Source organism: Diceros bicornis, chromosome 4 (genome assembly GCF_020826845.1).
Source record: "Diceros bicornis minor isolate mBicDic1 chromosome 4, mDicBic1.mat.cur, whole genome shotgun sequence".
NCBI lineage: Eukaryota > Metazoa > Chordata > Mammalia > Perissodactyla > Rhinocerotidae > Diceros > Diceros bicornis.
Window position 1 is genome coordinate 55,834,070 of NC_080743.1, and position 132,627 is coordinate 55,966,696.

Genomic DNA, 132,627 nt, shown 5'->3' on the forward strand with positions numbered 1-132,627 from the left:
GCTTCTCCAGCCATGCTGAGGCTGTGTCCCACATACAGCAACTAGAAGTATGTGCAACTATGACATACAACTATCTACTGGGGCTGTGGGGAAAAAAAAGGAGGAGCATTGGCAATAGATGTTAGCTCAGAGCCGGTCTTCCTCAGCAAAAAGAGGAGGATTAGCATGGATGTTAGCTCAGGGCTGATCTTCCTCACAGGAAAAAAAAAAAAAGAGAGAAGTTTCAGTTCATTTTTCTCATGTTTAATAAACCCTTACTTAGGAAAGAATTGGTTCTGGAATTTTCCAGAAAACTCAGCCAAGCCAACCCTAAATTTGTTTTGTTTTTTCTGGAGAGGATGAAATGACCAAAATTATCATGTGTCTACTGAATGAAAAGCACCAACCTGGGAACCTTAAGGGTATGAAGGAAGGAGAGGAAGTTCAGTGAGGGTGGTAAGGAGGGCTGGGCACTGGCCTGGCTTATCTTCTTCGGAATTTGAATCAGGAATAATCACATTTCAGATCATCACAATAGCCCACAGATTCTAGATGACCTGTCCAAGGGCCTTTTCAAATATATAAAGGACCTTGATTCCTTGAGAAGACAGTTCCCATTAGTAGATTATAATCGGGCAAAAGACCTACAACACCCACCGAACAAGGGCTTAAGGATATGAGCTTTATATAGAAAGATAACCCTGCTTACTCACTAGGAATAGAGCTAGAGCTTCAGTTTGATTTTGTCCTCCTCCCCCAGGACCATGGAGGGGTGATGGTTGGGATTAAGCTGCCCACTGCCTTACTCATCCAGCCTTATTTCTGGACCTCTGCTACCTCGCCAGTTGTTTCCAAAACACACTATGTCCTTCTTCACCTCTCTGCTTTGCATCTGCTGTTCCTTCTGCCTGGAATCTTTCCCCTGCCTTATCCTTCTAGCAAGCTTTTACTCATCCTTCAAAACTCCATTCAAATGACACTGTTTGGTGAAGTCTTCCCTGACTCCCCAGAGAATCTCCAGACAGTTAATAGTCCCTCATCAGTGCTCCCATCTCAGCTGGTACAAAACTTATCACACTGTGCCGTAATTGTTTTCATGTCTGCCTGTCCCCCTAGACCTGAGAATTCCTAAAGGGCAGGGGCTGATGATTTATCTCTGTGTCCCCAGCCCTGGCCCTGTGCCGGGCACATTGTGGGTACTCAGTCAATGCTGGCTGAGCAGAAACGGATTCTCTTTTCTGTAACCAGCAGGGTGTTTTGCAAGGTGGCTGATCAGGATCACTGAACAAAAAAAAAATCATCCTGGAGGGAGCCCTGGGTACTTGCCTGGTATCAGGAGCTAAATGCAGATAACTGCTTGCAAACATTCAATGCTTGTGCATTGGAGGGCACACATCATTCAAAACTTGATGGAGGCCATTTGCCCAAAATCTATTTTAATTACAGAAGAAGATTACAGGTAAGGAGAAACTTTCTGATAGTGTGATTGAGCTCTGGGCAGTGAATTTAAGGGAGCAGTGGGCACTCCATGTTGAAGAGCTTCATAATCTATGATATTTTTTGGAAAAGACTGGAGTGAGCAGGTTAAATATGAATAGAGACCTGTGATTTCAAGCTTATGTAATAGGATTGCTCAGCTCTGGGCAATGAACATGGGGTGGGGCTTTGGCAGCTTCAGGTGGAAGGACCTGGGCCTCCGTGAATGGGTGTTGGCATTGGATGCATAGCTGCCACTTCTCGGCACAGCTCCTCACAGTTTTGCCTCATTTGCAAACATTTGAGGGATCAGTAAATATTAGTACATAAGTACATATGTGTTGTCAGTAAATAGAGCTGCCAACACCCGCTGGTGCTCTGTGCTTGTGCTTCTCTCTGGCTCCGAGTCTTCTTCTCTGCCTCCTTTTCCCAAGGTTCTTGGCATGGATGTGGGGAAAGTCAGCTGTATGGAAAGAGGACTAGGAGACAAAGGAAGAAAGGTGCAGGTAACCTTCAAGGAGAAAGTGAGTGGGTATCATAGTTGCTTCCATTCTGTGCAGGGGAGTCCCCTGCAGGGCATTTTCTGGGGATGGAAATTCTTGATCTGCACTTCAGTCAAAACAACCAGGAGTATGAGGAAAGTGGGGGGCGGGGATGGCACATGACTGGGACAGAAGTGATAGCTGAGGTTGGGAAATGATTATCACCCACAAATTAAAATAGGGAAAAATTCAACATTATGGTTATTCGAGAGAACCATGAATTTATGTTGTACATTTTTCAAGTTTAGCACAGTTCCTTTGCTCTATATTTTAAATAGCTTCACTGTTTTATTAAAAAAATTTTTATTGTGATAAAATATACATAACATAAAACTTACCATTTTAACCATTTTTAAGTGGCATTAAGTACATTCACATTGTTGTGCAACCATCACCACCATCTACCTCCAGAACTTCTTCCCTCTCCTCTGAAACTCTGTACCCATTAGACAATAACTCCCCGTTTCCTCCTCCCCTAAGCCCCTGGCAACTACCATTCTACTTTCTATATGAATTTGACTACTCTAGAAACCTCATATAAGAGGTTTGTCCTTTTGTGCCTGGCTGATTTCAGTTAGCATAATGTCTTCAAGGTTCACCCATGTTGTAGCATGTGCCTCACTGTTTTTTAATTAAACTATTTTCATAAACATGTCCTGTAAAATCTTATTTCTTGAAGTATCTCCATGTATAGATGAAGTAGGTGTCATCATCTCTAGTTTATAGTTGTTGAAACCAAGTTGAAGAGAAGATAAGTGCATCAGATACAATTGGCTACCTTATCCAAATCTATCCTTCCCTGTACTCCCTCCCTCTCATCCTTCTTCCTTTTGGCAGAACCTCAATTTTGTTCTCATATTCACTGGCAAGCTATGCACACAGGGAAGGGGCTACTTTTAGCTCCATGACTAAGTCTTGATTAATTTGAATTGATTATGGTAATTTCAGTTCCTTTCCCAAATGATTGGTTTAGAGGATTAGCAGGTGATACATGGCCCATGAAACATGAAAGAAAGCTGACACAAGGCTTCTAGAAAGGGTTTCTTTGGTTTTACAACTAGACACAAGGAGAAACTTCCTATTTATTTTCTGCTTCTCAATGTGGTGGCCACCTGTGTGGGTGATGCTTGGAGCTCAGCCGCTGTCTTGTCACCATGGGAGGAGTTTATCAAATGACCCAGATGATACACTGAAAATGGCAGGGAGAGAGATGGAGGAATCTGGGTCCTTTATGATGTGACTGAGCTGCTGAATTAACCAACTCTGGAACTCCCCACTTTTAGTCTTGCTATTTATGTGGGATCATAAATTTCCTTATTGTTTAAACCACTTTTGAATTTCCTGTACTTGCAGCCAAAATCATACTAAATGACATATTAAGGATTAAAGCTAAACAGGAACCAATGCAGAGGACCCAAGGCTCACACCTTTTTCTGTTGGATGATGCTAATGACCCAGCATTGACCTCTTTGCTATGAGATCTCCCAACCTATTGTATTATTTCTGAACTATTGGCTCTGGAAAGTAATTTCTATGGAAAAGGACCCTTGGAAAATTGAGTTTGATATCGAGAAATAAAAGGAAGGGCACTGGAGAAAACGAAGAGAGACACAGGTAACAGAGGGACAACTGCCTAGAGAGTTGCAATGGGAAGGATGGTGAAAAATGATATTTGGGAATGACATTTTGAAACATGACAGTCAGTTGTGGTGAGAGGGAATGACAAAAAAAGCCAGCCAGTGTGGCTATAAGAGCCGGGGAGCTTTTCTCTCCGATGGGAAACCCAGCAAATCTCAGAGAGGTGGTGTGTGACAAAGTGGAAGACAGGGGCATGATATGAAGATGCCCAGGTAAAGGGCTTTGAAACACCACAACTACTGAATGCTGAAAGAGAACTAACATAATTATAATTACACACTAAGCTGACACCAATGCTCACTTAAGTTAAACCTGTGATGGATGGTACTAGCTATTTTTTATAGTTTACCCAGCAAGCTTTGTTTTAGGCATGTGAACTGGGCATGAGATCTTGGTTTGGACAATCATAGTTCTTCATTCTTCAGGCAACTTTAATTGATCCAGGTAGTGGGCACATGACTCAAGGAAGGGCCAATTGAAGTCCCTCCTTGGGAAATATATACAAATGCTGAGAAAAGTACAATGTTTTTTGCTAATAGACAAATGCAGAGATGGGCAGAAATGAAAGGCAGATGAAAAAGAGCTAGATGGCCCTGAGTTCTCTCTGTCAGACTCTCTATCCCAGGGTGGAAGATTATGTTTTCCAGAGATGGCCACCACAACATATCCCAAACCACATACTCTCATTACAATGCAAAATTGATACTCCTTCCATCGAGTGATGGTGTCTATGTCCCCTCTCCTTGCACCTGGGCAGACCTTTGTGACCACTTAGGCCAAAACAGTATGGGGGAAATGATGCTATGTGACTTCCGATGCTGAGTCAAAAATGCCATGCACTACTGCTTTATTCTCTTAGGACATTTGATTTTGGAGCCCAGGCACCATGTTTGAAGAAGCCAAGTAGCCACATGAAGAGGCCATGTGTAGGGGTCAGGCCAACAGCCCCAGCTGAGGTCCCGGTAGACAGTCAGCCTCAACTGCCAGAAGTGAGACGTTTCCAGATGACCCCAGCCATCAAGTCACCCTTAGCCTTTGAGTTTTCCCATCTGAGGCCCCAGGCATCATGGAGCAGAGACAAGTCATTCCTAGGTGTCCTATCTGAATTCCTGACCCATAGAGTCCATAAGCATAATAAAATGATAGTTTTATGCCACTAAGTTTTGAGATGATTTGTTATGCAGCTACAGTTAACTGGAATACCCAACGTCCTTCTTAGCCACATGAACCAAAACAGTCTCTTTTTTGCTTAAGCTAGTTTGAGTTGAGTTTCCGTCACTTGCAACTAAAGGAATCTTGACTCATAAACCCTCTAGTTTCTAGGTATTATCCACGCCTGTAAATCAGTTACTCAATTTACCAAAAAAGTAATTTTTCATGTGGTTTTCGTGGAAAAAGTGCATAAAGGTAGCAAAGAGGAAAGAAGAGTCAGAATTAGGGCAAAGACCTAAAAAAAGGGCCTTGTTGTTGTTTTCCTCAGCCCATGAATCCACGGATAATGGCATGCCTTATTGCCTCAGTTAAGTCATTTAATTTTTCTTCCTAGGGTTGAGTTCTGGCCACTGATCTGTTGAGTGACCTGTGACAGGTCATTGTATCTTGCTGAGTCTATTTCTTTTTTTGGAGGGTGGTACTGGAGGGAGCTATTTCTTTATCAGCAAAATGAGGGAGTGGGGCCAGATGTGATATTTATTGGTATATTAATAGTAGCTATATACTAAGCATTATGTTAGGTGTTTTCTACATATTACTCATTTGATCCCCACCACATCCCTATGCGGCAGATGTTATTAGCCACTTGATGGTCCTTTCCTGGACTAACATTCTATCCACACTTGTTCAGCTCCCTCTCTTGTGCCTCTCACACTCATACACTCTGAGGGTACGACAAGTCATGTGTGACAATTTCCTTGTTTTCAGGAAGCTTATGTTCAGATCAGAAAGGTAAAGCTAAACTAGATATTAAATTGTTATGGTCTAAACTGAGTCGCATTGATTGTAAATGCAATAGGAGTTAATGTTTGTTATCTATTGCCATGTAACAAATGACAAACTTAGCAGCTTAAAACAACACACATGCATTATCTCACAGTTTCTGTGGGTCAGGAGTATGGGCTCAGCTTAGCTGGGTCCTCTGTAGGGTCTCACAGGCCTGCAATTGAGGTGTGGGCTGGGCTTCGTTGCTTAGTGGAGTCCAGGAGCCTCCTCCAAGCAAATGTGGTTGTTGGCAGAATTTCTTGCAGGCTAGGACTGAGGCCCCTATTTTCTTGCTGTCAGCTGGGGGCAGCTCTCAGTTTCTAGAGGCTCCTGCAGTTCCCTGTGACGAGCCTTCTCCACAGGCAGTTCACAACATGGCAGCTTTCTTCCTCAAGGCCAGCAAGAGACTCTCTCGGTCCAGTCAGCTAAGGAGGGTTATGTAATGTAACTCAATCAAGAGAGTGACGTGTATCACTTTTGCCATATTCTATTGCCTAGAAGCAAGTCACAGGTCCTGCCCATACTCAAGGAGAGGGGATTACACAAGTGCATGACTCACTGGGAGAGGGGTGTCACTGTATTTGCCACACACCTAAGATCGAAGTGGTCACCAAGTCCTTTCTCTCCAGTGAATCCTCCTCCCAACACCACTGCCCTAGTTTGAATCTCATCAGTTCTCGCCTGAATCACTGCAATCGCTTCTTAACTGATCTTTCTATCTCATTTTGTTCTCCACATTTCCTGAAGAATAAACTTTCTGAAACACAAATTTGATAATATTGCTGCTCTGCTCAAAAGCATTCAGAGGCCCCTAAATAATTAGGAATGAAATTCAAACTCCTGGGCATGATATTCAATATCTGAAGCCTCCCAGATCTGATTCTTTTTTGTTTTTTTTTTGTGAGGAAGACTGGCTCTGAGCTAACATCCATTGCTGATCCTCCTCTTTTTGCTGAGAAAGATTAGCTCTGAGCTAACATCTGTGCCCATCTTACTCTGTTTTATATGTGGGATGCCTCCACAGCACGGCTTGATAAGCGGTGCGTAGGTCCACGCCCGGGATCAAAACCTGTGAACCCCGGGCCACCAAAGTAGAACTCGCTAACTTAACAGCTACACCACTGGGCTAGCCCCCCAGATCTGATTCTTGCCCACATCCCTTCTCCCCTACCTGCCCACTTCCTCCCCTGTCCCCTCTGCTCCAGTCCCACTGAACTGCTCGCAGTTCTAACACTGTGCCATGTTCTTTCAAATCTGTGTGTTTGAATACACTGTTCCCCTTGTCCAAAATGCCCTTCCACCACTATCCTTCTCTGCCTTGCTAATTCATCTGTGATCACTCCTAAGTGCACTCTTAGCAGCTTGTGTAGGCCTCTGTCCAGCTCTCGTTACTCAGGAGTGCCAAAGCCTGTATGGTAATTGTTTTTCTTTCTGCTGTCGCTCTTGCTAGATTGTAAGTTCTCAAGAGCAGCAATGGATACTCTGATCACCTTTTCTTTCAATCTGATCTTTCTAAATATTTTATGTATTTATTTTTTGAATAGGCAAGACATTCATCTGTCCAAAAATTCAGAAGTTACAGGAGGTATATAGTGAAAAATCTCCCTCCCACTCCTGTCCCCACCTCTGCTGTCTAGTCTTCCTCCCCAGAGGCAATCAATGTTATCAGTTTCTTGTGAATACTTCTAGAGATAGAAACATATCTAGGGGTCCCCTTTTATACAAAAATGGTATCACGTTCTACAGACTGTGCTGCACCTTGTATTCATTTAGCTACGTACAGTATCCGTGAAATCATTCCATTTCAGTGTATAAAGGACTTCCTTATTCTTTATTTATTGTGGAAGTATCATAATTTAACAAATGAACATTAGGTTGTTTATAATCTTTTGCAAATACAAACAACACTGCAATGACTAACTTCACAAAAATGTCATTTCACACGTGTGCAAGTATAACAGTAGATTGAACTCCTGCAAGTGGAGCTGCCAGATCAAGGGGCACACGCATTTGTAAGTTTAACTATGTTGTATTGCCTTTCATGGAGTTTGTAGACATCATCTTATTTATCTCTGTATCCCTGGCCACTGTTACAGAGCCTAGAACACAGTAGGCATTCAGTACATTGTTGTCAAATAAACAAAGCAAAAAAAATAGCCCTTTTATTGGAAGCTCCCTTTTTCCTTTCTCTGACACTTTGCTTTAGTGGATAAGTTCTTTTCCATCCAAGGCTCAGTTCACACCAAACGATTCATGTTCAATCCAAATTCCATTATTATTTTGGAGCAAGATTCTTATTCCAACTTTTATTAATTTTCATATTCGTGTGACTAATCGAGACTCTTCTTCATTGGCTTGGTTATAAAATAAGGTCACATTAATTTTTATGTACAAATATAATAACTTTGAGTCCTTATCCCACATTTTGTGAGATGTCCTAATTATTCTACTGGTTTTTTTCCCCCTTGAGCAATTCCTGGAAACCCTTACATAGTCCACAAATTCTTTCAGGGGCTTGCTTGTTGTTTGGATTCATTAGACCTCTCAAGTTAACTTTTACTGTCTTGTAACTATGTATCCCTGTTGCTTCTCCTGGATTCATTGCTTATTAGCTGTGTGACCTCTCTATGCATGTTTATTCATCTATAAAATAGGGGGCATTATAGGGTTGTGAGTATTAAATGAGATTATAGATGTAAAGTGCTTAGAATAGAGTTTGGCACAAAGTAATGTTGAGAGAGGCAGTCCTTCACAGGTCCTGCATGCTTCTACCCATGTTTCTGGGTATGCCAAAAATGCACAGCCCTGACTGCTTTTTACCAGGGTCATTTCTCAGGGTTGTGTTTATAGTGAGCAGCTTTCAGGGATGAAGTAATGTCTCCCTTCAGGACAAAGAACAGGTTTGCTTACCGCTTCCTATAAAATGACAGGTTCTTTAAGCTCAGTGTTCCTCAGCTGTGTTGTAAATGTGCACTAAGTGCACAAGATTCATCTGAGCCCTTCATAGCATCCCTATGGGACTTGGGGGACAAGAGGAATTGACACAAACATGCTGAAGCTCATGTTGGTTCCTGTGTTGTGAGTAATAGCCCTTTGTCTCTCACCCAGGAGTCTTGTGTCTTCTATCAGCACGTTGGAACAGTAACAGTAACAGACTAAATTATTGGCCTGTCAGGAGGTAAAATCAAATACCAGGCTTGAGCAGGAAGGGCTTAAGTAAGCTATTTTCATTGTTTTTGATGTTGCTCTTCTTACTTGCCTTTGCCAGGCATTGTGCACAATATCTTTAAGTCTGTGTTTGGGAAGGTAACCAAAAAATATCAATTGCTGCCATTTGCAAAGAACTCTACTGGGCTGCTGAGGGAAACAAAATGAATCAGAAATAAAGGTAACTTGAAAATCATTGCTCAATTGAAACTATTACTTGGCCACTCTAATATCCAGTTCTAAATCGCTGAGACCATAGTTTCCTCTACATATGCTTTTTGTATAGTTGGGGCATAGTTTTTAGTCGCAATACATGAAAGGAAAGTTGCACAAAAATAACTGGGCCTTAGTTCCTGTTACTTAATAGCCGAATGACTTTGGGCATTCTAAGGTTCCGTTTCCTAATATGTGAAATAGAGAAACTAATTCATGATCCAGTAGTCTGACGAGATTGTTGGGGCCATGGAATAAAATAATGTAAGTGAACACATAAGGTACTGAGCAAATGAATTGTTATAATTTAAGGCTGTGTTGAATCACAAATGTTAATTTGTCCTAATATTACTGTTTTCAGAGGCTATGAAATGAAAAAAGAAAAAAAAAGTTGCACCACGTCAACAGCTCAAGCAGTCAGTCACGCTCCGCGCTGGGTTAGGAGCTCATGGTCCAACACATGAATCTCCTAAGAGCATAAAAGACAAACTACAACTCCCAGCAGGCTTTGCTCCCGAATGCGTCATATGATCTCAGCTCCGGCCCGGGTGCAGCCCGCTCCCCGCCCTCACCGCCCAGAAACTACATCTCCCAGGAGGCTCCACGGTGCCTAACCGTCCTCTTTCCCCCCGCCCCCTGCCTCCCCTTTACCCCCGCCGGCAGCTCCGTGGCCGACTCGGGTCCCGCCGTCGCCGGAGCGGGCGCGCGCGCCGGGGGTCGCGCGGCTGCTGAGAAGGGCGAGCGCGCGCGAATAGGGAGTGGAGGCGTAGCGGGGCGGGGGTACGGTTCGCTTGCTCGCAAGATGGCGGACGAGGACGGGGAAGGGATTCACCCCTCAGCCCCTCACAGGAACGGAGGTGGCGGCGGCGGTGGGGGGTCTGGGCTCCACTGCGCCGGGAACGGCGGCGGGGGAGGCGGCGGCCCGCGGGTCGTGCGCATCGTCAAGTCTGAGTCTGGCTACGGCTTCAACGTGCGGGGCCAAGTGAGCGAGGGCGGGCAACTGCGGAGCATCAACGGGGAGCTGTACGCGCCGCTGCAGCATGTGAGCGCCGTGCTGCCCGGGGGGGCGGCCGATCGGGCCGGGGTGCGCAAGGGGGACCGCATCCTGGAGGTGTGAGTATCGGGGTGCCCGCCGCCCCACCCCGCCCCATCCGCTCTGCCTGTCCCTGCATCTCCCCTCTACCCCTGTCACCCTCAGGCCGCACCTCCCCCCAATCCCTGAACCGGCCCTCCGGACCCCCGCCCCCTCAGGCCTCGCACCTCTTTGGGGCTTAACCCTTTTACTTCCCCACACTCTGGGTTTCTGCGACTCCCACCTCCCTCCCTGTAATCTCCAATTCGTGTCCCTGCGCCCCTACTGCCTTTACCCCTGCCCGCATTCCTTTGGCTTCTTTTCTGTCCCTTTGCCTTTCCCTTCGGCATGCTTTCTGCTCCTCGCTGCCCCTCGCTTTCCTCGTAATGAACCCCTTCTGCTCGTCACTGACAGCATCTCCTTTTCTGACCCAGCCACTGTATACCCTCCTCAAGTTCTCATCTTGAGCATCATAGTTTCTTGTTCTCCACTACTCCTTTCAGCCCCCATGGACCGGCCGGCCCTTCTGCCCTCTAGACCACGTAGGCAGGACCTCTGGTCTGCTGCTACTTTTTCTCCAGAGACATCATCCCTCCACACTGCACTCCTTTTCTTTCCTTAGTTACCCCCTCCTATAGTTACCCCTAGATTTTTCTAGCCTACCATGTGACCCTTTCCTTTCCTCCTTTTTGTATTCCTTCTCCGAGTACATCTTTGCTGACCCCTGCATGCCTTTTTGGTAATGGTGGTGGGGTCTTTAACACCACAGTTTCTCTTCGCAGTAGTCCCCGTTTTTTAATCTAGTGTCTCCATCGCCGCATCCTTCTGAGGGCATGCCTCTTCCGGCCCCCTGTCTTCACTCCAGCACCATGCTCGTACTTCTTTTTAGTCAGGTTTATGGTAGAGCTCTCCTTAGCTCCTGCTTTCCTCAAACTACAAGCCCGTTTTGGGTCTTTGACCTCTGTACTTTTTCACGGCACGCCGTTTCCATCCTCTCTCCTACTCTGTCCTCTTGTGATGCCACGCTTGACTTTATCCTATTCTTTCTCTCCTCTACGTTTGCTTTCCCTTCCTTCTCTTTTTTAGGCCCCTTCTGCTGCTGCTGCTGCTGCAGCCCATCCTCTTTCCTTGCTGAAGTCCCTCCCCCTTCATACTCCTTCATCCTTACTTCCCCACTGCATGCCTTAAATCTCTGGCAGGATGCTGCCTTGTCTTACAATTTCTGTGCAATCCTCCTCCACTATTCTAATTCAGGTGGTACATTTGTGTTTTTGTACTTTGTATTAAAATGTATATAGTGATTGCCGGTTGACTGGTAGGTGGGGTATGCTCTCATCTCCATTCTCCTCAGCAGTCTTCAATCCTGTCTCTCTGTCCTTACTGAATCTATCTCGTGTATTCTTTTTTTTCACACTTTTGCTCTCTCCCTCAGTGCTGCTTGGATTTGCCCTCATGAAGTGTTTCTCATTTTTTATAAATGTTATTTTAATCATAATTTTCACAACCTTCAGTCTTTCCTCTAGTAAAACAGTAGGTTTGCTCACAGTTTCAAAGGGGATAGTATCTTGGAAAGAAGGAGTCCATCCCTTCTTATTCACTTTATGCCCCCTGCCCTTATCCTTGACATTCTTACTCTGTGGTATCCACTCTATGGTATTCTATTTTCTCTTACATTCCACCTCAAGAAAGAGTAGCTCACCAAAGCAAGGGTTTGGAGTTATACCTTTCCTTTGTCCTTCCTGTATATAGATGTTTTCTTTTTCCGTTAATGTCTTACATACTCTATTCTGGTATTCTCTGGCAATATATTCTCAATCTTTTGGAGGTCAGGATATTCAGATGTAGAATGCAGTAGTGACCTTTTGCTTTGTACCTGGGCACCTAATTCTTTTCTTTCTAGATATCTCAAAATCTGTGGCTGATGTTTCCTTCTGATAGAAGTTCTTGGAATTGTTATTTTCTTTTCCCATTGGAAGTTTAACTTTAGATCCAGCTGCTCATTTATTTTTAAATTTAAAACTAAAGTATTAAAATTATAAATTTATCATAAAATTCTAAATAATTTATTCTTTCAGAAACTAAAGGAACTAAACAAATAGTTCTGTAGAAGACTACAACTAACGTGATCAACCATTTCAAATATGTATATGTAGATAGATAGATGACAAATAACATGGTGGCTTCTTGCCTTTATTGTGGGTTTTGCAGCAGAGTCCAGATATAAACGAGATACTGTAAAGGAGAACTCAGATCATCCCCCAGGACAGATAGAAGGAGTTGCCTCAGGCCTGGGTTCCAGTCTAGGCCTGTTCCTCCTCCTAGAGAAAAGACATTGCATTTTGGCACATCCTTGGTAGTGGGTAGAGAACTTTGTCTCTTTTAGGGGGCGGGGCAAAAGAACACTCTTCGCTTAGAGAACCTTTCTCAGAAAGGTTGTGCAGGATCAGACATTTTCCTGGCATTGGTTCATCACCTTCCAACTGTATTTTGATTTCCAAATTCTTTGAAACTTCTCTGCTACTATAGTGAAAATAGTGAAAGTTGCAACACAGAGCTGAGCTAGTTGGTAAATTCTCGATGACCTGTTTCCCTTTCCTTCCCTTTTTCCAAAGTCTGCATCTTACATTTTCAAGTGAGAGGAGGAAATCAGCGACGAAACGGACATGATTCTTGAGGGATATCTGTGTCTGCTACTTGTTTTGATTTTGGTTATGTTGATGCAAATTTTCCTAAAGCATTCTTTAGGTGACACACTCCTTAGAGCTTTTCTCTGTCTCTCACCCAAGTTCCTTAAGTTAACCTCTCTCTTGTCCCAGGAAAGGTTTGCATGTTGATGAAGTGCCAAGTGGGATCAGGGTTAGGCATGGGGAGCTTACTATTGTGTAGATGTAGTTTGTATGAAGTCATAGGTGGAGGTCTCAATCTTGATAATTGCTGTTTTAGACTTTTCCCTGTTTTAGACGCTTTCCTCTTCTACACCAGTTATTTTATTTCAATTATCATATATTGCACTTGTTTGGACAACTGCTAGAGGTGTGAAAGAACAGAATAACTTTGAGATTTAAGGAAATACAAGCTTGGACAAAAGTAGGAACATCAATTTCCATGTATTTCTTTGAAAGTCTGCTTACCAAGGCCCTGTCCTTATTGAATCTTGGAAAAGTCATTAAACTAAATTCAGCATGGTTCAGTTTGTCCTTTCTCCTATCAAAACTGACTGGATTCTAACTGGTTTGGAAAAGAGTCATGTTGCAGGGCTTGGTTCTGGAGTATGAACAAGCCCCCTGGGCTCTAAATTTTACTGCAAATGGAAAGTTTTCTTCACTTGCAGTGTTAGTCTCTACCTTGTAATTTTTCCCGGTATAACATATATTGAGTGTCTTCCCTTTGATGTGTATATACCTGGAGGCTAATGAGTGAAGGATGCCTTCAATAAATAGAACCAAAATAAATATGTCTTTGCACTAATTATATAGTTTGTGAAGTAACATTTGACTTCAGGTTTTCTTAAAGTTAAAATAGTTCCAAGGGCTCTTGATTGATTTCTTGAGAGATGCTCTTAGGAGGGTTTAAGTGTGCAGTGAATATAGATATGGTACCCTCTGTATTTTTGCGGGATTAGTTTTGTCTGTTGGCTAGTTTGTTTTGTGTTTTTGGTATTTGGGTAGTGTGGTCTTTAATAAGCAGAGACCCCTAAGGTTGGCTTGCAAACATGATATATTTATTCTAGGCAGAGAGTATATGCTTTCCTTCTAGATAGCTACAAGATGATATACCCATCAACTTTCCCTTGTTAAACCATAAGAAAAATTAAAGCTATATATACATATATAAATTTGTTTATTGAGAGTTAATTTTAATAGTTTATGACTATCTCATGGCATTCCTTTTTTTTGGCTTAATTTTATGTGAAAGTTTGAAAACCGTTGAATAAAAAGAGGTTGGTGCCACAAGAAATATTTTTACAAGTTAAGTGTGAGTCATGTGACATTGACTGCTAAGTACTTTCTCAAGAGCTGCTTTCTCAATTGTAGCTGAATTGTATTTGGCTTAGATTTTCCAGGTAAATTTTGGAAATGGGGTTTGAAATCATGGTTATTGATCAAAGGAAATTTTTATGGCAGTGATTCGCAAGCTTTAGTGAGCATAAGAATGACTGGGTGTGCTTGTCAAAATTATAGATTCTCAGGCTCACCCTTTAAGGATTATGATTCAGTAGGTGTGGCATTGGGCCTAGAAATCTTTATTTTTTACTCCCTTACCAGGTGTGGGTAATGCAACCCACATACCCAGCCCATAACTGGAGCGACATTACAGGTTATAGGCCTTGAATTCTCAGTTCATTTTATCTTCGTGGTTATACTAAGAGTCATGAGCCAAGAGTATGCTAACAAATAGTGATTTGTTAGGCTCCTGAATTGCAGCCCTTAGGAAAATCAGTTCTGTAGGTAGTTGACTATTATATCTGATCATCTATACTTTATTTGTTGAATCTTGCTAAGCTGTTGTAATAAAGATGGGTGGTTAAGAGGTAGAACAAGTTAATAGTAATAATAATCATTATACCACTTTGCAGTTTGTGTAGTGTGTTTCAATTTGCACAGTGTTTTTAGGTTTGATCTTCACAACAGCCTTGTGAGATAGGGAAAATATAAGCTCCTTGAGGGCAAGGACTACATCTGTGTTGTTTCGCTAGCCAAACCCCTCGTGGCACGTAGAAGGTATTATTCAATAAATACTTGCTGAATGAATGTAGCAGTATTATCCCTATTTCATAAGAGAGGAAACTGGGTGTTGTACTAATGAGTGTTAACCAGAATTAAACCCAGATCTGTGGACTCTAAATCCAGTATATTTTCCATTTCTTTGTTTTCTCAGTTATTCGTGACTGTTAATCGTCAACTATTCTTGACTGAATAGTCACTTAAAATTCTTAAAATTCAGTAACATCCCTGTAAACTTGGATAGCCGTTGAGCTTTGGTCCTATTATTGTGAAATGTTACTGTCTTATATCTTTATTTACTGTGTCTTTTGCATTGTTAAATTGGGTAGGAGACAGGGGACCAAAGCAGTCATTCTTTGCCCTTATTTGTTGCTATCTTGACTCTATTGATTATCGGTGAAGAGAGCCTGACAGTCATAATTGCAACCCCAAGAAATACTTTTAATTCCAGAGGTAACTAAAATTGAGGTGGCAAACAAATAAAACTGAATTTGAAAATAGCATTATCTTCTCCTCAGAAATCACTTCCACAACATTGCTGTGACCAGGAAAAGATCTTTTGTTAGTAACATGAAAATTTGTCTGGGTCATATAGGTTATTTTGAAGAACAGTTCTCTTTCCAGCCCCCACTGACTAGTTTGTTTCAGGTGAGGGGTTGTTACCATGGACTCAAGGATAATTATTTTTTAAGATAAGTTCCATTGGGAATAATTCTTATGATCTGGTAGATAAGCAAAGAGACTTAATTGACAAGCAAGCCCTTACAATTTATGATCACTGCACAGTCCTTTGGGAGCATGATCTGTGGTGAGTTCATTCATTAGATGATGGCATTACTGACACAAAGCATATTATGGTGGTTTAGGTTAGAGCCAGTTAGGATCATTCTGTTCTTCTAACAGCTTTGTAGATGATTTCTGTGCTTCACTAGGGCAATCCAGTAAGAGCCTGTGTATGGGTGGTACAATTCCAGCCCCCCATTTGGAAAAAAATATTTCAGAAAAAAATTGCAACTCACAGTAAGATAAGTTTATATCACAACCCAATAGAAATAAAAAAAAAACAATGCCTGAAACAAGTTTCACAAAACTGTATTTACTGTTATCATGCACTCTGGTATTTTTTAGTTCAGTATTTTGGGGTTTTTTGTTTTGTTTTGTTTTTTGAATGCTGGTGGTAGACCACCAGATTAATTTCATGACTCATTAGGTTATGATCCACTGAAAAATAATGATTTAGGGCATCACTTTTCTCATGTTCACCCGCTAATATCACCTCATACTCAGTCTGGTTCCGCAATTGAGCACAAACTATGTGTAAAGTACTGTTAGGCATGAGTCTGCATCCCTGCCCTTGAGCAGCTTACACTGCAGTGGGGAAGGTACTTGTAAACACCTGATTGTGTGGAAAGCAAAATGAAATAATGGAGATAAATGAAAAGCACAATGGGAGGTTAGAGGAAAGAGTGAATATGCTTAAGAAGATTGGTGGGTAGATTAGGTCATAGAAGACTTTTAAACTGTGACTGAAGGGCAAGTATAATTTCAGGAGGCAGAGAAGGCGGAAGGATTTTAAAGGCTGAGAAAACTGACCAAAGGGAGGAAGATGTGAAACATTCTTAGGATAGCAAGGAATCTGAAGTTGCTGTTTGTCTCTAGACAGTTGTGCTTGAAGTTAGATCACAAAGGGCTTTGAATGCAGTGCTATGAGGTTTGGATTTTATTCTGTTTTTGAGGTCAGAGTATAGTTATATGTGCGTTAATACTCAGGACTCCCTGTGAATTTAGTTTTTATTTAATTATTTACCTGAAGAGTTTGAATAACTTTTCCAAGGCCAAAGAGGAAAATCACTGTATTAGAATTAGAAGAATTTCAGAGCATCCAGTCTCTTGGGCTGTCTTGTACTATATAAAGAAGAGAACTAAGAACAACTAAGCTCTGACACCCAGAGCGGGGAACAGCTGGTGAGGAGCTGGTTGCCTTTAATTTGTATATGTATTTTACTTCACAATCCAATCCAGCTTCTCAAATATCAATTTCTCTTTCTCATCTTTTAAATTACTATACTTACTGTTGTGTTTACAGTTGATAAGTTTGATCCTTGTATGCTGCAGGACCACTTGTGCTCTGCCCTCGCTATGACATTCTGTTTTAGCTGTTCTTTCCTCCAAGTCTGCTCTTCTGATTTGAAGATGCCTCCTTTAATTTAAATCGTTTATCTTAGCGTACAACATGTTGTTGGGACTTGAGGGAACTGAAGACAGAGGACTTAATATAGTACCAAGATTTTTGCCTGCAGTCTACCTTCAAAATGAAAATTCATACAAAGATCCTTCAGATAAGTTTTAGAATTGGTGGTGACCACAAAGTGAATTTTTGCTTCCTCTCAGTAATGTGAGGGGTACTTCAGGATTAAATTTTGTGATGTGGTATTAGTCAAATACTAGGTAGTATACGTGCAGTCTCTCTTGTTTATTACTTGCTGCTCCCTGCTAACCAAATAAAGTTCTCGTAACAGTTGAGGAAATACACCTATCTGCAAGGTATTAAAGTTGCAGAGTAAGGAAATGTATTTGAGTATCCTTATGTGTACTTCCTTCCATGAACTTCCGTTGTTAAGAAAACATCTTTTAAAAAATGATTTGTTTTTGCTTAAGCTATCTGAAACTGCAGATTCTTGTGTCAGACCTCAGAGCAAGACCAGAATGACAGATCTATGCGTTCTATGGACTTGAAACACAAGTAATTAGTTTACTTCTCTTTGGAAAAGTACAGAGCAGTCTGCAGAAAGTCAGCTGCTTGTATGGATATTCTCCCAGCTGTGTTCAAGTGCCTGATTACTCTTACAGAACCATTCAGTGAGATTAACCAGGAAGCTGTCTTTCCCCCACCCCAATACTGCAGTACTTTTATATTTATGTGTCTATCTAGTTCTAGTTATGTTTACTTAGTATGTTTTAAAAAGTGAGAGATTGATTAAATTAGTATTTGGAGATCTTGGAAAATGTGATGACCTCTGTGAAAGTTTTGGAAATTTCTTCCACTTCTTTTACTGATCAGTTTAATCATCTATAAAGTTTGTAATTTGTAAAGTGTGTAGTTTGTCTACTGAATGTACCATGCAGGTTATTTAATTATTTTTACCCAATATTATGGTCATTCTGATTCTGATAGGGTTAAAAACTACTCTTTGGATCTGTTTTCACAAGGTATGTAACCTGCATCTTTCTTTACTTGGAAACAGCAGTGAGTGTTATTCTCTCTACCTCGTGTTTTGAATGCAAGGAAATGTGACACTGAAGTTTCCCTTTATGAATTATGTGCTGATAGATTACTTTAGATTTCCCTGTCCTATCCAATTATCCTGTATATTGCTGATTCAGAAAAGGTCTTACTGTACCTTTCATCTTGTTCAATATGTTGAAATAGACTACAATTTACAGAAACTCTAGACTGTGTTCCTCAGCTTCCAAAAGAAGTTGCCCAAATTTAATTTGGATTAAAGGGTGTTATTTGATTGCTAAAGGGCCATATCCCTTCAAAAGTATATCTCTTGTTATTAATTTTTAAAGGCTCTCTTTCATAGATGAAGGTATTTTGAGCTGTTTTTTCAAAAGTAGTAATAGATGTACACTTCCGTTCACACTCCTGACAGTACCTCTTGAGACTAATTGAACTTAGGAAATAGGTATTGGGATTCAGGATACAGGCTGTTGTCCCAGAACAAACTTAGCAGAAACTTAAAAACATTTGGGGGTTGTATTTATTTATTTATTCCCCCAAAGCCCCAGTAGGTAGTTGTATGTCATAGCTGCACATCCTTCTAGTTGCTGTATGTGGGACGCAGCCTCAGCGTGGCCGGAGAAGCAGTATGTCGGTGCGCGCCTGGGATCCGAACCTGGGCCGCCAGCAGCGGAGCTGCGCGCACTTAACCACTAAGCCACAGGGCCGGCCCTGGGGGTTGTATTTAAATTGGCCGTGTAGGCAATAGTTCAGAATACAGCAGATCTCAAACTCTGAGTTGGTGCTGGGAAATGATCTAGGATTGATTGTGTTTGTTTTGCTGGTGATAACTGAATGAGGGGTCCTCAGAAATAGTGTACATAGGAGGGAAATGAGTTAGCCAGGCTAGGGAAACCATTATGGCTATTAGCAACTTTCTTACCCATATCTAACATTCATTATCCCACAGTGTGAAGAAGTAGCCCATTTGCACATCCAGCCTTACATTTGAATAGAACCATAGAGTTGCTATATGCTGATCAAGTTTTTAAAGACAAAAATTCAAAAACAAACAAAAAAATCCTATCAAAATAAAATGTTGATGCTGTATACTTTTATAGTTTTAGCATCAGAACTTTCTTTAAGATTTTACTGGTAGGGGTTGGTCGGGTGGCGCAGCCGTTAGGTGCTCACGCTCCACTTTGGCGGCCCAGGGTTCACAGGTTCGGATCCCCTGCATGCGCTGATGCACGGCTTGTCAAGCCATGCTGTGGTGGCGTCCCACGTAAAGTAGAGGAAGATGGGCCCGGATGTTAGCCCAGGGCCGATCTTCCTCAGTTAAAAAGAGAAGGATTGGCGTTGGATGTTAGCTCAGGGTTGATCTTCCTCACAAAAAAAAAAAAAAAATTTTCACTGGTAATTCTTTAGCTTCTATCATGTGAGGGAACCCATTGTGCTTTATGTGGTGCATTTAGTTTTCATGAGATGTAATCACTTGCTTTTTAAATGTCAACACGTTTATTGCTTATTCCTTCTCCTTACCTCATTTTGCTATCCTTAGAATCAATGCTTATATTTAAAAATTAATAAAAACAATTTAGTTACTTTTATTTTCAACATATTTGAATAAAAGATAACATAACCTCACTTTGAAATTGCTTACATAATTTAATGCCATATTTTATTCTTAACCATTATTTCTGCTACCTTCCATAATAGAAAACAAAATGATCACTAATGCTAAAGTTTGAAGAATGTAGAGCTTGTGTAATATTTTTAGTACTGCCCCCTAAACAGTGAAACCAGTGTAAAAGTTAAAAATAAGGAATGAAATTATGGAATTGCATGAAGGAAAATCATTATTGTGTTTGTGTGCTGGCCTTAATAATTTTTTTTCATTCATTCAGGGAAAAATTTTAATGAGTGCTTACTACGTGACAAACACGTGATTAGACACTGGGGATGGAAACCTTGCACTTAGGAAATTTATGGTTAGATGAGCAATCTGGCAGATTAACAATTTCAATCCTGGAGTAAACCCAGGGAGCGTAAGAAAATGAACATGGCACCTGACCGGATGGGGTTTGGCAGGAGAGGTAAGGATAGAAGCCTCAGGTCATTTTTTGAGCCCTGATGTCCTGAAATCTCCTCCCTCTTCCCTCTCCCCCACCCCCCTCACCAAACAAACCTAGAGCAATTCCTCCAAGTCCTCATAAGTACTTTTTTGCCCTTAGCTATCTAAACTAGTAAATGCAAGTGCACACGGACCATGTGCATCTTAACAGGAGTCTCCTAGACACAAAATATACTAAAACTAGGAGGACTGTATACTTTATTGCCCAAACCAAGGCACTTGAAAATGAAAGGGGCCCATGAATTATGCCAGGACCACAAGTATAACCTGGGTGTTTCCTGGCAACCTGGAACACAGGTTTATAGCCTTAATGATTTTAATATAGGAGGCCGTTTTAAAATTCTAAGACTGGAATTTTATGTTCTATTAGGAGGGAAATGAGCAAGTTTGTTTTTGTTCTTGGTGACAAGTGGTTACGTTGGTCTTACAGGTAATTATCAGATAACAAATGAACCTTTATTCTGAATAGCTTGATTATAATTTTATGTTTATTTTTAAAATATCTTGAAGCCTTAAGCCTTATTGTACTTTTTTCCTGAATGACAAATATGATTCATTTATTCAGATAAATCTCCTGGCGTAGATTATGTTTATATACCGATTGCCCTGGAATTAGAAAGTTTGAGGAATCTATTACTCCTTCCCAAGTAATAAACTCTTGTTTACTTCTGGCTGGAGGTATTAAGGTTGAAAGACAGATGACCCTTATTTGTACTTTTCCTGCCTCAGGCAGCATTCTTTGTGAATAGGACACCCAGCCAAGGGTAAAAAGTCCCCATGATGGTAAGCAGCTTATTTGACAAGTTATTTATTCTTTTTTCCCTCTTTGGGAAGACCCGATTCTGATTGACATGCTTCTCAGTTTTTCAGCCCTGCCAGGGCCTTACTTTGTTGTTAATACTCTCTTTTGCTGTGTGTTAAATTTCTGGATGTAGGTGCTTTAAAATATTGGTATAAATATTGAATTTTGCTTTTGAAACTTAAAGGCAGCAAAGATTTTGTGAACTAGGGCTCACCATAGAATGCTGGAAATCACTTAATTTGGTCTACATGTAGTTGACATTTGTTGTTTTCTTCCCATTTACTAAAGATGAGGCTTATGAATAAGATGAGGTTTTGTTTTGTTTTTATTTTTGGCTGTAGTTTGGGTCAAGACACTTTATTTTTATATTCTATTTTCCTGGTAAAGAATAACTTGTGAGAATTATTGCATTACATGACAGTCATCTTAAAAGTCAAGAAGAGAAAACAAATCGATTGTAATTTGAGACCCTGTAACTTTGATGTGGTGGTTTTCTGCTTAATTGTATTTAGCAATTGTTCGGGCTGGAAAATGGTTACACTAATCATAACTGAAGAGAGGCAAGATAGTTTTTATTTGTTTTGATTGGTGGGCAGGGAAAGAAACAGGGGTAAGTGACAATTAGTGAAATTATTTTGTGGATCTAGCTTCCTAAGTGAAAATAAAATATTGTTTAACTCTTTAAAGCTATGGCATTTTTCTGATTTGAAGATTTCATTCAGATAGATCTTGGATTGATTTTCATGGCAGAAAATAGAATAGCTCACTCTATCTTGTTATTGAATTATTTGTTAGGAAATGGTGATAGAGTCTTAGTTTTCTGATCAGAAATTTTAGTGTTTGACAACAGAGGTCAGATCCACTTTGATATACATTTTTTTGAGATTTCACTCAATTTTTAAAATTCATTAAAAAAATTTAATAGGCTTTGTTTTTTAGAATAGTTTTGGGTTCACAGCAAAATTGAGCAGAAGGTACAGAGATTTCCCATATACCTTCTGCCCTGACACGTGCATAGCCTCCTTCATTATATAATTAAGTGTTTGCTAATTTATTTTGATAGAGGACTGCAGTGTTTCTGGTTTTGTCGACCTATTTTCCTCCTTGTTCAAAACTTTGAATCCCCCTTCTTTTTTTTTCCTCAGAGATGAGGGCCTTCTTGAGCACTTCTTGTAGTGGGGGTCTTGTGGCAATGAACTCCCTTAGCTTTTGTTTATCTGGGATGGTTATTATTTCTCCATCATATCTGAAGGATATTTTTGCTGGATAGAGTATTCTTGGCTGAAAGTTTTTGTGCTTTAGAATTTTGAATATATCGTTCCACTCTCTCCTAGCCTGTAAAGTTTCTGTTGAGAAATCGGCTGAGAGCCTGATAGGAAATCCTTTGTATGTTATTTTTTTTTTTGTCCAGCTGCCCTTAATATTTTTTCTTTGTCATTGACTTTTGCCAGCTTTACTACTGTATGCCTTGGAGAGGGTCTTTTCGTGTTGATATATTTAGGAGATCTGTTGATTTCATTCACTGGTATTTCCAGCTCCTTCCCCAGGTTTGGGAAGTTCTCAGATATTATTTCTTTGAACAAATTCTCTGCTCCTTTTTCCCTCTCTTCTCCCTGTGGAATACCTATAATCCTTATGCTGGATTTCCTAATTGAGTCAGATATTCCTCAGAGAGTTTCTTCATTTCTTTCTAGTCTTAGTTCTCTTTCCTCCTCCATCTAGAGCACTTCTGCATTGCTGTCCTCATATTGCTAATTCTTTTCTCCATATTGTCAGCTCTGGTGCTTAAGGCTTCCAGATTTGTCTTTATCTCCTCTATTGTGTTTTTCATCTCTAAGATTTCTGATTGGTTTTTTTTTCATAGTTTCAGTCTCTTTTGTGAAGAAACTCCTGATTTCACTGAATTGTCTGTCTGTGTTTTCTTGTATTTCATTAAGCTTTTTTATGATGGCTATTTTGAATTCTCTGTCATTAAGGTTATATATTTCTGTGCGTTGCGGATTGACTTCTGGGTGCTTGTCATTTTCCTTTAGGTATGGAGATTTAGTATATTTTTGCATGGTGCCTGTTGGTGTTGGCTTACCTTTCCTCATAGTGAAAATATATGGTTGCAGTTTCCTCTTGCTGCCACTGGGTGGGGGTCAAGGGCTGTGTATTCTGGCCCGCCTCAATCTGTGGGCACTCTTGTTGGCCCCTGGCTGATCTGAGGTCTGACTGAGTGGAGGCTGCTGGCGGGGGGGGGGGGGGGGGGGGGGGGGGGGAAGCGTGGAAACAGCTGGAGCTGGAATGCAGCTAGGCCAAAGCAGCTGGGGCTCGGGTGCAGGTGGGTTGAAGCAGCTGCAGCTAAAGTGCCACTGGGCCAAAGAAATTGGAACTGGAGTGCGCTGGGCCGAAGAAGGGAGAGCTGGAGTGCCGCTGGGCCAAAGAAGCTGGAACTGGAGTGTGCTGGGCCAAAGAAGCTGGAACTGGAGTGCGCTGGGCAGAAGTTGCTGGTGCCAAGTCAGCTGGAGCCTGCGCACAGGCCAAGCTGAAGCAGCTGGAGCCGGGGGCGGGGAGGGGTGCGGTCAAGCCTAAGGAGCTGTAGCCTCCCTCATTATAAACATCCCCCACCAGAGAAGAGCATATGTTACAATTGATGAGCCTACATTGACACTTCATTGTCACCTAGAGTCCATAGTTAGTTTCGGGTTCACTCTTGATGTTGTATATTCTATGGGTTTGTAAAAATTTATAGTGATGTGTATCCACCATTATAGTATATAGAGTAGTTTCACTGCCCTAAAAATCCTCTGTGCTCTGCTTATTCATTCCTCTCTCCCCCCAAGCCCTGGCAGCTACTGATCTTTTTACTGTCTCCATAGTTTTGCCTCTTCCAGATTGTCACATAGTTGGAAGCATACAGTATGTAGCCTTTCAGACTGTCTTCTTTCAGTTAGTAACATACATTTAAGTTTCCTTCATGTCTTTTCATGGCTTTATAGCTTATTTCTTTCTAGTGCTGAATAATATTCCATTGTCTAGATGTACCACAGTTTATTTATCCGTTCCTCTACTGAAAGACATATTGGTTGCTTCCAAGTTTTGGCGATTATGAATAAAGGTGCTATAAACATCTGTGTGCAGGTTTTTATGTGAACATAAGTTTTGGGTAAATACCAAGGAGCACAATTGGCTGGATCAGGTGGTAAGAGTATGTTAGTTTTATAACAAACTGCCAAACTGTCTTCCAAAGTGGTTGTGCTATTTTGCATTCCCATCAGCAGTGAATGAGAGTGCCTCTTGAATCCATTTCCTTGTCAGCATTTGTGTTGTCAGTGTTCTGGATTTTGGCCATTCTAATAGGTGTGTAGTGGTATAAAATTCATTTTTTTAATTATTAAAGTAATATAAATATATTGGAGAAAATTTGGAGACTAAGGAAGAGAAAAAAAAAATCACCCATCATTTTATCATCCTAACATAAATACTTTTGGTATTTTGGTTGTCTTTTATTTATGCATTTTTTATGAAGTTGAAATCATGTTGTTATATGTAATATGTAATCTAATTTTTAAAATTAATAGACTTTATTTTCTAGAACAGTTTTAGATTTATAGGAAAATTGAATAGATAGTATAGAGAATTCCCATATATCCCTCCCCTACCCCCATCATACACAGTTTCTCCTATTATGAACATCTTACATTAGTATGATACATTTGTTAAAATTTGTGAACCACTGTTGAGCTAGTCCTGATGGTCTAGTGGTTAAAGTTTGGTATGCTCCACTTCGGCGGTCAGGGTTTGGTTCCCGGGCACAGAACCACACCACTCATCTGTTAGTAGCCATGCTGTGGCGGCAGCTCACATAGAAGAGCTAGAAGAGCTTACAACTAGAATCTATAATTATGTACTGGGGCTTTAGGGAAGAAAAAAGAAAATAAAAAAGGAAGATTGGCAGCAGATGTTAGCTCAGAGTGTACATTTCCCAGCAAAAAAAAAAAAATTAGTAAACCAGTGTTGATTCATTATTACTAACTAAAGCCCATAGTTTATTCAGATTTCCTTAGTTTTTACCTGATGTCTTTATGTTCCAGGATCCCATCCAGGATACCACATTACATTTAGTTGTCATGTCTCCTTAGGCTCATCTTGGCTGTGGGTTTCTCAGTCTTTCCATGTCTTTTATGACCTTGACAGTTTTGAGGAGTACTGTTCAGGTAGATTGTAGGATGCCCGACTATTGGAATTTGACTTTTTTTTCATGATTAGACTGGCGTTTTGATTTTTTGGGGAGGAAGATCATAGAGGTAAAGTATTCACTTTGTGTCAAGGGTACATACTATCATCATGGTTTATGACTGTTGATATTGACCTTGGTCATCTGTCTGAAGTAGTGTTTGTCAGGCTTCTCCACTGTAAAGTTATTCTGCTCATCCTCTCTCCCCTTTTCATACTGTACCCTTTGGATAGGAGTCACTGTATGCAGCCCACACTTAAAGAGTGGGAAGTTATGTTTCCCTCTTTTAGAGTGTAGTATCTATATAATTTTTTGGAATTCTTCTGTGTAGGAGGAGAATATCTCTTCTCCTCATGTATTAATTTATTCAGTCATTTGTTTATGTTAGTATGGGCTCATGGATATTTATTTTTTATTTTGGGTTATATAATCCGATACTGCTATTTTATTTTGTTGCTCCAATTCTTCCAGCTTTGGCCATTGGTAGCTCTTTCATTTGGTTCCTGTGCCCTTTTGCCATACCCCTATCAATGTGTGGTTTTGTTTTGTTTTGTTTTTGAGTACTTCTTACTCCTGGCACTGCAAAATGCTCCAGGCTCATCTTGTGTATTTCCTGCCCCAGTCCCGGAATTAGCCATTTCTCCAAGGGGCCCTGGTTCTTTTTATTGGAAAATGGTATTAGAAACCAAGATGTGGGCACTAGATGTGGTTGTTGTTACTAGGGTGTAATTTCTTTCTGGCCCTCTCAGCTGACAGAGCAAAGAAATATGTGTGTGTGTATATTAACCCCTGTATATAAACATCTATAAATAATTCTATATGTAACCATCTGTATCTATATTAAGTTAAACATGAGTTCTTACTGATGTCTCTAGTTTTACTCCATTATCATATGGATCTTTTGTCTCCTTCCCCTTGCTGATCTGTACATTTCCACTCCAACAGTGAGAAAGGTGGCTCCCCTCATCTACCATTGGTTTACTTAATTGTTCATTTCCAGTATACATGTATAGCAATATCAGAATTGTTAACCTGTACCCCTGTGGGAAACAGCTTAGAATACAGTACTTACATGCAGTCCCTTTTGCCTTTAGTCCTATAGAATTCATTGATTTCCAGTTACTTAGGTCTGTCCCTTTTCCCCCTACCCCATTCAGTGAGGTTGTTTGAAAACCATTGCAATACAGTTAGATTCGCTTGTCACAATCTGGGATTCCCCCAACCTACTAACAGATTTTTTTTTTTAATTTATGTACATTAAGATTTACTCTTTGTATTGTAAAGTTCTATAGGTTTTGACAAATGAATTATGTCATGTATGCACCGTTACAGTATCATACAGAATAGTTTCACTGCCCTAAAAATCCTCTGTGCTTCACTTATTCATCCCTCCTCACCTTCCAAGCCCCTGGCAACACACTGATCTTTTCTGGAATGTTATATAATTGGAATTATGCCATATAGAGCCTTTTCAGATTGGCTTCTTTGCCTTAGCAATATGATTTAAGGTTCCCTCATGTCTTTTTGTGACTTGATAGCTCATTTCTTTTTATAGTTGAATAATATTCCATTGTCTGGATGTACCACAGTTTTGTTTATCCATTCACTTATAAAGGACATCTTGATTGCTTCCAGATTTTGCCAATTGTGAATAAAGCTGGTATAAACATTCATGTGCAGGTTTTTGTGTGAATATTAAGTTTTCAGCTCAATTGGATAAATACCTAGGAGTGCGATTGCTGGATCTCATGGCAGGACTGTGTTTAGCTCTTTAAGAAACTATCAAACTGTCTTTCAAAGTGGCTATACCATTTTGCATTCCCACCAACAATGAATGAGTCACTGTTGCTCCACATCCTCACCACATTTGGTATTATCAGTTTTTTTGGATTTTAGCTATTTGAATAGGTATGTAGTGGTATCTTGTTTTGATTTGCAATTCTCTAATGGTAAATGATACTGAGTAAATTTTCATATGCTTATTTACTATCTATATATCTTCTTTGGTGAAGTGTCTGTTCAGATCTTTTGTCCATTTTTTAGCTGGGTTGTTTGTTTTCTTATTGTTGAGTTTTAAGTGTTCTTTGTATATTTTGTACACAAGCCCTTTAGCAGATATGTGTTTCCCAAATACTTTCTCCCAGTCTATGGCTTGTTTTTTCATTCTCTTAACAGTGTCTTATGCAGAGCAGAAGTTTTTAATTTTCATAAAGTTCAACTTAGCAATTTTTTCTTTCATGGATCGTGTTTTTGTTGTTGTATCTAAAATCTCATTGCCATACCCAACATTACCTAGATTTTCCGCTATGTTATCTTTTAGAAATTGCATTTTTATAATCCACTTTTTTTTTTTTTTTGCTGCTGAGAAAGATTTGCCCTGAGCTAACATCTGTGCCAATCTTCTTCTGTTTTGTATGTGGATTGCCACCACAGGATGATGGCCAGCAGCGAGTGGTGCAGGTCCGTGCCCGGGAACTGAACCCCGGGCCGCCAAAGCGGAGTGCGCTGAACTTAACCACAACACCATGGGGGCCCCCAGTATAATCCACTTTTTAACATAACACTGGCTCAAACATATTTCTAGATTATTTTGTTCTTCATAGTTATAATTTTAAGTGATTGCTTTATAGTTAATCAAATTGCTGTGCTATAATTTTCTTGACCATTCATCCCCCTGTTGTTGACTTTTTATAAGAACAGAAATTTGGAAACAACCTAAATAATGATGAACACTTTTTCTGTGTTCAGGATTATTTCATTTATTCTTTCAACAAATACTTGAGAGTGGTCTACACGCCATTGTAAAGTTCTTGCCCTCATGGAGCTCATATTTTGATGATTTTCTTAGGATAAATCCTCAGTAGTGCCACTTGAGTTGAAACAATATGAACATTTTTATGACTTTAGATGCATATTACCAGTGAAATTGCTTTCCAAAAGCATTTTACCTATTTGCATAGTCATCATCTCATTTTCTATATAATATAAGTTAACATGGAAAGTAATTGAGATACAGGTTTCCCCTGCTGTCTGAAAGTTCTCTTTGTGCCACTTCACTTTTATGAAATATCTACATTAGTATATATGTACCTGTTTTCACTCAACAAAAGAAACGTAAAGAGGATTTTGGCTTTTATGAAGAAAGACAAAAAGTGAAAATAGCGTTCAGCGTTTTTCTTCGCAGTGAGCCGTTATAGAGGCAGCACATACCTGGAGCAGTGAGAGTGGCGCCACCAAGCTCCTTCCCTGAGAACTACACTCAGCATCTCAGCATCAGGCTGCCATAGCTTTGAACTATGTGTGTGAGCATCTGTGCTTTATCTTGATTTATTTTGGTAGATTATTTTTTGCATCCAGGAATGCTCAAAAATTTTTCCCATATAAATTAATGATAATTGCTTCTTTGCTTATGCCATTTTGGCTTATGAAAGGTTTCATAGGAACACTACTTTCAGATAGCAGGGAAAACCTGTAATAATTTTGTGCTTTTTAAATTGTTGACTAAATTTGCTGTTTATTAGAAAAAACTCAAACATTTTAGAAACTTTTGGCCATTTACTTTCTCTGGTTGTACTTCTCTTGTCCTTTCAATAAATTAGGTGTTCTAAAATGTAGGGGCCGGCCCCGTGGCTTAGCAGTTAAGTGCGCACGCTCCGCTACTGGCGGCCTGGGTTCCGCACTGACACACCGCTTCTCTGGCCACGCTGAGGCCACGTCCCACATACAGCAACTAGAAGGATGTGCAACTATGATGTACAACTATCTACTGGGGCTTTGGGGAAAAAAAAAAAAAGGAGGATTGGCAATAGATGTTAGCTCAGAGCCAGTCATCCTCAGCAAAAAAAAAAAAAAAAAGGATTAGCATGGATGTTAGCTCAGGGCTGATCTTCCTCACAAAAAAATAAATAAATAAAATAAAATAAAATAAAATAAAATGTAAGGTGCAGGGCCAGTCCTGGTGGCCTAGTGGTTAAGTTTGGTGCACTCCGCTTTGGCAGCCCAGGTTTGGTTCCCAGGTGCAGACCTACACCACTCATCAGTGGCCATGCTGTGGCAGCTGCCCAAATACAAAATGGAGGAAGATTGGCAACAGATGTTAGCTCAAGGCGACTCTTCCTCAAGCAAAAAGAGGAAGATTGGTGACAGATGTTAGCTTAGGGTGAATCTTCATCAGCAAAAAAATAAATAAGGTGCAAAATGTTATTATTTCTTAAACAGAATTCCAAAAATGTTCATGATGTTTAGTGATCCAGAATAGTAATTTTGTGCAGACACATTCAAGCTTCACTTCCTTTGGCTATGTTCATTGTTTGTGCTTGTCTGATCTCTTATCTCAAGAGTTTAAGGGCAAAGTACAGCATGATTGTTAAGACAATTAGTCAATAAAGTACTCTCTGATTTGATTATTTGTCTAAGTAAGATAGCAAGGAGGCTGAGTTAGATGAAAAGGAGCCACCCTACGCCAGTTGGATGATTTAACTGCACAGTCAGAAAGGACAGATCTTTTTGTTTTAGTTGAGTAGTTCTTTGTTTTTATAATCTAGTGTCTAGTATAGCTGTACCCAACAACTAGGCAATGAACCAGTGAAAAGTCAAAGGAAGTGTCTCCCTTCTGATGTGTCAGGGTCTGTCTGTTTCTCCAACTTGTGAGGTCTTCATCCAATTTCCAAGAAGATATATTTTGGAAAAAGGAGGAAATTTGTTTAAAAAGCTTTGTGTAATTGAAAAGATATAATAGCTGTGTTAAATTTTTTAAATTACCCATAGTTCCAGTCACTGTAACTCAACTATTTTCGTATTTTACGTATTGTGCCTTTTTTTAATAGACAAAAATAATTTATGTGCTCATAATCACAATGGACAATATTTTTGTATTTTAAATGCAAAAAACCCCAAAACAATTTATAGTCTGTCTTTGTTTTTTGCATTTAATGTAATATAAAGACTTTTCCATGTTTGCATGTAGTCTTCATAATATTTTTTAGGACTTGTATAGTCCATTTTTTTGAAGTACTTCAATGTCTTTAAAGGTTTCCCTAATGTTAGATATTTGGCTGAACAAATTCTTTTTCAAATACTCTGTCAGATGAAAATGCTTTATAGCCTTGAATGCTTAAAAATCTAACAAGAGGAATCTAGGACTCTTAAAAGACAGAATCTGAATTACAGTCATACATCGCTTAACAACGGGGATACGTTCTGAGAAAAGGCGATTTTGTCATTGTGTGAACATCACAGAGTGTACTTACACAAACCTGGATGGTACAGCCTACTATATACCTAGGCTACACGGTATTAATCTTATGGGACCACTGTTGTATATGTGGTCCGTTGTTGACCAAAATGTCGTTATGCGGTGCATGAATGTATATTTGTAATGCAATATAATGGTATTAATCCAGTGTTTGGTGAATTTGACTCTTGTCTCTCACATTATGGCTTTAATAAACTTGAGAGAGATGCTGTTGCTCTCTGGCTTAACTTTATAATCATCTGTTACTGAGGTTCGTCACTACACTACGCTCGAAATTTGTATCCTGTTGTTTATAGAGATTAGGCAAAAAGCCAAAGCAGTAAACGACCTCTGGCTTAATTTTCTCATCATTACTTCCATGAAATAGGCTTGTAAGATTTGGAAGTATCAAAGATTTAGCTTATTTTTCATGAAGATATGGGAGGTAAAGGAAAAAGGATGTGTTTTATCCATTAAACAATTTCATGCTACAGCTATGTGTAGAGATTTGTCTGCTACGATCTTCATAATAACATCGTTCATATTAGCAAAAAAAATTCAAAGTAATCTAAAAGTAGAATAGAGGTTATGTTTCATTCTGATGATGGACTACTATTTCACATTTATAAATGAGGATATTATATAATTATTTTTATTTTTAAATCAACTTTATTGAAGTTGAATTTATGTACAGTCAAATGCACACATTTAAGTGTAGAGTTTGAGTTTTGGTAAATGTATAGACCCATTTAACCACCACCCCAATCAAGGTAGAGAATACTCCAGTCGTTTCAGAATGCTTCCTTGTGTTCCTTTGCATACAGTACTCATCCTCTCCATTCTCCCCCCATCCCCTACAGACAACCACTGATCTAATTTCTACCACTATAGAATAGTTTTGCCTATTCCGGAACTTCAAATAAATGGAATCAGATCAATCAGACTCTTTTCCGTCTCACTTCATTTACTCATTGTTTTTTGAGATTCTTCCATGTTCCTGTGGATATCAGTAGTTTGGTCCTTTTTATTGCTGAGTAACACTCTTTTGCATGAATATGCCACAATTTGTTTATCTGTTCACCTTTTGATAAACATTTGGCTCTTTTCAGTTTTGGACTGTTATGAATAAAGCTTCAGTGAACATGCAGCTACAATTGTTTGTGTGGACATGTTTTCATTTCTCTTGGGTAAATACCTAGGAATGGAATTGTTAGGTCATGTAGTAATTGTATGTTTAATGTTATAACAAGCTGCTAGATTGTTTTTTTTATGCTCCCATCAGCAGTGTATGAGAATTCCAGTTCTTCCACATCCTTGGCAAAATTTAGTTTTGTCAATCTTTTATGTTTTAACTGTTCTTGTGGACATGTAGCCATTGTGTTTTAATCTACAAAACTGCAAAATATATCTTATTGCCTGCAATTATAGGAATTGATTGTCTACTTTTTACAGGCTGCCTCTGAGGGCCTAGTTGCCCTTTAATTACTTTCTTGCATGTCACAGGGTGTCAAAATAATATTCTGCTTAACACATAGAATGGCTCTTTGCTGTGGTTCGTGTGATTGGCTCTGTCATATTTCTATCCGTATCTAGTTTCAGTATATACAGCTTCCTTCACAAGTAGTATACAAATCCTGACTATTTAGAGCTTTTCTCCTGCTTCTGGGTGTGTTTCTGTTAGCTTTGCAGTTTCCTCAGCTGGCTAACTTTAGTTGAATAAAAAAAGTCTTATTTAAAGCCACTCTCATTAGCCAGCTAAAGCCCTCTCAGATGGGGCCAAATTTGGCCCCATCTTATGTAAAAAATGAGGAGAATTTTATTAAAATTATCAAGTGTATCTTTACAATGTTGAAGACAAAGTAAGTTGGGTATCATCTAATTGCCTAAGGAAACAAAATTTTGGTCTTATTTGTGGATTGTGGAGTTTTTTGGTAGCCTTCTCCCCCCCCCCCCACATTTTATTATGAAAAATTTCAAACACACAGAACAGTTGAAGGACTTGCACGGTGAATACCTGCATACCTACCACCTAGATTCTATAATTAACATATTGCTGTATTTGTTTAATTACATATTTCTTGAAAAAATTTTGATAGTGTGTTTAAGCTACTCCCTTTCTTTGTGGAAGAAGCACGGATGGTTAGAACCTACTGGGCAGTAGTTACTTTTGTGTGGTGTGGAACTTAGTGGTTCTAAGTGGTTCTTTATTTCAGAATTTATAGTTTGCATTCGTGTTTGTCTTCAGAATTGTCCAAAGTGGACCACACCTAATTTGAGCCTAGTATAGTAGCATTCTTGTGGAAAAGAGGATATTGTATAAACATTTTTGTGAAGGCCTCTTAATTCTTGAGGAGGGAGGGCCCTTTTTGAAATCAGGCATCCTGGGGTTTTTACTGACCTCATTTCGTTCTCTGAAGAATGAAGGAATTTCCAGCTTTGTGTTAAATTGTGGAATGTATAGTATTCCTTCTGTAGTTGAACCAAATAAATATTAGCAAGTATGTTTAGGGTGTGATACTGATGGTTCTTTCCTGTCTTTTTAAGAGGTTTTTGGGATGATAGCCAGTTGAAAGCTTGGTCTTATACTAATAAGTGAAACCTAAGCAAGCTCCCTTGCTCCCTGGCTGCTCTTGCAGTAAGCCTCACTGAAGTTTCTCTGACGATTTTCAGGGCTTGTTGCTGTGAGTGACCCAGGGAGCACGGTATTCTAACTTGAAAACTGAGTGGGTGGAGGTGTGCATTGAAAGCAATAGTTCTTAACTCTTCTGGAGATTACATACTTCTTTTTGAAGCTGATGAAAGCTGTGGATCCTCTCCCCAGGAAAAGAAATGCATACATGCACACAAATACAATTTTACATACAAATTCTGTAGGTGTTCATTGACCCCCCCAAGCCTATTGACAGAGTATCCCGGATTAAAAATCCTTTAAAGGAAAAAAAAAATTAGGGAGCTGAAAAGTAAGATTTGAGCATCAGTTCTTAAACATTTTTCACAAATGTGCAGCTCATAAAATTGATGGTACTAACGTAAAATCTTGTTTTAGTATCCAAGATGTTTTGTTCAGTCTCTAAAGTGTTAGTTTTCCCTGCTTTGTTAAAAAAAAAATTAAGGATATTCGTGACTAAGCTAAAATTCCTAGGGATAGATGAAATTCTCTAAGTCGATTTCTAACTCTTGCTTTTTCAATTTTATTTCTTCTACTATCAAAACATTTCCTCAGAACTACTAATAAGACCAAAGACTTAGATGAAATCCTTTGCCAAGCCCCGACTTTAGGTTTCCATTTCTTCTTTAACCAAAACCTCTTCATAACCAACGGGTACATAGTACTTCTTTCCTTATTATACCTTCTGATTCAAGTGTTCAGGCATTGTTCTTGGCAAGTTACGTGTTTTCTTATGTTAGTCCTCACAACAACCCTGTTAGAGACTTATTATTGTCGCCATTTTACAGCTGTGGAAAGCACTAAGAAGGGTTAAATAACTCCATCAAGACCAATTCTGGTACTAAAAAGCAGGGCCAGCCAGGATTTGAATCCTTATAGATCTAGCTCCAAAGCCCATTTCTTTCTGTTTTACCATCCTGCTCTATGATCGAAGAGTTGGCCATTTTTTTCTGGTCACTAGTCTGGCCTGGTCCAAGTTTTAAAAGCCCATATTTCCATCAGTTCCTGGAAGAGGCTCTGTTTTCTTCTACAGCTAGTCAATTGTAAAATTACTGAGGGGGCCGGCCTGGTGGCGCAAGCGGTTGGGTGCGCGCGCTTCGCTGCGGCGGCCCGGGGTTCGCTGGTTCGGATCCCGGGCGTGCACCGACACACTGCTTGGCAAGCCATGCTGTGGCGGCGTCCCATATAAAGTGGAGGAAGATGGGCACGGATGTTAGCCCAGGGCCGTCTTCCTCAGCAAAAAAAAAAAAAAAAGAGGAGGATTGGCGGATGTTAGCACAGGGCTGATCTCCTCACAAAAAAAAAAATAAATAAATAAAATAAAATTACTGAGGTTTTTTTTTGTGTATAAGTTAGACTTCAGGTTGTGAATGTCAAGAGTGCTGAATTTACTGCCTATATTATTAAACCCAAAATAAGGAAGAGGATAGTTGGGTGATCTCTCCCGCCTGTTCTGTTTATATAAAGGGATGTTTCAGATACCAGACTCTGACAGAGACAATTCCAGTGACTGAAAAGTTTGTGGAATGCTTGTTACTAAACTTAGCATCATTTTCAGGAAGGAAAAACCCTAATGGTTTGGAACAGGACTGAAAAAGAGTTTAACCCTAAAGGGTAAATAAGCTTTTATCAAATTGACTAAAGGCCAGGTGTGTATTTCCTAACTCTCTTGGGGATAGCCATGGAGGGAACCTCCAGGTCAGCTAGCAGCCTAGTGGTTTTTGCTGAGACAGCAGGCAAGGTCAGCATTCTGGGAAGGTAGTTCGGTTTGCTGAGTGAGTTTTGTGAGACTCAGCATCTTTCTAGACAAAATTATTGTCCTTTCAAACGTTGTACTTTTCCTAGTTTCAGCCTTTTTATACACAGTGAAACAGGAAGGAGAATGAGTAGGTTGATTTACTATATAATCTTAGATGTACATTTTTTAGTATGAACTGATTTCATGGGACTTTAAGTGAGATAGCACAGAGCAGGAAAAAAGTAGATAGAATCCTGAGAGAGATTAATTGAAGTGATTGGGAGAACAAAGGAAGTGGGTCAGATAATGAAATTTTAGAGCGGTTATCTCCTTGCCTTTTTAAAAACTGAGTGATAGAAGAAACTAGTGTGTGTGAAGATATATACCATTTAACTCCCAAGGTGACGAAACTTGGTATAAAGGAAAATTAAGTTGACTAATTTGAAGATATGGGGAGAAATCAGATATAAAAATAGAAGAATTAGCTTAAGTCATACTTTTTGAGTCTTTACAAATTAAGGGAATACATTTGGTGAAAAATTTCTTTTAACAGAATTCGCAGGAGGTTTAAAAAGGACAAAAAGTACAGTTCAAATGGCAAGATTGTTAAAAGCCACTTTGATTGTATTGTATACCTGCTTAGTTAGGGTGAGGAAATTGGACTATTTCACTTTAAAAGCTTTGTTTCCTCCTCAGCTTCACCTTCCTTCCCATGTGTTTTTCTGAAGCTGTGTGTGGGATTCTAGCATAGAGGAGGGGTAGGTCCTCTCACCTGTTTCCATTTTTTCCCCCTGCCATAAGTTCAAAAACACTTTTTCACATTATGATCTATAAAAACATAAACAGCTTTTCTGGAACCAAATTAATCTTTTGATTTTATGGTTCATACTGTGTGACACTGGAGTGGGGGCAGGAGGGTGGAGATATAAGGTGTTTGGACCCTTCTGGTTTATGGGATTGTCTTTTTCCCTTTTTCCTCTTAGGAACGGCGTGAATGTTGAGGGGGCGACACACAAGCAGGTGGTGGACCTGATCCGAGCAGGCGAGAAGGAATTGATCTTGACAGTGTTATCTGTACCTCCTCATGAGGCAGATAACCTAGATCCCAGTGACGACTCGTTGGGACAATCATTTTATGATTACACAGAAAAGCAAGCAGTGCCCATATCGGTCCCCACATACAAACATGTGGAGCAGAATGGTGAGAAGTTTGTGGTGAGTGTCAGCCCAACTCGATCCTCAAACATCTAGCTTTTGTTTCCCCCAATCTTATCGTCTATGATATATATTAGAGCGCTAGAATGACTGCAACCTAGGTCAGCTTGTCTATCAGGAAGATGGGTTCACGTATAAATACAAGACACTGGCCCCGATTTATTGCAGGGGGTGAACTATAGTAATGAAGAAGAGTCATATTTCTGCTTAAGTATAATTCCATTTTATTTCCAGACAGTTTCAAGTTTGCATTCTGGTCTGTTGTAAATGTGTGTGTGTGTTTTGTTTGTTCTTTTATTGGTTGCCATATCTCTTTGCTAATAGCAATCTCACTTACTGTTGACTCTGTAGAGCTATAGAGCAAGACTAACTTTAAACGGTGGTGTCTTCCAAAACATTTGGGTAATGCATTTTGTCCACGTCAGAACTTGCAAGTGCCCTACACTCCTCTCCACATCTTGTTCTTTTTCATTTTCTTTGGAGATATCTGTGTGAATGATTAACTCTGGTTTTTCCAAGGTCCTAATTATATTCTGAATGCAATTCACATGAGCTATTTTATACATTTCCAATCTGTTGCTGTTGTAGATATGCAGGAGAGACCATCTTGAGTTCTGGGTGGTGTGTGCCAGTTCCTTTCCTGAATGCCTTTGTTTTTTCTTTAAAACCTAATTGCCACTGATAGCCCAATCTGCTTAATTTTTCTCTTGGTTGCAGTTTGCTTTATTTGCCTTTGATTATTTTGGGAGTATTGATATAATGAGAAATTCATTATTTCAATTTGTGGAAAATGAAGTGGGTTCTATTAGATATTGGCAAACAGACTACATGTGTTTAAAGATGACCTGCTGACTAAAGTTACAGTCTTTGAACCTGAGATTTGTCCCATGTGTGGAAATGAGCCACTAGACATTTATAGTAAATTCTTTTTAGTGGGGAGATGAGAAAAGCAAGCAGGGAAGCCAGAAAAGTTCCAGAAGGATCGAATAATGTTTGACTGCATCTGTAATTTAGCTGGGGATAATAGCCCATGGGTTTTATGTCAACCTGGTCTATGTAGTCTCAGAACTATATGCACACAGTTTAGAGTTTTATCTTTCAAAGGTGCCATACTTTGAATCATAAGTCATATAAGAAGTAGAAATCAAGGTCAAGTCCTAAAAGTAGAGCAGATTGGATGCCGAGACCTTTTGGGAATTACCTAAGACCTTGGGAACCTCTGTAGACTTCAGAAAAGGAGTGAAACTACTAATTGCTTTTTTTTTAAATCAACTTTATTGAGCATAATTTACCTACATTAACATTCACCCATGTTAAATGTCCAGTTTCATGAGTTTTGATAAATGTACAGTTTTATAATCATCTAATCACCACCACCACCACCTCCACCACCACCATCAAGATATAGAATATTTTCATCACCCCAAAAAGTTCCCTCATGCCCCTTTGCAGTCAGTCCTCTCCCCCTACCACCACCCCTATCAACCACTGATCAGCTTTCTGTCACTGTTTTTGCCTTTTCTAGAATGTCAAATAAATGGAATCATACAATATGTAGTCTTTTGGGTCTGGCTTTGTTCACTTAGTATAGTCCTTTTAAAACTGATACATGTTGTTGCATATGCCAATAGCTTGTTCCTTTTTAATTGCTGATAGTATTCCATTGGATGGATTTACTAGAATTTGTTTATCCGTTCGCTTGTTGAGGCATGTTTGAGTTGCTTCCAGTTTTGGGCTATTATGACTAAAGCTACCATGAAATAACATTAACATAGAGATCTTTATGTAGACATATGGGTGGAATTGCAGGGTCACATGTAAGTGCAAGTTTAACCTTCTAAGAAATTGTCAAACTGTTTTCCAAAGGGGCTGTACCATTTTTTGCATTCTCATGTGCAGTAGAGAGTTCTAGTTGCTCCATAACCTTTTGAACACTTGGTATTTTCAGTTTTTTAAATTCCACGCATTCTAGTGGGTATAGTGTTGTCTCACTCTGGTTTTAATTTGCATTTGCCTAATGTCTCATGATGATTTTATTTTCATATGCTTAAAATGGCCATTCTTATATCTTCATTGGTGAAGTGTCTGTTCAACTCTTTTGCCCATTTTAGGAACTGGGTTGTTTGTCTTCGTATTTTTTTATAAGAGTTCTTTATGAATTCTGGATATAAGTCCTTTATCAGATGTTTTCTAAAATATTTCTCCCTGTCTGTGGCTTGCCCCCTTTTTTTTTTTTTAACAGTGTCTTTCAAAGAATAGAAGTTTTGAATTTTGATGAAGTCCAGTTTGTCAGTTTTTTTTCATTTGTGGGTAATGCTTTTTGTGTTCTAAGAAGTCTGCCTAACCCAAGACACAAATATTTTATATTTTTTTGTAAAAGTTTTATAGTTTTAGCTCTCTGTTTTTGTAAGAACTTTGTTGAGGTATGATTCACATACTATAAATTCACCCATTTAAAGTGTACAATTCAGTGGTTCTAGTATTACACAGAGTTGTGCAACCATCACCACAGTCAATTTTAGAACATTTTCGTCACCTCAAAAAGAAACCCCTTACCCTTTAGCTGTCGTCCTCCAAACCTCCCATACCCTCCAGCCCTAGGCAACCGCTAATTTACTTTCTTTCTCTGTAGGTTTGCCTACTCTGGACGTTTCATGTACTGGACATTTCATGTAAATAAAATCATATGTGTTTTCATGGTTTATTCATGTTGTAGCATATATCAGCCAAATAACATTCCATCTTATGGATATACCACATTTAGTTTATCTGTTCTTCAATTGATGGACATTTGGGTTGTTTCTACTTTTTGGCTATTATGAATAATACTGTTATGAGCATGTGTATACAAGTTTTTTGTGTGGATATCTGTTTTCATTTCTCTTGGATATATATGTAGGAGTGGAATTGCAGGTCATATGATAACTCTTATGTTTAACCTTTTGAGGAAATGCCAAACTATTTTCCAGAGTGGCTGCACCATAGTTTTCACTCTTATTTTTAGGTCTGTGATCCATTTTGAGTTGCTTTTTTGCATATTATATGATGTAAGGGTCAAGGTTCTTTTTTTCCCCATAAGAATATCCAGTTGTTTCAGTGACCTGTGTTGAGAAGCATATCCTTTCCCCATTGAAATACCTTGGCAGTGTTGTTGAAAATCAAATGAACATATAGGTGTGGTTCTATTTCAATACTCTATTCTGTTCCATTGATTATATGTCTGAACATTTTAATATTTACATCATTTTGAGGTTGGCTTCTGTTTAATGTCTTTTCCCTTGAGAATGGGACATATTCTCCTGGTTCTTTGTACAGTGAGTAATTTTGGATTGTATCCTGGATATTGTAAATGTTACATTGTATAGACTCTGGGTTCTGTGATATTCCTCTGAGGAATGTTGATATTTTTGTTTTACCTGGCAATTAACTGTAAGCTGTGTCACCTTCTGTGGGTTGTACTTCAAGTCTAGCTCAATTCTTTCAGCTTTTGCTCTGCTACTTTAAGTCTATCCTGCATATATATCATTCAGGGAATGATCAGCCTGAGACATATGTGATGTTCATTCACAGAATTAAGGCATCCCCTTCTCTGGTTCTCTCTCCTCTGTAATTCTCCACTCATTCTGGTGGCAGCCACGGTTGCCCAGAATCCTTTCTTTCCTCCAGCTAGAAAGAAGTCAGGGTTGCTATCCAAGTTGTAGTTGCTTAAGTTATGCTACTTTGTGACTGATGCCCACTATCAGAGCAAAGCCCTCTAAAAGCAGAAAACCCCCCACCGTGTGGGGTGCTTCATGTTTTGACTCTCCTCTACAATTGGTCTGCTTTTAGTGTACTATTCAGAATCCTCAGGTAACTGGTTTTTGTATTTTGTCCAGAGTTGGCAGTTGTTATCACTGGGAGGGTTGGTCTTTAGGGGGTTTATACAGTAATACCTGAAGCAGAATCATCATTTCTGTCAGTTTTTTCTTTATGTATAATGAAGCTATTTTGTCTTCTTGATGAATTGACCACTTTAACATTATGAAATATCTCTCTTTATCCCTTGTAATATTCTTTGTTCTGAAGTCTTTCTCTGACATTAACATACAGCCACTAATAGCCACTTTAGCTCTCGATTATTGTTCTCATTGGATATCTTTTCCATCCTGTTACTTTTAACCTATCTATATAGTTATACTTAAAGTGGATTTCTTATAGACAGCATGTAGTTGTGTCTTGCTTTTTTATCCAATCTGGCAATCTCAGTCTTATTTGGAGTGCGTAGACTATTTACATTTAGTATAATTATTGACATAGTTACATTTAAATCTGCCATCTTATTCTTTGTTATATATGTCTCATCTGTTGTTTATTCCTTTTTTCCTCCTTTCCTGTCTTCTTTTTAATAATAGAGTATTTTTTAATTATCTCATTTTATCTCCACTATTGTATTATTAGATATAATTTGTTGTTTTATTTTGTTAGTGGTTGTTCTAGGTTTATTAGTATATATCTTTAATTTATAAATATTACCTTTAAATAATACAATATTACTTCTCATATAGTATGAGTATTTTACAACAGTATATTTCATTTCCTGCTCCTATCCTTTGTGCTTTTGTTCTCATACATTTTACTTCTATATGTGTTATAAATTCCATGATACTTTGTTATCTTTACTTTAAACAATTAAAGAGATAAAAAATGAGAAAAGAGTTCTTTTAATATTTAACCACATATTTACCATTTCTGATGTCCTTCATTCCTTTGTGTAAATCCAGTTTCCATCTGGTATCATTCCTTCTGCCCGAAGATCTACCATTAATATTCTTGTAGTGCAGATCTGCTGGTAATAAATTCTCTTAGTTTTTGTTGGTCTGAAAAAATCTTTATTTCGCTCTTATGTTTGAAAGATATTTTTACAGCGTATAAAATTCTGGGTTGATAGTTTTTTCTTTCAGCACTTGAAAAATGTCTCTCTAGTCTTCTGGCTTGCATAGTTTCTGATGAGAAGGCTGCCCATTTTAGTTTTTATTCTTTTCTATGTAATGATTTAACCCCCTTTAGCTACCTTCAAAGTTTTCTCTTTATCTTTGGTTTTCAAAAGTTTGATTTTTGTCTGTCTAAGTGGGTGTTTCTTGGTATTTATCCTGCTCAGGTTTTTCTAAACTTTATAGATCTATAGTTTGATATATTTTATCATTTTTTGAAAATTCTGAGCCAGTATGTTGTCAAATATTTCTTCAGCCCCGTTCTTTTTCTCATATCTTTCTGAGATTCCAATTATATGTGTGTTAGGCTGTTTGATGTTGTCCTACAGCTTTTGGAAGCTCTATTCTGTTTTTTTTCCTCTTTTTGTTTTAGTTTAGATTAATTTTATTACCCTGTGTTCAAGTTCACCGATTCTTTCCTCAGCTGTGTCCAGTCTACTGATGAGCCTATCAGAGAACTTCTTCATTTCTGGTATCATGTTTTTTTATTTCTATCATTTTCATTTAATGTTTTCTATTTCCTGAAATTCCCCATCTGTTCACACATTTGTCTACCTTTTTCATTGGATCTTTTAACATATTAATTATAGTTATTTTAAAGTCTCTATCTGATAGTTTCAACATCTGGGTATCTCTGAGATTGCTTTATCTTTTGACATAAGTGGGGCTTTTTTTTTTGTCTTGTAATATTTGATTGAATGCCAAGCGTCGTGTGTAGAACAGTAGAGACTGAAGTAAATAGTATTTGAACCTGAAAGTGTGCAGGTCTGTTCTTCTGTTAGGGGACTGAGTCAATTAAATTTGATTTGGGTTTTGTTGTGGCTATCAGTACCTTTATTGTGCCATAGACCTCAAATCCCTCTAACAATGGGCTAGCTGACTTGTGCTTAGAGTGGGGGCTGGAGTTGGAGGGTTTTTCTCAGTGTTCTGCTCTCCCCTCCCTGTCAGCTTTTAGCCACCCCTGCAGACCTATACTGCAGACAGGTTCTCTCTTCACACTCTTAACCCCTCCCCTACTGGTATAGACGGCTCTTGCTTTTTAGTTGGGTTAGATTTGAGGTAGATGGGTTCTATGTTGTCTGATCCAGTCTCAGTCTTAGGCAGGGTCTGTGTGCCTGTGTCTTGGGGGTGAGACTTTCTTAGTTTTTCTCACCTTCCTGTTTATCACAGCCAAACTCTGGTTAATCTTGGGAAAGAGTTTCTTGTCTCTCCCCCACTGTAGCAAACCTCGACTTAGTATCAGTCTAGGAACCTGGGTCTAAGATAGTTTCCTACCTCTCCCAGGAGTAGAGGGTTTTTGCTTTTACTCTTTCTCCAGAAGCAGTAGATCTTTGCCTGTGCCCTCTGAATGAGAGAGTTTGCTGCCCATGCCCCAAGGGCTTAAGGCTTTTGCTTAGTAGAAGAGAAGGGTCATGGGGAAGGGGTGGGGCATTGTGTCTGACCCCTACCAATTGCCAATCACCTCTGTCATGCCTAGGCTACCAAGGGAGACTATTTCTAGTTTCCTGCCCTGCCCCTAGTCTTTCTTGTTGGACACAGAGGCCCATGGAGAAGACTTGCAAATGAGTGAGAACTCTCTTATATCTGGAATGGGAATGCTGTTCTTGCAGCCTCCTAAATCCTAAACAGTAGCAGAAGCATCCTATGATAGCTGCTTAATGTCCTTTTCTGCTAATTCTTTTGTGTCTGTCATTTCTGAATCTGTCTCTACTGATTGATTTTTCTCCTGGTTACAGGTCAGATTTTCATGCATTTTTATATGTCAAGTTATTTTTTGGTTGGATACTGCACACTGTGAGTTTAATGTTATTGGGTTTTAGATTTTGTTATATTCCTTTAAAGAGTATTGGATTCTTTTTGCTGGCATGCAGTTAAATTACTTAGATTACTTTGATCCTTTTGAAGTTTGTTTTTAAGCTCTTCTAGGGTGAGTTTAGAGTAGCTTTTACTCTAGAAATAATTTAGCCCCATTCCTAAAGTATGGCCCTTTTGAGTTTTCTTCTGAATGCCATGTAGATTCAAGGGAGGTCTCTCTGTTCTGGCTGGAGGGAAGTCGAGTGATTCTAGATCCTCTTTGAACTCCAGGAATTGTTCATTTTACAGCTCACCCTGGTAATAGTTCTTTCCTTGAATTGTTATTCAGCCAAAATACAAGGAGATCCTATGCAGATTTCTAGATCTCTATCTGTCTTTAGCTCCCTGCAAATTCTAGCTGCTTTGGCCTCCTTGAACTCCAGTCTCTGTCTCCTCAACTCATTGAAGTTGCTGAACTCTGTTTGGGTGCCTGTGTCTGAGCTGCAGTTCAGGAGTCACCTCTAGGCAGAAAGCCTAGGTTATGGTGGGGCTTATCTTGTTTGTTTCCCTTTTCCCAGGGATCACAGTTCTTAGCTGCCTGTTGTCCAGTTCTGAAAATAGTTGCTTCCTATATTGTGTTCAGTTTTCTAGTTGTTTACAGTGGGAGGTTAATTCCAGACCACCCAGAAGTTCCCAGACTGTTCTGTAAAAGCAGAATATTTTTATTTATGGGTAATTTGATTAAAATTTGATTTTAAATGTTCTTGGCTTTAAAAGAAATACTGATGGAACTCTACTTCATGCTATATAGAAAAATCAATTCCAGTTGGATTAAGGACTTAAATGACAAAATAAAAAATTAAAAGTTCTTAGTAGAAAGTATAGTTGAATAGCTTTTAGATACTGGCAATAGCAAAAAGTTTCTTAAGACACAGAAAGCATTTGTTATAAAAATATTCATAAATTGGACTCTTAAAATTGAGAACTTTTTAAAAATAAAGGTACTTTAAAGTGAGAAGGCAAATGACATACTAGAAGGTATTCACAATACACACAAATGAAAAAGATTATGTCAAGAACATATAAAGCACTCTAGAAATCAATGATAAAAGCACAAAAACTCAGTATAACAGTGGGCAAAACGTATGAACAGGTATTTTACAGAAGAGGACACTCACATGGCCGATAAACATATGAAGAGATGATCAACTTCATTAGCAATTAGGGAAATGTAAATTAGGACCACAGTGAGAAATCTTTTCACACTCATTCCATTGGCAAAAGTTGAGAGATCTTCTTTATTTATTACTGAAGGGAGTATAAATTGATTCAACCACTTAGCTTCTAGTTTGGCATTATCTCCTTAGGTTGAATATTCGTATACCTTATAATCCTGCAGTTTCCATGTTTAGGTATATACCGAGGAGAATCTCCTGTTTTTACTTTTTGCTGAGGAAGATTTGCCCTGAGCTAACATCTGTTGCCAATCCTCTTTTTTTTTTTTTTTTTTGCTTGAGAAAGATTAGCCCTGAGCTAACATCTGTTGCCAATCTTCTATTTTGTATGTGGGTTCCTGCCACAACATGGCCGCTAACAAGGGGTATAGGCCCGCACCCAGCAATTGAACCCGGGCTGCCAAAGCGGAGTGTGCCGAACTTAACCACTAGGCTGTGGGGCCAGCCCCCAGGAGAATTTCTTTTAGATGTACCATGGGAGGCATGTATGCAAATATTCATAGCAGCATTGTTCACAATAGCTAAAACCCAGAAACAATCCAAATGCCCATCAGTGGGAGAAGAGATTTTTAAAAAGCAAACCAATCAAGTGTTACAACAGAATAAACCACAAAGACGTGTAACATTATGGAAGAAACTAAGTGAAAAAATAAGTCCCCAAAGATCTCATTCTGCATGATAACCTCTTTATAAAACTAAAATACCCTTTAAAAATTTAAGGATTACATATAAATGCAGAAAAAAATATAAAAAGGAGAGCAAGGGAATGATGAACATGGTTGAGTATGATAATTTTTTGGGGTCAGGGAGACAGGGAGATGGGATGAAGGAGGCAGAGTCTATATGGTTAGAAATAAATTATTGTCAAGGTCTTAGCTTTTAGTTTACTTTTTACAAGATTAAAAATAACTAGTTAAATATCCAAACAAAGAACTCACCATAATGAGACTGTGTTATGAACCAAGGATTGTGATTAATCCAGTTCTGTATACCTGTGGTCCAAATAAGGAAAAAGAAAAGTAATAGAAACCATTTATGATCCATATTAAGGAAAACACATATGCACACACAGTAAACCTTAGTTATTTAAGAGCATGTTGTTGCCTTTTTGCTTTTTTTCTTTCCAAGAAGGAGCCTAAATACTTCATCATTTGGGAAGAATCCCTTAGTTAAGGATCTCACAGATTTCACCTAGAAATCAACTAAGAGTGCTCTATCTCCTTTTGCTATTATAAGCAGCTTGTGAATGGCAAATAATATGTCCTTTTAAAGATGAATTTTCAGCTAAAAACCAGATTAAATGGCAGGGTGGCATTGGAAAGAATTTGTTGGTCATAATGTACATTGAAGATTCATCCAGATCAATAGCATGAACCAGTTCAGTGTCTGTTTGACATTTGGAAGCTGAACTTGGATGATATTGCCATGACCAAAATGTTGTCATTCTACTTTTTTTCTTTTATTTTTTTAACTTTTTAAATTTTTTTTGTGAGGAAGATCAGCCCTGAGCTAACATCCATGCCAATCCTCCTCTTTTTTTTTGCTGAGGAAGACTGGCCCTGAGCTAACATCTTTGCCCATCTTCCTCCAATTTTATATGGGATGCCGCCACAGCATGGCTTGACAAGTGGTGCATTGGTGCGCGCCCGGGATCTGAACCCCAGGCCGCCAGCAGTGGAGTGCACGCACTTAACCGCTATGCCACGGGGCCGGCCCCTCCACTTCTTTTTCTAATCACTTTTGCACTGTATAAGGAGATTATCTTCTGTGTGTTTAGTAGCACAATTCCTGTCGGTTACTAGAGGTTTGAGAAAATGAGAACATTTTAGTATTCAGATCCTGCATAGAATAAGATGTTACTATTTAAAAACCTTAAAAAGTCTGTAGGTTGGGGTTAAGGAACCAACAAAACAAAGATCTCTGATATCTGGGATTTCGGTTTTTGCTATTGAATACAGAGCCCAGATATTACAAGAGTTCCTTTCCCTACAGTGGTTTGTGCTCATTGTAAGAATTTATCAGTTACCATCTTCTGGCATTCATTCCATAGAACTAAGTCATGAGGATAGAGAGAGAAATGGTGTGGCAGGGATTTTCAACGTTTACATATTGAGAAATTTAGAAATTATTTTGAAGCTTATATTTTGAAACTTTGACTTTTAGAATCCAAAGAGACAAAATTAGATTACTGATCAGGTAAGTTTTACATTTTCCCAGCCCGTAATTTGTCCCTTTTCTCTTGTTGATGTCTAACTCAGCAAAGAGTGTCTTGTCAAAAGGGCTGAAACTTGTTACCCTCCGACAGCTGGCTTTGCAGTCTGAACATTCCAACTTGACATCTTGTAGGATATGGTCAGTTGGAGAAGAGAGTGACTAGTAATCATTAGTGTGCTATCTCAAGCTAGGCTAACTTCATCTGATTCCACGTATGAGCCAACCAGTCTGAGGGTTTACATTATGATGAAAAAGTCCCACAAGCTCTGCCTGCCTGTGTATATCTTTAGTTTCTGTTTGATTATGTTCCCTCCAGGTCCAGAGAGTATATTTTTTGATGGATATTCTCATTTGTAATGAGACCGTGGTCATTTCTCATGGACCATGGACATTCATGATTTTTAGGCAGAGGACTTCAGCAGGGACTGAGTCAGTCATTATTTTTTGCAAATGAATGCGTCCCAACTAGGGAAATGAATACTAATAGATTTGGTTAATGTTAAGGACAATGAAGAACAAAGCAGTCTCTGTTGTGATCTCTTTTTGTATGTTTCCCATTTGCTAAGCACAGTTAATTTAAAAATCGTGAGCTCTTGTGGAAGCCATTCCTGCCTGCATTAAAGTATTACTGAGCTGTCAGACATCCTATTTATATTTCACATCCCTTTGACTTCACATTTAAGTAGAGGGGGAGAGGTGAGTGAGAGGCTATTTGATGTTACTCGTCTCACCATATGAAGAAACTGAAAATTGAATAAATTTTTAGGGTTTCTGTTGAAATTGTCACAAGGGCCTCTCAAGTTGTAGGGTTCTTTCTGGGAAATGTTTTATTGGACTTGAGATACCCAAGTGATCACCATTGAGGAAATGCAGTCATAGTCTTCCTGTGCATTATCAAAGACCTACTCTTCTTTCCTTGGAAAAAGACATTGGGGAATATCTTTGAACCAGCAGTGCCACTAGCTAGTTTTCCCTCCCATCCTTCCTTCCTTGTGTGAGGAACTCAGGCTGATTTATAACACCGGTAGGGTTGTGGACTTGCTTTTTAAACAAAGGAATGGTGATGTTCTTGAGAAATTTCAAAAGTTTAGTTTGAAAAGTAAGTATTCGAGACCAGATTGACTGAATAAGACTTCTTAAGACTTCCTGCCCTTAAGAGAATATATGGTCTTGTCTGAGGGGAAGACCGTTTTCCTTTTTATGCTTTTGTACTTTAGAAGGCAGTGATGGGAATACTTTGGTAATATGTGTGATTCATTACAGTTACAAATTAAAGCGATAATCATAGGAAGAAAACTCATTGATCAGGACCATACACATCCCTAGAGGCTGTTTGATGGTGATCAGAGGCTTTGCTTTTAATTGGGAGAGAGATCATAGGAGGAGAGTTGTGGGAGAGGAGTTTGAATGAATAAATTATTTTATTTTTGCATTTAATTCATACTTCCTAAATCACAGAAACATGGGAAAGATTCTTCTTGAGCTTGAAGGAAAGGCTTTGGTCTTACATTCTCAGTGATTAGCTCTTGATTACATGAATAGATGACCTGTTTTCTGCACATTTAAAATTCCAAGTGATTTTTGTTAAGCCAGTAAATGTGATTTGGGGCTAATTTTTGCTTTTGTGCATTATTTGGTATGTGTTCTGAGAATACAAAGTAACTTGGATTATTTGCTGTTTTTGGATTATGCATTCTACTACTTTCCTTTATAAGGGCACATGTTAAAGAATTGTGCATACATGCATTTATTTCTTCATCATATATTTATTGAGTGCCTATTAGGTGCCAGGTCCTGTTCTAGAAACTTGGTATGCATCTGTAAACAATAGACAAAAATCTCTACCCATTTCTTCATGAGGATTTTTAGCTATTATTACGAGGAGGTCTTTAGAGTACATTTATTTTTCAACATTTTGTTAACCCTGTTTTAAAGATGGACGAGAGAAGAACAAAACTGGGATGTCTGACTTCAGAAAAGGAATTTTTATGAAAATGATCTATTTGATAGTAAAAATGCCACCATTGCTTACATCATTTTTAGACCTTCTCTTCTGAATTTTGGGCCACACACAAATATCAGTCACAGTGCTTTATAATCAACCCCAGCTTTTTACATCTCTCTCCAAATTCGCTTGCTTGTTCATTCACTAGATTGACCACATTGGCTTCAAATGATTTTAAACTTTCTGAAAATAAAATCTACCCTTTGATAATTACCTTTGAAGATATTTAAAACAGTGTGTTGGAGGTAATTTTAATAGCAAAAATAAGATCATGGGCCCTTTGAAGGGAGTAGCCCTCCTTTGTATATATAATTTCTGGCATGTTTATTAAAAGTAAGTCTTATTTTACAGTGACCTTGAACATATTTTCTGTTAAGTACATAGCAGAATATACCTAACCAATATCCGTCTGAGCCTGACTTTAGATAATTCTGTAATTTATTTGTAATAAGTAGGCTGTTTTTTGTTCTTCCCCCTCATCAGGTATACAATGTTTACATGGCAGGGAGGCAGCTGTGTTCCAAGCGGTACCGGGAGTTTGCCATCCTACACCAGAACCTGAAGAGAGAGTTTGCCAACTTTACATTTCCCCGACTTCCAGGGAAGTGGCCATTCTCTTTATCAGAACAGCAATTAGATGCCCGACGTCGGGGGTTGGAAGAATATCTAGAAAAAGGTAAGCCGACTTATTAAACTCTACTATCTTGGGTAAACATAGGGTCTAGGTATATACTGCAACTCCTAAACTGTATAGCTAAGTTTCCTGAAACTCAATAGTGAAAGTAGGTTTCTGACCATAGGTGTTGAATGATCTAAGCTTTGAAGCCAAGACTGAAATGTCCAATACAGTGATTAATAGCCTATTTTATTGACTCACTGAGCACTTAACAGCAACAGAAAAATGCATAATTAGTTTTTGATGCCTTAAGGATCTTTATAGGGTTATATTATTTGCCGGCAAACATATAACAGACAGACTCATCAACATGCTGAGTTGATTTGGGAACTACGTGGGCAGTATTTAAGACATTTTTGTTAAAATGATTCTCAGTTCACTGGCATATCCTATTTGAAAACTCCTTATTTCTTTTACAGGTGTCCATGGGTAGGTTTGCTGAGTTGTTGGTGATCTAAAGTCCCCTTGTTCTGCGAAGTATTGAAACTTACTTGTTATTGCAGGACTTCCAAACAATACTTTAGGAGTCTATGGATGTGGTTGCTGAAACATTTATTTATTTAGAAAAGTGGGGGGAAAGAATAAAACAGTTCATTTTGTGGCTCAAAGAAGAGACCTTGCTGCACCATATTATCGAGTTATATAATTAGCTAGCTGTGCAATACGCTTTTCTTTAAAATATTAATTTAATAGAATAATGGTCTTATGTGGTATTTGGTAATTCTGTGTTCTTGTGTCCTTGTATAAGAACTAATTGACCTAGTTGAATTTTTTTTAAACTTTAGTAGAGAGCCTTATCCCTGAAGAAAAACCATTTCCCCCATAGAAGATAGTGGAACTTCCTCATCTGTTTTTAGCTTTTTTCCAACATGGAATGGCCTCTAAACACAGCCCCTGGGAAATGAGAAAGGGTACAATTTTTTTTTAATAAAACGAAGTAACATCATCAGTGTAATTTACCATCCTCATGAGAGTGTCAGGAAATTAACTTTCTTAGATTTAGACAATTAGCTACCTACCTGCCTGCTTTTCTTCCTTCCTTTCTTTCTTTTATATTGGCTGTTGTTGTTCGGAAGCTAACGTTAGTGAGATGAGAAGATGTACTCAGCTTAATACTTAGTTATCTACTCTTTTTTTTCCCAAAGTGGCTTTAAATGCTTATGGTTCTCAGACTGGCCTGTTCCTAAGCCAAATAGATATTTTTCCTTTTGTATTTCAATTTTATGTTTGGTTTTTTTCATAACTGACCTTAACCTTGCTCTATTGTCTAGCTTGTTAATGGTTCACACAAGACTGCAAAGTTAGATTTATTGAACTTTTATTTCTCTTTTTTTGGGTGATTTCCATTGACTATATTTAATATTTTTAGCAAGCTACATCTTTGTCCTATTATTCCTCTGTTCTAGTTCATATTTATAATGAACATTTGTTGTGCCTTAAAATCTCATATGTCAGCTATGGCATACTACTTCAGCATTGCCTGCTGTTGATGACTTACACTTAAACCTTGATATGTTCTTGACTTTATATTCTTGATTTTAGGGCCTCATGCCAGATTCTTTCTTTGTTTCCTACAGTGTGCTCGATACGAGTCATTGGTGAGAGTGACATCATGCAGGAGTTCCTATCGGAATCAGATGAGGTAGGTGAATACTCCGTCCATGACTATTTACCTCTTGGCTCTTTGTAGGGGAAAATAAATTAAAGATATCGAGTATGGATTGGATTGCCATAAGTTCTCTAAATGACTGTTTTTTCAACTTCCTTTTCTTATGTGTCCTGCATATCCTCAAGACCTAGTGCTAGGGTCCACCTTCTCTTTGAAGCCTTCCCTGATACTCAAGTGATCGATTTTTCATTCCACTAAGAACTTGTAGTCAGTACCACTTAATTATCACCTTGTTGCTATCTTATTCTCTAATTTTTTTATACATATAATCAGATTATCACTTTATACTTTTAGTTTACTAGAGTGTGAGCTACTAAGAGCTAAATCTTTTTTTTTTCAGCTTTATTGGCATATAATTGAAAAATAGAATTGTGTATATTTGAATTGTACAATTTGATGTTTTGATATATGTATATGTTATGAAATGATCGCCACAGTCAAGCTAATTAACATATCCATCACCACATTACCATTTTATTTCTTTTTTTCTTTCTTTTTTTTCATGATGTGAACACTTAAGATCTACCCTCTTAGCAAATTTCAAGTATATAATATAGTATTGTTAACTATGGTCACCGTGCTGCACATTAGATCTCTAGAACAAGAGCTAAGTCTTGATCATCTTTATATTCCCATTGCCTTACTACGAAGTTAAGCATATTGTAGGGGCTTAATAAATATCAATTGACTAGAATAATGAATATTTAATGCTACTATATTAAATAGTGTGTTATCCACTAATTATTTTATGCATATATGTCTTATTTTCCCAACTAGATTATAAGTTTCTTGCAGATAAGGGCTTATAACAAAGTAATGCTTAGGATGGTTTTAGGTGGTGGTACTTTTTTTAAAAATGGTAAATGAAGATGGACTTATTCCTACATAGTTATTTTTCTCTAATAAAAATTAAAAGGTAAAAAATCTGTTAGAGGAATGTGTTAATCATCAAAAGCAATAAGGGAGAATGATTTCTTTTGAATTAAGGAGGATAAGAATTTTTTACTCTTTGCTGGAAGAAAATTGGGCATCAGACTGAGATTCCTGAGTTTCATTCACTTTTCCTTTCAAAGGTGTCATGATTATTTCAGGGTTCAGAAAGGAAGTTAGGATACTACTTGAGCCAATCTAGCATGCCTGACCATTTAAAACCAGAGAATATTTCTTGAAACTACTGCTTTCAGTTTTTTTTCTTCTCATTTGTGAGTTCTGAATGTTTGAAAGTAAGCCAAAAATCTCATCTGTGTTTGACCTAGGCTGCTTCACACAAGTTTTCTGTTTTGAAATGCAAACATGTTGGCTTCAACATATTTCTCTCTTCCCTGTTTATCTTAAAGATTAACTTCTGCTGCAACCTAAAGTCAGCTTTATGACTTGTAAATGTATTGACTTGTTAAGGTATTGACTTTTTCTCCTTTTCATTGGAACTCACTTTCTCTCTATCACATGGTTTGGTTGTTGTTTAGCTAGCATGTTACAAGGAAAGTGAGGTTGTACTGCATCATAAATTCTTTTTCTGTGTCTTTCCCCCCAGAACTACAATGGTGTATCCGACGTAGAGCTGAGAGTAGCATTACCAGATGGAACAACAGTTACAGTCAGGGTTAAAAAGAACAGTACTACAGACCAAGTATATCAGGTAAATTAAACTTGAACAAGTAGACTTGACAGTGGATGATTTAAAGCTATGGAAGATGGATTAAATGAGTTAATACATATAAAGTGCTTGGAGTATCTGGCACATAATAAGTTTATTAAATGTTAGCTACTATTGTTGTTATTGTTATTAATGTAAAAGTATTTTGTCTTCCTTGAAAGGAAGATACAATAAATATCTCAGGTTGTAGTGGTTGTGATTAACCCCGCTCTTTTTTTTTTTTTTCAATTTTATTTATTTATTTATTCCCCCAAAGCCCCAGTAGATAGTTGTATGTCATAGCTGCACATCCTTCTAGTTGCTGTATATGGGACGCGGCCTCAGCATGGCCGGAGAAGCAGTGCGTTGGTGCGCGCCCAGGATCCGAACCCGGGCCACCAGCAGCGGAGCGCGCGCACTTAACCGCTAAGCCACGGGGCCGGCCCTAACCCCGCTCTTTTTAATTGTAAAAAACTTTATAACGTACATGAAAACAGAATATGTAGTATAATTAACTCCATGTACTCATCACTCATGTTTAATAATCATCAAGATTTTGCCACGTTTACATTATATATCCCTTTTTCCTTTTCCTTTTTTTTTTTTTTTTTAAAGGTATTTATTTATTTTTTGGTAAGATCAGCTCTGAGCTAACATCCATGCTGATCCTCCTCTTTTTGCTGAGGAAGACTGGCCCTGGGCTAACATCCATGCCCATCTTCCTTTACTTTATATGGGACGCCGCCACAGCTTGGCATGACAAGCGGTGCCTCGGTGCGCTCCCGGGATCCGAACCCGGGCCGCCAGCAGCAGGGCACACACACTTAACTGCTACGCCACGGGGCCGGCCCCCTTTTTCCTTTTCCTTTGTTTAAATATTTTAAAGCAAATTCCATGTTATTTGACCCATGTGTATTTCAGTATACATCTCTAAAAAATATGGACGTTCTTCTTACATAATCACAAAGCCATTATCAAACCTAAAAAATTAACAATACTTCCTTGGTATTAACTAATAACAAACGCATAGTCAAATTTTCCCAATTATCTACAAATGATTTTTTATAGTTGGTTTCTTAAAATCTGGATCTAAACAAGGTCCTTATATCACATTTGGTTTTTATGTTTGTTTTGCTATAGAGCAGTCTCCCTTCCCTTCCCCAACTTTTGTTTTGTGTGTGATTGTTTTATTGCAGAAATTGGGTCTGTGTCCTGTGGAATGTTCTGCATTCTGAATTTATCTGTTTGTTTCTTTTATCTATTTGTATCATTTAATATGTCTTTCTGTCTCCTTATATTTTCTATAAATGGAAGTTTACTCTAGAGGCTTGATTAGATTCAAGTTCAGGTTTTTTGATAAGAATACTTCATAATTGGTGTAATATACCTCATATTGCTTCTCAGCAAGAGGTACATGATGTCTGATTATCCACTTTTAGGAATTAATCAATAGCTTTAGGTGGTGATAACCTGACCTCCCCATTGTAAAGTTCTCCATTGACCTTTTATCAGAGGAGCGTATCACTCATGATTGCTGCCTTAACCTGTGATTTCATTAAGGGTTGTAAAGTGCTGATTTTCTAATTGTCTCATTTCTTCACATTTATTAACTAGAATTCTTTTGTAAAGAACTTTTCCTTATCAACTGAGGCTATATTTTTATTGTTGTTAGTGCTGTCAAGTTGATTCCAACTCTTAGCGACCCTGTGTACAGCAGAGTGGAACCATGCCTGGTTTTTTTGCACCATCCTGTCATCTGCTGGCGCTATATCATACAAGCTCCACTGCTATTTATAGGGTTTTCATGGCCAGTTTTTTCAGAAGTGTGTGGCCAGGTCCATCTTCCTAGTCTGTCTTAGTCTAGAAGCTCCAGTGAAACCTGTCCACCATGATTGACCCTGCTGGTATTTGAAATATTGGTGGCACAGCTTTCAGCAGCACGGTAGCGTGCAACCGGCACAGTGTGACAACCAACGGATGGATGATGTGGTTCTCTCACCGGTAAATGAACCCAGGCCACGGGGTGAGAGCACTGAATCTTAGTTATCCTGAAATACAGTTTGTAGGAAAGGGAGGATAAATATTTAATTCTTTCCTTTTATTGCCAGTTTTCAGAGTAAAGAATTAGTGTCCCAGTTGATTCCAATGATGTCCATGAGATAATTATTTTATTTTATTTTTTTAGTATTGTGAGTTTTTAGATATTCAGTATGATTTAAGCAACAGCATATACCATCATTTCGATGCTCAAATTGTTCCATCTTTGGCCAATGGAATCTCCTTTGTGTCTGCTCCTATAATCCTTTGATGCAACCTATCTGTTTATAGTAGCATCCTTGCTTTTTAGTACAACAAGATGTCTGGTCTCATCTTTGTATATTTCTTACCCTAGGTCTAGAATCAGCCGTTTTCCCAAGGAGTCCTAGTTCCTTTCAGTGAGAAATTGTGTTTAAAGATCATAATTTGGGTGCTGGGTATAATTGTTGCTTTTAGGTCTTTTCATTGCTCTTAACCCTGATTTGATCAAGGTTTTCAGGGAAACTAGCAGGTTTCTGGATATTAATGCTTATTTCTCCTTTGTAGCAAACAAAAAATCTATTCCCCATACATTTACTCATGTACTGTATACCATGGCAAAGGATATGTGCAGAATCTGAGATATTTCTGAAATTATAAATGGTGGAGTGATTGCAAGGAAAACGTTAATTTTATACCTTGCTGATGTTTTGTTTTGTTTTCTTTGTTTTTTTCAATATTTCTCTAGCAAGGCCTGATTTTTTTTTTTTTTTTTTTTTTTTTTTTGCCTGAGGGAGATTAGTGCTGAGCTAACATCTGTTGCCAGTCTTCCTCGTTTTTGCTTGAGGTATAGGTCTGCACCTGGGATCTGAACCCGAGAACCCGGGCCGCCAAAGTGGAATGTGCCAGACTTAACCACTGTGCCTTGGGGCTGGCCCCAAGGCCTGACTTTTTTGCACTTTCCTCCTCACCCTGTTACTGAGACTTCTAGCTATAAGCCATTTTCCAAACCTTGAGAGCACTTTAGTTTCTATCCAGTGCAGTATAGAATGGTAACTTAGAACACTTATAATCTCCAGTTCCTACCTCACATCAGGGATAAACCTAGGTGTGATATGTGAGCAGATATGGGAAGAAGGATATAATCATATTTGGTTTACTGAGGCACTAATATTCAACAATTTTATCTTGTTCAATTAACACGTTGTTTATACTAGGATTGATCTTGAAAAGGAATTTTGGTACTACTAGTTTGTGTTTTTTGCTTTGTGTTTTGTTGTTGTTTTTATGTAATTTCAGTTTTCACTTATTTACACATGGAGTCTTTCCATTTCTTTTTTTATTTGTCATATTAGGATCTTAGGTCCTAGAGAGGAGGACTAATACTTGTTTATTAGCCTCTGTCATCCCAACATTTTGCTATTTTCATGTGGATATTGATGATGGTAATTCTTAGGAAGTAGAAGTCTCCAGCCTGAGACATGGATCATCTGAAAAATAAACAACAATAATTTGTGAAGCAGGAACAAAGTTGACAAACAGTATTTTAAGCTCGAGAAGCAAAGATATAGATCTTGTATGTTAACAGCCTATGTTAAATGTAGGTTGAATGTGTGAGACTGGATATTTAAGAATTTATTTTCTGCTAAAGGTCTGTACTTATCAAGCGCATTTCTTGTTAAGTGCTGTTAAAAAAGACCCTTCTGGGATGAAGTCATATTTCAGAGAGGAAAAGCTAATATTTGAGGAGAGACTATTATCAGCTTGAATTGGAGAGGAAGAACTCATATTTAGAGATCATAGCTGTTTGGGTCAAATACTAGTATTTTTTTCCGTTTATTTCATGAATATGTATACATGTGTGCGTGTACACATACATACGAAGAATAGTTATGGACCGTGAATTTAGTGTATATAACCCCTCCCTTCCCCTCCCTCTGCATGCATACACCTGTCTTTTCCCACAGCATTGTCTGATTTAGTTTCCCTGAAACTGATGTGTCCTGTTTACTTGTAGGCTATTGCAGCGAAGGTTGGCATGGACAGTACGACGGTGAATTATTTTGCCTTATTTGAAGTGATCAATCATTCCTTTGGTAAGTGCCAGTGGCTAATATTAAGTTTTGTTTGGGGCTGTTTTATTTTAATACTGTCAGACCAAAGCTCCCCAAAGCTGTCAGACTGAAACTGTTTGCCTAGAGAAGAGCTTGAAGACAAGGGGAGATCCCACTCATTAGGACTGTCCCCAACAAGCAGACTGGGCAAATCCCATTAAGCCTAAGTCGGAAGGGTGTCTGATCACTGTTGACCCTATTTCCTTTTTTGTAAGTATAAATGACTTTTACCCACTGCTGAAGCAGTACTTTCATGAGATTTTTTTAAATCAGAGGTTCAAAATTAATATATTCCAATGAAACAGCCTTAAAAAGAGGGGATGTTCTATTTAGCCACAATTTGTTTTAGTGTACTTCATGCTTTTTGTAGGTTTTTAAGAATAGCTTTTTGTTTTCAGGAGTCAGAAAGAGATATATTGCTTAAAAGCCTTTGCTTTAATGCATATATTTAAGTTTCTGTGTAAATACATATCCTCTTCCTAGGAAATTTTATTTATGGTGACAGTAAGTTTCTCTTATATATTATTTTATAAAAGTTAGGGATGGTGGTCACATTGGTTGCGTTGAGACCACAAAGGGGAGGAAGTCTGAGGGCTTGCTCTGAATGACACAGATTTCCTACAGGTGGGGTCTTTTCCACATTGTATATATACAGGGCTAAGGCCAGAAATTACAGATAATATTGATAGATCAGATCTTCCTCATCCCAGAAAGGGGGAGAGTTTGGTAGATTTGGGTCACCTTGCCATCCCTGGTCAAGGTAAAACAACTTTGATTCACCCTGAAGCAGTCATCTCCCTGTTATTCTTTATCTTCCCAACTCCCTATAGTCTAACGAGGCAGATATAAATGTTACAAAGGATTGCTAAGGAACCAGGACACTTGGGTTCTAATCTTACCCTTCTTTTCTAAGCTTCAGTTAATAAATAAAATGGGAAATATTAAATCTGTCTTTTGCAGTATTATAAAGCCAAGTAAACATCAAGAGAAGAAAACTCTGAGCCTTTCCAAAGAAAAGCAGTGTAGAAATTTAAAGTGGTCATGTTTTATCCTGCTTGTGCCTTGTTAGGAAGAGGAAGTAACGTTACTCAGAAGATACTTTTCACTTTGATAAATGTCTTAGAGTTGTGAGGGTGTACGGAGAGCCTTTCAGCTCTTAGTGATAAAAGCAGTTCATTGAGAATTGCCACATGAGAGACTCTGCACCATAGCTGGGTAAGAGGAGGCGCTTGCTTTAAAGATGTTCAGTGGACATTGCTGTAATTTACCAGATAATGGATCAGTTATTTTAACTGACTTTGTTGCAGGTGCTGTCTGCAGAGTTAGCATGTTAACTGAAGGGTGTGTCATTCAGTTGATAGATTTCAGTCAGTTTGAGCTCCACTGGCCATAGTCATAGTTAGAAGGGTTTGATTTGGTTAGCAAATGGTTATTTTGTGGTCCTGAAGCAGAGCTCCTTGATGGATCTAAGCTAATGTTCTGGTTAATGATAACCTGCCATTCTTGATCTACCTTACATGGTTTATACTTGGGAAATTCCTTATATATCTTTTTACTCTAGCTTTCTTTGTTTTGTCTTTTCTTTAGTACGTAAGCTGGCACCTAATGAATTTCCTCATAAACTCTACGTCCAGAATTACACATCGGCTGTACCAGGCACCTGCCTGACCATTCGAAAATGGCTTTTTACTACGGAAGAAGAAATCCTCTTAAATGACAATGACCTTGCTGTTACTTACTTCTTTCATCAGGTGGGTGAATTGATCTTCTTGGATTTTTTTTTCTGTTTGTATGTAGTAGGTTATTTGCCAATCCAGCATAACTCCTTGGGTAAGCTGCTTTGCTTCTTAGATCTTAGTTAAATTTGTAAAATGTTCTATTCCATTTCACAAAAGATAAGTAAGTTTAACAAATGAAGATATCTTGGAGTTTAAAATATAGTTATTATTTTTTAAAACAACAGAAAATAAGCATTATGGCTATGTACCTTTTCAAAATCTTTTCATCAAAATCATGCATACATAGGGGCTGGCCCTGTGGCCTACTGGTTAAGTTTGGTGTGCTCTGCTTCAGCGGCCTGGGTTTGGTTCCCAGGCATGGACCTCAGCAGCCTCCTCAGCAGCCATGGTGTGGCGGCAGCCCACATACAAAATAGAAGAAGATTGGCAACAGAGTTAGCTCAGGGCAAATCTTCCTCAGCAAAAAAAAAAAAAAAGAAACCGTATGTAAAATTTAAAGCATCAAATATTGTTACACAGGTTATTATGAAAAATATTAGTTGCCCCCACTTATCTTCATCTCCCCCCATAGGCAACCACTTTCACCTGTTTTACCTTTGTTTTTTGTTGTTGTTTGTTTTGTTTGGTTTTCTATTTACTTCCATGTCTCTATTATAACTTGGTTATATTGCTCTTGCTTGATTTTCCAGATTCAATCGGTATCTCTTAATTTCCCACCTAGAAGATGAGACTTTAGCTCCATTTTCTCCTCCACATTCCCACTGCCTACCCATACTTGCTTGTCTCTCTTATTCTGTTCTTATAGTCAAATTATATTTGTTAGATTAGTATTCAGTGTTCATATTATTATGACTCTATAAAGAATTTATAGCAGAGCCATATCAATAGTGAATACTATCTTTACTTTTTACTTCCTTTTAAACATTTTGTTTTAAAAATTATTTTCCAAATAATTTTTAACCCATTTCATAACACTTTATAAAGTATCCTATTACTATTCTAATTGGATTCTTATTAAATTTATAATTTAACTGAAAAAAGAATCACCATTTTTTGTGTGTGTGTGTGTGTCTGTGAGGAAGATCAGCCCTGAGCTAACATCCTACGCCAATCCTCCTCTTTTTGCTGAGGAAGACTGGCCCTGGGCTAACATCTGTGCCCATCTTCCTCCACTTTATATGGTACGCCACCACAGCATGGCCTGGCAAGCGGTGCATAGGTGTGTGCCCGGGATCTGAACCCGGGCTGCCAGCAGCGGAGCGCGCGCACTTAACTGCTATGCCACAGGGCCGGCCCCAAGAAACACCATTTTTATTAACTGTAGTATTCCCAAATAAATGCATAATATTTCTATTTTATTCAACTCCTCTTTTGTTTCACCAAATAAAGTTCTGTAGTTTTATGTTTCACATATGCCCCCTTAAATAAATTCCCAAGTATTTTATATTTTTATTACGATTATGAATGGAATATTTTTTTCTTTGTGTTGTTGAAGTGGAAAAATTATTAGCTAGGAATCAGAGTATCTGGTTCAAGTACAAACTCTACATTGGGTAAATCTTAGCATAGCTTTGCTGAGATCCGTTTTCTGATCCGTGAAAGGGTAATAGTAGTACCTCACACTTTTTTTTAATGAGTATCAAAATTTAAACAAGGTAGAGCATGTGAAATTATTTTTGAATTATAAAACTAAGGCAAAAGTAAAATACTTAGGTATATAGAAAAGCTGTTACCTTTGTAGCAGTATCTCATACCCAGCAACTTTTCCAAACTCTCCTGTTTCCTCATATGATTTTTTTAACAGCTTAATGAGGTTTAATTGACATGCAATAAACTGTACATTTTTAAAATTTATAACTCGATAAATGTTTTTTACCCTCTTAACCATTTTTAAGTGTATAGTTCAGTAGTGTTAAGTATATTCACATTGTTGTGCAACAGATCTCCAGAACTTTTTCATCTTGCTGAACTGAAACTCTAAACCCGTTAAACAACTCATCTCCCCCTCACCCCAGCCCCTGGCAAGCACCATTCTACTTTCTGTTTCTATGAACTTGACTACTTTAGATACCTCATGTAAGTGGAATCATATGGTATTTGTCTTTTTGTGACTGGCTTATTTCACTTAGCATAATGTCCTCAAGGCTCATCCATGTTGTAGCATATGACAGGATTTCCTTCCTTTTTAAGGCTGAATAATAATACTGCATTGTATGTGTATATCACATTTTGTTTATTCATCTGTGGGTGGACATTTGGGTTGCTTTCACATCTTGGCTATTATGACTAGTACTGTTATGAACATGGGTGTGTAAATATCTCTTCAAAATCCTGCTTTTAATGTACCCAGAATTGGAATTGCTGGATCATATGGTAATTCTATTTTTAATTTTTTGAGGAACCACCATACTGTTTTTCATAGCAGCTGCAACATTTTATATTCCCAACAGTGCACAAGGACTCAAATGACTTTTTTTTTTTTTTTTGGTGAGGAAGATCAGCCCTGAGCTAACATCCATGCCAATCCTCCTCTTTTTGCTGAGGAAGACCAGCCCTGAGCTAACATCTATTGCCAATCCTCCTCCTTTTTTTCCCTTTTTCTCCCCAAAGCCCCGGTAGATAGTTGTGTCATAGTTGCACATCCTTCTAGTTGCTGTACTGGGAACGCCGCCTCCTCATGGCCGGACAAGCGGGTGCGTCGGTGTGCGCCTGAGATCTGAACCAGGCCGCCAGTAGCGGATTGCGCGCACTTAACCGCTAAGCCACAGGGCCGGCCCCTCAAATGATTTTTTGATTGACTAGGTAAACAATTGTGTCTTTTAGAAAATAATGTTAATACAATGTTATAAACCAATATTACTGCAATAAACAAAAAATTAAAAAAAAATAACAACAACAACAAAAAGGCAAATCAATGTCAACTTTCGGTATTAAAAGGTATTATTATTTAAGAAAAAAAAAGAGAGAAAAAAATTTTTTTCCCATACTTAATTTTAGTTATTTTTTGTATCATCTTTTGATGGTGAGAATATCTAATGTATTTCATCAATTCTAAAATGCCATCAATTATAAGATGCACTATTATTTTATGTACTGCTAAGAAAGAGAAAAAAGCTACTAATTAAACTGACACATCATTGATTGTAAGATGCATCCCAATTTCAGAGATGAAGAAACGTGAAAAAATGTGCGTCTTAGAATTGATGAAATATTAAAATAATAATGATAATGAGCCTTTTCTTTAAAAAAATTAATCGGGTCAAAATTCATGGTAGGCTATATTAAAATTCTTGCTAAACCTGGCAGATTGAACACACTTATTTAAGCTGCTTCTTCCTGAAAACTTGCTAAAATAATAATAATGGAATTTTAAAAGGCGTAAACCTACAAGGACAAAGAACGGGAGGGGAGACCACAGCAGATCAGAACTGTCAACAATTTTTAGAAAATGAATGTTTGAATGAATCAAGAGGAGTTTTGGTGTTTGGTTATTGTGTAGGCACATGGAAAGTTACAAACAAAAACATGAAGCAGTTAACGTTAGAGAAAAAAGATTATACAAGAAAGGAAGTCATAGTACAGTACATAGTTTAGTTGTGACCAGTATTTACAAGCTTACAATAATGTGTTGATTACAATAATCAATACTGAGTATTGATTTAATTTTTTATTGAGAGGTTGGAGGAAGAGGAAATGGGAGTGTTTGGGTGGTATAAGAAAGCTAAAACTTATTAATTTTAACAGAGCAGGTCAACTGTCTAAAATTCATAAGTTAGGAATTATCAGTGTAAGTGTGGCATAATAGACATTTATTAACATGACATTTAGAATTATAGAAACAATATCACAAACTGCTTAAAGTGCTTCAAAGTAGTTGTATCTGTGGAATGAGGCTGTGGGATCAGGAGACTGCTGTTTTTATCAGGAGCCTTTTAGTAATATTTGTTTTTTTTTTAAACTATGTACATCTTTTACCTTAATAAAAAATTTTTTAATTAAGAAAAAAAGGAATCCAGTGTGGTGATATTTATGTTTTCCACTCAGGGCTAGTCAAGCAATATAATCTTGATTAGAAATAAGAAAGGAGAGAACATTGTTACTGCCCTACATGAAAACAGTTCGCTTAGAGTTGCTATGACTTTGGGGATATGTTCATCAAATATTTAAGGGCCATAACAAGTCAGACACAGTTCTCGGTATTGGGGATACGAACAAAACAGAAATACAGTATTTTTATTTGGTCATCAGAAGAGCCTTTTCCCTTAGCTAATAACACTAAGTTACATGGGAAACTGAATAGACAGACCAATATGTATTTATTTGTTTCCCTTCTTTCTCTCCCAGCTTTTCAGTAACTGGTTTAAATTTGGCCTGGAGCAGTCAAATCTTTTGGTAATAAATAACCAAGTGTTCACATTCTTCAGGACATGTGGCAGTTCTTATTGAGCATCCCCTCTGTGGATATAATCCTCTGTGCCTAAGTGAATCCTTGCTTGTATGACTAGGATTGGGGAGAGACTGGCATAATCTTTCCATTAGGCAGTCCCAGGCAGGACATTAATCTCCTTGTGTGGTTCTTAGAGGAACTTAGCTAAATAATACTAATAGCAGTGATGCTAATAATAACTATTTACATATACTTTACAAAACTCTTAACATCTATCTCATTTTGTTGTCTACCTATGAGATGAGTATTATTACTGTTTTACAGACTGAGAGGGTTTAAGTGACTTGCTCAAGCGCTCATTGATAGGTGACAGAGCTAGAAGTTGAACTATTCTCTTGACTTCAATCCTGAATTCATTCTGTTATGCAAACATTTTCCCTTAAAAGACTATAGGAGGGGCCTGCCTGGTGGTGCAAGCAGTTGAGGGCCGGCACTCCACTTCGGCGGCCCGGGGTTCACAGGTTTGTATCCCAGGCGCGCACCTACGCACCGTGTGTCACGCCATGCTGTAGCGGCATCCCATATAAAGTAGAGGAAGATGGGCACGGATGTTAGCTCAGGGCCAGTCTTTCTCAGCAAAAAAGAGGATGACCAGCATCAGATGTTAGCTCAGGGCTGATCTTCCTCACAAAAAAAATAAAAATATTAAAAACAAAAAAAGACTATAGGGAATGATTTCTACTTAAGGAAATGGGCAGTCTTCTGATAAAGGTTCAAGTCGGCCCCAGCCTGGTGCCTGCATAGACTTGTCCTTGCAGTAACTCACTGAGGTTAGATTCTGAATGCCCTGGACAAATGATTCTATTTGTTCTTTTTCTTTTTTTCTCCCAGAGATCAGTTTTCCCTTCTGTTAGATTTTAAAGGTTTTTCTTGGGGAGGAGGAGAGGTGGAGTGAGGTTAGGAAGAGGATGCGTATTTCATATAGCTGAACCAGGTGTAGTTTAGAATTAGCATATTATGCTTGGGTACCTTTGTGCCTGTATCAAGTCCTATCTGAGATTTTTTTCTGTTCATAGTCTCACGTTTATTACTTCCTCTCTTCCAATTGCTACCACCCTAGTTTAAGGTCTTGTTTCACTTCATGCTTAAAATAACCACAACATCGTCAATCTCCCTTATTTCATTCTCTCCTTAGCTTAAGTCATTTGACATTCATATGCCAATCAATCTTTCTTTTAAAAAAACTATTTTTTTAATGCTTATTTTGGCTCCCTGCTGTCCTTAAGTCCAGATTCCTGTGCCTGCTTTTTAGGATCCTCCCTAATCTATTAACCTACCCATCCAGCATTGTCTTTCATTGTCCCCTAGCGTGTACCCTTTATTCAAATCAAGCAGATCTGTCTCTTGAATGTATTTAAGCTCAAACCCATTTCTATTTCCTGACTTCAGCTTGTAGTTTCTTTTATTCAGCCTATCCTTTGGGGTCCAATCAAGGTTTCCCTGACAACTAGTTAGCAGTAAGCTCTCCTGTTCTGACTGCATATTATCACTTATCTATGCCACGCGTTTTTGCTACTTCATTGTTACCTTTAATACAGTATGATATACTATCTTTCCTTGTTCTCTGTTTCACATGTATAAATTAACTGGAATGTAAATCTTGTAACACAAGAAACCAGATCCCTCATGTACCTAGAGCAATCCTTGAGCACATACCAGACACTCTTTAATTGCTACTTATTCTAATAATATACCCACATGGCAGAGTTCACTGGTGATGATGATGATGGTCCACATGGATAAGAATTCTTCTGAAAATGAATCTGTGTCTCTTTATTTTTATTGAGGATGTACTTGATAATGATTTTTACATTCCTTTCTTCCCTGCCTTTGTTTTGGTGACAGGCTGTTGATGATGTGAAAAAAGGTTACATCAAAGCAGAGGAAAAGTCCTACCAATTACAGAAGCTGTATGAACAGAGGAAAATGGTCATGGTAGGTTTATGGCCCCACCATCTCTTTATAAAATGTCCCTTCTTATCTCTTAGACCTGTTGTTCCAGTTATTTTTGAAAGATGTTGCAACCTGGTCAATGTCTTAACTAATTTAAAAAAAGTAGAGGGATATAGACCTTGAGGTAAAATCCATTGTGTTCCTCCATTTAGGACACAAAGAGCTTATTTTGCTATATGTAGGTATAACTTTATTATATTATTAATAATAACCAAACAGTATTCTTTTTGCTTAAAAAAAGCTATAAAACAAAAGATGTGCCAAACTAGTGATATGATAAAGATTCGGTAGGGCCGGCCCTGTGGCTTAGTGGTTAAGTGCACGCGCTTCGCTGCTGACGGCCCGGGTTCGGATCCTGGGCATGCACCAACGCACCGCTTCTCCGGCCATGCTGAGGCTGCGTCCCACATACAGCAACTAGAAGGATGTGCAGCTATGACATACAACTATCTACTGGGGCTTTGGGGGAAAAATTAAATAAATAAATAAAATTATTTAAAAAAAAAGATTCAATAAAAATTGATATTTAGTTTTTTAATGTTAGAAATTATTTTAGTTGTTTAGAAATCACAAAATCATTTGCTATTACAACTTCCTTCTCTGCAGTTGCTTAAACATTTATGCTTAGTAGTGCTTTTGGTTAGTATGGTATCCTAGAGCTGTGCTGTTCAATTTGATAGCTACTAGCCTCATGTGGCTATTTAAATTTAATTTTAAATTCATTTAAATTAAGTAAAATTTAAAATTCAATTCCTCAGATGCACTAACCACATTTCAAGTGTTGAGTAGCCACACGTGGCTAGTAGCTACTTAATTGGACAGCTCAGATATAGAACATTTTCATCACCATAGAAAGTTCTGTTGGAGAGGGCTGCCTAGGATATTCCCTAAATGTTTTAAAATTAGTTTTCAATTTGTATCTGCCATAAATACAGGAATGGAAATTGTCAAAAGTAAAATTTGTAAAGAATGCTTACAAAAACTTCCATTCATAGCATTTTAAAATTTCTTTCTTAGCAAATTCACATATAGTTGGAAATTTTCTAATTATAATTTTTCGTGATTTCACACAAGGCAGGAATTGCAATGGTAATGAATCCGATAGGTCACTTGAATTTCTTTTGTACTTTCTTTGAGCTTTGAGGGAATGTTCATCCATCTAGATAATTGGGTTGGAATAAGAATGCAAACAAGTCAGCCATTGAACTTAGTCTGTAATCTTATGTCTAGCTGGGATAGTTATTTTATCACTAATGTGACGAAAAGTAATACATCTCTCTGCCTTGGAAAATTGCCATAGATCAGAGAACCATATACGAATGTTCTGCATACCAACAGGCTGACACAGACAACACAAAAATCTTTTAAAGATTTTATTTATTTTATTTTTTCCCCCCAAAGCCCCAGTAGATAGTCGTATGTCACAGCTGCACATCCCTCCAGTTGCTGTATGTGGGACTCAGCCTCAGGATGGACGGAGAAGTGGTGCCTCGATGCGCACCCGGGATCCGAACCTGGGCCACCAGCATCGCAGCGCACGCACTTAACCACCAAGCCACAGGGCCGGTCACAAAAATCTTTTAAATAGAATTAAGTCTTGGCAGAATTTTGGTTAAGGGAATTTTACTATGTGGGAGAGAGGATTTTAAAACTCAACTTCCACCTGTTCTGTCTATATATTAATACATGATTCTGACACACATCTGCATCTTTTTGGGTGCAAAGGGCCAAATACTAAAGGGCCATCAACCTCTCTAATAGTTCTTTGCCTTTGCCAAAGCCAGCAGAATCGAGGTAATTTCATAAGGGCTTCTGATAATACCAGTATGGAATACATATTGTTTCTTTGCACGTATAGTACTCCAAATACACTGTCTTCCATTTATGCATTCAACAAAATATATTTGTTGAGCACCAGGTGTGTGCCAGGCACAGTGCAAGGTGCTAGAGAAATAAATAGGTTTGGGTTGTTCTGTGGCCAAATATAGAAAATCTGAATTTAGCAAGCATAGTAGTTTATTATGAAATTTTTTTTTAGACTCAAGTTTGTATCTTGTAGTCACGCAGTTAAGAACTCGAGTACAGTTGATATGTTTCCCCATGGGTCATCAAAATTGAGTATAAAATGTGCTTAAACATTTATGGAATTCTATTTTCTTGAAAACCTAGTGCCAACATATGTGTGTACTAGCCCCATAATACTGCAGATTTTAAAGAAAACCCCCCAAAGTTTGAATTTTATTCAAGTATAATTTTATGTGTTCAAGTATTAGTGTTCAGAGACATTAGCCTAGCCAATGGTCATGGTCAGCACGTTGAAACTTCTGACTCAGATGGACCCTTCAGAGTCCATAGATCTTGATACCATTATCTGTAGCAATTTACTGTGGTGTAGGTCTAAGATTAGGCCAAATCACTGCAACCTTTAGCAATTCAACAAACTTCTCAGTTTAATTTCTTTTCTGTAAAATAAGGATGTTCAGATTGGTAGCTATCAAGTAGAATCTTGACAAAATGCTTCAGAGTTCTTAGTAGGTAAATAAGCTTTGTGTAAGTCCCCTTGCTCTCCAAATATAGAGGACAGATCGTATCTTTGCCATAGTTTGTAATACCCAGTGTGACCAAAAATGTTTTTATTTTCTACTTATTTACAAAGTTACATGGAATCTCAGATTTTGATGGTTGAGAATATAATGTACAAGAGAGATTTTGGTTTTTCTTTTTTCTCTTTTTTTTACTCATACAAACAGTAGACATGTGTAACTTGTGTTTTTCTTATGTTGGAGTGGCCTGATTATGCCATTGTTGAACTGGCAAACAAGAAGTTTCTGTGTTAGTGTTTCTGAACATGATTTTTAATGGTTTTCACACAAGGCAGTATATGTGAAAGTCATTGTTTCTCAAAGTGTGGTCCCCAGCTTAATTACATGGGAATCACTTTTGAAGCCTACTTAAAATTCAGATTTCTAGACTCCACCTCACATTTACTAAGCCAGGATCTCTGGGAGTAGGATCTAGGAATCTTGGTAAAGATTTTTACAGAAGCACCCAGGTGATTCTGAAACTTTAAGTTCTTCAGAATCACTACCCCAGGAGTTTGGGAGAGTTGGCTCCGAAGGTTTCTCTCAAGCCCTTAATTCAATTTTAGACCTGATCTGACACTTGGCAGGTTGTTTGGTAGAACAGTGAGTTCTCCAGAATGGACCTCAGCCCACTCACCAAAAGTGTTCTGCTCTGTTAAGTACTGCGTCTCTGCTTTAATAACTGTACTATTTCTGTATTTACCTATCTTGCTGAATATTGAACATTTGTAAAATGTCCCATGCTATACCTTTCCTCTTTTCTGGCCTAAGGTGGGCCATAATCTCAGTGGTATGTGAATCAAGGAAGGTAATTTAGGATACATATTTAGCCACTCAAAATTTAATATGAAAGGAGAATGGACAGGATAGTTTTGTGTTTTAAATATATAGCTACACCCTTATGTAAATATGTTTGAAAGGAAAAATTCACTTTTCTTTTGGAAATTTTGGATTTGTGTAAAATTTTAAATGTTTCTTCCCTTTATACTTTGTGCAAATCTAGGAATGTAGAGATTGCCCACATAAAGCTGAGAAATACTACCTGACCCGAGAACCTCTGAAAACCTTGTTTCCCCAGTGAGATTTTACCTCTGTCGTCTCACCAAGGCCACAGGTGCCCTTAGTTTTCATTCAGGTTATGTTTAGACCTTATGCCATTAGGAAGTCCCCTGAAGGTCTTTTGCTTTCAAGGACTACATTCTTGAATATGGAGGGATAAATCAGCCTTTTAATTCAAAGAGGAGAAAGAGGAGCACATATTATATGCCTGGTACTCTTCTAGGCACTGTATGCACATTCTCATTTCCTCCTTGTAACAACTATGCAGGTGTTATCCCCAGTTTACAGAGGAGAAGTGGAGTCTGAGAGATGAAGATTCTTACCCAAGATCATATAGCTTGTCAGAAGTGGAACTTGGATTTGAACCCATTTCTGTCTGGTTCCAAAGCCGATGTTTGTCCCCACATTAGAGAAGAGAGGGTGGCAGCAGTGTCCTTTATTTCCAGATGGCAGAGGGGAGGTCCCCAGGTAGAGTAATTTACACAAGGGCACAAGGAGAGAGTTCAAGATATGCAGAGCTCTATGTCTCTTCTGATATCTTTTCTAATCCCTCCCTTTGTCTACACGTTTCTCTCATTTTAGAAAATCTATACAGCAAACTCCCAGTAAGGAATATGGCAGAAATATTTTTCAAAACAACAGTGGTACCTCTCAAAGAAGAGAACTCTCAGCAAATGTGTTATATGGAAACCTTTTTTCTTGAAGGAGAACTTTTTTCTTGAAGTAGAGCTCGTCTCAAGGCTCCATGACAACTGACTGGCATTTGCAGAGGTCTTAACCATCTTTGAGCAGAATTTGCTGCTTGTTGAGCCATGTAGAAAGTTTCCGATGACTGTCGTAGGAGGGTGACTGGGATTGAGTGCTGGAGGCCTGGTTGCAGGGTATTCTTCTTTTTCTTTTCACATTTTATTGTAGACATTTTCAAATATATACAGAATTTGAAAGAATAGCACATTTAGTCCCCATGTACCCATTACCCAGCTTTAGCAGCCTTCAACTTTCTGCCATTCATGTTTCATCTATCTCACTCACGTTTTTAACAGCAATTTCCATATACATCATTTCACAGGGCTTTCTTCAGAGAGAAAATAGGTGAGCCCTGTGGCTAAGGATAATGGAGGCTTTAAAATTTTTTTTTTAAGCTATCATTTGTTGAATACCTGATTATGTACTAAGTACTGTGCTGAATACTTTAATGTTCACAAATAACTGTATGATATTGGTGCTATTATTATTTCCCTTTTTACGGAAGAGGAAACTAATGCTCCGAGGATTTAGTCATTTGCTTGAGTTCAAATAACTTGCCACGGTTACACAGTTAGGAAGTGATGGGGCCGAGATTCAAGCCCAGGGCAGTCTGGGCCCAGGCTCTTGATCACTTCTCTGTGTACTGCTACCTATCCCAATTTTTGCTGCTTGTTATAACCCCAGAGCAGTTCTCTCCTATACCACCCACTGCCTGTCATATTTACCAAGGTATAGTGACTAGGGCTTTCTTTTGTTCATAGTGCCAATAGCAGGGCTCAGCAGTATCCACGTTTATCACTGATACAGGAAGGATGGTGATAAAGGGGGCTGGAGTAGGGTGATAGAAGGAGAGAGAAATGAGAGAAGAAAAATGATGCAAGTAAAGTATTGTGGCACTTCTGGATTGACCCTGTCTCTGTGTTCTTGCTACCCTTTTATAATTTTTCACCTTCGAAGTTGCTATTATTTTACCTAAGCAAAAGTAAATACAAAGTAGGGAAGGAAGCATGTGGTGTGATTGTTCCCTGGGCCTTAAGTCTTCCCAGACAGTCCTGGTGGCAGTAGCAACAGTCTTAGGTGACATTCATTGGTACCAGAGCCACAGGTTGCCGAGGGTCCTTTTTGTGCCTGTGTCCCTTCTCTTCTCTGTTGGTAAGGCAGAAGGCAACTCTCCAGTGTATTCTGTAGTCTCCCTGCCCATCTAGTTGAGGTCATCTAGAGTGCTGTGTCTTTGTCTTCTCTCCAACATTCTGCACACATCACCAGTGTGTCCTGTTCTTCCTGTGTGACATGCAACTAGGGGTGTGGAGGTACAAGGCTATTTGCCTATTTCTCAGGTACTCTCTGAGAGGAAACCAGGTCAGAGTCCATGAGTCGTCGTTTGTTTTTCCTTATCATCTTTTCCGTATTTCTCTTCTCTCTTTCTCGCTCATCTTCTATGACTCTCTCTCCTCTCAACTCAAAATAGTGAGTTGAGTAAAAGAGAGGCCAGCCTTAACTGTAGAGGAGAAGGGACAAAGAACTGAGTTAGAGTCAGTATTTCAGAGACCTCTCTGGATTAGTCTTGTAGCATTGTAGCTGTGAAGGTGATATATGTTGCTTGATTTTGGTCCGCATGCTTTTTAAGAAGGCATATATATTGGAGACCCAGGGGACAGTGGGGCTGATGTGGAGATTAGTTGGTGGTAGAGAAAGAAGCAGAGTGGCCTAGAAACTAAGCTTGGCTTCTAATCCTGCTTGTGCTCCTTATTATTACCTGTGACCTGAAGCAAGTCTCATATTACTCGGGGTTTCTGTAAAATAGCTTTTAAAGTCTCTTTCAGCTTAAACATTTTATGAGTATGAGATTTGGGGTAACTTAATTCTCGTCACATTGTAACTTTTGATTGGAGAAAACATGAGGAGAAACAGTAGCTCTCTTTCCTTAATTATAAGGATTGATCCGATGCCTGTTCTTTAGGTACATACAGTGAAAGTAGAGGGCCAGACTAAATGGCAATGTGAGTTCCCTTCCAGTCCTAAGAGTCTTGGTTGCAGTGTCTCTTCTGGCTTTATTTGTGTATCTTTTTTAAGTAGAGAAAGGAGGCGGGATTGGAATAAGGAGGTGAAAGTGGGATAAAGGATCATCGTGGAGTCCTGTCCCAACTTAGTGATGGCTGTGAGAGCAGAGGCAAGGTCTTCAGGTTGCTGGGCGAGGGGATTCTCTTGGTTGTTTCTCTTGTTCCATCTCAGCAGCTCTTCCTGGTGTTTTAGTTCCATAGTAACACTGTTTCTCCTTTCCTTTTGTTTTTCCTAGTACCTCAACATGCTAAGGACTTGTGAGGGCTACAATGAAATCATCTTCCCCCACTGTGCCTGCGACTCCAGGAGGAAGGGGCACGTTATCACAGCCATCAGCATCACGCACTTTAAACTGCATGCCTGCACTGAAGAAGGACAGCTGGAGGTGAGAGTTCAGCAAGGGGCTAGGGCTAGGAGCACTGGGGACACTTTGATACTTACTCACTTGCTATGTTTTAGTTCCTTCTTGGGGAGGAAATGAAATCAAAACTGTTTCAACTAGGTAGATAAATAGGCACTGGGTCCACACTGCTCCTCACCTTCTCTGGCTACTTACACTGACTTGTATTCTTCTGTCACACTCTTTTCCCTGAAATGTTGTGGACATCTCCACTCATTTCTGCTGTCTGTTCAGAACCATCTTACCTAAGCTCCCCAGCATTCTCAAACTTCTGCTCTTGTTCTTGGTTGTTTAGAACCAGGTAATAGCATTTGAATGGGATGAGATGCAGCGATGGGATACAGATGAAGAAGGAATGGCCTTCTGTTTTGAATATGCACGAGGAGAGAAGAAGCCTCGATGGGTTAAAATCTTCACACCATATGTGAGTGGTAGACGGGGAAGCATGCTTGGGGAAAGTAGATTGGGCTTAAAGTTCTCCTTAAGCTAAATGCATAATTGGAGAAAGCTGTAGAGATAGCAGTTGTCTTGAGATCTGAACCTGTTTGAATCCTAGAGCCCCAGGTTCTTCCTGTCTTTCCTTTAGGCCTGACTAGGATTGGCAGTTTCACATCCTGCTTGACTCACAGTTACCACTAGAAGGAGCCAGAGAATAGTAGATGAGCCAGGCCTGGGTTTTGTGGTACTTGTCATGCTGAGCAAGTTTGGAAGGTGGGGTGCCTGGGGGCAGGAGTTCCAAGTCATGGCCCTGTGGCACCGGGTCTTGAGAAGTCAGTGAGTGTTACTGTGGTTTTTTTTCAGTTCAATTACATGCATGAATGCTTCGAGAGGGTGTTCTGCGAGCTCAAGTGGAGAAAAGAGGTAATTCTAAACAGTCTGAATTGACTTTTTCATCTTTGTTTGTTTAAAATATATAGGCCTATGGCCAAATATATGGGACCCTCACCTCTATCTCTGTCTTTCTAGGAATATTAGTTAGGGACTGTTTATCCCATGTGAGCCAGGATACCCTTCCAGAGAGGTTAGCCTTTGGATGCTGAATGGACTGTACAAAAAAGCCTTGCTGGGGGCCAGCCCTGTGGCTTGGTGGTTAAGTGTGCGTGCTCTGCTATTGGCGGCCCGGGTTCAGATCCCAGGCGCGCACTGATGCACTGCTTGTCCAGTCATGCTGAGGTGGCATCCCATATACAGCAACTAGAAGGATATGCAACTATGACATACAACTGTCTACTGGGGCTTTGGGGAGAAAAAGGGGGAAAAAAAAGAGGAGGATTGGCAATATATGTTAGCTTAGGGCCGGTCTTCCTCAGCAAAAAGAGGAGGATTGGCATGGATGTTAGCTCAGGGCTGATCTTCCTCACAAAAAAAAAAAAAAAAAGCCTTGCTTCTTTCTTTGTCTGAGGGTGGCCATTAGCTACAGGCTATTCCATCTCTCATGACTTCATGGATCCTCCTCTGCCTGTTTTTTTTAATCAAATTACCCTCCATGTTGTTCCTGACCCGGAAGGGCAACTGTCCTCAGTTTTAGCCATTCCGACTGGATGAGCCATGACAGTCTGTCTAGGCTAACCAAGATTGTGTATGTGTGGGAAAGTTTTTGCTGCTGCTTTACTACTGTCTGTATATGCCAGTGCTGGAGCAGAATTTGGAAGATTCTGAATAATTAGCTACTTATTCTCAAAGGAAATGTTTCCGAGGTTCAGAAGGTAAAATCAGGAACATGAAAATTTATATTCTTGATGTAGAAGAAAGAACACTGGGCTCTGGGAATTAGATCTGGATTTTCTACCGGCTTTTTTTCCTCCCTGTGATTTTGGGCAAATCAGCATCCCAAGATCTCAGTTTTCTCATCCTTTCTCATCTGTAAAACGGGAAGGCTGAACCAGATAATTAATGTCCAAGGTCCCTTCCAGCTCCAAAAGGCTGTGATTCTAGATGGGAAGTTATATCAGTAGAAGAGGCCAATCAGATCGAGTCATCCAGTCAGATGTCTTCCGTTTCTATTTAAGGGGTTGTCTCCAGATGGGAGGAGATGTGGACACCTAAGGCTTCCCAATAACTCTTTTCTTTTTTTCTTTTCAGAACATTTTCCAGGTGGCAAGGTCACAGCAGAGGGATGTGGCCACCTAGCCTTTCCTTATCCCCTTCCCTTCTCTTCACCCTCATCCTCTTATCCCTTTTGTCTCCCGTGTCAGACAGAGTAACCATTAACGCAAAAGAAGAGAAAAAGGAAAAAAGTCATTATATTCAAAAGCTCTAAACTAAATATTATTAATAATTCTTCTGAATTTCATGTCTCTGGAATTGAGCTGGTAGAGAACAACACATTGGTCAGCACCAGGAGTCAACTGAGTTAAGACAGGAAAAGAAATAAGCCCAACCAACTCACCAAAGGTATCTTTGTCCTTTCACCTGGGCCTCATACCAACAGACTCTCCTTGTACTATATTTTTAAAACTGGAACTATGAACTCCATCCATTTGCACTGTTCAGACATATATATGTATGTATGTAAAAATTATATATACACAAATTAGCTGCACGTATATACATATATATATTTCTTTTTAAATTTCATATTGATGGCAGTACCTTTTTTAGCTTGTGTTTTTACACACCTTTCACTAGAATTCATGACTTCTCTCTTGCTGTCTTTATTTTGAAACAAACTTTAAAAAGGAAAAAAAAATTTTACAGGGAAAATACCTCTCCTCATGAAGGACTTGAAAAGTTTACAACCTGCTTGGGTTTTTTCCCCCCTTTTTTGTATTGAGTGAAGATTCTGACTCATGGGTTGCCATAGAGTTTGAGGAGCAGGGAGCATAGTTTCTTTATTTTCCAAGAGGCTGCTGGGGAGGAGAAAGAGGTGTGTTTCTCAAGGGCAGCCAGGCTGCAGATCTGCAGGGAGAGTTTAAAGACTTGGTGTGGTCTTTTGATTCCAAGACAATTTCCCTGGTCCATCTCTCTTTCTTCCACTCATGGCTTTCTAGCCACATTCCACATTTCCTGCCTGCTTCCTCAGGGCCACTTGTGTGCTTTCCTTCAACTGGCCTAGAATGGAGGAGAGGGTGGGCTCAGGAGGTTGATGCCACAGGAACCTGAAACACTTCATGGTCGCAATTTCCTATTTCCCTCCCATTTCTGAAGCAGGGATAGTACTAGGGACCAGAGTTAAAGCTGATACCTTTAGGCACAAAGGTTGGACTTAGGGGAAAGGAAGGAAGAAATGTCCTATGTATGTGAGCTTTTCCCTACTCCATTCCTGACCAGTAACCACCCATAACTAGTAGATTCTCTGTGACTTCCTTAAACAGCTGTGTTGGGGAGGAGTCTGACAATACCTCCAAGGCCTTGGGGAAACTTGGAATGTGTCAGGGGTCTGTGCCAACCAAACTGTACCTATCCAAGACAGCTGAGGACCCAGGAAGAAGCAGTAGGAATATGGTTGATTTGGGTTGGATCTCAACTTTTAATTAAAAGGGAAGGAAAACCTTTTTCCCTCAAAGAGCTCCTCATGTGACCTTGCAGTTAGACCTTTTGAGATCTAAGAGCTCCATCCCAGGATATAGGGCCAGGGCTGACTAGGGTAGGGCAACATTCTCAGCCCCCGGGCTCTGTAGATATTGCATTGGGAGCTCTGAGTCAGGCTCTGATGTAACTGAAACACATCTTTGAGCCTTCTTTTCTTTTTCTCTTCTTCACCTTCTAAACAAAAACCTCCATAGGGTGATATCTTTTGCTTTGTCTAACTGGGAGGCACCATAGTTGGTTGTAGTCAACTCCACTGAGCAGTGTTGGGGTGGTTTGAAGTTTCTTTTTTCGTAACTTGTTTTTGCATCGTGAAGCCACTTTTCTGTCTCTCTCACTCTGTTATCCTGGCAGCCACTTTCCCCAAGGGAGTGTGGTGTCTTGTAGGACATCCCATCTTCCCTCCCCTTTTCCAAACCCAGGTGGATCAGAGAGTGCAAAATGTAAGAATGCTGAATGTTTAAAGTTGCAGAGAATGATCCCTGATTTGAAAGCTTTGACATAGGATTAACTTCTTTTGGCTTAGATGAATGTAATAATGAGCCAGAGGTCCCTCAAAAGAAGATATGTTGATTTCCCACTCAAGATGCTAAAGAGGCTTTTGGCACCAGCTGTGTTCAGACTGACAATAGCAGCAATTTGCCCTGTTCCCTCGGAGTGGGAGAGGAATGAACAAATCCGGGAGTCCATGCGACAGCCCAAGTGCTGACCTCCGGATACAAGACGTAGTGGGGATGCCCTTAGGATGGAGGCCCCTTCGAGTGGGTAGATGCTGCTCTGTTCCTTTTCTGGCATAGCATTCACTTGGTGCTTTGGATTTTGGATGAGGGCCGCATAGGGTGTTGGCCTGTTGGCAGAATCTGTTTAGGAACAGCCCTTACCTGAGGCTGTACCACTAACCAAGCACCCAGTCGCAGCAAGGAGGGGGAAGCAGGGAGACCCTGGAGGACTGCGCCTTCTCCTCTTCCACCCGCAGCAGGCCTCCTGTGATGGGGCAGAGGTCACTATGGCTGTGGGGCTCCGCAGGATCAAGCTCTTCTTTGCATGAAGCATTGTTGGTGTGACACTCCTTTCCCCCCTTGCTCTGCACTTCCTTTCTCGAATCCCTATTACCCTCCTTAGTCCTGGGTTCTGCCCAGGGAGGCTTCTACCCAGTCTTCTTTTGCAGTTTGTCTCTGGGAAATGGAGGGAATCACTCTTTCCCTTGCTTTGCCCCAGCAGAGCCAGCAGGATCTTCCTGGTCTCCTGTTGTCCTCTCCTCCAAAATCAATTTCTATCCTCTTTGGTAAAATCTTAGAGTTTTTTATGGATCAGGAGAAAATGCAGGCCCTGAGAAACCTGTCCCTGCAGAAAGGTTCCCTTGGGCCATGCTTCAGGCTCTCTGCTCTTTATATTTTTATTCTGCTCTCCATTTTTCTGCCCTCCCCTTGACCTAGGCCTAAGCTCAGCACAGGTGAGTGCTCAGGGCAGTTTCTAGGCCTGGACAGAGCTCTCAGGAAGGAATTAGTTCAACATCACCATGCCTGGCCCATCTAGTTTCATCCTTTAGTTACCCAGGCCAGTAGCTTTGGGTTATCCCCTCTTGTAGCTCCAAACCCAGTGCTTGGAGCAGCGATATAGGGCACTGACCGGAGGTGACACCTCTCTCTCTCTCTCTCATCTCAGAATTCACCACCTATGGGCCTGGCTCCTAGGAGGCAGTTTTCTTAAAGGGGACTGCATCCTGGTTGATTGAAGTCTCCAGACCTGGAGGGACCACTATGCCCTCCTTTCTCTCCATCGTGCTCTCTGGCTGGATTGATTCAGCAGGAGAAACCATTTGGTCTGTGGGACCCCAACATACTGCTAGGTTCCTTCGCGAGATTCATTGTGTCACATAAGCTTTCTTTTGGAGGGAGGATGATGTGGTTGAATACTCAGAGAGAGAGAGAGAGAGAGAGAGAGAGAGAGAGAGAGAGAGAGAGAGAATGGAGGCAGTGGGTGTGCTTCTTCAGCTCCCCATCTTCCAGTTCCACCTTCTACCTTCCTCTTCTCCTAAACCTGAGCATATCATGCCAGGTGTCACTCATAGCAGGACAGCATCAGCTCACTCCTCAGCAATAATCTAGGCTGTGTGGGAAGCTTAGGGCTCTGGGGAAGAACAGAACTGAAGAGGGGAGTGATATGGGGTGGAGGCACTTGGGCGACTGCTAACCTTGAACACCAGTTTTATATCATGCCCCCTTTTTAAGCCAGTGAGCTGGGCTTCAGTTTTCCCCAGGCCATGACACTTTTAATTTATTTGAGAGAAACTCTAATTGTATTTTCACTGCAGTATCTTGTATTTTTTATTTGTGATTTAAGAAATGTGAAGAGAAAATACGCAGACACGTAATGGCTAACAGTGTTTCTTTCATTCCTTGTTCTAGAGCTAACCACTCTAAAATTGTTTGGTAATGTCACTTAGTGTAATTAATTGTAACATATTCTTTTAAATAAATTGATTTATTGATGAAACTATTCTTTGGTTTCCTAGACTACAAATCCTTTGGGTTGTGTGGGAAGAAGTGAAGAGAGACCTTTGAGAATTGAGTTTGAATGGTCAGTCAAATGGGAAGAAACATCTAACCAGTTCTCCCAAGCAACTAGTGAGGCAGTCTTTTGAGGGCAGGAGATGGGCAAGGGTGGGAAAAGGAGAAGCTGGGAGGCCCCTGGTCTAACGTTCTGTTTCTGGTGGCTCCTTTAAAGATTCCTTCTTCTCTCTCAGATCTCACAGTTGATTGTGCCAGCCTTCACAAACTCCATGTTAAGATTCACAGGACTCCTCTCCCTCAGCTTTATGCAGACAGAGCCTGGCAGAGCCCTTGGGACAGATCTTAGCCCTGTCTCCCTACCTCCAGCAACATGTATATATTTTTTCATTTTTCAATTCTGGAAACTTCTCTGGAATCTGAACTGAAAGGTACATAGAACCCCTAATGAATGCCAGCACAATACCAGGCATTCTGGGTGGTTATATCCTCTCCTCTGCCCACACCCTGAGAAAAAGTGTGGTCCTGCATGGTCTTTGCTTTTACAGAGGATTGTCAGGTGCTGTGGCCTAATAACCTACTCTTAAGAGTACTTCGTCTTCTCTATGCATTAGTTCATGGACTGAATCTGCTCTGAAAAGCTCAGCATTCATGTTAGGTAGGATATTTTTATTATTTTTATGAACCTTCCTTTTTTAGTGTTTTTATAAACCCTAGCCATGTGCTTTTGCTTCTTGATTGAAGACTGTAAGAGCAAGGACGTGTTTGACATTTTGTTTGGCAGCTGGGGAGAGACATTGTTCTGGGTCTCATTCACGCAGCCATCAGCACTGAATAATTGGAATCTGATAAATATTACCATCCAAATGGGGTAAAAGTTTTTTTCTTTAACAAGGACAGAATCCATAGAGAAGTAGAAAGTGGAATTCCAGGGTTAGAATGACAGAAGTTAAAGTCAACAAACATTTATTGAATGTCTACTTTGTGCAGGGCATTGTGTTAGATACTGCAGCAGATATGAAAGCAAAGTAAGAAGCATTCCGCTAGCTTTCAGCCTCGCAGAGGAATGAGGGATTCACAGATGACCATAAAGAAGTGGAAGGTTTAAGTGCCATAAGGACTAGAAAAAGAGGGAGAATGGCATGGCTCTGGATGAAGGCAGCTAAGGGAATCTTCATGAAGAAAGTGGTGTTTAAGTGAACTCTTCAGGATGAGCAGGATTTCAACAAGAAGGCATTCAGCTAACTTTATTGAGCCATTATATGCCAGATGAGTAATTGGGAGTGAAAAGACATGGGATGGGGGAGCAGGATCAAACTTGTCCAGACGAACAACGAATAGTCCTGTTCAATTAGAACTTAGGGTATGTGTAGGAATAGAATGGAAGATAAGGTTTTGAAGAGCCTTGAATGGCAGGGTGAAGTGCTCTACATTAAAAAACACCAAAAAACAGAGAAGTTTTGTTTTTTTAATCAGCTGCAGTTTAGAAACATTGATGTTTCAGAATACATACAAAAGGATCAGTTAGGAGACTGCTATAATTAGTTAAAAGTAGAGGCAGTGATATTTGAGAGGGAAATGGATATGAGAAAAATTGTGGAAGTAAAACCTTTTGTGATTTAATAATTTTGAATTTATGTGAGAAAAGTAAAAGACTCCCAAGGTTTCATGTCTAGGTGACTGGAAAATAGAAATATTTAAGAGTTGCAACTTTGGGCCCGCCCCATGGTGTAGTGGTTAAGCACGCGCGCTCCGCTCCTGGTGGCCTGGGTTCGGATCCCAGGCACGCACTGACGCACTGTTTGTCAGGCCACGCTGTGGCAGCCTCCCACATAAAGTGGAGGAAGATGAGCACAGATGTTAGCTCAGGGTCAGTCTTCCTCAGCAAAAAGAGGAGAATTGGCATGGATGTTAGCTCAGGGCTGATCTTCCTCACACACACAAAAAAAAAGAGTTGCAACTTTGGAGGAGAACATATTTTAGCTTTGGACCTGTTATGATTTAGGCATGGGTGAGAAATCTAGGTATAGGGTCCAGCAGTTATTTCTTAGTTATTTGCAGAGCATTTTCTAATGTCCTGGGCACTGTTGAGGATGATGGGGGTACAGTGGTGAACAAGGCAGAGTAAACCTCTGTGAATGAATTTGTAGAAGGTGACTGGCTTCTGTGGAGAACGGGATGTAGGAGGACAGGAGGGGAGAGGTGGAGGCAGATGAGGAGGAAGATGCTGCAGGCCTCTAGGGGGTGAGGGTGACCTGGGCAGTGTTGATGCAGTGGAGATGGAGAGACGTTTAGTAGATCAACGATGTATTTTAGAGAGAGAACCAGTAGGGCTTTGCAGTTGGATTGGATATGAGATGGGAGAGAAAGGATGTAATCAAAGTTTTGGCTTGAGCGGGTACATAGGTGCTGTTTACTAGTGAGGAAGACTGAGGGAAGAAAGGCACTACCGAATTGAGTCCAGGAGAAAAATTAGTGCATAGCTGGGAGTCATTTTCATCTAGCAGTTGAGAGGAGGCAGTATATTGGTGGGAAACCCCATTTATGGGGAGCAAGAGGAAGCTGACTGACTATTCAGGGAAGTAGATAAAAGAGAGGCCAGAAAATGAGAATCTTCTAAGAAGCAGAAGCTTGGGTCAGGGTTCTCAGATTTGGGGAAGAGAAGGCGGCTTCGCTATGAGTGAGAATTCCTTCAGTCACAAATACAAGAAGCTAAGGCTGTGAAAGGCTTTAAAATTTTAGAGGAGAATTAAAAGACAAAGGAAACCCTAGAAGTCGGAGAGGCTGTGGCTGTCTACCGCAGGGTCCAACCCAAAGGAAATGGAGATGGCTTGCATGATGGTTATACATTTCAAAGCTCTAAAAGTATGGACGGGATGGAAATGCATTGAAGGAATTATCCAGAGCTTTTTCCCCCTGCCACATTTTCATCACTGTAGTCCTCCTAACTGAGGATATTTTTCTAAATGTCTGTTCTCGTTTCTATAACTGGAAGACTTCTCCCAATCCCTGCTATTAACCTGTCAGCTCCACTCTTCTGCCTCAAGTTATTTTCCTTCTCTCTTTATGCTGCCATTAACATTCAAACAGTAACTTGATTATTTTAGAAGAAGAAACTGGTACTGAGTTTCATCTTGCTTGGTCTGAAGTTACGGAATCCTATTGCCATCATTTCCTATTTCTTCTGCTGTCCCATTTTATTGCTAAGGCCTCTTCTCTCAGAAGAGAGGTTAGTGAACTTTGGTAGCTAACAGAACTACCCCTCCTTTATACCTTTCCTACTATATTTGAAGCCAGTAGAATCCCTGAAAAATCAGTGTTTATACAAGAAACAAATCAGGAGCTTCCTTTTCTGTCTTGGATGGCCTCCTATGTTTTGCCGCCAAAGGGCCTGGAGATTCCCTGCCCAAAAGTTGTTCATTTCCCCCAAAAGACCCCTCTCTGTTTCCCTCATTTTCATTATTCAACCTTACTTACCTGATGCTTTTCTTGGAGAAAATCTGGCTGCAGCCTTGCAGGTAGGGGGGACTGCAGTGAGCAATGACAGACAATAAATATAGTCTTTAGTGTTTGTGTGAGGGGCTGCCTGAGATCTGGGAAAATGCCAGGAAGGAGGAGACTTCCTAGTCCTGTTACCTCCCAACCCCCATATCCCGGGAGAACCCACCAGTCAGTAAATCACTCTGGGAGATGCCCTTTGATCTAACACCCACCTTCCATCTTGCTGTCCTGACCCAGAAACTGTTGTGAAGCCACGGTGAGACAGCTCAGGGGAAAATTCATAACGTTAATATCAACTCCTCTTGTCCTCCTGCTTACACACACTTCTTCCCATCTCTGACTCCACACACACACACACGCACACGCACACGCACGCCTATGTCTCTAATTGGGATTTCAGATGCTGTGAACGTGGCTAAGAATCCTGATTGGATTCTCTTCCTTCTGAGTAAAGTCCCGTCCCTGATCTCTGCCGATCCAAGAGATGCTTTTCCTGAAAGAGTGTCCATAGATATGTCTCTGTGGTACTTCACATGTTACTTCTTGTTTTAACTGTTCTTAGTTTGGGGCAGTGTAAGAGAAGGCTGAAGTATAGGGCAGAGGTGGGAGGTAAGTTGTGGGGATTCATCCATCCTTGTGCTCTCGCAGAACAGCTCTGCCCTGAAGCCAGATGGGGGCTGGAAGGTGAGCAAGTTTATAAGCAAGGACATAAGGAGGGTAGGGAAGCAGGTAGCTGCCTAGAAGCAGATGGCCCATGTGCTATGAAGTCAAAGACAACGCCTGTGTGAGCCCCCTGAGCCCAGTCCTAGAGCAGTTCACAGAGAAGCCTCTAGGAACTAGAGGGACTTTAGAGCTTATACAGCCCACCCTCTGCTTGATAGGGGTCACTGCTACGGCCTGCTTCATACTTCTTGGGAATCTTTGCCTCAGGTCCAAGAACAGGTAGTTGGACCTGTGAGATGAGAACATCATGGGCTTTGGAGTCTGACAAACTGAGTTCAACCCCTGCACCCATCCGTTAGTGACCCTGGTTAAGTTAACTAACCTCCAATGCCCCCATTTCCTTGTCTATAAAATTATATCCTGCCTCACAGGATTGTTGGGAGGTTAAATGAGGAAATGCACACTAAGGGCCTAGAACAGAACCACATACAGAGAAAAATGCTTAATAAATGGTAGTGGTCTAGTTAGCTCCTAGCATCCCCACCGGCTAGGTGCAGGGACAGTCACACACATGAACAAAGGAGAAGCAGAGGTCTGGAATGTGAGGCTGCAAGTCCTCAGCTATCAGAGGGACGGGGCTGGATACACGAGAGAGGCCTGCTGACATGCTTTCTTCTCTCTGTGTCTAGCTCTGCGGAGCATTCCAGAATTACGCCCTAAAGAAGGGCGGAAGAATAGCATCATGAAGCCGTGATCAGGGCCTGGACATGGCTCCAAAGCGAGGGCTGGGCCTTCCTGGTAGAGTTTTCTCTCCCAAACCTCCTCTCCTCACCTCCCTCCCCCCTGTTCCTCGATGTGCACAATTGCCTACCCTCAACCTTCCAAGACTCTTATTTGATGCTTTTAAACTTTTTTCTTTATTTAGACAGAAAAGACCAACTCTTTAAAAGTAAAATGCAATAAATAAATAAGTTAAGCATAGAGAAGTGTCTGAAACTGAGTCCCCAATCTCCCCTTACCACTCCCACCCCCACCCCAGTTCTTTTCCCTAAAACCTCTTCCTAAAGAAAATGATCAGGTAATAAACCCCTTTAGCCCTCCCCACACCCCTCCTCCCAATACCCAATTACCCACCAAAGCAAAGGGAGAAATCAAGAGAGAGAAAAATCCAAGGGAAACATTGTCTAAATTCCCAGAAAGAGAGATGGCAGCGTCCGGGCCAGGCCGGGCTGGGTAACGCACGGGTGGTAGTGGTATTTACACGGAGGGGATCAGCAGAGACTGTAAACATTTTTAGGGGTTCGGGGGAGGTCTTTTGCTCATAAAAGGAGGAGAGTCTCTGTGGCTGACTGGTGGAGAGGCAGCCCTCAGGGCTCCCCTACACCCTTCTTAGAGGGGGCCCTTGGGGGAGGCAGTGAGTTTTAGGGCTGGGAGCCCAGGGTTCAGGGATATCCTACCTCTAGCTGAGGGTGGCAGGGAATGTGAGAATCAGCTTCCGAGAAACCCCTAATGTGGGGAAGAGGCTGGGGTGAGGGTGGGGTGGGGAGCATGTGGGAGGCCCCCACTGCCCTCCCAGGGGCCCACACAGGTAGAACGGGCCCACTGGTGAGGAGGCAAGTGCGAAAGCTGGGCACAGAAGGCCCATCACAGGAGCCCCAGCAGAAGGCAGATACCCCGAGCCTTCGAGCCTGTTCCTTGCTCCCTCACAAAGGCCAAAAGGGCACCTGGGAGGAAACAGGCCCTTCAGGAGAGGCAGGGTGGTGGGAGTGGGCCAGTGTCCTGAGGCCCCAGGGCCGTGAAGCAGCTTTTGCCCCAGAGCCCAATCAAGGCCCAGGGTAGATGTGCAGAGAGGGCTGGGGCCAGTCGTGGGGAGAGGCGGTGAGGCGCCCCTTCCTCTGGTGTCTCCAGACCTGTGAAGGAAGGAAACATGGGTGAAGCCATGGGGAAGACGGCAGCCGATGCAGGTCACAGGCTCTCGGGGGGAAGAGGTAGCTGGGGGGACTGACAGTATAGGATGGAGCTGCCTGAGGAAGGCAGGTCATCAGAAAGGCCTCAATCCAGACTGAACCATCCGGCCGCTCAGCCATACAACAGGAGGCAGGGATGGAGGAGACGGGAGGGAGAGGGCAAATGATACAAGAAACCAAAGGATAGGAGGAAGGAAATACTCAAACAGCCAGTGAGAAAAAGAAAGACTGGAAGATACGGAGACAGGGACTAGAGGGGGAGAGAGGCAAAGAAATGAGACAACAAATGGGCAGGCAGAGGTAATGTAGAGAAAGGAGAAGGGGTGCAGTGGATGGACAGACACCTGGAGAAAGAACAAGGGGGCATCCACTAAAGGGACGCAGAGCAGGCCAGGGGAGAACCCAGAGCTGGGCTTAGGGCTGGTGTCTCGTGGGGTGAGACCCCCCCAGCCCCTAGGGAGGGCTCTTATTCCTTTTCGGAAAGGAACAAAAAAAGCAAGAGAGAAATGCACAGAACACAGACCACAGTCACCAACCACTGTTGACCAAGCACATCCCGCGAGCTGCCCCGGCCCTGACCCTGGGCTGGGGGGCGCTTCCCTCCGCGGCCCCTCCCCAAATAACAAACAATCGGCTCCAAAGACAACACGCTCGTTCCATGCAACTTACAGGGGCCCGGAGCAGGGGTCCGGGGATGGGGGCTTCGGCCGACAATGGACACGGGCCCTGGGCTGGGGGGGCCCCCAGGGTGGGGGAAGTTAAGCAGCCAGGATTGGGGGGAAAGGGGGAGAAACAGAAAATGTGGGTATTGTTCTTGGGTTGTGTTTTTTCAGGGGTTTGGTCCAAAGGGGAGTAAACAACACAAAAGTAACCAAAGCTCCCAGTTCTGTGGCCATGAGGTTGGGTGGTGGTGGGCAATAGGGTGGAGGGGACCTGATAAGTGAAATTCACAGGCAGTCCAGCCTTTTGGCCTCCTCCACCTGAACCTGAACCAAAGCTGCTCCCAAGAGGCCTGAAGCTTAGACTCCCCCCAGTCTGCTCTGTGCACTCTCCACTGTCCCATGGTCTACTGCCACATAAGAGAAATCACCTCGAGTCCAGGGCACCAGGACCTGATGTCCCCACTTCTCAGGAGAACAGATATTCCAGGAGCCGTGCGTGATTCTAGGACCCTCCAGTATCCTAAACCAGCCCCCTTATTCCCCAAACTCTACTTCCCTAATTCCACTCCGACCCCAAGGAAAACCAGAAAGAGAGAGACACACAGACACATGGACACTGACCAGACAAACAAGACCAGATATTGGGGAAGATCTGGGGATTGGACACAGATATATACAGACTGGGCTCTCTCTGGGGTCACTGTGCTGTGTGTGTGTGTGTGTGTGTGTGTGTGTGTGTGTGTGTGTGTGTGTGAGAGAGAGAGAGGGAGGGAGAGAGAGAGGGAGGGAGAGAGAGAGGGAGGGAGAGAGAGAGGGAGAGAGAGAGGGAGAGAGAGAGAGAGCGCGAGCATGACTTGATTGAAAAACAGCTGAGGGAGTTGCTCCAGATCCCTGCTTCACGTGCCCCGACTTGGGTGGGGTGGGGTGGCCATCCCTGAGGGAGATGGCAGAGGGGGTGGGGGCAGTCCAAGTGAGGGCCCTGGCTGCAGTGTGGAGAGGTCACAGGGCAGGGAGCAGGACCCACCTGGGGGCCCTCAGTAGGGCCGGTTGGCATCCTTAGGCCGCTTTAGCTGGACTTTGAGGCGCTTCATGCCGATCTGGAAACCATTCATGGCCTGGATGGCAGCCTGGGCACTGGCCGGATTGTCGAAACTCACAAAGCCTGAGGTGAGAGGGGCATAAGGCCCGGCCCAGCGCCACCTCACTCTCCTGTGCTCAGAGCCAGGGCCTGCTCTTTGGTTCCCCAGCACCACCCTCCTTCCTCTGGGTATCCCAAATGCCCAGAAAACTGCCCAGCACATAGTAGGCAGTCAGTAACGAGTTGTTGATTGATGACTTGAGTGAATGAATCCAGTCCAGCTGCTCACCCACACTAGGACATTCTCTCCAGCAGTCTTTGAAGGGCATCCCCTTCCTCAGCCTGGATAGCTCTGCCTTTTGAAAACACCACTTCTAGCCCTAAATGACTTCTGAAGCAGGGAGGACAAGAACGTTCCCTTTCTCCCCTGAGGCAGCCTTTCAAAGACCTGAAGGCAACTAAACCCAACTCCCTAAGCTTTCCTTTGAAAACCAAACATCCCCGTTCCTGAGCCTCTTCCAGACCTCATGGAGCATGAATCTGACCAGTTCTTAAGGAGAAAAGATGAAGCTGTGGTTTTCTGGAGGAAGAGATAGGCCTGGGCAGCAGCTTGTATGGAATGTTGGGTGTGTAAAAAATGGTTCTTTCGGACTCGTAGACAATCTGGATTTCAAATCTTGGACCCAGTGAGACCCTAAGTGCCTTCATATGTATCAGACCTTGTCCTCATTTGGAGTTTGGCAAAAACGTGCCATATTTTATCTTTTGGATCATCATATTCTTACCAAAACACTTGCTCTGATTGGTGGCCCGGTCAACAAAGACTTTAGCTGAGATGACATGGCCAAAGGGGACAAACATCTGGAGGATCTCTGAGTCAGTGAACTCCTGGGGCAGGTGGTAGATGAAGATGTTGCAGCCGTCAGGGCCTGGGTGGCAGCAGAGACAGAAGAGAGAGCTTAGTGATTGGGAGACAGACTCAAGGAACCAGAGCCCTGGGGAAAGCAGGTCCTGGGAGGACCCTCCAATCCCAGCCCCCAACATGTGGGCCAAGGTGCCAGCCACCTCATCCCCACTCGCTTTCTTCCCCATACATGGGGCCAGAGCTGGGCCTGGAGTGGGTGACAGGAAGTCCCAGGCCCACGACAAAGGCACTCCTATCACTGAAGGCTCTCAGCTGGGAGGACCCCGCCCAAGCCGCACCTTCCCGTTGCTGCTGCTGCTGCTGCTGCTGCTGTTGCTGCTGCTGCTGCTGCTGTGGGGGAGGTGGGGGCTGCTGGGCGACCAGGGCTGGAGGCTGTGGGAACGCAGGAGCAACCAGGCTGTAGGCTGTCGGGTAGGCTGCTGGAGTGGGGAGAACAGAGGAGCTAATGGGGCTCCGGAGATTCCCCTGACCCCGGCCCTCCCAGCCAGCCCTGTCTCCTTTCCCCAGCCCAGGCCAAAGGAGTCGACAGGGCTGAGAGGTGTCGGAGAAGCAGCTGCCTCAGAGCCTGGGTGTGCTGCCCCCAATGGCCTGTCAGTAAGCAGGGAGTCTTGAAGCCCAGACCCAGCTTCTGGGCCTCTTTCCCTCTTGTCATCCCTACCCCAACCCCCCCGCCCGATCCAGGCCTGGGCTGGGGCCCCTCACCTGTATAGTGCTGCATTCCTGCGTAGGCCTGCTGCAGGGGGTCCACAGGGGCCGCGGGGCTCTGGGCTGGGGAGAGCAGACCATGAGAGTGGGGCTAGGACGCAGCTGGGGGTTCCACCAGCGCCTCTCTGAGCAGAGGCTGGGCAGGTGGGGAGGAGAGCCTCATCCGGGCACAGGGTGTGAAATGAGAGGATGGAAATGCACAGAGCAGTGGGAAGAGGGGAGAGCCCGGCATTAGCAAGACTGGAGTCTGTGGCTGGCTGTGCAACCCTGGACAAGTCACTTTGCTTCTCTAAGCCTCAGCATCCTTGGCTGAGAACAGGAAAGAGCATCCCTGCCCAGGATGACAGAGCAGGAGAAAGCGCCTTAGACTCCTGAAGCCTGGAGAGGGAAGGTGGGTCGTGGCTGCTGGCAATGGAAGTGGGGGCTTGGATAGTTGCTGGGAAGAGGGGTGGGCAGGCAGAGACCCCCACCTGGGTAGGGATGAACCCCATTGGGATACAGAGCATCAGGGGCAGGCTGCCCAGTGGGCTGGGTGGGCACCGGGCTGTAGCCGTTGACACCCAGGGCAGCAGGGATTGCAGAGACGGGCGTGGCAGCAATGGCAGGAGGGGTGCTGGTTCCTAGGGAGGAGAAAGCGACAGAAACAGAGCAGAGAAGCAGACACACACAAATGCAGAGAACCAGTCAGCAAGTCTGAGGGCAGAGGGAAGGACGCAGGCTACTCTCTGACCCCTGAGCCTCTTCTGGACCCCATGGCTTCCCTAAGCAATGCCCTGTGGCCCCTCTCCACCCCCACCATGTGGTAGCTCCCTTGAATTGTCCTGTTCACGCCTAGCCCAGCCTGCCTTGCCTGGGCCTTACCTGAGGATGGGGTGATGGGGGTGGCGATGAGGCCGTTGGCATTGATGGCGGCCATGTGCTGCATCTGCACGGCAGCCATGGTGGCCATGGGGCTGAGGTAGGCACTGTGAGCCGCTACCAGGGCTGCCTGCTGCTGCATCAGCTGGGGGCGGGGGAAGAGAGGAGAGTGGGGCCAGACCCCCTGTGCCTGGCTCCCCTCCCAACCCTGAGCCTTGGCATTGGGAGGGTGGGGGCAGGACACCAAGAGGCCAGGGGCAGAGGGGATGGGCCAGGCCCAGCTTCAAGGGGCAGTGCTCACGGCCTGGGTGTAGGCGCTGTAGGCTCCAAACTGGAGGGCAATGGGGCTGAACATGCCCAGCTGGGTGGCCACCTGCTGCATTCGGCGGAGACCTCGCTCCTTCTCCGTGTCAGCAAACTTCACCACCAGGCTGGACGAGGCACCCTGGGCATGGGCCCCACATATGGTCAGAGGGACAAAGTCCGGAGTCTCTCCTCCCCAGAGCTCTCAGGACCTGGCCTCAGTTCCACCACTCATGGCTTGGCCTCTTTGGGGGGCAGCCATCGTTGTGCCTCTGTCAAATGGGGAGAGTTTCATCCCACCCTCCCCTTGTGCCAGGATGTGCAAGAGACTAGAAAGAGTTGAGAAAGGTGAAGCCATGTGTTTGAAAAGGGAAAGGCCTACTGGAATGCAAAGGGCATCACTGGCTCCTCCGTGAGGATTGTGAGCTGGAAATCATCCCCAGGGTGGATCAGCCACGGCAAATGGTTAATCTCAGGCTGGTCTTGCCTTCTACCCACCCCACCCCCTTACCATGACTCCTGTCCCCACACCCCAATCCTCATGTCAGGGGATGCAGCCTCTAGTTTTAATACCAGCCTTAACCAAATAAAAACCAAAATGGAACATTTGCAGGGATTGTCGTAGAATCCTAGAATCTAGGGTGCAGTTCTCTCTCTGATGCTGCAGCCTCTCGACCAAGTGCCTGCTAAGTGTTTGCCCAGCCTCTGTTGAAGAACCTTGAGTTAGGGGAAGCTCACCTCCTTCAGAGCCAGCTAGTTCCGTTTTAGAGCTTTGCTCTGCTGGGAGGCCCTCCACCAGTACAGTCGGTTGACCCACTGCTAATATGTGGGGGCAGCAGAATAAATGTGTGGAGGGCATGTGGGGCCTCTAAGCAAGTGTCCTGAAGCCCAGCCAATGAGGGTGAGGGGCTATGGGAAGGTGGGAGAAGAGGTGGGAGATGAAGGAGAGGGCTGAGGGATGGAGGAGGCAGGAGTGGAGAGTGAAGGCATTTGGATTGAAGATGAGGGGCAGGGTTAGGAGATAAGAGGTAGGGAGATGCTACATGAAATGTGAAGGGGTCCCTGAGAGGTTTGATTCTTCTGCCAGAAAATTCTTTTTGAATAAATTCAAAGACCCTATCTGGAATGGACTGCCCCCTCTGAGCCAGGGCCTGGTGGTGGGCCAGGCAGGGCTAGAGAAGCCTGAGGGCTTGGGGGAGCGGGGCTCACCGGCAGGGTCCGGCTGCTGTGAAGGGTGTTGATGGCGGCCTGGGCCTCGGCATGGGTCTGGAACTTCACAAAGGCGCAGCCTAGAGCATTCAAGGGGGAGGAGGAAAGGGTGAGTGCCCAGTCATGAGGGCCCCCACAGTCTCCACTGCCCAAGGAACCAGTGGGGGAAGGGCGGGAAGGCCAGAGGGCCTAGTGGGGAAGGGTGTGGTGGGCGGCTACCTTTGCTGGTGCCATCTGGCCCCCGGAGCACAGTGCACTCGTCTATGGTCCCAAAAGGCTCGAACATCTTCCGGACATCCTCATCTGTCTGCTGCTTCCCTAGCATCCCCACAAAGAGCTTCCGGTCTTCTGGGGGTAGGGCACAGGAGGAGGCATGTTCAGGGCCTCCTGGCTGCTTTTCCAGCCCTGTTCCAACTTGGGACAGGCAGCAACCCCAACCCTTCACCTTCAGCTCTTCCCTGGAGCTCCAGACATTCCCCTCACCCTGAGGACCAATGGCTCTAGGATGTGAAAGGGTGATGGTTGGGGGATGGGGTACAGTTACATAGAGTGCTCATCCCAGTTCTGAAGGACTTGCACTCCACTCCAGGCCTCAGTTTTGCCATCTGTACAGTGGGCCAGATCGCAGGCCCTCTGGCCATGCTAACTCCTATGCCCACCTTCAGAATTCTTAGATTTTCTTCAAGAAAGACTGCCCCTCAGCTACTCCAAGCCCTGGGCTTGTGGGTTAGGGGAGAGACTGAGTCCAAAGGTACAGAACCTACCTCCTCGGCTCTCGCTGTCGGCTGGCTTGACCTGGATCGGCCTGTTCATCTAAAGGAGAGAAGAGAAGGCAACTTCTGGGGACCTCCTCTGAACACCCCAAGAGCCCTCCCCAGGCCAGGACCTGTGGAGAGGCTAGAAGGAGTAAACCCCAGGCCCAGGCGATTTCCTCAGCCCTCTAAATTGCTGATGGGAAGGAAGGGACAGGGCCTAATCTTGTTTAGGATTAGGACCAGAGGGGATTAGAGGCAGTGGAAGGAGAGGATGTAGAGGAGGATGCTCACGGGGCACGACTCCAGGCTCAAGTGGGGCCCCACATGACTTGGCCAGGGGTAGGTGCTGCTCTCCTTAGGGAGAGAATGGGGCTGCCCATACGACCCGGGCCCTGAGATAGAGCCCAGCCAAGGGGCTAGTATTCAACAAGAGCTGCCTCAATTCTACAAAGTAGGAGCAACAGAGGCCACCTCATCAAGAAGCCCCAGGAAGACTCTAGACTGAGGGAGACCCCCAGATGCTCTCACTTCCTTCTGACCCCTAGAAGTGTGTCTGCCTCTCTTTCTGCCCCCCTACACCCCTTGACCCCAGGGGGAAGGCACTCGGGCAGCACAAAGAGAGCAGATGCCCAGTCTCCGTGGCAACGGGAGAATGCGCGCCATGGCAACCGCCCACTCAGCCTGATTTATCCGTCCCCGTCGCCCTGGCGACCGTGGTGACGTCATCACTTCTGCTGCTCCACACACCCAGAGAAGGAGTGGGGAGGGGGGTGGGAACAGGGTATGCTGGGGGTGGAGGATTTGGTGGGGCTGGGAGGTAGGTGGGGGAGGGGCCCAGGCGAGCTTCCTGATTCTAGAGGGAGGCGTGCTGAGCAGGCCTTGCCGGGGCCATACTGTCCCTTCTCCTGCCTTCCTCCTCCAGATCAATCCTTGGTGTCTCACAGCCAAGTGGGCTCTAAAGGAGGAATTGCTGTCCTGTGCTCTTTTGAGATTCTCCCTGCACCCGGAAGTCCTCCATAGCTCTCTCCTCTCCCCCACTCCTGCAGTATCTTCCTTTGTTCAGCCTCCAGTGGAAATGCAGACATCCCCAGTTCCACTCTCCACGTTCTTGTCTGGCGAGAGGACTTGGGAATGACTCCTGCAGGTTGATTTCCTTAACCAGGGTGGGGAGCATCTCAGGGACTGGAGACGGAGGGGAAGGACTCAGTATTTCATGTCTGAAAATACTTTGCTATTGAGGACTTTGACCGCTGGGGCCATACCTGGTCACCCCAATCATCTGATGGTGGGGCAGTTCTAGTTCCAGTGACCAAAAATAAATAAATAAACAAAAGAAACCATTCATCTTCATTCTGAGGGTGGGGCTAAAGTTACCCTCAGGAAAGGCACTGGACTTCAAGGACTGGCCCTGCCACTCACTACTAGCTGGATGACCTGGGACAAGTCATTTCTCTCCTCCGGGCCTTGGCTTCCTCATCTGTAAAATGGGCTGAATCAGGCAGTCTCGAGTCAGGTTCCCCTCGGCTTTAGTATTCTAGTATCAGAGACCTTGTGTGTCATCACTTAACACAGAGAAGTGCAGAAATGATAGTTGCCCCTGCCCCTTCTCGTACTGGACCCTCTTCCCGGGTATCACATCATGCCAGTTAGTCTGGCTGGACTCTGCTGGTGAGGTAGGTACTGCCAGCCCTGGATTAAATCTAAGCCCCACCTGAACCTATACTACGTCCCTGCCGCCCCCACCCCCCGCCCATTGCTGGATCTGAGAGCAGCTGGTGGGGGTGGGGGGGTAACAGTCACACAAATCCTCCAGCCAATCTGCCCTAGCTTTATCCTCCACCAATCTGGGATTATCCCATCGGAGGTTCAGTCTCCTCAGGAGTGTGTGTGTGTGTGTGTGTGTGTATGTGTTGCAGGGGTGGGGATCAGACGCTCAGGGCTCTTGGTCTCTCACCCTCCTTCTCTCCTGTACTCTCGCCAAAGCAACCAGGAAGTCACCTCACAGGCATCTCAGCAGCCAGCCCTCCATCCCCACTACATGAGATGTAGAATCAGAACCAGGGAATTCTTATGCTTGGCACTACCCCCTTCCCACAGGCCCCTGGGGATTTGCTGTTCTAGTTGGGGATGGGGAACCTGGGACCCCGAGAGAAAGGATGCTGTTCCCTCCCTGCACAGGCTCCCAGCCACAAAAATAGCATCTCAGTAAATATCCCCAGTTGATATGCGTTCACACAAAGACACACACAAGTGTATAGACCACTGCACAGAACACGTTGATGGAACGTTCCCCCACAGACAGCCTCCCTTGGTGGCACCAATGCCCCATTCCCAGCCTCCTCCTTCTTGGCCTGGTACTTCCTGTGGGAAGCTCAGTCTTTGTTAGCTCATCTCGGGCACACCTGCCCCCTCCCATGAGTCCAGCTGGGCCCTGTTTACCTGGCAACCCGGCGCCGGGCGCCACTCTTCCCTAGCTACCACCCGGCAGGTGATAAGCCCTCCCGAGGGCCTCCCAAAGAAGAAGGGGCTATTTATACTCCAGCCAGGTATCACTGACACCCCCCAGCAACATAATCACTTGTAAGGCCCTCAGCCTTCTCACCAATAGCAAAGACCCTCCATCCAAGAAGAGCTCATCATTCCCACAAAATCTAATTCTTCTGGGGACAGGTATGGTGTCTTGCCACTCCTGGCTCCAGACTTGTGCACAGTGTCCCAGACCACACACAGGTCCTCTCCTTGGGGCCAGAATCCACCTGCCCAGCAGCAAGATGACAGGGAGGGTCCATGTCCCCAGAGTGGGATTTTGGCCCAAGTAGAGGGGGAAAGGCAGGCTAGACAGAGGGAGCCCTTGCACCACCACCTCCAGGAGGCCACACCCTGGTTGCAGGAAGAATCCAGGGACCTGTGGCAGAGCCATTCCTGGGAACGCCTAGGGGAGAGAAAAGGAAATGGGGCTCCACACCATAGGCCAGCCCCCGTACTTTCTCTCTGCAGCCCGAAGCATCACCCTAATATGGTGACCCCTTCCAGATTCTGGGGTGATAACAATGGGGAGAAAGGAGAGAGGGCTAAATGCCCCCATTAAAAAAGAACCTGCAGTGGGAGGGCATGGATGTTAGAGAGTAGGAAGAACTTCCCAACACAGTTGTGCAAGAGCTGGCACACACACACACACACACACACACACACACACACACACACACACAAAACGACTGTCTGAGGGGAAACAGTGCTGCCAGGAAGGCAGGTGGCAGAGAAAAGACCTGGGGGATACAAGAGCTGAGCTGGTCAGTGAGGCAGAGCTGGTCACCCACCTGTGCTCACCTAGACTGCCCTGTTCTGCTCCCCTAAGCCCCCAGCACGGGGGTCCCCCTTGGAGGATGGAACCCCTCATTTCCTACTAGAGGCTCTGTCAGGTCCCTCTGGATTCTGTCCCTTGGGGAGAGGCCAAAAGTAGAGCTCAGCGTCACCTGGGAGCTCAGGGGCAGGGCTAGACAATCATTAAACGGGGTGCCCTTCCCCTCAACTCCCACCCTGGGCTTTATTTCCTCAGGAAGCGGGGGCAGTGCCTTTCCACACCCAGGACCCAGGACGGAGCCCTGCCTGGGCCATGCACGCAGCTGGAGGGGGACAGACCCAGGGCAGATGCCCCCAGCTGGCACAGACGGCCCTGGGCTCGTGCCCACCCGCAGGTCATCTCTCCCACCCAAGTCCCCACTCCAGGATCCCTTCTCTCCACCTTCTCCCTCACCCCCCTCTGGTTTCTGCAGGGGCCCTGAGAGATAGGGAGACAACAGAAAGAGACAGAGAAACAGCAATGGAGATGAAACTGTTGATCTGTGAGGGGCCTCCACAGACAAGAGGGAGAGGAAGGAAAGTTGTGATGTGATGCGATGGGAACCAGGCTTCCCAGGGATGCCTGTGCCCACACCCACACTCCTGGCCTGTCAGGCGTGCGCATGTGCATGCACGCACACACACACGTTTGTGTGCTCCTCGGATCCCAAGCCTGCTCACACACATGCACGGATCTTTAACTCTGTGGGCAATGGCTGTTCTGGGGGCCTTGCCACCAACTGGGATAAGACAGTGGAGTGAAGGCAGGTGCTGGCAGTTGGATTTGCTTTCCCAGTGGTACTCAAGGGTTGAGGGCCACAGAGCGGGTGGCACACAGATCTACGGAGGGTTTGAAGTTGGAGTGGTTGAAGCAGTTCTAATTTTCCCAGATCCCCACACCCTCTTTCCTCATCTGTTTTGTCTATTTCCCTCCCAGAAGCGATGGAGAATCAGCCTCGTAGGGGAAGGAGTAGAGGCTGTGACAGGTGTGTCTCCAGCACCCAGACTGCACTTAGCAAATGTTTGCTGAAGGGATGGATGAAGTTACCTCTGAGGGAGTACTTCCTGGGGCTCACAGTGCAGGAGACAACAGAAGCAGATAGATAGGAAAGGAATGACACATCCTTCCCTCCCAGGTTGTGCAACTGGGGGGGCAGCCTGAGATTCTTTATTCCTGCCCTTGCCAGCCCAGGCCTGGGTCGATTTGCAAGGCTGGCTGAGGAGAAGAGACAAGAGCTCTGACCTTGCAGGAGGGAGGCCACCCCTGCCTCCCTGGGCACACTTGGCAGGGTCAGGCCTCCAAGTGATGATCCTCCACCGTAATGGCTGCCCCTGCCCTTGCTTGCTCCCCCAAGCTTACTCCCCGCCCAGGCCCACCCAGGTCCTGCTCCCCCTGATGCCCTGTGGCCCTGTTCCTGTGGCTCTTCCTGGGAGACACGAGGTGAGCCTGTCTGAGCTCAGAAGCCAGCACAGAGAAGCCAGTCCAGCAGGCACCAACTGCCCATCTCAGGCCGCAGGCACCCTTCTCCCATTGCACAGCCAGACTTCCTCCCCAGAGCCACAAAAGAGGGCCTGGGTGCCTCCTGCTCACTCTGCCCCACACTGGGTGTCCAAAGTCTTCTCCCCACACCTCCCAACTAGCTAAGTCCTCCCTCTAAGTGTTGTCCTGTGGACAGGTTGGGAAGTGGGGAAAGGGCTGCATGTGCTCCTTGCAGAGGTCACATTTACTCCACGAATCACTGTTTTCCTTCTGTCCAGGTAAGAAGAAATGCAAGCATCTACAGCAAGAAAGAAGGATGATAGAAGGAGAGAGGGACTTCCTGGTGATGAGAGGAGGTGGAAATACACTCAGTGTCTTGGGAAGGTGGTGAGCCCCCTGCCCCTTCTAAGGCCTTTCTCAGCCCCCTGGCCCTGGGAAGGCCGGGACTCACCCCTGGAAGCGTCTTCTGTTCGTGCAGGGCGCTCTGGGCCTTCAGGGCTGAATCGCGGGCACAGTATGTCAGGAAGGCACATCCTGAGGAGGAGCAGGGCAAAGAGACCCGGTGGCAGGGTGAGTCCCTGGTCTCCCCACCCTAAAAGGCTCCCCACCACGAGACTGAGCACTGGGAAGCTTGTCCCTTCTCACCACCTTCTGCCTGCTGGGGTGGGGAGGCGTCTGAGAGGGTGTGGACATTCTGCCCCAGGGAGTCTCTGGGATGATGAGCACGGGGCAGGGACCCAGAGACTGGGAGGCTTAAATGGTGGTGGTGATGGAAGAGGGAGGACGCTTGGGCTGTTGAGAGATGAGCTTTGTGTCGGGGGAGGAGAAGGGGCCTGTGATCGCAGGACAAGTACGTGTAGTGTGGTTTCCTCTCTTCCTTAGCTGGCCTCCTTTCTCCTTTCTCCTTTGCCTCCATCTCCCTCCATCTTGGTCATCACCACCCCCCTCGTCTCCCATTTTCCCTATTTTCTCGTCTCTGTCCAACTCCATGGGAGGCAGGTGGAGGGTGGAGAGTGGAACAGACGAGAAGGAAAGGGAAGAGCACTGAGCCGGAAGTCCCTGGGCCGGTGGAGGGGAGGCAGTGTGGCCCCACTGACTCCCAGTGCCTGGAGCTCTCCAAGTCTTGCCCCAGGCCTGACCCTGCTTACCCACACAGTTCTTGGATAGGCCTGAGGCACATCCTCTCTTCGTGCCCGGCTCTCTTAACTTTCCAGTCTCCCACACTTCCCAGACCTTTACCAATCTCTGTCCTTCATAACCTGCTTCCCAGGTCCTTCTCTTTAGTCCTGGAGCTCCCCTGCCCAGTTCATGTCCACTCTTTCCAGGTTGAGCACCTGCCCCTGTGTCCTGACCCCCATTCCAATAGTATCTGAGGCTACTAAGACTCTCAGTCTTGTATACACACACACACACACACACACACACACCTGCCCAGCTCCTTATCTCCCAAACCAGCTCTCTTGTTCCTCCGTCCTTCCTTGAGTTCATTCATGGCATCACTCCCCTCATCTCTGGGATCCATATCTCTGCAGCCCCCTTGACAACTCTACCCCCAAAGAGGCTGTCCTTAGTCCTCCATCTGGAGTCCCCTGGCCACCCTAGCTGAGTTCTCTTCTAGCTCCTCCATCCACACTCCCCAGACCCTGAACTCTTTTCCTTCCAGATCAGCCCTTTCCAGCCACTCCATCCCTCCAGCCTGGCTTCCTCCTTCCTCCCAGCCTCCCAGCTTCGCAGCCCACTCCCTGAAGCCTCTCCAGCCTGGCCTGACCCCTCACCCTTGTGCAGCCCAGTGTACTTGTCCTTGATGACAGTCAGCTCGAAGATCCGACCAAACTGTTCGAAGATGGGCTTCAGGTCCTTTTCCTCCAGATGCCTCGGGATCTGCCCCACAAACAGCTTGATGGCATCCGGCTCCTTCATTGGGGCGGCCCAGGAGGAGGGGCCGAGGGGAGCAGGGAGAGGCCCAAGGCCAGGGGGAGCTGCCCAGCAAGGAGGCAAGTGGTGGGGGCCGGGGGCCCAGCCGGGGCTGGCTTTCCCTTTGGCCCCCAACCACAGTGCTGAGCAGAGGGGTAGCTCTTCACACAAAGGAGGCCCAGGTAGTTGAGGGCTAGGGGTCAGGGGTCTAGGCAGACACTGTCATGCCACCAGGGGGCATAGCCCAAACAGATGATCTCCCTCCCAGAGATCTGGCAAATATTCCAGGATGGGGGTCAGTGTGCCCAAGACCTGGAGGGTTAGGTGGTAGCAGGGGCGTTGGGAACTGGGGGTTGAGATAAGAGCTGGAGGTAGTGGAAAGGGCCTGAGGAGGGCAGTGGGGATGGAGGCTGAGGGATTAGGGGCCTGGCATGGTTGCCAGCAGCGTGGGGGGGGGGCACTCCTGATGTGGGGCAGGTGGAGCTGTCGTTGGCTTCCCTGGGAGGACACCTCCCCTGTGGCTGATCCTTCTGCTGGGTCCGAAGATCCCTGATGCCAGATGCTTGATCTCTGAAGGCGGCAGGGCTCCAGGGGTCCCTTTTGCCCTGACGCCTCCCTTCAGGTCCTCCCCTCAGCCCCCCTCCCACCCCCACCCCCGTCCCCGGGCCTGGGCTGCTGCTGGCTGCTCCCGCCGCTGGGGCTGCCTGCTTTCCCGGTCACCTGGGTCCCGGAGCTCTGCTCTCTGGCCGTGCTCTCCTCAACAAAAACCTCCCCCCTCCACACCCCCCTCCCCACTCCCACCTCCTTTCCCCTGACATCAGTGATGTCAGTCTCAGGGGTGGAATACAAATTCTCTACCCTGGAGAGGGACGCACAATCCAGACAAGAGCCACGCCCTCTTTCTATCTCTTTCCTCCCTGACTCCCTTCCCACCCCCAGAAGAGAAGCTGGTCCTGTTGATAATAACCCTTCCCCCATCTTACTCCCCAATCACGAGTTGGGCAAGGCACTAAGATGGAGAATTTATAGAGGAGCCCTAAGGTGGGGTCCATTGTTCCGGGGGCTGGAGCTGTCCCCGGTCCTGGAAGAGAAGACACAGGAGAGGGGAGCAGGGGGTAGGAGGAGAGGGGAGCCGGCATCTGGGGAGACTGAAAATGGGGAGCCAAGGAAAGAAACCAAGGAAAAGAAAATGGCATAGGAACAGCTGGGCAGGTTAGGGGGGGAGGGAGGTGTAGCTGGGGACGGAAGCAGGGCACAGAGCCTGGGGAGAAAGGGCAGAAGGGACCCAGAGAGGAAAGATGGAAAGATGAGAGTGGGGTGAGATGAGTGCAGAGAGGGAACCGTGGATTTTCCAGAAAAGGAACCAAGAGAAACTATATCTTGCTGGCATTTGCCGACGCTCCCTTCTCTCCCTCTGGGGGGTTTGTGTGTTTAAGTGCGTGGGCAGGGAGACTCGGTGGGGTGGGGAGGGAGGGAGCTCTCACTTGTGAGCTCCTTGAAGACCAGGACTTCATTTAATTCAGCATTTTACTGTTCACAGTGTCTAGCGCAGTGTCTTGCTCATACGTGGTAGGTGCTTAACAAATATTTCTCAAATACACAGCTGATGCAAAGAACCTCTGACAAGAGTAGATTCCTGATTCCTTCAATGAGAAGAACCACAGCTGTCAAGCTTCCCTTCAGGGCAGAGGAGACCCAATTACTCCTCCTTTTGTACCCCCCACCCCCGTTAGGTTCCTTGAGTGGGACTCTCTAATTGAGTCAAATAGCAAAGAGGGGTGGAGGAATCACATTTGGGGGCCATTACTCCCCTAAACAACTGTACTTCTCTGGATGATCAGTTTGCTCCATAATCTCGAGGGAGCTTGACCCTTCCATGCACTGGGCCCACTCACAGTCCCCTCCATGCAGGGAGTACCTGCTGACATCATACCTCCTGGATGGGCAGCCCCTGCTTGCCCTCAGGAGCTCACTGACCCACCGACAGGGCTCACAGCTTTTGGCTTTTGTGGAACACCCTGCCACCTGTCATTCTCTTCTCCACCCTAGAGTGGGGCTGATGTCTCCACAGTGGCACTGGCATCTCTGAAATATGTCCCAACTGAATCCCCGCAGCTCCCATTCCTCAGCTATCAGGGCAGGCACTATTACTTCTCTTCTGGAAGGGAAGTAATAGTGATAGCACTTAGATGGCACTTACCGTGTCTCAGGCACTGTTCCAAGTGCTTTCTGTTTACTAACTTGTTTAACCCTCAGCACCACCCTATCATGTGAGTTCCATCACTGTCTCCGGATAAAGATGAGGGAACCAAGGCACAGAGAGATTAAATGACTTGCCTAAGGTCACGCAGCTAGAAAGAGGTCTAGCTGAGAGTGGAGCACTGGCAGTCTGGCTCCTGAGTTCACATGGTTAACTCCCACATCAAATGCTCCTCGTGGGAATGGAGGGAGTGGTTAAGCCTGGCCTTTCTTCCCGTGTCTTTATTTGGGCCCTGGGAGAGAGATGTCCTTTCCACTGCTTGATTCTCCACTGACCACCTTCCGTCCTCCTTTAGCCTGCGTTTCTGTAGCCTGAAGCCACATTCTGGCAGGTGTGTGTCTTTGAGCGTGTGTGTGTGTGTGTGTGTGTGTGTGTGTGTGTGTGTAGACACTTCATCATATGGATGCCCAGGTCCTCGCAGTAGAGTCCCCTAAGATGGGGGGAGTGGGGGAGATGGTAGAGGACCCAGTGCTGGGTGGTCAGAATATGATGGCAGTGCCAGGGAATCAAGAGTGCAGACACATCTGGAAAGTAACTTTCCACTCGCTTCCCCACCCCCACTGCTCCTTTTCTTGCCTTCTAATCTGATCTTGGTATTTATGGAGATGCTAAACAGATCATGCCCTCTGAGGATGGAGCCTAGGAAGACCCCACAGCCCTGTTGATCTCATTACTCCGTGTCTTGTCAGCAGATCTGCCTTCCTGCTGCTCATTCAGTCTTGTGGCTAATCATATTAATTGAAATATTAAACATTCACAAAAATGAATTATAATGAACTCCCCTCACTCCACCTCCCAGTCAGCAATTGGAGAGAGAGCTGCAGGCAGCAAAACACCTCCAATCCTTCGCTTAGTTTGTGGTCCCCGATGGAAGGTTTCAGTCTGAGAGGAGAAGAAGTGGGAGTTCTCATCAGGCTCTCCTTGCTAGGTGACTGGGGGCTCATCTCTGTTTTCCTTCAGGCTGTGGGGGAGGGGAGCCATGTGAAGTAAAGACTGGGGGGAAAATGCTATGACTCAGAGGCCGTTCTGGGGAGTTGCTCTCCAGGAGGAAATGAGGCTTCCAAGCCATAGTTCCTCCAAGGCACTCTCTCTGTGCACCAGCACGAAACTCACCTTCTTTCTTATCCCTCTGCACTCAATGCTAAGCTTCCCTACATAAAAAGATTATTTACTTTATAAAGGGAGAGCTCTACTCCTGGTTTGAGATTCTTAGGAAATGAGAAATGCTGAATAATTGGGATGTTTTTCAGAAAGGGCAAAATGTAGTGGTGGTATGTGTGGGCAGAGTGGGTAGTCACCAAACACTTGCTGGCCTCACTAAGTGAAAACAGTGAAGACATCTGCAGCAGAAGCTATGACAGTGAACAAAAAACTGACTGTATAACCTTCCTTCCCTCAAGTGGCTTCTACCTCAAGTGGAGAGGTAAGACAGGCCAACACAATATGCAAGAGTGAGGACTGAGATGTGGTTAAGAAAATAAAAGTAGCCTCTCTCATTTACACACACGGGTATTTGAGAATTGGGCCTTGGGATGTGATCAGTCAAGAAAGGCTTGATTGATTCTGAAAGCACAAGAAGACCATAGACTAGCAGGAGGAGGACATCAATTACCCTATGCACGGGGTGGGGGATAAAGAGAACAGTGCACGCATATGCATGTGTGTGGCATGTGCAGATTTGCCAGTCCAGATCAGCACTCTTTAATATAATGCAAACCATATATATAATTTAAAAATTTCTAGTAACCACATAAAAAAGTAAAAAGAAACAGTGAAATTACTTTTAATAATGTTTTATTTAACCAGTATATCCAAAATATTATTCAACTTGTTTATATGATATATCCAAAATATTCAACATGTAATCAATATAAAGATTATTAATGAGATATTTTACATTTTTTTATATTAAGTCTTCAAAAGCCAGTGTGTATTTTACACTTACAGCACATCTGACACAGCAACATTTCAAGTGTTCAATACCCGCAGGTGGCTGGTGGTGACCATATTGGATGGTGCAGACAGAGGTTCCACCACTAGCTTCTCTGGGGGGGTGGATGGGTGGGGTGGGAAGAGACAGGTCTTGGCCAATAGGAACTATCACCTCTGATTAACCTCTGCTCCTGCCTGAAAAAATCACTTCTGACAGATGGCAGCTTATCTACCTCTCACTCTATTAACTCTTTCTCCTTAAAAACAAACAACCAAAATGATTACTAGCCAGATGGGGTTCCTGGGAAGAGGCTTGCAGCCCACTGCGTAATCTACCTCTTGTGGTTTTTTCCTGGGTTGGGAACTGCCAACATTTTCACTTCTTTTCCTCAGTCTTTGCTGAGAAGGATATAAGCAGACCATCAAGAGACCCCTCCAAGGCCATGGCCTAATGCTGGGCTTGTTACTCAGGCTCTCTCCTTGCTCCTTGGGCAGCTGTTCACAAATCTGAAAAGACAGCCTCCCTTTTGGGCTCCTTCTCTGCCTCTCAGAAGGCCTCTGCTGGGCATGGTCTCCAGGGGTGTACAAACTCAGCACGTGTATTGACAGACAGGCTTCTGCCCTTTCCAGGCCGCTATTTCCAGCTCTCTGGCTTTGTTTCACTTTCCCTTCTTAATTAGATTCTAGAAGAACATATCTTGAGGACCAACTGCCTCTCCTTTCCCCTACTCAGTTGGGAGTGGGAGAAATAATTTAGAACTTATGAGGAGCAAGTTAATCTACACAAGAAAGTCAGTCCAAGAGGGGAAACTTCTGGTAGGATGTCCCCCAGATCCTTTCCAGCATCTTTAGTCTGACAACGTTCCTTCCTTTACAGAACTCGGTTCATTCCATCCTGTAGAGTGCTTTCTTGTTTTAAGAATCTAAGACTTCAATGTCAAGTGTCTACAAGACAGGTAGAGAGGTTTGGCTTCCGGGCAGCCAAAAAGAGAAGCAGCCTACTAGGCTTCCTCCAGCTTCCGGCCAAGTGAGAGGGTCAGGAACCAGATTCTGGGAGACTCGGCTTTAGGAATTCCTGTTCCAGTTTTGCGCTAGAGCTAAGAAAAAAACTATTTGAGGTTGGCTGGGGTCAAGAAAGGTTCATCCTATATACAATCAAGCCGGGAAGTCAGTCCCCAGATCTGAGGAAAGAGATCCTTTAGAGACCCTCCCGAGTTTACTCCTCAGCTTCAGAGCGGCGCCCACAAGGCTTCCCTCTGCCCTTCCCCCGGGCTGGAGAGGGCCGGGCTTGGGGGCGGGGCCTCACAGGCGCGCGCGACCCGTAGCCTTGACGACCGCGACAAGATGGCGACGCTGCAGGGCGGGCTTCTGGGGTCCGACCCCGGGGCGCTGAGCCCCGCGCAGCTGGAGCAGCTGCGTAACTTCAAGGTGCGTGCGCCCCCCAGCCCCGTCTCCATCAAAGTGCAGCTCCCCCAGGATGAGGCCCCCGACAAGGAGGAGGGCCCCCGAGAGATAGGGAGCGGGAGCCTCTTCCCAGATAAAGGCTCGGGAAGACCCCCGGCGGACCCCGGGCTTCTGGGGCACCGAACAGAGCGCGACAGGCGCCTAGAAGTGCAGGAAGAACCCAAACAGGGATCTGGCCAGAGAAATAGACCGCAATTATGCCGGATACGTTAACTTAGATACAAACAAGAACTTCCCACGGTGGGGACCCGACCTCAGTTAGGCCCCTATACGCCTAAGCCGGAGGCAGCAGGGAGCTCTTGGTCTGTGAGAAGACAGACGGCTTCAACTTTGAAACATCCTGGGAAAAGACGTGGGTTAAATGCGCACGTTGCTTCCCCCAGCCCTTCACACCTCCAAGGCTTGAACCCTGAAATCCGTCTCCTCATGGAGCGTGACCCTTTGCTCTTGTTCCTAGATTCAGACTCGGATTGCTAACGAAAAGTACCTAAGGACTCACAAAGAAGTGGAGTTGCTCATAAGTGGTTTCTTCAGGTAGGTGGTTTTCCAGACCCACCTTGAGCCACTAGTGGAAAATTTTACCAAATCTTTTTGGGGACAGATGAGTGTGAGGGACCCCTTCTTTCTTTAAACACTTCCTGTTGCTTCCTTTAGCGTCTGACAGTTAGAAAATATCCTAAGACTGATTTTTTTCTAACTCTCGGATTTGTGACACCCAGGGTTTTCTTGAGTTATCTCTAGAGGTTTCCTTTAGTTATCTCTAAATTCTCAAAAGTATTAGTATTCATTCACTTTTATTTTTTTGTGTGAGGAAGATCAGCCCTGAGCTAACATCCATGCCAATCCTCCTCTTTTTGCTGAGGAAGACTGGCCCTGGGCTAACATCCGTCCCCATCTTCCTCTACTTTATATGGGACGCTGCCACAGCATGGCCTGACAAGGGGTGCATCAGAGCACCCCCGGGATCCGAACCCAGGTCACCAGCAGCGGAGCACCCGAACTTAACGGCTACCCCACGGGGCCGGCCCCAGTATTCATTCACTTTAGCTGTAAGGAAAATATATACCTTATGACACTTGGAAGAGGGAATTTGGCATTGAGAAACTCAGCAGGCAGCCATTGGGTGTAGAACAGTATCCTCCATCAGAGGAGCTTAACAAGATCACTAGAACTTAAAAAAAATTCAGATGTTTGGCCCTTCCCTACCTGAGAACACCGTTGTAGAAAGACTCCAAGGGTTGGAAGCCACTCCCCTGTAAGCCTTGGGGAAAATTAGACCATTTTCCAGTGAAGCCTGGAGCATATTTTTCCTTCCCCCACACCGCCTTTCAGCATGGCATTTGCTTGAATGGAAAATTCTCCTAATAGGATGAAAGGCAAAGAATTGAGAAAAAAAAAAATCATGGAGCAGCAATGGATAAAAACAATAGAGCTATCTCAAATACTGTTTGGCTATAGACAAAACAAGGTTTAAATAATAATAATGGCTTCCATATCCAGGCACTGTGTGGGTGTCCCACGTGAGCAGTTATCACACTATTGTAATTGCATTGTCCATCTTCTGTTTCTCTCCCTGGACCAAAGCTCCAAGCTGCTGGAGCCATGTTTGTGTCCCCAGTGCCCACACAGTATGTGGCATCTTGGTACACTTTTGCTGATCCTCCTAGCAACTCTACAAAAGATAGCTTTTTATTACTTCCATTTTACAGGCCAAGAGGTGAGTTACCTTCCCCAAGTTGCTGAACCCGGATCCAAATCCCTGGTTTTTCCACTGAGTTGCATTGTAAGCCCATAGGAGCTAGGGAGGCAGAAGTGGGGCTCTCCTTTGTCTTCTCAAAGGTAGACCTGGAGAGGTGTCTTTTTTCGCAGGCCCCTTTGTTTGTCCTGGAGCTCACTGTTCTTCATATTTTAGCTATTTCTCCAAGTGGCAGCAGATTCTCAGAGGGCAGACAGGGGAAGGAGAAACGAAAAACGAAACCTATCTGTGAAGGCTAGTTTTATTTGGGTCAGGGTAAGGCTTGGGCAAAAGATAGTTTAGGGGTCCTCTGTCAGTGTCTGCCCTGGGGATCAAGCCATCACCTTTTATACCTTTTCTTCTAAAGGGAAATAAAGGATGACGTTGTGCCTATCCTGGGGAACTTCCAATCCAAGTTCTGAATGATTCCAGCAGGGAGATTAGAGATAGATGTTAAAAGCTTGACTTAAATCACCATTTGCATTGTTCACAAACAGAAGGATTAGAACCCTTGGGGGTGGTGAATGAAGAGGGCTGCAGTTTTAGTTACATGTCAGGGATGGCCCCACTGCTTGGTCCAGGAACAGTTTCCAGGAGGAGCTGGGTGTCTGCGCCTGTCCGCTGCAGGGACAGCCTCAGGCATCTTCCCTTTCCTTCCTTATCATCCCCCTCCCCAGGTAGGCCACCAGGCTTTTCCTTTTGCTGTCCCTGAAGCTACTTTACATGAAATCCTCCTGGCCTCTTCTAGGCCTTTCTCTTTCTGTGGGGGAGGGGGGAGGGGGAGAGGAAGTGTTTGGAGTTTGAGGGTTTCCTTTTGTTTGTTTGTTTGGTGTTATTGTTATTTCCTTTGGGTGGTACCAGGATGAAACAGAATCAACCCCTCATCTGTACTGGATGCTTCAGATGGTCCTTCCTGTGAAAAAGAGGAAGGGAGAAGAGTAGACGAAAGCCAGGGCAGCATGCCTGTCCTCACCTGTTGCGCAGGTCTCTGCTCTAGACTCGCTGTAAGCCACGAGAAGCTCTGAACAGGTTTTGTTGGGAAGGGAGCTCCCCACTTGGGTTTTCCAGATTCTAATGATTTATGGCTATTCAGCCACAGGTCTCTAGTCTATACTCATGTATATAGTGTACAGAACTCCTAATACCTTGAATTTTGGACCTGAAAAATAGGAAGAGTAGGAATCGAACTTATTATAGGCACCCAGAGATCTCAGGTTTTAGGCTGGAGATATAATAGCAAAGTGTGAAATTGTAGAAAGGCTTTATTTGATGTTTTTGTAAACACCCAGGCAGATGAATCTTCCTAAAATACAACACTCATTATATCATTCCTTGGCTGGAAAAATCTTCAGTGGCTTTGCAACATTGCCTTTTTTAAAAACAAAAAAAACCATTCTATTGAAATATAAAGTACAGAAAAGTGGCATATCCTAAACTGGATGAACTTACACAAGCTGAGAACATATTTGGTACTAGTGTCCAGATCAAGAAATAGAACGTGATTGGCACCTCAGACCCTTTGTGGCCCTTCTAGTCACTTCCCCCTAAAAGGTAGCCAGTGTCCTGACTTCTCACAGCACAGATTTGTTTTGCCTTTTTTGTACTTTATATAATTGGAATACTACAATATGTACTCTATGGTCTTGGCTTCTTTTGCTCAACAGTATCCGTAGATCCTCCATTCTCTTTGCTGTATGGTATTCCACTGTGAGACTATACTATGCTTTATTTATCCATTCCCGTTGTCTTTTGAATTGAGTGTCAACATCTCTCCCTGGCCATCAAGGCCCTCCATAATAGAGCCTCCTTCACTTCCCACTGCTCCCTGCATACACCCCTACTCCACCAGACCGAACCTCTTTGTCATTCCACCAACCTCGTGGAGGGGCACTGACACTCGGTGAGTGTTCTTCTGGACCCTGGGGATACAAAGGTGGATGCGACCCAGTTCGTACCCTCGAGGAGTTCACCGTCTATGGAACGTGGGCTGTTTCTTTTCATTTCCGGGCCTTTGCTCTTGCAGCTTCCCTGGGTCTGGAACGCTCCTGTCCCTCAGCCCTTGTCCTGCCAACTGAAATCCCGTGTGCACCTCAAGGGTCCTCTCAAATGCCAGCTGCTATGTGAGGATTTTTGGGGTCCTGCTCTCAGTAACCTTTCTCTCGCCTCTGGCCTCCCGGCACGCTATTGAATACCCTTCTTGTAGCACTTCCTGGAGGCTCCTTGGCCTTTTGGACATTTGGGAACTTACTCATTCCCTTTTACTGGACTGGAACTTCTTTGAGGTGGGGCTATATTTTATCTTTTTTTTTTAATCAATCCCTCATATCAGTACTGTTACACATAATTTATGCTCAATAATTATCAAATTGAATTGAAAGAGGAAAAGGGAAGCAAAATTCTGGACGCTTGGCAGGCAGGGCCTTCCTGGGCAGTTGAGGCCTTCTAGGCTGGTGGGGCAGGGCAGCCATGGCCGAGAGGGCGTGTTGTCGAGAGCACTGGCCTTGGAACCACCAGACCTGGGCCCTCTCTCCTTTATTTACTTTATGAACTTGGACAAATGATTAACATTTTGAAGGCTTGGTTTCTTCATATGTAAAATGGGGCACAATCATTGCTGTTTCACAGGGTTGTTGTAAAGTGAGATACTTGTGAACATACTTTATGAACCATAAAACTGTGTGACATACGGCATCTTCAGCTCCCCAGTGGCACCAGCATTGCGGGTGTTAGCACAGTGTCCACTGTACTGCAGGGCCAACAACTGTCGTAAGTCCATCTTCTCAGCTTTGTTTGTTGTATTCCCCGCCACCCCTGTGGGAATTCATGGTTAAACTTGCTCAGAGGGTTGTGGGGTTGCAGATCTGTCCCACCACTCGTGAGCCCTCAGGACTGGGCAGCATGCTCTTCATCTTTGCTGCCTGCCCCGGTCTCTGGTTCTGTGGAAATGTTTGTTGAATGCATGACAGGCTTCACCTGGCTGCACCACAGCTGTCTTGTGAGGTGAGCAATACCAGAGCTTATCGCCATGTAAAATGTTTTGTTTCTTGTCTCAGATCCTGACTTGAAGGAAAATCAGGAATGAAAGGGTGTTTGTCAGGAGCCCTCTGGCTTTCTGACTCCCAAGACGGGCGTGTCTAGGGTCAGTCTGCTCCCTGAAAGCGCAGGACCAGCAGCTGTAGCACAGCCTGCCTTAAAGCCCCTCTCCCTCTGACCCTTATACCTTAATTTTTCCAGAGAAATGTTTTTGAAAAGACCAGACAACATCCAAGAATTTGCTGCAGGTGAGTAAGGCAGTGTCTGTTCTGGGTGTTTGGTACACCCGCACAAGGAGTATTATTGGGAGTGTAGACCGGGTCAAGCCCAGGAGTCTTCCTGCAGTTTGGGGTACTTCTTCACTTGATGTCCCCCAAGGGAGCTTTTTTCAGAAGGCTCTTTCCTCCATTGTCATTTCCTCAAGATGAGGACAGATAAGAAATGAGTCAGAACTTCCTCATGGTGAGAATTGTTAAAAATTTTGAGATTCCCAAAGGAACGTACTGGCAGCTCTTTCCCTGCAAATCTTAAAGCAGGGTTCTCAACCCTGGCTGCACATTAGAATCACCTGGGGAGCTTTTAAAAATACCGATGCCCAGGCCTACCCCCAGAGGTTTTTATTTAATTAGTCTGGGGTGGGGCCCGGCATTCACAGTTTTAAGGGCTCCCCAGGTGATTCTAATGGGCTCTGCTGCCCCCAGATGGCTTAGGGTCAATGGTATTTAGAGGGATGGGGCTGGGTTGGATGATTTCTTGGGTCCTGTTAGCCCTGGGAGTTGGTTACGGCCTCAAACTGTTTCTAACTGAATCTAAGTATGTCTTTGCTGCCACAGCAGATGCTGCCTCTGATTCACATTATGCTGGGTGTATAAAAGCCTCTTCTGTCGTCATCCTGCGAGAGCCTGGCTCTCCTCTGAGACGATATTCTCGGAGAGGGCGTGATATCTCAGAGACAGGAGCTGGCAAGCCGTGTTGAGACAAGAATAACACTTGGCATTTATTTGGGGCCCAAGATGGGCCAGGAGCAGAAAACCCAGAGACTCCCTCAGCCCTCTGATGGCTCCCTGTGCGTCAGCAAGGTGGCGAATGGCAGGGCAGGGCGGAGGGGACAGGAGCCATCCTGTGTAAGCCCTTCCTGGGAACGCTTGAGCTGGCAGGTCAGAACTGCTTGGCCTGAGGACAGTGACCACAGGATTTGCTGTGACATTTCATATTACGTTGTAAAGCAGGGCCACCAGTAACAGTCCTGCTGAGCCATCCTAACTTTTTAGTAGAATAAGCTGTCTCCCTCCCAGTCTTCCTTTGGGTTTAGATGATTTCTTCTTTTTCTTATCCCAGACTATTTCACAGATCCAAGACTTCCCAACAAGATTCACATGCAGCTAATTAAGGAGAAGAAAGCGGCTTAATTAGCAAAATCATGATGCTCAGCTGTTGAGAGAGACCAGAAAGAATCCAGCCTCGGGGTGGGTGTTAACCTCACTTACAGACAGAGGCTTCTCTCCTCTTGTGAAATAAGTGCTGGCTTCTCAGCCCAGGGTGGGAAAGAAACCAGAGGGAGGAGTTGAAGAGAAGTTTCATGCAAGTGTTTAGTTTTCTTGACACTATTTTGGGGAATTAAGGACTGTGAAGAAAGACCCAGCGTTCGTCTAGCATGTCTGTGGCAGGAAGAGACATCTGTCTTCTTAATCTAGTGCAATGGATTAAGAGAATGGAAGCGGAGTAGTTGGGGGCAAAGACAAGTGACAGGGATGTGGGGGTGGGACCCGTTAGCATCAAGACCTTTCTCTCCAACTGCAGAATTCCAGAGCACGCCTGCAGATGGCCTTTCCTTATGTCCTTGGTGATGGGAGCAGAGGGGGGCTTCCCATTGCTTCTGGAAAGGGTGGGAGCAGTTCCCTCGTTGTATCTGGGATTGGGCGCTTTCCTGCTCCCCTCACCTTCAGACCAGGCTATGCCATTAGGGCCATCACACGTTTTTCAGGCAGGATGACTTCTGAAATGATTCTGAAGGTTGGGATTTTTTTTTTTTAAATGTGGGGTGAGGAAAAGCCACACTCCTGATTGAGCAGAACCATTTCTGTTTTGCAGGGTCATCTGGAAGCAAGAGAGCCCTGCTGCCATCACTGTGGGTTTCCAAGCTTCCTTGGGCTCTGTCTGTTGTTGCAAAGCTTTTAAAAATACTCATTAAAAACAGACCTTGCTGCTCTCTGTGCGTTGTTTCACTCAAGAGAGGAAGACATCCTTCATGGGAGGGCTGCTCTGCCCCTACTGTGACCTGGTAGACAGCAGGCCTGTTTCTCTGTCCGTGGCAGCCCGTGGGCCTCTCAGCTGGGTCAGCAGGCTGTTTCCACATGTTCCTCAATACTGTGTGCTCCCTGCCCCTCCAGGCCGCTCTGTCCCAGAGCCAAGGCCAGATGAAAGAACAGGAGTGGGGACCCTGAGAGGACCACACCTGGTGGTGGTAGTGCTGAAACGAACAGAGTCCATACTTCAGCTGTGGGTTTGTTTTTTCTTTATCTTACCTCCTGGGTTACTGTACAGAGTGTACAGGTGATGATTAACTTTTATTTCCAAAGAGGCAATAATAAGAGGAATTGGGCTGGAAGGACAGCAAGAGAGAATGAGATTAGACATAGAAAACCTATTCAGGGTCATAAATATTGTGAAATATGAGCCTAACAGGTGACTCAGAGAGGTGGTGGACTTTGTTCTTGAGGATTTTTAGGAACAAGCTGCCCATCCATTTGATTTTCAGCTAAGAGGCAGGGTAGTGGAGTAGTTGGCCTTATGAAGTCCTTTCCAGGCCCAGGAGGCGTGGAAGTCTTGCATGTGTATGTCCCACCTCTCTGGCCTCCGCAACCCACTGGCTCCACTGTATAAAGGACCTCTCACCTGTGTGTCACGTGTCAACATCACCATGGCAACAGAAGCACAGCCCAAAGCAGGGGCTGTATTATTTTTGTTTCTCTTGTCTCTGCCTGTCTTGTTCCCAGCTGCCATCACCTGCAATGGTAGAAAGGGCAACAAAACAGGGTGTTTAGTTTAGAACTATTAAAACTACACATAATAAGTTACAGAACAGGAACCTGAGGTCTTATTTTAAGTGCTTTCAGAATCGCACTTCAGTAGCTCTAGCCCTGACAATGAGGTAGCCCTGTTTAGAAAATCCAAACGAAGCCTTCAGCAAAAAACACACATCTTCTGAGGACCTCTGATGTGAAATGTTATATTAGACATTCTCGGAACCTTTCCTGGGAGAAGGGACCTGCAACAATGTGGGGCGAGAGCAAAATGTTTTTCAGGATGCTTGAGTGCCTGATTTAATACTGTGAGAGTACAGTGGCTTAGTCTTGGGGAGTTTCCTGGTAGAAATAAGAAATGCATTTCATTTAAAATACATTTCAAAGCCTTCCTGAGTAAAGAGTGCATCTAACACATGGTCATAGGGCATCTACTTTGTGTGAGATAGTGTGCTAGGGCCCGGGAGTTAGGCAGAGAGATTGGCCCTGCCATGCAGTGGGTTATGGTCTGGGAGATGGGCTGCTTTTCTCCCCAAACCTTAACTGTCTGAATATCTCACCTTTTAGACTGAAAGCTCCATCAAGGCAGGGACCAAATCTAAAAATCGAACTTGTTCACTATTGAATCCCTGACTCCCAGAATAGTGTCTGCATAGGGCCAGTGCTCAATAAGCATCTGTGGAGAGAACAAATGCTGTGTAATTGAATGAGCAATTACATTATGTCAGTCGCTATAAAGACAGTTATATACCTGTGATGGAAGTAGGTACATGTATAGGAGGAGGCAGAAGGAAGAATACCAGGTCTGCCTGAGGGAGTGAGGGAAGCCTCATGGAAACTGTGGTAGGTAAGACAAGATTTGCCGGGCAGATGGGAGAGGCATGGGGTAGTCAGGGTACCTTAGGTGCTTCCATTTTGCTGAGCAAGATGGTGCTGGCAGACCGTTTGTTGCTTGCTCATCCTCAATACCCCTTTCTTTCTTGCTAATGGAACGCCAGTGTTGTTGAGGGCAGCAGTGGGCTTAGCCACAGTGGTGGATTGTATTTATCTAAGCCAACCACAACAATCATTCCCTGATTTCCCAGCCTTCCTTGCAGCTAGGGGCAGCCATGTGTCCATGAGCTATAGGTAAAAGTGTGCTGGGATTTCTAGGCCAGTTTTTTTTTTTTTTTTTTTTTTTTGCTGAGGAAGACTCGCCCCGAGCTAACATCTGCTGCCAATCTTTCTCTCTTTTTTTTTTTTTGTATGTGAGCCGCCATCACAGCATGGCCACTAACAGACGAGTGGTGTAGGTCTGTGCCTAGGAACTGAACCCAGGTCGCAAAAGCAGAATGCACAGAACTTAACCACTAGGCCACCGGGGCTGGCCCACTTTTGCTTTCTTAAGCAAAAAAAAAAAGGGGCAAGAGAGGGACGTGACAAATTAAGCTCGTGTAGCCCTCCCTCCCTTTTCTCCCCTTTCTTCCTGATTTGAACCTCAACGTGCTGTCTAGAGCCGAGCAGCCATCTTAAGGCCATGAAGCAACAAGCAGGAGGGTGAGAGCCAATCTTCTGAAGTGGCAGAGAGGAAAAATCAGAAGATTCTGAGGCCCTAATGGCATCTTGAGCCCTTGAACAGCCAGCAATCACCTACCTTCAGACTTCTTGGCAAGTGAGAAAAGTAAATCCCCAACTTGTTTTGAAATCAGACCAGAGTTTAAATTCTGACCCACCACTTATTAGATGTGTGGCATTGGCCAACCCATTTAACTTCCTTGAGCATTAGGTTTCTTATCTATAAACTAAGACATCTAATACCCACCTCTCAGGGCTGTTGTATTAGGGATAAAGAATGGAGAGTGCCTGGCATGTGGGAGGTGTTCACTAGGGGTGTGTCTTATTGGAGGTGTGTAAAGTGCAAGAGTGGGAGTAGTGGGAGAGTAGTGCGAGAAGATGCCAGACAAGAAGGTGGGGACAAATCACAAAGAGCACTGTGTACTAGGCAAATGAGGTTAGTTTTTATCGTGTAGGCAATGGACAGCCAGCAAAGAATTTTAAGCCAAGTAGAGTTCATGAAGAGATTTGCATTTATGAAGTGTCATAGTGTGGAAGACAAATTGGAGGAAACTAAGACTAGAAATGGAAAGACCTGTAAGGAGACAATCACCATAGTCCAAGCCACCATTGTCTCTCCCCTGCACCACTTCATTTACGTCTTACTGGTCTCTTTGCTGGCCCTCCTGCCCACTCCGTCAGTTGAGAACGTATTTAGCTGCATGCAACAGAAAACCCAATTTGCAGTGGCTTATGCAAGTAGGGGGTTATTTTGCTCACCTAATAAGAAGTCTGGCAGTAAGCAAGATGCAAAAGTTTAATGATGTCGACAAGGACTCCTACCAGGCTTCCATCTTTCAGCCTTAGCCTATGGCCTCACCTTTGTGAGAGGGCTCCTGCACTCCCAGGGGCCCTTTCTGTACTCCAGGCAGAGAGAGGGAAGGAGAGACACACCAGCTGAGTCTATCCCTTTTTATCAGGAAAGAAAAGTTTTCCTGAAAGTCCTCCCCACCCAGGTCTCACAGGCCAGACCACGGTCATGTGGTCCACCCCAAGTGCAACAGAGACCAGGAAAGGGAACATTTAACTCCTCTAGATTGTAGAGCAAAAGGTGGCAAGAGAAAAGAAGGGGCAGGGGCAGCTGTTGGGTCAGCCCCAAAGCAGTGTCTGCCCCACCCGCACTCCCTGATTCATTCTCCATGTCACAGCTAGAAGGATCTTTCAAGAAACCTAAATCAGAGTATGTCACTCTCCTGCATAAAACCCTTTAATGGTTTTCCATGCACTTAAAATAAAATCCAGATGGCTTTCCAGGGGCTACAGAGCTTTGCAAAACCCTCTCCACCTCTCAGACTTCTTCCACTCTTTCTCTCCACCTCACTATGCTCCAGCCATACTGATCTTTTCTCTCTTCCTCAAACATGCCAAGGTAGTTCCCACTGTAGGGGCTTTGAACTCTGCCTGGATTTCTCTTCCCCTGATCTACAGGGCTGGTGGTCCAGGTTGGGATGCTCTGTGCCGAAAGAAAACTCTGCTAATCAAATGGGCCTTGCTTTTCTCACATACCAAGTCTGGAGGTGGCGGCTGCTGGTGTTGGTTCAGGGCCCGCCTCTCTGTAGTTTCCTCTCTTTCCCTCATGGTCACAGGAGGATCAGGAAGTGACTGTGTCAGTGACCCTTGTCTTTCTTTTCTGGAAAGCAAAAGCTTCTCCAGAACACCCCTCCATCCCCGCCAACTTTCACCAACATTGCATTGGCCAAAACTGTACGTGGCTTCCTCTTTAAGGGAGGCTGGGGAATTGCATATTTAGCTAGCCAACAGTGCCCTAGACAGCTTCTTGTCACTTTCTCAGCGAGTCCTGTCCTAGGGATCCAACTGAAGTAGCCTTCCCCAGATATATTTTAATATTGAATTTAAAATACCCACCCAGCCATTCTCTATCATATCACTCTGTTTTGTTTGCTTCACAACATCTATTTATCTTGTTTGCTTATTTTCTCATTATTGTCTGGGGCTCCAAGAATTTGAGCTCCAGTGAGCAGGCCTTATCAGTCTTGTCCGTCACTCCAAGGCCAGCACCTACAACCGTGCCTGGCACATGCAGCTGCTCAATGTGTACTTGCTGAATGATTGCATGGATGGATGGTGGTTAGAAGCCTGAACTGCAGGATCAGGGCTTGATCTATACAGTGGCATGAAAACAGGAGATAAATTCTAGATGTATTTAGGAGGCAGGACTTGTGATTTGAATGGGGTGGAATTATAAAGGGGGTGTAGATTCTAGAATGACTTCCAGGTTTCTTTCACTAATACAGCAGGGAAGTAGATAGGGGCAGGAGAAATGGGGAGATGAATTTAGACCAAAAGGCTTCCACTGAATTTGCAGTTGGGTCATGGGTACTATTAATATGAACAGTTTCAGTGGGTTTGGCAGAAGTCAGACTGTAGTGGACTTAGTAGCCACTGTGCGATGAGGATGTGGAAGTGGATGCACACGGCCTGTGAAGACAACCTTCTAGGATCATGGCTGTGAGAGGAAGGCGAAGGAAGGGCAGTAGTTAGAAGGCGAAGCAGGATCAAGGGCGGGCTTTTGCAATGAGAGATGCTTGAGCATCCAAGGATCTGACATTTTCCATCTCTTCCGATCTATTTTACTTTTAGGCTAAAAACATTGGGAGCTTCTTGAAAATGTTGCACAGATTGCACCTGATATCTAGAGATAATGAGGACTAATAGGCAGGCTTAACTTTGCCACCATGTGACCTAGAGCAACCACTCTGTGTCAGGCTCCTCATCCGCACAGTCCAGCAGTAGCTCTCACAGGCTAGCAGTAAGGATTGCCTCCGTCTTGCTGTTCAAGGGGTGGGAAGAAAGGGCAGCGTCTAGAAAGCAAGGCCCTCTCCTTCTAGCTGGACGGGCCTCTACTGCCCTCTCCTGGGCATGGCTGGAGACTCCACTCAGAGAATGCCTGTTCTAGGCCTGAGTGGAGAGTCAGTAGGAGGAGAAACAGGGCTGAGTGGAAAATATTCACAAATTTACAGATTGCTGTAATAGAAAGTTTCTTCAGAAGTTACAAAATCCAGGGCCTTATCTCCTTCAGTGCTGCTGCATGAGCTCCTTAGATGTTTCCTTCTTAAGTGTTGGAAGAAAGAAAACTTGCCAGGTTGATTATTCATTCACTTACTTATTCACTCATTGATTCAAGAAATATTAGGGTACATTATATACTTAGGGTGAAAACTGTTGGAAATAAGACATACTCTTTCCTCAAGGAACTCATAGTCTAGTGAGTGAAGACAGATACACAGAATTATAATACAGTTTCAAAAGCCACGGGCCGGCCCCGTGGCTTAGCGGTTAAGTGCACGCGCTCCGCTGCTGGCGGCCTGGGTTCGGATCCCGGGGGCGCACCGACGCACCGCTTCTCCGGCCATGCTGAGGCTGCGTCCCACATATAGCAACTAGAAGGATGTGCAGCTATGACATACAACTATCTACTAGGCCTTTGGGGGGGAAAATAAATAAATAAAATTATAAAAAAAAAAGTGAAATGATAAGAGAAACACATAAGCCATTGTGGGCACACAGAGGAGGGTCACCTAACTGGCCCTGTGGTAATGGGGTGGGGGCATAATGAGATGGCCAGAAAATATTTCCCAATATGGGAGTTGAACGCTAACAGATGAATTGGAATTACAGGTACCAAGTTACTGTCTCCTACCATATCTCCCCATTATTAAATCTGAAGGGCAATTCTTGTTTCCTCCAAGGAAAGTTCTTCCTGAAGTCTTCTCTCACTTTTATTTATTTATTTTTTTCCCCCAAAGCCCCAGTGGATAGTTGTATGTCATAGCTGCACATCCTTCTAGTTGCTGTATGCGGGACGCGGCCTCAGCATGGCCAGAGAAGCGGTGCATCGGTGTGCCCCCGGGATCCGAACCCGGGCCGCCAGCAGCGGAGCGCGCGCACTTAACCGCTAAGCCACGGGGCTGGCCCAACAGAGTGTATTCTTGATCACTTGTATTCAATAGGTCAGAGCAGTGCTAGGACTAGTCTATAATAAAATCCAAACACAATGTCTATTTGGTTTTTTCCCTCAGCTGATGGCCCTTCCAACAGTAAAGTAATAGATTGTGAGACTCCACATACCAAACCATCTAGGAGGGAAGAGAAGTTGTCTATAACTGTCCAAGGTGAGAAGTATCAAAAAAATTTATTCTACTTCTCATTTTTAAAGGTACTATGGTGGATGCTATGGTGTGCCATCCAGATACCCGCCTTCAGGACTGAAGCACTCATCCTGTGCCTTCCCTCCTGCCCAAGCTGCTGGGAATTTTGGTGGCTAACAGTTCATAGCTAAGACCCCTCTAAAAATTGCCCTTGACTGAAAAATCATGCAAGGTCAAGCCGGCCCTATCCTGAGACAGCCTGCCTCCACTGGTCAATGTGGAAGTGTAAAGGTCTGATTCCCTTGCCTCCATGGGGGACAACTCTGAGGGGTCACAACAGCTCCAGAGCTCCTTCTGTCCGATCCTGTGGTCTTCACTTTCTCACAGGTGTTGTTGATCCCAACAGCACACCCTAATAAACTTCCTTTACTCAAATCTCCATCTTGAAGTATGTTTCCCAGGGAACCCAACCTGGCAACAAGAGTACTGAGGAAGCAGATTCTAAAATGGGATTTTAAAGCTGAATCACCTGCTGGCCAACTGGCAGTGAGGACCCCATTGCTGGTGGTAGGGAGAGCACGGATGGCCCCTGGCACACTGCATCAGTGCAGTTAAAACTGTCACTAGTGGTGAACTAGGATGGGATCCTGGGGGGAGGGAATGCATTAGTGGGAGAAATACATCAGGTTTGAGAAGCTATAAAGACAATGGAATTGGATTGCTGCTGGAGGCTAGCAATGCATTGGAGAAAGACAAGGAAAGGCTGAGTGTGATTAATCACTAACTAAAGGCTAACTAAAGGCTGAGGCTTTCCTTGGCAACTTGAAAGAGACTTTTATCTGCTGCATCTAGAAGACCCAAAAAGCTGAGAATAAGGTCCAGAATTTAATTATAAGAGTAGCAGAGTTAAGAGAAGTTTGAATTCTTAACTCTGGCAGGTCTATTGGGAAGGAGTGAGACTTTGAGACATGGGATGAGGATGAGGCACCTGGGTTGGTGCTTTAAAAAATCTTGAATCCCCAAATTCTCCTGCGATCCCTTGGGCCTGCATAAGTGCCCACTTCTTCCTGTTAAAGCCTATCACTCCTTCCTTGCTTAAAGCTGATGCAGAGGCCTCTGCCTTGCAAGACAATGCACACTCCCTTCAAGATCTGCCCAATCTCCTCTCCTGGCCTCCAGACCAGTAACTAGGATTAAGTGCATCAGAACTCGGCTAAGAGCCCCACTAAAGGGAGGCTATGCCCTGGAGGCACTCGAGGGCCTGGCCAGCGTGTACTGGAGGAGGATATGTGGGGCTGGATTCTGAGGGTGTTGGATCAAGGAGGGTGGCACATAAAGTTTGATAAGGGAGAGTATATGGATATGAGAGCACCTTCCCATGATACAGGACTTAATGTTATGACAAGGACCCCAAGAGATGTTGCTGACATTCTAATAGGATGGCTCTTGGAAACTTGGAGAAAGCCACAGCCCACATTAAGTGAAGTAGAAATGCCAGAACTGCCATGATATGGTGAAGGAAGGAATGAAAAGGCTCAAAAAAGTGGGCATGTTAGAGTGAATATGTTAAGTAAAGCCAGAAAATTCACCAAATGATTATGTTCCATCAGAGAGCCCAAAGGGTAGTCTATTTACTGAAGTGATAAAGTACTGGTGAGACGAGCACCAGTTTCATTGAGTTCAGGGATGGCCTTGCTTTGTAGGCCAGGGCTGAACTGTCACAGAACTGGGCTCACTGATAGCAATGAGGACGACAGGATGCTGAAACGGGCAGGTGGTGGGTGCCTAACCACTGGAATCAAAGTGGCTGAATTACTGTACTGAGCAGAAAGGTTGGAGAGGCAGCCAGGGGCTGACTGGCAGAGAGCTCTGGAGATCATTAACAGAACACGGCTTTCTTGGGAACAAGATAGATGGCACTCAACAAGAATATTGCTCAATCTATACAATAAAAAGAAATCAAGGATGGATGATCAGAAGGCTGAGGGCAGTCATCCTGATAAAAAGTTACAATTCCTTACTGTTTCTACACGTAAGCCTGCTTTAAAAAATAAATCTTTATTGAGCCCGATTTAAAAAATAAATCTTTACTGAGGTATAATTTATTTACATTAAAATTTACCAATTTAAAATGCACACTTTAATAAGTTTTTCAAATATATACAGTTGTTTAACCATCACCACAAGATAGGTAACTTTTTCATCATCTCACATTCCCTTGTGCCCAGAGGTATGCTGGAGCCAACTTATACCACCTAGTGAGATCCAACTGTTAGCTAGCATCTCTTCCCTACTCAATGTTCAGTGACATTGGTAATGTGAAATTGGCAAAGGAAGGAGTATTTACACCATAGAAATTGGCAAATGCTACAAATCAGGGCTCCCTTCCCACTGAAAGCTGGTTGTTAAACATTTACCAGCCCATCACAGCTCATGCCCCTTTTCAGTCAATCCCCATCCAAAGCTCTGGCTCCTAGCCATCATTGGTATTTTGTCACTAGAGTTTTGCCTTTTTAAGAATTTCATATAAATGGAATCATACAGCGTGTAGTCTTTTGTGTCCAACTTCTTTTATGTAGCATATTTTTAGATTTATCAATGTTGTGTGTATCATTAGTTTGTTCCTTTATCTTGCTGAGTAGTATTCCATTGTTTATCTATGCAATAGTTGATGGCCATTTGGCTTGTTTCCATTTGGGGGAATAAAGCTCCTATGAACATTAATGTAGCATTAGTAACTTTATTTTTTAATCTAATAAACTATTTTTTTTTCCTGAGGAAGATTCACCCTGAGCTAACATCTGTCAACAATCTTCCTCTTTTTCCTTGAGGAAGATTCGCCCTGGGCTAACATCTGTGGCCAATCTTCCACTATTTTGCATGTGGCTTACTGCCACAGCATGGCCCATGAGTGCTGTAGGTCCACACCCGGGATCTGAACCCGTGAACCCAGGCTGCCAGAGTGGACTGAACTTAACTACTACGCCACTGGGCTGGCCCCTAGCATTAGTAACTTTCCATTTCTCTTGAGTAAATATCTGGGAATGGGACTGCTGCATTAAATAAGTGTATGTTTAACTTTGTAAGGAATTGCCAAACTCTTTTCCAAAGTGGCTACTCCATTTTGCATTCCTACCAGGAATGTATGACCAGTTTCTCTGCATCCTCACCAGTATTTGGTGTTGTCACAATTTTTTATTTTAGCCATTCTGATAAGTGTATAGTAGTATTTCATTGTGGTTTTCATTTGCATTTCTCTGATGGCTAATTATGTTGAACATCTTTTCATATGCTTATTTTCCCTCTATATATCCTTTTTGGTAAAATATATGTTCATATCTTTTGCCCCTTTTTGTAATTGGATTGTTTGTGGGCTGAGAGTTATTTTTATTTAGATATATGTTAGATATATGGTTTGCAAATATTGTTTCTCAGTAGCTTGTTTTTTCATCCTCTGTATTTATTGTTAGATTTATACTTCAGCATTTTTTGAGCAATTATAAACAGTGTTGTATTTTTAATTTTGGTGTCCACATGGGGGTGTGTGTGTATTAATTTATTTCTAGACTTTTCTTTGTAGATTCCTTGAGATTTTCTATATAGACAATCAGCAAATGGGGACAGTTTTTTATTTTCTGATCCATATGGCTTTTACTTTCCTTTCTTGCCTGATTGCACTGTCTAGAACTGCTGGCACTATGTTGAATAAAGAGGGGTGACAGCAGATATACTTGCCTTGTTCCTGATCTTAGGAGAAAAGCACTCAGACTTTCATCATTAAGTATAGTATTAACTGTAGGCTTTTTGTAGGTGCTCGTCAAGTTGAAGAAGTGTCCCCATGGGGGCCGGCCCCATGGCACAGTGGTTAAGTGTGCGTGCGCCACTGCTGGCAGCCCGGGTTCAGATCCTGGGCACACACTGATGCACCACTTGTCAGGCCATGCTGTGGTGGTGTCCCACATAAAGTGGAGGAAGATGGGCATGGATGTTAGCTCAGGGCCAGTCTTCCTCAGCAAAAAGAGGAGGATTGGCATGGATGTTAGCTCAGGGCTGATCTTCCTCATGGAAAAAAAAAAAAAAAGAAGCATCCCTGTATTCCTATTTCTCTGATGTTTTTAAAAAAAATCATGAATGGGTGTTGAATTTTGTCAAATGATTTTTCTGAATCAATTGATATGATCATGTGATTTTCTTCTTTAGAGTGTTAATATGGTGGATTAGATGGATTGAGTTTTGAATACTGAACCAGACTTGCATCCCTGGAATGAACCCCACTAGGGCATGGTGTATAGATCTTTTTATACATTGCTAAAATCTATTTGTTGATACTTTGTTAAAGACTTTTACATTTATATTCCTGAGAAATAACGGTCTGTACTTATCTTTTTTTGTACTGTTGTCTGTTTTTTTTTTCAGGGTAAAACTAGCTTCATAAAATGAATTAAGAAGTATTCCCTCTTCTATTTTGCAGAAGAGATTATATAGAATTGGTGTTAGTTCTTCTTTAAACATTTGGTAGAATTCTCCAGAGAAATCATCTGGGCCTAGAGAATATTTTGGGGGAGGAAGAGAGGGGAGTTTTACATCATGAATTCAATTTTCTTAACTGTTATAGGGCTATTCAAATCATCTATTTCATATTGGGTTAGTTGTGGTAGTTTGTGCTTTTTAAGGATTTGGTCAGTTTTGTCTAAGTTGTCAAATTTATGTGTATAGAGTTCATTGTATCATCTTTTTGATATTTGTAAGGTCTCTATTCATATGCTGTGTTTCATTCCTTATAGTTGTAATTTGTGTCTTTTTTTGGTCAGTCTTGCTGGTGTTTTGTCAATTTTATTGATTTCTTTAAAAGAACCAGCTCTTTGTTTCATTGATTTTCTCTACTGCTTTTCTTTAATAAAGTTTATTGTTTCTGTTCTTTTTCTTATTTTTATTTTCTTGCTCAGGCTTGCTTTGGGTTTAGTTTGCTTTTCTTTTTCTAGGTTCTTGAGGTGGGACTTTAGACTTTTCCTCTTTTCTAATGCATGCATTTACTACTATAATTTTCCCTTAGCACTGCTTTAGCTGTGTGCCACAAATTTTGATATGTTATGTTTTCATTTTTATTCAGTTCAATGTATTTTTAAAAATTTTCCCTTGAGACTTTCTCCTTGACCCATGGAGTATTTAGAAGTGTGTTGTTTAGTTTCTAAGTATTTGGAGATATTCCTCTCATCTTTCTATTATTGATTTTCAGTTTGATTCCATGGTGGTCAGAGAACACATTCTGTAGGATTTAATGCTTTAATATTCATTGATATTTGTTTTATGGTCCAGGATATGGTCTATCTTGGTATATGTTCTGTGGCAGTATTAAAAAAAAGTGTATTTCTCTGTTGTTGCATGGAGTATTCTATAAATGTTATTAGGTCCTGTTGGTTGATGGTGTTATTGAGTTCTTCTGTATCCTTGCTGATTTTCTGTGTAGTTGTTCTATCAATCGTTGAGAGAGGGGTATTGAAGTCTCCAAATATAATTGTGGATTTGTCTATTTCTCTTTTTAGTTCAGTTCTTTTTGCTTCACATGTTTTTCACCTCTTTTGTTTGATGCATATACATTTAGGATTGTTGTTTTCTTGGTGGATTGATCCATTTATTATCATATAATGATCTTCTTGGTCTCTGGTAATTCTCTTTGCTCTGAAGTTTACTTTATCTGATATTAATATAGCCACTCCTGCTTTGCTGTAGTTAATGTTTGTATGGTATAACTTTACCCATCCTTTAACTTTCAACCTGCCTATTTCATTATATTTAAAGTGAGTTTCCTGTAGACAGTATATAGTTGGGTCATGTTTTTTAGTCCACATTGCCAATCTCTGTCTTTAATTAGTGTGCTTATACCATTTACATTTAATGTACTTACTGGTATGTTAAGGATTAAGCCTGCCATTTTATTCTTTGTTTCTCTGTTTTCTTTTTCCTGCCTTCCTGAGGATTACTTGAACACTTTTTAGAATATAAATTTGGATTTATCTGTAGTGTTTTTGAGTGTATCTCTTTGTATGGCTTTTTATTTTGGCCACTCTAGGTATCACATTATATATACATAGCTTATCATAGCCTACTGATATCATCATTTACCAGTTTGAGTGAAGTATGGAAACCCTACCTCTCTTTACTTCTGTTCCCTTTCTCATTTATAATATAATTGCTTTAAATATTTCCTCTATATACCCTTAGAATCAAATCAGACAATGTTATAATTTTTCTTCATCTGTGAAACATAATTTAGAAAACTCAAGAGGAGAAGGAAGGCCTATTAATTTTACTCATATTTTTTAGTAACCATATTTTTTCTTCCTTCTTGATGTTCCAAGATTTCTTTCTTTTTTTTTTTTTTCCTTTGTGTTTAGAGAACTTCCTTTGACCATTATTTTAGAGTAAATTTACTGGTGACAAACTCTTAGTTTTCCTTTGTCTGAGAGTGTCTTACTTCCCCTTTATTCCTGAAGGATATTTTTTCTGGGTTGATAGTTTTCTTCCAGCACTTGAAAAATAGTGTACCGTTTCCTTCCTGCCTCCATGGTTTCTGATGAGAAATCTGCTGTCATTTGAATTTTTTTTTTCCTTTACAGGTGTGATTTTTCTCTAGCTGCTTTCAAGATTTTGTCTTTAGTCTTTATTTATTTATTTATGAGGAAGATCAGCCCTGGGCTAACATCTGTCGCCAATCCTCCTCTTTTCGCTGAGGAAGACTGGCCCTGGGCTAACATCCATGCCCATCTTCCTCAACTTTATATGGGACGCCGCCACAGCATGGCTTGACAAGTGGTGTGTCGGTGCGCGCCCAGAACCTGAACCCCGGGCCGCCGCAGCGGAGCGAGCACTTAACCTCTATGCCACTGGGCCGGCCCCTTTAGTCTTTAGATTTCAGAAGTTTAATTATGATGTGTCTTGGCATGGATTTCTTTGGGTTTATCTTGTTTAGGGTTTGCTTAGTCTCTGGAATCAGTATGTTTATGTCTCTTAAGAAATTTGGGAAGTTTTCAGCCATTCTTCTTCTTCTTTTTTTTTTGTGAGGAAGATCAGTCCTGAGCTAACATCCATGCCAATCCTCCTCTTTTTTTTTGCTGAGGAAGATTGGCCCTGAGCTAACATCCGTGCTGATCTTCCTACACTTTATGTGGGATGCTGCCATAGCATGGCCTGACAAGCGGTGCGTTGGTGCACACCCAGGATCTGAACCCAGGCCGCCAGCAGCAGAGTACACGCACTTAACTGCTACGCCACGGGGCCGGCCCTCAGCCATTATTCTTTGGTGTACTTTTTCAGCCCTGCCTTCTTTCTCCTCTCCTTCTGGGACTCCAGTGACAGGAATGTTAGATCTTTTGTTACAGTCTCACAGGTTCCATTCATTTTTTTCAGTCTATTTTCTCTGTGTTATTCAGATTGGGTAATTTCTATTGTTCTATCTTTCAGCTCACTGATTCTTTCTTCTGTCGTCTTCATTCTGCTGTTGAGCCTATCCACTGAACTTTTCATTTCAATTATTGTATTTTACAGTTCTAATATAGTATTTCCATTTGGTTCTTCTTTATATTTTCTATTTCTTTGAGATTTTCTATTTCTTTCCTGAAGCTATTTTTTTCATTTGTCTCAAGCATGTTCATAATTGCTTAGTGAAGCATTTTTAACATGTCTGCTTTAAAATCTTTGTCAGATAATTCTAATATCTCTGTCATCTCAGTATTGGCATCTATTGATTGTCTTTTTTCATTCAGTTTGAGATCTTCCTGGTTCTTGGTATGATAAGAGTTTTTTATTTTTGTACTATGTTATGAGACTCTGAAGCTTAACATAACATTTGTTTTAATTAACTTTCTCTGACACTGCTTGGCATGGGAGGGGGAGGTGGGACTTCATTGCTGTCAGGTGGAAGTAGAATTTCAGATTTCCCACTTCACCTCCACTGACACCCAACGGAAGTGGACCTCCTCTTGACTGCTGGGTAAGTGGACCTCCTCTTGACTGCTGGGTAGGGGTGTGAGTTCCAGCTCCCCATGTGGTCTCCACTGATACTATGCTAGACGTGGCCTCATTACTGCTGGGTAATGGTGAAAGTCCTGACTCTCCACTAGGTCTCCTTTGATACTACCTTGTGGGAATGCAGAAGGGTGCCTCATTTCTGCCAGTTGGGAATAGATGTCCAGTTTCCCCACTGACACCATGGGCCTTACTGACAATGGAGGTGGAGGAGGGCTCATTACTGGCTGGTGGGGATGAACGTCATGGTTCCCTACCTGGCCTTCTGTGACATGACCCTGGCAGGGGTGTTAAGGTGACTTGTTATAATCTTGCAACAGTGTAAGTCTAGGCTCCCCACTAAGACTGGGCATGGGTGAGGGTAGGGCCACAGTGTTGTTTGTGGTGTTTGGCTAGAATAGAGCAGTCATTGTCTAAAAGTTTTCTGTCTTGCTAGGCTGCCCCTTTCCTCTGGTTAGCAGGAGCAGGTGTTTGTTAGGATTTTGTTTTTTCGGGGGGAGTGGGGGGGGTCTGTGCACCATTGGCATTTCCAGGTTGCCGGTTTATTCAGCTCCAAGTCTGGGTTAAATGGCACAAAAAGAAAACCCAAGAGACTCACCATAGTGTTGTTCCTTGGATCCCAAGGTTCCTAACCAGTCTGCTTTCTTCTTTCTACCTTTCAAAGTGTTATGTTTGTTTTATATATAATTTCCAGGGTTTATAGTTGTACCAGGAATGGTAAAAATACATCTACTCCATCTTCCTAGAAGCAGAAATTCCATCAGTGTATTTTTCATTTCATATATTGTATTTTTCATCTCTAGAAGTTCCATTTGGATCTTCCTTATATTCCATTTCTCTTATTATATTTTTGTTTCCTTTACATTCTTAAGTGTATGAAACATATTTATAGCTGTTTTAATGTCCTGTCTACTAATTCCACCATTGCTGTCATTTCTGGGACTGTTTTTCTTGGTTTTGGGTAACATTTTTCTGTCTCTTCTGAATGGTAATATTTGATTGGATATCAGACATTGGGAATTTTATGTTGTTCAGTGCTAGATTTTGTTGCATTTCTTTAATGGGTGTTGGACTTGGTTCTGGTATACTTGGCATCAGTTTGATCCTTTCAAGGCTTGCTTTAAAGGTCCAGAGTAGCCTTTATTCTAATGTCCACTACTGAGTCCTTTTGAGGACTCCACTTGATGCTCCATGTATTATAAGATCTACGTACACTGCCTGTCAGGAACACAAACAAAACATTCCCAATCTTGTGTGAACTCTGGGAATTGTTTGGCCTACTGCTTTCTGGTGATTTTATCCTCTAGCCTCATGGAATTCCCCCCCATGCATGCTCAGATCAGTTTCAGTCAAAGATTTGAGGGGACCCCTCTGTCTTGACATGAGTGCAGCCATGTTTGGCCATTCCATTGACCTACAGCCACCAGCACACAAAGAAATATAAAGGTGCTTTCTGTGTGGTGGGAACTGGCCTTTCTCCCATGGAGATAGTTGCAATTTGTAACATCTCAAGGTCCTTTGGGCATCACAGCCTGGGGCAGACTGGCCATCTGTGCAGGGCTGGGATGATGACCAGGGAAAACAATGCACGTACACAACTGCCGGGCTGGGATGATAGCCAGGAGGCTCAGTGCACGTATGCCACTGATAACCATCTGTGCATGGGAACGCTGAATGCTTGCTCTGTAAACTCTGTAACTGTTTACTCTGGAAACTACCGATGCTATATAAACTGCTGGAGATTGAGGCCTGGTGAGAGTCTCACCTGTGGAGGCGACGCCCAGCCCAGGACCTCTGATGATCGGATTCCCGCCCAGCCATGTCAATTGAAGGGACTCTCCCCAGCAGTGGGGTGTGGATGTTGTAAGTAACTGATCTGATGTGTTCTCTTTCCTGGTCAACCTGGTGTTTCTCTTTCCAGTTGATTTGTGTCATTTCCCTTCAGTTGATGTGGATGTTGTCCCTTTCCAATAGATCTGATGTTTTTCCCTCTCATTATATGATCTATTCGAATCTGCTGCTATTTCAGTCGATGTGGATGGTTTCCCTTTCCAGTCGAGCTGATGTTTTTCCCTCTTAATATCTGACCTATTCAGATCTGTTTGCAGACTATCGCCTTTACTATCCTCTATATAATAAAATATACCTTCGGTCCATTTGTTTGGAGTGGAAAGTTTCTTTTATGTCTTTGATCGAATTCCCTGAACCTCTCGTAACACCCTCTGCAGATCTTCAAAGCTCTCTCTGTGTCCTTCCCTCATCTCCAGTGTTCTGCTTCTCAATTTCTAGCCAATTTATCATCCACCAACTCTAATCTGTCTTCTTGACTCAGTAAGACCGCTAACTCTATTTGGGTTCCCCCCTCTGCACTGCTCCCTACAGTACAGGAAACTACTGCAGTAAACTGAGGCAGTCGTAGGCCTCACCTCATTTGTTTCCCTTTTCTCAGTTAACAAAGTTCTGCACTATTGGCTTTCCAATATCTATAAACATTTCTTTTAGAATTTTGTCTGGTTTTATAGCTGTTTATAGTGGGAGGGCAATTTCTGTAGCTGTGATTACTTCATGGGTAGAAGTGAAGTCTTCCTGAGTCAGTTTTTTAGCTGGACACAATTGATGAAAGAGCCTAGGTCCCTAGGAGAAAGGACCCTGAAATACCATGACAAGTATATAAGGTACTAATTCCTCCAGTCCTATCCCATAGGTACTTATGACCATTTATTTGCAGAATATACATTGGAGAAAGAACCATTTCAAGAACCGTTGGATACAGGGATACAGGATCCTGTTTGACATTGATATCCAAGGATCTAAAGTGTCATCACAGCCTGCTGTTAGAATGGCAGTGTATGGGGGCTAGGTGACAAATGTATTCCAGGCTCAGGTCTGGCTCTCAGTGGATCTACTGGGTTCACAGATCCACCTAGAGATCATTTCACTGGTCCTTCATGGCTAATTGAAATGGACACATTTGATAGTTGGCAGAACTACATTAACCATAGTAGTTTAAGAGCTATCATAGTGAGAAAGACCTACACGAAGCTCCTGAAACTGCCTCTACCATCTCAGGCCAAGATAATAAATAAAAAATATAACATTAGTGCTCCTTTCGAAGACCTAAAGGATGCAGGGATGGTGGTCCCCATCATAATGCCATTTAATTCACCATTCTGGTCCCTGCTAAAACCAGACAGTTCCTGGAGAATGCCAGTGGATTATGGCAATCTCAATGAACAAGTAATTTCAACTGTACCTGCTGTGCCAAATGTGGTATCTTTGCTAGAGCAGATTAACACAGCATCAGGTACCTGGTAGGTGGCCATTAATGTGAGCAATATATTCTTTTCCATCTCTGTAAGAAAGAAGGATCATAAAAAGTTTGCTTTCACTTCTGAGATGAGCAATAATATACATTTATAGTCTTGCCTGGATCACGTAAACTCTCCCACCCTCTGTCATAATATAATCTGAAGAGACCTCGACCATCTGGACATTCATAGAATATCACATTACTATATTGATGACATCATGATAATTGCACAGAATGAGCACGAAATGGCAAGTACATTGGAGGCCTTGACAGGATAAACATTCTTCAAATGGTAGTATATAAACCCTGCAAATATTCAGTGAAGTCTTTAGAGGTCCAATGGTCTGGACCAGGCCAGGACATTCCCTTCAAAGTAAAAGAGAAATTTTACATCTCATACCTCTCACCACTAAGAACGGAGCACAATGCTTGGCAAACCTCTTTGGGGTCTACAGATAGCACATTCCACACTTGAGACTACTGCTCTGACACATATATCAGGTGACACAAAAGGTTGCCAACTTTGAGTGGGACACAGGGAAGCAAAAGGCTCTGCAGCAGGTCCAGAGCGTGGTACAAATGGCCTTGCTGCTTGGTCCCCAAGATATCCTATTTTATTAAAAGGTGTGATAGGAAAGAAGCTACATGCTGTTTACGGCAAGCCTCAATAGGAAGTCACACATAGACCCCTGCAGTTCTAGGGCAAGGCCACGCCACCTGACAGAGTATTATACAGCTTTCAAAAGATAGCTCCTGTCATGCTGCTCAGTCCTAATTGAGACAAAGAGCTTGCCCATGGGACATCAGGTGATCATGTAGCCAGAAATTCCTACTATGACATGGGTTCTGTCAGACTCACAAGTCATAAGGTCGGATGGGCCCATCGGCAATCCTTCATAAGATGAAAGTGAAACATACAGATGTGGGCACAAGCAAGGCTGGCAGGCAAAAGTAAGCTGCTTAAGCAGGTGACCAGACTGGTGCTTCTCCTTCAGTTCACCTCTATCTCCACATAGGGGAGTCCCTCATGACCAGATGATAAAAGAGGAAAAAGGCTGGGCTAGGTTAATGTATGGGTTGTCTCAGTACGTGGAAGTAAGCTGAAAATGGACTATGGCCCCACTTAGAGGTGGCCCTGAAAGACAGCAGTGAGGGGAAATTTTCCCAATGGGCATAGCTTCAGGCAGTGCACTGTCTGAAGAAAGTATATAAGCTCACTCAAGCAAGGGAAACAAAAGAAAAAATAAACGGAACTACATCAGACTAAAAAGCTTCTGCAAGGCAAGGGAAACCATGAAGAAAACGAAAAGACAACCCACCAACTGGGAGAAAATATTTGCAAATCATATATCCGACAAGGGATTAATTTCCAAGATATATAAAGAATGCATACAACTCAACAACAAAAAGACAAAGAACCTGATCAAAAAATGGGCAGAAGATATGAACAGACATTTTTCCAAAGAAGATATACAGATGGGCAACAGGCACATGAAAATATGATCAACGTCACTAATTATTAGGGAAATGCAAATCAAAACTACAATGAGATATCACCTCACACCCATCAGAATGGCTATAATTAACAAGAGAAATAATAAGTGTTGGAAAGGATGTGGAGAAAAGTGAACCCTCATACACTGCTGGTGGGAATGCAAACTGGTGCCGCTACCATGGAAAACAGTATGGCAATTTCTGAAAAAATTAAAAACAGAAATGCCATATGATCCAGCCATCCCACTACTGGGTATTTATCTAAAGAACACAAAATCAACAATGCAAAGAGATCTATGCACCTCTATGTCCATTGCAGCATTATTCACAATAGCCAAGATGTGGAAGTAACCCAAGTGCTCATCAACTGATGAATGGATAAAGAAGATGTGGTATACATGTACAATGGAATACTATTCAGCCATAAAAAAGATAAAATTGTCCCATTTGCAACAACATGGATGGACTTTGAGGGTATTATGTTAAGGGAAATAAGCCAGACAGAGAAAGACAAACACTGTATGATTTCACTCATATGTGGAAGATAAACTCATGGATAAAGAGAACAGATTAGGGGTTACCAGAGGGGAAGGGGGTGGGGTGGGCGAATGGGGTAAAGGGGCACATATGTATGGTGACGAATAAAAATTAGACTGTTGGTGGTGAGCACGATGCAGTTTATACAGAAACTGATATATAATAATGTACACTTGAAATTACACAATGTTATAAACCAATATGACCTCAATAAAATAACTGAAGATAAAAGAAAGGAAATGGACTACTAGTAATGCAGAAGAGAGACAGTTCAGTTCAAGAGACACTAACTGTGGGTTTACTTGGGCACGCATTGTACTATGGATTCAAAGTGGAAATAAAGATGTGGTTCCTGCCTTCAAGGAGATAGGATAAAAAAAAGAAATAAAAGAAATAAAGAGAACAGATCACTGATTACCAGAGGGGAAGGGGGTGGGAAGGGGGGTGAAAGAGGTAAAGAGCACATATGTATGGTGGTGAGCAGGATGCAGTCTATACAGAAACTGATATACAATAATGTACACCTGAAATTACATAATATTATAAACCAATATGACCTCAGTTAAAAAAAAAAAAAACATAGACTCAGGGACAATGGTGAATGGCTTGGCTGGTTGATGAGAAGCCTGGAAAAAGAAAAACTGGAAGGCTGAAGACCTTCCAGGATGTCTGAGGAAAAGGCGTGTAGTTTACCTGAGAATGGTACAAAATATGATTTTTGTAGTGCATCTTAATGCCCACCAGAGAACATCCACCACAAAAAAGGCACCAACCAACCAAGAGACTGAAGGACTTAGCCAGTTGGTATTAGCTAGTCTCTGTTATTGGCACCCCAACGATGGCAAAATGGGCATATGAATGGAGGAGCCATGGGGGAAGCTATGCATGGGCACAACATCGTGGACTCACCAAGGCTTATCTAGCTACAGCTGCTGTGCCCAATTTGCCAGTAACTGGCCAACACTAACCCCCGATACGTCACCATTCCTCAAGGAAAACATCCAGCCACTTGGTAGTAAACTGACTACATTGAATCCTTACCACCCTGGAAGGGGCAATGTTCCATCTTGACTGGAATTGATGTATATTATGGGTATGGGTTTGTTCCTGCCTGCAGAACCTTAAGTCAGCACCACTATCCAAGGGCTTACAGAATATTTGATGCATTGGCATGACATCTTGCATAACATTGCATCGGACCACATTATAGCAAGGAGGTACAGCACTGGGTACATGACCGTGGGATCCACTGGTCTAATCATGGACCATACTACCCAAAAGCAGCCCACCTGATAGAAAAATGGAACAGTCTTTTGATGGCATAGCTGAGGCACCAGTTTGGAGATGATACCCTGTAAAGAGCTCCAGGGTGCAGTATATACCAGGGATCAATAGCCATCCTATACTGCTGTGTCCCCAAGTAAAATATATGTGTCTGGGAAACAAGGGGTGGATATAATAACAGCCCCCCATTACCATCACTCCTAGTGACCCAACTGGGTCACTCTGGGCTCTGAGGATTTAGAAGTCCTGCTTCCCAGAAGGGGAATATTTCCACCAGAGGACACACCAAGAGTCTCATTAAACCCTAAGCTATGGCTGCCACCAGATTTCTTGAGATCACTACCAAGAGACAAGGAAGTAAGGAAAGGAGTCACTATCCCGGCAGGAGTAACTGACCCTAACCATCAGGAGGTACAGCTGATGTTACATGATGGGAACAGGGAAGAAAATATTTGGCGCCTAGATCATCCATTTAGGTATCTCTTGCTCCTCCCTTGCCCAATTTTGATGATAAATGGACAAGTGCAGTCATGGCCTGAGAAGGGCATGATGACCAGGTACTCTATCGGGTAACCCATTTGGATCAGTAGAAGTACAAAATTGAGGGGGTATGGGTAGGAATCTAGAATGGACAGTAGAAGAGGGAGATAAGTACCAGATGCAGACTTAAGACAAGCTACAGCAGCAGGGGCTGTGGTCTGTCCCAGACCTTCCTCTTTTAAGTTTTTCCAGGAAAAGAGACCCATCAGAATCCTGAAGGGATCATTCTAGAACTTATGAAGCAAATGGATCTGAACAGTAAAAAGAGGTGGACTGTAGTGGAGACTGTAGTGTGCAGCCCAGATTCCTCCCTTCAAGACTGAAGCACTCATTTCCCAAGCTGCTGAGAATGCTGACAGGTCTCATCGGAGTTCCCCCCTGGAACCTGCCTTTGCCTGAAGTCAGTCACCTCAACCAAGGTCATGCCCCATTCCTGGTCAATGTAGGGGTATATAAATCTGGCCACTTGCCTCAATATGGTACACATTTCTGCACAGTCATCCTAGCCTGAGCTCCCTGTGGGACTGACTGAGGCCTTCGTTGAGACTGCATCTGTTCAACTTCCCCCTCTACCCAATCCTGCTTCCTTCACTCCGCAACAGGTGTTGATCCAGAAGACTCCCCCCCATAAACTTCCTGCACGCAAATCTCCAACTCCATTTTGCCAGGAACTTACCCTGTGACAAGTATTTAAACACTTTTTGAGATTAGCTGTGTGGAATGTTGTGCCTGATGCTCAATTTCAGAGCTTCCTGATGCTGATGGTGTTCATGTGGAAAGATGCTGTGTTAAATGAGCCTTCCATTTCAAGGACTATAGTGATGGGGATCATTGAAATGGCAAATTTCAAACAATACCAGTGCTAGACTGGAGTTCTGGAGTTCTGGTGAGTGTGAGCTTGGATATAGTTAGTGCAAATACTGATGACAGACCTCTCATTAGTTGGGATGGCCTCGTATGGATGCTGGCTTGGATTGGTAGATGAGCTCAAATAGTATCCTAGAAATCAATCTCTCTCAGCTTCTGGTAAGGATAGCAAGTCAATGGTCCTATCTTTACCCTTCCTAAACTGCATGACCTCACATTATATCTGAGTGACTTTGGCACAATCCACTTGTCAACAGTTGGTCTTTTTTCCACTAACGGACCTTGAAGTTATACAGAACTATCTACTTCCCTCATCTCCTATCAAGACACTTATTCCATAATTACCTAATGAATAGCCCCATATCTTAACCTTGGTCTGGAAACCAAGGTATTTTCTTTTTCAAAATATCAGGAGCTGGTTCAATAAACAAAACAGAAGTTCCCTTTTTAAGCTTCTTTCATCCCAGTGTCATTTTCTCCAACAATTACCCTTAGGCCTTATTCGGATCTTCTTAGCAAAGTAGAATCCATTGTGCTTATTCATATTGATAACTTTATCAATATACCATAGTGAGAATAAGTTTTAAGACCAAAGACATATCAGCTTGTTGAGTAATGTGCCCAAAGCAAGTGTAGGATGTAGCTTG

At 42.8% G+C, this 132,627-nt stretch overlaps 3 protein-coding genes and 1 long non-coding RNA gene across 6 annotated transcripts; 2 read left to right on the forward strand and 2 right to left on the reverse strand.

The window, feature by feature from the left end:
- The first annotated feature begins 9,702 nt into the window (after positions 1 to 9,702).
- On the forward strand, positions 9,703 to 77,404 carry SNX27 (sorting nexin 27). The gene is made up of 12 exons (XM_058539166.1): positions 9,703 to 10,145; positions 35,829 to 36,060; positions 48,762 to 48,954; positions 50,532 to 50,596; positions 52,158 to 52,262; positions 56,293 to 56,371; positions 57,977 to 58,140; positions 64,421 to 64,510; positions 71,213 to 71,362; positions 71,673 to 71,801; positions 72,179 to 72,238; positions 73,460 to 77,404. Exons 1-12 carry the CDS (start codon positions 9,835 to 9,837, stop codon positions 73,505 to 73,507), a joined length of 1,626 nt encoding a protein of 541 aa, XP_058395149.1. The 5' UTR covers positions 9,703 to 9,834; the 3' UTR covers positions 73,508 to 77,404.
- Positions 77,405 to 85,242: 7,838 nt separating this feature from the next.
- On the reverse strand, positions 85,243 to 96,791 carry CELF3 (CUGBP Elav-like family member 3). Its single transcript, XM_058539167.1, has 12 exons — positions 96,636 to 96,791; positions 95,312 to 95,394; positions 90,051 to 90,099; positions 89,506 to 89,634; positions 89,287 to 89,366; positions 88,076 to 88,219; positions 87,778 to 87,919; positions 87,387 to 87,536; positions 86,914 to 86,979; positions 86,490 to 86,630; positions 86,072 to 86,215; positions 85,243 to 85,370 (listed from the first exon to the last, which is right to left on the reverse strand). The coding sequence occupies exons 1-12, from the start codon at positions 96,778 to 96,780 to the stop codon at positions 85,243 to 85,245; spliced, it is 1,401 nt and encodes a 466-aa protein (XP_058395150.1). The 5' UTR covers positions 96,781 to 96,791.
- Positions 96,792 to 100,921: 4,130 nt separating this feature from the next.
- Positions 100,922 to 109,535, forward strand: RIIAD1 (regulatory subunit of type II PKA R-subunit domain containing 1). 3 transcript variants are annotated; one of them, XM_058539171.1, is made up of 5 exons: positions 100,922 to 102,394; positions 102,888 to 102,964; positions 107,400 to 107,446; positions 108,549 to 108,664; positions 109,290 to 109,407. In XM_058539171.1, exons 1-4 carry the CDS (start codon positions 102,311 to 102,313, stop codon positions 108,605 to 108,607), a joined length of 267 nt encoding a protein of 88 aa, XP_058395154.1. In that variant the 5' UTR covers positions 100,922 to 102,310; the 3' UTR covers positions 108,608 to 108,664; positions 109,290 to 109,407. The 3 variants fall into 3 exon arrangements, with proteins under 3 accessions (XP_058395154.1, XP_058395152.1, XP_058395153.1); XM_058539170.1 differs by having other exon boundaries at positions 100,923 to 102,394; positions 108,537 to 108,664; XM_058539169.1 differs by lacking the exon at positions 108,549 to 108,664 and having other exon boundaries at positions 109,290 to 109,535.
- Positions 109,536 to 109,662: 127 nt separating this feature from the next.
- LOC131404470 (uncharacterized) lies at positions 109,663 to 110,891 on the reverse strand. The gene is made up of 3 exons (XR_009219803.1): positions 110,782 to 110,891; positions 110,094 to 110,204; positions 109,663 to 109,800 (listed from the first exon to the last, which is right to left on the reverse strand). It is a non-coding gene; the product is annotated as an uncharacterized LOC131404470 (long non-coding RNA).
- Positions 110,892 to 132,627: the final 21,736 nt, after the last annotated feature.

Bases quoted from the DNA above. Each gene is read 5' to 3' on its own strand.
- CELF3 (XM_058539167.1), bottom strand. From the start codon at position 96,780: ATGAAGGAGCCGGATGCCATCAAGCTGTTTGTGGGGCAGATCCCGAGG. The intron at 90,100-95,311 runs GTGAGTCCCGGC...TCTCTCCTTTAG, and splicing joins AACAGAAGACGCTTCCAGGG to ATGAACAGGCCGATCCAGGT. The intron at 87,920-88,075 runs GTGAGCACTGCC...CCCCGCCCCCAG, and splicing joins ACAGCGCCTACACCCAGGCC to CTGATGCAGCAGCAGGCAGC.
- RIIAD1 (XM_058539169.1), top strand. From the start codon at position 102,311: ATGGCGACGCTGCAGGGCGGGCTTCTGGGGTCCGACCCCGGGGCGCTG. The intron at 102,395-102,887 runs GTGCGTGCGCCC...TCTTGTTCCTAG, and splicing joins AGCAGCTGCGTAACTTCAAG to ATTCAGACTCGGATTGCTAA. The intron at 107,447-109,289 runs GTGAGTAAGGCA...TCTGTTTTGCAG, and splicing joins CATCCAAGAATTTGCTGCAG to GGTCATCTGGAAGCAAGAGA.
- SNX27 (XM_058539166.1), top strand. From the start codon at position 9,835: ATGGCGGACGAGGACGGGGAAGGGATTCACCCCTCAGCCCCTCACAGG. The intron at 52,263-56,292 runs GTAAATTAAACT...GTTTACTTGTAG, and splicing joins CTACAGACCAAGTATATCAG to GCTATTGCAGCGAAGGTTGG. The intron at 56,372-57,976 runs GTAAGTGCCAGT...TCTTTTCTTTAG, and splicing joins AGTGATCAATCATTCCTTTG to TACGTAAGCTGGCACCTAAT.